At 49.8% G+C, this 125,162-nt stretch overlaps 1 protein-coding gene across 1 annotated transcript; it reads right to left on the bottom strand.

The window, feature by feature from the left end:
• Nucleotides 1–25,938: 25,938 nt before the first annotated feature.
• LOC119974505 (nectin-1-like) lies at nucleotides 25,939–72,288 on the bottom strand. The gene is made up of 6 exons (XM_038813443.1): nucleotides 71,814–72,288; nucleotides 50,404–50,754; nucleotides 46,422–46,715; nucleotides 44,472–44,589; nucleotides 41,841–41,989; nucleotides 25,939–27,757 (listed from the first exon to the last, which is right to left on the bottom strand). Exons 1-6 carry the CDS (start codon nucleotides 71,863–71,865, stop codon nucleotides 27,270–27,272), a joined length of 1,452 nt encoding a protein of 483 aa, XP_038669371.1. The 5' UTR covers nucleotides 71,866–72,288; the 3' UTR covers nucleotides 25,939–27,269.
• Nucleotides 72,289–125,162: the final 52,874 nt, after the last annotated feature.

Below are 125,162 nucleotides of genomic sequence, written 5' to 3'. Positions count from 1 at the left end.
TGGGAGAAAGGGGGGAGTGAGGGAGAGAGGGGGTGGGAGCGAGGGTGGAGTGTGGGAGCGAGGGGGGAGTGTGGGAGAGAGTGGGGTGGGAGAGAGGGGGGAGTGAGGGAGAGAGGGGGTGGGAGCGAGGGTGGAGTGTGGGAGCGAGGGGGGAGTGTGGGAGCGAGGGGGTGGGAGCGAGGGGGTGGGAGCGAGGGGGTGGGAGCGAGGGGGTGGGAGCGAGGGGGTGGGAGCGAGGGGGTGGGAGCGAGGGGGTGGGAGCGAGGGGGTGGGAGCGAGGGGGTGGGAGCGAGGGGGTGGGAGCGAGGGGGTGGGAGCGAGGGGGAGAGAGGGGGTGGGAGCGAGGGGGAGAGAGGGGGTGGGAGCGAGGTTGAGACGGGGTGGGAGCGAAGGAGAGAGAGGGGGGTGGGAGCGAGGGAGAGGGAGAGGGTGGGAGCGAGGGAGAGAGAGAGGGGTGGGAGCGAGGGAGAGAGGGGTGGGAGCGAGGGAGAGGGAGGGGGTGTGAGCGAGGGAGAGAGAGAGGGGGTGTGAGCGAGGGAGAGAGAGAGGGGGTGTGAGCGAGGGTGAGAGAGGGGGTGGGAGCGAGGGTGAGAGATGGGGTGGGAGCGAGGGGGAGTGGGGTAGAGAGAGGGGTAGTGAGGGACAGGGGAGTGAGGGAGAGAGGCGGAGTGAGGAAGAGAGGGGGCGGAGTGAGGAAGAGAGAGGGGGTGGAGTGAGGAAGAGAGGGGTGGAGTGAGGAAGAGAGGGGGCGGAGTGAGGGAGAGGGGGTGGGAGCGAGGGAGTGAGAGTGAGGGAGAGAGAGGGGGTGGGAGCGAGGGAGAGAGGGGGTGGGAGCGAGGGAGAGAGTGTGGGAGCGAGGGAGAGAGTGTGGGAGCGAGGGAGAGAGTGTGGGAGCGAGGGAGAGCGATAGGGGTGGGAGCGAGGGAGAGAGGGGGTGGGAGCAAGGGAGAGGGAGGGGGTGTGAGCGAGGGAGAGAGAGAGGGGGTGTGAGCGAGGGAGAGAGAGAGAGAGTGGGTGGGAGCGAGGGAGAGGGAGAGGGTGGGAGCGAGGGGTGGGAGCGAGGGAGAAAGGGGGTGTGAGCGAGGAAGAGGGAGGGGGTGTAAGCGAGGGAGAGAGAGAGGGATGGGAGCGAGGGAGAGGGAGAGGGTGTGAGCGAGGGAGAGAGAGAGGGGTGTGAGCGAGGGAGAGAGAGGGGGTGGGAGTGAGGGAGAGAGAGGGGGTGGGAGCGAGGGGGAGTGGGGGAGAGAGAGGGGTAGTGAGGGACGGGGTAGTTTGGGAGGGAGGAGTGAGGGAGAAAGGGGGGAGTGAGGGAGAGAGAGGGCAGAGTGAGAGAGAGAGAGAACGAGCGATGGGAATGATGAACGTAGGAATTCCAGAGCTTGAAGCACGGCCACCAATGGGGAAGTGATGGAGAGGGCTCATGGGGAACAGAGAAAACACAAGAGGCCACAATTTAGGAACGCCGAAGACTCAAAGGGCTGTTAGAGGTGGAGGAGTTTACAGAGAAAGGGAACCATGATGGGGAGATGCGTTACATTGGGGTGAGCACAGTAAGAAGTCTTACAACACAAGGTTAAAGTCAAACAGGTTTGTTTCAAACATGAGCTTTTGGAGCGCAGCTCCTTCCTCAGGTGAATCAGGTCACCTGAGGAAGGAGCTGCACTCCAAAAGCTCGTGTTTGAAACAAACCTGTTGGACTTTAACCTGGTGTTGTAAGACTTTTTACAGAGAAAGGGAAGGATGTAGGGGATGGAGGGCATAACAGAGATAGGGAGGTTATTAAGGGTTGAAATATTTTAATGTTCTGCACTTTTGACCGAAGTCCAGTGAAAAGTATTGTTCTGCGTGCAGTGCAAGCAGATCGTTGAATTCAGTAGAATATAGGACATACGATGCCCCAGAGCTTCTCGTTTCTCCCTATCTCTCCAAACACCTTCAGAAATGTAAACACTGGACCGAGTAGATCCTCCATTCCCTCCATCCACTTTCCCACCCACCCCCAATCTTGGGCAACAGGGGGAAAATTCACCTCATCCTCATAATTAAAATCTTTCTGCTCTGAACGAAGGTATCATGTGATTGGTTTTTTCAGTTTCTACTGTGACATTCAATGTGTCAAACTCCAATAGTTATTGGCAGTTTGCAGATGTATCCAAGATAACCAGAGAAATAGTGTAGCTAATGCTTTGTTTCAATTTGTTCTCCAAATGTGGCGTCACACAATTGCGTGACCCCGAGATGTTCTAATGAAGCAATGGTAGGTTTATTTGTAACCACTTAACACAATCGAATGATTTAAAACTGAAGTGGTATACCAGTGTTATACAGTGACAAGAACTGTACCCACCAGTACTGTATCCCAATGTTATATAGTGACTGACCCATCCCACCAGTACTGTATCCCAGTGTTTTAGTGACAGACATGTCGCCACCACTGTACCCAGTGACAGACCTCTCCCCACCAGCAGAGTAGTATTGTGGTTAGCACAATTGCTTCACAGCTCCACGGTCCCAGGTTCGATTCCCGGCTTGGGTCACTGCCTGTGCCGTGTCTGCATGTTCTCCCCGTGTGTGCGTGGGTTTGAAATGAAATGAAATGAAATGAAAAATGAAATGTCAATCGCTTATTGTCACAAGTCGGCTTCAAATAAAGTTACTGTGAAAAGCCCCTAGTCGCCACATTCCAGAGCCTGTTCGGGGAGGCTGCTATGGGAATTGAACCATGCTGCTGGGCTGCCCTGGTCTCCTTTCAAAGCCAGCGAATTAGCCCTGTGCTAAACAGCCCCTGTCTTACCGGGTGCTCCAGTTTCCTCCCACAGTCCAACGGTGTGCAGATTAGGTGGATTGGTCATGCTAAATTGTCCTTAGTGTCCAAAATTGCCCCCAGTGTCGGGTGTGGTTACTGGCTAATGGGGATAAGGTGGAGGTGTGGGCTTGGATAGGATGCTCTTTCCAAGAGCCAGTGCAGATTCGATGGGCCAAATGGCCTCCTTCTGCACTGTAAATTCTATGAAAAAAGTACTGTACCAGTGTTACACAATGACAGAGATGTCCCCAACAGTACTATACCACAGTGTTATACATTGATAGACCTGTCCCCACCAGTACTGCACCAGCGTTACACAGTAACACCTGCACCCACCAGCACTTTACCCCAGTGTTATACAGTGACAGACCTGTCCCCATCAGTACTGAAACAGTGTTACTGTGACACCTGTCCCCACCAGTACTGTACCCCAGTGTTACAGTGACACCTGTACCCACCAGCACTTTATCCCAGTGTTATACAATGACAGACCTGTCTCCACCAGCACTTTACCCCAGTTTTATACAGTGACAGACCTGTCCCCACCAGTACTGTACCACAATGTTACACAGTGACACCTGTACCCACCAGTACTTTACTCCAGTGTTATACAGGGGACACCAGTGCTGTACCCCAGTACTGTTGTGTTTGGTCCTCGATGTCTTGCAAAATAATTCAACAAACAGTTTGACTTGTCTTGCAAAATAATTCAACAAACAGTTTGACTTGTCCAAACCAGGACCTTTACTGAACTACACGTAGTAAAATAGCGATCTGTTAAGAGCAAGTTATCATGGAGTTTCTTTTAACTCCTCTGGAACTCTACCTAGCACAACTGTTCACCTGTATGTCTTACTATCATCACCTACAACCAATTGGTGATGGCCGAATGTGCCCCCTACCCCCCTTATATTGGAGCCCCTAGTTACATGACCTAGTTACATTACTAGTTACGGTCTTGAGATCGCATGGTGTGTCTGCAACCATCCATCCATGATATTGCTTACAGACATATCGCCACATCCAGCAGTACAGTACCTCAGTGTTATACAGTTCATAAGATATAGGAGGAGAATTCGGCCGATTGAGTCTGCTCCACCATTCTATCATGGCTAATATGTTCCTCATCTGCTACCTACAATGTTACAGGCCAAGAGCTGGATTGCAAAATCAGCCAGAGAATCTCCTCCCTAGAACATATGACCCTGGAGCAGGATTTGGCAATTTAGCCTCCCGAGCCCAACACCCTCAATGTGATCATGGTTGATCCCATCCTGGCCTCAATGCCACTATCCTGCCCATTCTCCGTAACCCTTCAACCCATTACCAATTAAAAATCTGTCTAACTCCTCCTTAAATTTCCTCACAGTCCCTATATCCACCGCACTCCGGGATAGCGAATTCCACAGATTCACAACCCTTTTGGAGAAGTAGTTTTTCCTCAAAACCATTTTAAATTTGCTACCTCTCATTCTAAGATTATGATCTCTTGTTTTAGAATGCATCAGTTCCACGTCTACTTGATCCATACTTTTTAGCATCTTGTACACCTCAATTAGATCTCCCCTCATTCTTCTAAACTCGAGAGTTTTGGCCTAAACTGTTCAATCTCTTCTCATACAACAAACCCCTCATCTCTGGAATCAATCTAGTGAACCTCCTCTGACCTGCCTCCAATGCCACTCCATCTTTCCTCAAATAAAAGGACCAAAACTGTGCACAATACTCCGGGTGCGGTCTCACCAATGCCTTATACAGTTGCAACAACACTTCCTTACCTTTATACTCAATTCCTTTTGCTATAAATGCCAACATTCCATTTGCTTTCCTTCTGCTGTACCTGCATGCTCATTTTCTGTGACTCATGCACAAGGACACCCAGATCCCTCTCCACTGGAGCACCCCGAAGTCTCTCCCCATTTAGATAATAAGCTGCTTTTCCATTTTTTGATCAAAATGCATAACCACACTTTTATCTGCGTTAAACTCCATCTACCACATTTTGGCCAGCTTTCCATTTGTAAGGTTCTTATTTCCTCATTACAACTTACTGTCCCACCTATTTTTGTGTCATCTGCAAATTTGGCTGTAGAACCTTCTATCCCTGGATCCAATCATTAACGTAGATTGTAAATAGCTGGGCCCAAGGACCGAACCCTGTGGCACCTCACTCGTTACATCTTACCGTCCAGAAAAAGACCCATTTATCCCGACTCTCTGTCTCCTGTCCGTCAGGCAGTCTTCTATCCAAACTAATAAATTACTCCTAATCCCATCCCACCTTGTGAATTAAACTTCTCTACGACACCTTATCAAACGCCTTCTGGAAGTCCAGATATACTACATCTACAGGATCTCCATTATCCACTTTGCTTGTTACATCTTTGACGAACTCAAGCAAATTAGTCAAACACGATTTGCCCTTCATAAAACCATGCTGACTCGGATGGATAATGCTTTGACTTTCCAAATGTCCTGATATTACGTCCTTGATAATTGATTAGGACCACTTTCCAACAACAGATGTTAAACTAACTGGTCTGTAATTTCCAACATTCTGCCTCCCTCCCTTTTTGAATAATCCACTGGGACCTTTCCCGTGTCCATGAAATTTTGGAATATCGTAATGAATGGATCCACTGTCTCTGCAGCCACTTCCTTTAACACACTAGGATGTAGGCCATCAGGCCCTGAGGGCTTGTCTGCCCTCAATCCCAACTGTTTGTTGAGTACCTTTTCCCTATTGATGCTGATATGTTCACCCTTTCAATTAACTCTGAATTGCCCGTTCCTATAGGAATGGTACTAGTGTATTCCACCGTAAAGATTGAGGCAAACAATTGATTTAGCATCTCTGTGTTCCCACTATTAACTCACCAGTTTCATCTTCCCAGGGGCCAACATTCACCTTTGTGACTCTCTTCCCTTTTATGTACCTGTAGAAGCTTTTACTATCCTTTTTCATATTGTGCTAGTTTGTGTTTGTAATTTACCTTAGCTTTTTAAATTACTTTTTTAAAATCCCTGTATGTTTGAAAGATTCTCAATCTTCCAGTCTGCCACTATCGGGCATCCTATCTGGCTGCATCACAGCCGGGTATGGCAACTGCTTGGCCCAGGACCGCAAGAAACTTCAGAGAGTCATGAACACCGCCCAGTCCATCACACAAACCTGCCTCCCATCCACTAACTCCATCTACACCTCCCGCTGCCTGGGGAAAGCGGGCAGCATAATCAACGATCCCTCCCACCCAGCTTACTCACTCTTGAACTTCTTCCATTAGCAGGAGATACAGAAGTCTGAAAACATGCACGAACAGACTCAAAAACAGCTTCTTCCCCACTGTCACCAGACTCCTAAATGACCCTCTTATGGACTGACCTCATTAACACTACACCCTGTATGCTTCATCCGATGCCGGTGCTTATGTAGTTACATTGTATACCTTGTGTTGCCCTATTATGTATTTTCTTTTATTCCCTTTTCTTCCCATGTACTTAATGATCTATTGAGCTGCTCGCATAAAAATATTTTACACTGTACCTCAGTACACGTGACAATAAACAAATCCAATCCACTGGCCTTTGCAATATGATATAACAGTGACAGACCTGTACCCCAGTGTTATACAGTGACAAACCTGTCCGCCCCAGTACTATATCCTGGTGTCATACAGTGACAGGCCTGTCCCCATCAGTACTGTACCCCAGTGTTATACAGTGACAAACCTGTCCGCCCCAGTACTATATCCTGGTGTCATACAGTGACAGGCCTGTCCCCATCAGTACTGTACCCCAGTGTTATACAGTGACAAACCTGTCCGCCCCAGTACTATATCCTGGTGTCATACAGTGACAGGCCTGTCCCCATCAGTACTGTACCCCAGTGTTATACAGTAACTGACCTGTACCCACCAGTACAAAGAACAAAAGAACAAAGAAAAGTACAGCACAAGAACAGGCCCTTTGGCCCTCCAAGCCCGTGCCGTCTATGCTGCCCAACTAAACGACAATCTTCTACACTTCCTAGGTCCGTATCCCTCTACAGTATTCCCATCCTATTCATGTATTTGTCAAGATGCCCCTTACATGTCACTATTGTTCCTGCTTCCACCACCTCCTCCGGCAGCGGGTTCCAGGCACCCACTACCCTCTGTGTAAAAAAAACTTGCCTCGTACATCTACTCTAAACGTTTCCCCTCACACATTAAACCTATACCCCCTAGTAATTGACCCCTCTACACTGAGGAAAAGCCTCTAACTATCCACTCTGTCTATGCCCCTCATAATTTTGTAGACCTAAAGCTATAGAACATAGAGTGCAGAAGGAGGCCATTCAACCCATCGAGTCTGCACCGACCCACTTAAGCCCTCACTTCCACCCTATCCCCGGAACCCAATAACCCCTCCTAACCTTTTTGGACACTAAGGGCAATTTATCATGGCCAATCCACCTAACCTGCACGTCTTTGGACTGTGGGAGAAAACCGGAGCACCGGAGGAAAACCACGCAGACACGGGGAGAATGTGCAGACTCCACACAGACAGAGACCCAGCAGGGAATCGAACCTGGGACCCTGGCGCTGAGAAGCTGTAGCCATCTGGTATGGCCACTTCCAGAATACAAAATGGATGTTTGCAAAGACTATAGGGAAACATGGACAATGCTAAGAAAGCAGGCAGGCACAGAGCCTGGATGCGTATTGAGAAGGCAACTCCCAGACGAGACTGAAACTGTAGGTCAATTAGCATACTGATGGCCCATCTCCGGGAACAAAGGAATAACATTCAAGTAACTGATACTAAGGCAGGCACCCCGGCGCCAGAAAGACACAAACAAAGCAAGGCCAATGGCCACCAAAGATACGACCAGCCATCAGGGCACCCACCCCTTTATTGGTCGAGATCGATATCGATGATCAAGATGCGATCCAATTAATTGGGGCCAAGTTCAAGGCCCGCCCAAAAGTGCGCGAAGGCCCCGAGACAGAATCGCTCTCTTGGACTCGGCTCTCGAAGTGAAGAGACCCGTTCACCAGCTGCATCAGAAGCAAGTAAGTCCAAGGTCAACGCTCACCATCAAGTGGACAACCTTAGCTGTTCTCCTGTTACACCTTCGCACCCAACAGCCTCAGATCCGAACGGCCATTGTTCCTGACTGAGTGGGCACCCAAAGTTAAGTATAGGTGTTAGAGATAGTTTAGTCTGTGGTATTTGTGCACGAGTAGAGATTATTGTGTGTGTAAATAAATAGTATTGACTTTAACTAACTGGCGCATTGGTTCTTTGATCAGTATTCGGGTTTGAACCTTGTGGCGGTATTGAGAGATACCTGGCAACTCTAGAGCAAACATAATCAGGATTAAGGAAGGCGACCATATTGACCGGCATATTTAGAACCAGATAAACAGAGCAACAAAGCCACAGTGCTAATCACTTGTGCTACCGTGCTAAAGTACCCCAGTGTTATACAGTGACATACCTGTCCCCATCGGTACTGTATCCCAGTGTTATACAGCAACAGACATGTCCCCACCAGTACTGTATCCCAGTGTTATACAGTGACAGACCTTTCCCACCAGTACTGTCGTTACAGAGTGACAGACCTGTCCCCATCAGTCCTGTACCTCAGTGACAGAACTGCCCCCACAAGTCCTGTATCCCAATGTTATACAGTGACAGACCTGTCCCCACCAGTACTGTACCCCAGTGTTATACAGTGACAGACCTGTCCCCACCAGTACTGTGCCCCAGTATTATACAGTGACAACCTGTACCCACCAGTCCTGTGTCCTGGTGTTATATGATTCAAGCATCTTTAACCCACTCTCACCAGCTCTAGTGTAAGGGGATGATTACATTGTGACTCATTTGCTATATAACTATTATAAATTGTCATGGCGACAAAGAATAAGGATTGAAACTCTGAATATACAATAGCGGCTGAAGCAAGACAGCATTTCTAATTTTATTCTGCTGAGCCTCTACCTATTTTTGTTGAAACCTTTGCTTAGCCAGCACATCAGGAAATGTTATAGTATTTTAAGTAACACAGGGCGGCACAATGTCACAGCGGTTAGCACTGCTGCCTCACAGCACCAGGGACCCAAGTTCAATTCTGGCCTTTTGGGTGATCATCTGTGTGGAGTTTGCACTTTCTCCCTATGTTTGTATAGATGTCCTCCGGGTGCCCTGTTTTCCTCCTACAATCCAAAGGTGTGCAGGTTAGGTGGATTGGCCATAAATTGCCCCTTAATGTCCAGGGATGTATAGGTTAGTTTATGGGCATGGCGTGGAGTGGATTGGTGCAGACTCGATGGGCCTAATGGCCTCCTTCTGCATTGTAGGGATTCTATGAGATCTATGAGTTCTATTAGCCTCATGACTATTGGTGAACAGTGGATTTATATTTGGTACTTATATCAAGTAATGGAAGAGGGAGTCGTTAAAAGAAAAATCATAGGCCTCAGGAGGTAAATTAGTAATGGACCCAATCCACCAGCTCCAAGACTAGGCCTGGAGTAAAATTTAGCCTGGGAACTAAAGCAAGGCCTAGGCTGCATTTTCCCTTTGGACCAAGACAGCAGTATGAGTTTGCTTAAAATATAGAGTCGAACATATATTGAACTATTCAATCTAACCAGATGGGTCACTTCACAAGAACCCCTGTGGACATCCCCACCCCAGGGTTTTGTATCTTCTAGATATTTAAAATACAAATTTCCCCTGTAAAGGCAAAGCTCCTTCAGGGACTTTTCTGCTTCCTGAAAACATCAATCCACCAGCCAAAAGTTCACCTGGAAATCCCCCCCTTAAGAACCTCAAGCAAGATGCCTTTCAGAAACTAAATATGCCAGTTTGCACCCATTGTAATCATTCAGTGATTAATTACTATTTAAAAGCCTTGCAGGAGGTCACAGCAGCATCACTAAGGCAGTCAGGCATCTGGCCAAGGGTTTCGACAATAGATTGGGTTTACGTGAATCTCATTCAGTGTGTGGGCACACTGTCTCAGAACAGAGATAGTTTCACGCCACGTTAACCAATTTTCACCCCAGATATGTTCTGAATCTGGCCTCCGTACAAAGAAAGCCAAGGTTCCGACTCCTTTGGGAAACCTAGGTGTTGTAAACCACACCTATAAAAGGAAATGCCCAGTAGGCTGGACTGGAACACACCAGCAGAAAACTAAATCTTAAAGAGGCCATCTGGCCCATGCTGACTCTTTGAAAGAGCAATCCAATACATGCCTCTCACCCCAAATCTCCCACCCCCCACCCCCATTGTCCTGCAAATTATTTATTTACCCAGCATTCATCCAATTTCCTTTTCAAAATTTTTATTGAATCTGCTTCCACCGCCCTTTCGGGGAGCGCCTTCCAGATCACAACAACTCGCTGTGTAAATAAAATTCTCATCTCCTCCCTCCCCACTCTGGTTACAACCCTCCTCCTTCTGGTTCTTTTACCCATTCTCTTCAATCTGTGTCCCTCCGGTTGCCCTCCTGCCAATGAGAAATACTTTCTCCTTATTTACTCAATCCAAACATCCTCCCACCCCACTCCATGGTATTGTAAGACCTCGATTCAATCTCTCCACTAACCTTCTCTGGAGAATAATCCCAGCTTCTCCATGGCCCTCCACATGCCGAAGAACCCTCATGCTATCATTCTGATACACACTGTATGATAAATTGTGAATACACCCAACTCATTTGTTTTGAACTAAGACCAACTTGCATGTATATAGTGCCTTTCATGACACGAGACATCCAAAATCACTTCACACCCAATGATGTACTTTTGAGGTTGCCATGTCAGAATGCAGCAGCCAATAGACAAGCTTCCACAAACAGCAATGTGATAATGTTCAGATAATCTGCTTTTCTGTGTCTCCCTCTCCGTCTCCCTGACTTCAGGGGATTAGTATTTGCTGAATAAATACAGTACAGCACTGAAGTGTCAGACTAGAATTCTACGCTCAAGAACTGGTGTATGACTGAAACCCAGAATCTTGCAAATCTGAGGTGGCAATGTTACCCCATATTCATGGCTGACACAAACAAAAAGGAATTTGCTTTAATCGTTCAAAGCTTTCAAACGGAAGAGGCTATCAAGCCATTTTTAGGGTGTGGTTGGTGGTTCAGAAATGTTATCTTTTTAAATTTCTGTGGTTTGGTTTTCAGTCTGGAGGAGTGAAGAGAAATTCTACAAAAATCTGTCGTGTTAAACCCCTTGGAGGAGACAGGTGGCATCTCCTGCCTTGTGGGAGGAAGGAACCATCAGGATCCTGCTCAGTAGGAATGCTGGGAGAGGGCTGCACATTAAGATACAAGATCTGGGGCCAGCATGGCGGCACAGTGGCCAGCACTCCTGCTTCATGGCGTTGAGGATACGGGTTCGATCCCAGCCGCGGGTCACTGTCTTGTGTGGAGTTGCACATTCTCTCCGTGCCTGCGTGGGTCTGACCCCAGAATCAAAAAAAGATGTGAAGGGTAGGTGAATCGTTCACACTAAATTGTGGTTGATCGATGCCGAATCTGATCTACCCTCCTTGGTTCCATGTTCTTAAATTCCCTTATCCAACAAAAACCTTAATTTTGGAAATTTCAACTGACCCTTTCCTCAAGCCTCGACAGATGTTTTGAAGGTGAGGGTGGGGGTTGGTGATTTCCACTCCCCTTTGCGCGGAAGTGCTTTCTGACATTACCCTTGAAAGGCCTGGCTCGAATTCTACCCCTTTGTTCTGGACTCCCCCTCACCAGGGGGGAATATTTTATCCCCATCAGGCTACCACTACAATGCCTCAATTATATCAGCACTTAATCATAAATACTCGCGCGAACACATGACTAGCCTGTGATGCCTCAAATGAACCCTTTCAGCCCCGGGAATTATTCTGCTGAATATAGACTGCATCCCTTCCCAAGCCAATAGGTGCAGTGTCTGAAGGAAAGAATTTATCTAAAAGGTTCCAGACAAGAATGGATGCTTTTATTTTGTCTTTTCTTTCCCCCCAATTTATTTAAAAACTATTCAGGCAACAATTACATTTAAATGCATGCCTCCACCTCTTTCAGTTACTGTGTCCCATGATGGCATTGTCGACCATGGACTTCGACTGGATTTGTTCCTGATCGTGCTCAGCAAAGTGTTCTGCAGGAGGGTTCCCTGGCTCTTCAGTGCCTGAAGGGTTTACAGACTGATAATCAACCTGTTTGTGAAGCCACCCTCCATAGCCACCTTAAACCCGGAGCTTCTGGCCCAGAGGTAGGTACACAACCTACTGCGCCACAGGACCTCCCATCACAAATTAGAAACATCGCAAGAGAGTCCCAGGGTCGCCAACGCTCCAAGAACAGCCCAGAAATGGAAGGAATTTCTTCTTTTTCCAATATTTACACGTACACAATTTATGTTTCCAATTAAGGGGAATTTTAGTGTGGCCAATCCACCTGCACGTCTTTGGGGTAGGGGGGGTGAGACCCACACAAACATGGGGAGAATGTGCAAACTGCACACAGACAGTGACCCGGGGCCAAACCCGGAACCTCGGTGCCGTGAGGCAGCAGTGCTAACCATTGCGTCACCGTGCCGCCCTTACCGGAGAAATTTCTGATTAAGCTGAAGGATTTACTCAAAAGCAAATTCAGAAAGGCAAAACAAAAACAAAAAATCAAAGGAGCCTTATACTTTCCACTAATGACAGACATTTTGGTCACAGGTATACTAGGGTCACTTGATGAATGTCAAGAATCACCCAAACCAGGTAGCAAGACTCCATCCGCTTTCTGATTGTCCATGGAAAGGTGGCAATAATGGCAATATGGGGGCAATCAGAGGTAGGTGGTCATGTGATGGCTCTCCAGGAACATATCCAACCCATGGAAATACAGGTCCTGGCCCCCATACCCACTCTGAAGAGAGGATATGAACATGAAAGTGTGTCACAGTTTGTGTAAAAATCACCTATTTGTGCAGAGCAAGTTTCCAAAAACTATGGCAACCAGATGATTTGTATTCAGTGATGATGGCTTCATCTTTGACTGAGTAACTGAGGGATTGTTTACGGGGGAAGACAAGGCCTCAACTTTAATGTCTCATCTAAAAGACAGTGCACGCTGAGCGTCAGACAGTGCAGCAGAGTGCAGCCCCCTCCGTCAGGGCAGTGGAGGCTCCCACAGTACTGACCCTCTGAGAATACAGCGCTCCGTCAGTATTGACCCTCCGACAGAATTATTTTACACAGCGAGTTGTGATCTGGAAGGTACTGTCTGAAAGGGTGGTGGAAGCAGATTCCTTGGGAACTTTCAAAAGAGGGAATTTGATAAATACTGAAAGGGGGAACATTAGCAGTAACTATGTGGTGGCGGGGGGGGGGGGGGTAAGAGTAGAACTAATTGGACATCTTTTAAAGAGCCAGAACAGGGAGTGATGGGCTGAATGGGCTTCTTCTGTTCTGTAAGATTTTGTGATTTAATACATGTATCAAGTATTTGACCCTCATCAGAGAGGAAATGAAGCAAAGCAGTCACACCAGATCATTTTAACACAGCTCACTGGTTTTAAATCACCAGTGAGTCTAATTTAATACATGTAACTGATGTCGGATTGAATTACACCATCAGGTTCCAAACACAGGTTCTGAAAGCAAGCAGTCAGCAAGGCAAATGGTAATAATAATCGTTATGATTGTCACAAGTAGGCTTACATTAACATTGCTATGAGGTTACTGTGAAAATCCCCTAGTTGCCACACTCCGGCGCTTGTTCGGGTACACTGAGAGAATTTAGAATGTCCAAGTCATTTAATCAACACGTCCTTCGGGACTTGTGGGAGGAAACCGGAGCACCCGGAGGAAATTCACGCAGACACGGGGAAAATGGTGTAGAACTCTGCACAAGCAGTGACCCAAGCAGGAACCGAACCTGGGACGCTGGCGCTGTGAAGCAACAGTGCTAACCATTGAGCTCCTTCATATAAGAGGACTTGAGCACAGGAGCCGGCATGTCTGACTGCCTCTGTCCAGGGCCTCGATGACACGACAACTAGAGTAGTGTGCACAGTTTTGGTCGCCTTATCTCAGAAAGCACATACTTGCCACAGAGGAGGTGCAGCAAAGGTTTCACCAGACTGCGACAGCAAGATTGTCGCCAGAGGAGAGATTGAGTCATTGAAAATTCAATGAGTCGATGTCTTGGCCTTTGCCTCCCTGGTAGCCTGGAGACAGATCTTATTAGAATGGCGGAACACGGGGCTGCCAAAGCCGGGGATTTGGATGAGTGACCCGAGAGTTTCTCCGGCTGGAGAATATAAAGTTCACCCTGAGAGGGTCTGTGGAGGGGTTTGCCCAGAGATGGCAGCTGTACATCGACTTCTTCAAAAATAGTTGAAATGTCATACTCAAGAAGGAATAGATAGATTTCTAGATGTCAAAGGGATGGGGAGAGCACTGGGGTATTGCATTCAGCTAGGGGATCAGCCATGATTATATTGAATGACAGAAGACGATTGAAGGGCAGATGGGCATGAAACCAAAAGTATTTTAGGATAATACGCACAAAAACCTAAGAAAAAAAACTTTCACCGTGCAGGATTTCACAGCTAAAGAAGTATTTCTGGACGTGTGGCCACAGTTGCAATGTATGATATGCAGCAGCCAACATGTGCACATGCAAGGATCCCACACACAGCGATATGAGATCATATTTCTTAGAATGTAGAGTGCAGAAGGAGGCCCTTTGGTCCATCGAGTCTGCACCGGCTCTTGGAAAGTGCGCCCTATTTAAGCCCACACCTCCATCCCATCCCCGTAACCCACCTAACCTTTTTGGGCACCAAGGGGAATTTATCATGGCCAATCCACCTAACTTGCACAACTTTGGACTGTGGGAGGAAACCGGAGCACCCGTAGGATACGCACGCACACACGGGGAGGATGTGCAGACTCCGCACAGACAGTGACCCAAGCCGGAATTCGAACCTGGGACCCTGGAGCTGTGAAGCAACTATGCTAACCACTATGCTACCGTGCTGCCCATATTTCAAGAATATTTCTCTCTCTGACAACATTAGTCCTGGCAATGAGTGAGCTTCCCCTTTGCTCTTCTACCTATAGTGGCCATAATAACTTGTACATCCACCCAAGAAGGCAGCTGTACATCCACCCGAGAAGGCAGCTGGAGCATCGGGTCAACGTCACATGAAAGATAACATTTCCAACAGTTTAGAGTCCCTCAGCACTAAACCCCTGACAATCAGTTTTCCCTCAGCACGAACATCTTGACAATGCAGCACTCCCTCAGTACGGACCCTCTGACAGTGCAGCATTCCCTCAGTACGGACCCTCTGACAGTGCAGCACTCCCTCAGTACTGACCGTCTGACAGTGCAACACTCCCTCAGTACTGACCCTCCGACAGTGCAACACTCCCTCAGTACTGACCCTGACAGTGCAGCACTCCCTCAGTACTGACCCTCCGACAGTGCAGTGCTCCCTCAGTACTGACCCTCCGACAATGCAGCACTCCCTCAGTACTGACCCTCCGACAATGCAGCACTCCCTCAGCACTGACCCTCTGACAGTACAGCATTCTCTCAGTACAGACCCTTGACAGTGCAGCACTCCCTCAGTACTGCTACTGAGTGTATTGGTCTGGATTATAGAAGCTCAAGTCCCTTCCAGGGAACTAAAACGTAAGTCAGAGGTGAGCAGTATTACTGGCACTGTGCGGTATACAAGTTAGCAGTTCCTTTGCTATTCATCGGTAGCAAAGGATAGGGCAAATGTACCTGCATTACAGCAATGACAACATTTCACAATTACGTGATAGACAAAATCAAGGAGAACCAAAAGATGTTTTATCAATATATTAACACTAAAACGATAACTAGGGAAATTTGTAATCCCCATAAAAGACCATTATATGTGTGGATGCAGATGTGGATATGGTTGTTAATGAATATTTTGCACCTGTCTTCACAAGACAGGTGCACAATGCAGATATTGTCGTAACAAAGGAGGGCTCTGTCATATTGGATGTGCAAAACATCAGGAGAGAGAATTACTAATAGGATTAGCATCCTTGAAAGTGGATAAAAAAGGCCCATATAATATGTAACTCAAGACTGTTAAAGAAGGCCAGGGAGGAAATAGCAGAGGGCCTGACCATAATTTTCCAATCCTCACGGATACAAGTGAGTTGCCAGAGGTTGGGAGGTCTGCTAACATTGCCTCTTGTTTATAAAAGGGAGTGAGGGATAGACCAAATAATTAATAGCCAGACCTCAATAGTGGGCAAATTATTGGAAACAATTCTGAGGCACAGGATAAACCATTAGTTAGAAAGTCACGATAAGGACTGTGTTGTCAAGCGGACGGCATGTCTGACTAATTTGATTGAATCTCTTGAGAAATTAACAAGGAGGATTGATGCAGGTAGTACGGTTGATGTGATCTACATGGATTTTAGTGAGACTTTTGCATAAGTCCCACAAGGTGGACTAGAGAAAAAAAATAAAAGCCCATGGGATCCAGCGGAATGTAGCAAGATGGATGCAAAATTGGAAACAAAGCTAATTGTTGGTGGGTGTTTTTGTGACTGGTAGGATGTTTCCAGTAGGTTCTGTAGGGCTAGGTACAGAGTTCCCTGCTTTTTCTTGGAAAGGTTAATGATTTTGGTGTAAATGTAGGGGGAAATGAAGAAAACATTTGCAGATGAAATCAAAATTGGTCACATGGTAGATAGCAAGGAGGATTGCTGTAAACTACAGGGAGATCTCAACAGACTGGTCAGGTGGGTAGAAGACAAATGGAATTCAACCCGGTGAAGTGTGAGGTGATGCATTTGGGGAGGTCACACACGCAAAGGATTACACAATTAATGGGCGGATACGGAGAGGTGTGGAGCAAGTGAGAGACCTCGGAGGGAATGTCCACAAATCCGGGAATGCAGCAGGGCAGGTTGATCAGGTGGTTAGGGAACACTGAATCCTTTCAGTTATTAGCAGAGGTACAGAATATATGAGCAGGGAGGTCATCCTCAAACTGCATACAACATTAGTCAGGCAAGTCCTACTGCCAAGTTCTGGTCACCTTGTTACAGAAAGGATGCAACTGTACGAGAGAGGGTGGAGAGGAAATTTACAAGGATGTTGCAATCCAGTTTTGGGAAATTACAGCAATCAGTGAAAGATTGGATAGGATGCGTTGTTCTCCTTGGAACAAAGGAGGTTGAGGAGAGATTTGATTGAGATTTACAAAGTTGAGGAGTCTGGATAGAGTGAATGGGGAGTCTATTGACTTCAGCAAAGAAGTCAGTGACTAGGTTGGCATTGATCCAAAATGGTAGCACAGTGGTTAGCAGTTTCTTCACAGCGCCAGGGTCCCAGGTTTGATTCCCGGCTTGGGTCACTGTCTGTGCGGACGCTGCATGTTCTCCCCGTGTCTGTGTGGGTTTCCTCCAGGTGCTCCGGTTTCCTCCCACAGTCTAATTGCTAAATTGCCCTTTGTGTCCAAAAAAAGTTAGTTGAGGTTACGGGAATAGGGTGGAGGTGTGGGGATAGGGTGGATGGGTGGGCTTGGTGGGTAGGGTGCTCTTTCCAAGGGCCGGTGCAGACTCGCTGGGCCGAATGGGCTCCTTCTGCACTGTAAATTCTATGATTGGTAAAAGATTAGCGATAAAATATTTTTAAGCGAGAGGATTGTGGGGGTCTGGAACTCCCTGCCTGACGAGAGGCAAAAACCCTCAACTTTTTTTTTTTTTTAAAAAGATGTCTGAATTTGGAACTGAAGTCCCGTAACCTGCAGGGCGACGGACCAAATGCTGGAACGTGGGATTGGGCGAGGATGGCACAGGCACAGACACAGTGGGCCTCTTTCTGTGCTGTAAACTTTCTATGATTCTATGAAAGTAAAACACTCTGGGATACACGGTGGTTGTGAGAGGCGGAATAACAGTTATTAATTTTTTTGTTACAGAAAAGGTTAGTAAATGGGATTGCTGTATCACGGTTTGGGGGATCAGGTTTGTTTCCCGGCTTGGGTCACTGACTGCGCGGAGTCTGCACATTCTCACCGTATCTTCGTGGGTTTCCTCCGGGTGCTCCGGTTTCCTCCCACAAGTCCCAAAAGACGTGCTGTTAGGCAATTTGGACATTCTGAATTCTCCCTTGTGTACCGGAACAGGTGCTGGGATGTGACGACTAGGGGATTTTCACAGTAACTTCATTGCAGTGATAATGTAAGCCTACTTATGACAATAAAGATTATTATCTGGCTGTGTGGAAATAGGCTGGCCAGTTCTTGCATTACAAAATGCCTCCACTTCAAAAGCTATGGTGTTGGCTGTAAAGAGACTTGGGACATTTGAAGACATTAAACAGCATATAAAGATGCAAGTTCGTTCAGCACGAAAATGATGCATTGATTCAAAGTAGAGCACAAGACAGTACTGAACCCACAACTGCCATTTGCCCCAACGTCTGCAATCTGGAGTCTACTTGGCGACGTTCCGAAGGAGGAAGATTGAAAGAAGTGCCCCCCTCATGTCAATACAAATTTATTCATTAAGACAATGAAATCAGATCAGCAACAGTTAAAAAATTTGAAAGAAAAGAATGGGCAGCATGGCAGCACAGTGGTTAGCACTGTTGCTTCACAGCGCCATGGACCTGGGTTTGATTCCCGGCTTGGGTCACTGTCTGTGCAGAGTCTGCATGTTCTCCCCGTGTGTGCGCGTGGGTTTCCTCCGGGTGCTCCAGTTTCCTCTCCAGTCCCGAAAGACATGCTTAAATTGGACATTCTGAATTCTCCCTCAGTGTACCCGAACAGGGCCGGAATGTGGCGACTAGGGGCTTTTCACAGTAACTTCATTGCAGTGTTAATGTAAGCCTGCTTGTGACACTAATAAAGATTATTATATTTTGTGCATCAACCAAATGTGTAGACTCAAGAGTTTCTGCTAATAATAAACAGCAAGACCAAGATCACCCAACGTCATAATACAGGAGAATGAAACAGCAATTTTCAGAGTTCACACATGCAGTTAACTACATAGATCCAGTGGTAGCTGCCAGAGATACGCCTGGTTCTTTCACAGGGTGTGGTATTGTCAACAGAGTCAGCACTGAAATGGCTTGCCCACTACTAATGATAATGATTTCATTCATGGGTTTGGGCCCAGAACATTCACAAATAAGTAAAGCTTTTAATGGCATGATACCACACAACCACTTTGACTTTAAATTTTATTTTACAAGTTTGGGGGTCACATTTCTTCACAAGTCAAATTTCATCCACTCTGCCCTTTCGCAATCTTTATTCCGCCTCTCTGTGCAATTTGAAATCTAATTTATTCAGGATTCTTCCATTTGATTGGTCAAAGAGTCACACTCCTTCCTGTTATGCTTACGGAAAGCTCTGCACTCAATCAGACCACCCCAACCATAGCGGGTCTCCACTCCAAATCTGTGGCAACCTTCGATTTTTCTTTCCCCCCACCCCCCACCATGCTCGGGCTATCAGATTTACAAGTGAACAAGTTACAGCCAGCAATTATTTTAAGGAAGTTTTCAGGTTTTGTCAATCTGCCCTCACGCAAGGGCAGAGCCAACACAAAGAGCCAGAACTGCCTCAATAAAAATAATTTCGCAAACTGCCCGGAAAGAAGACATCCAACATTTGCACAGCAAATAAATCATGCTTCAAATCATCTACTGCTGCCTTGAGAAATAAATGTCGCACAAATCAACATTAAATTTTAGACAAATCTGATTGATGCAGGATGAATTAGCACCAAGGGGCAGACTGTAAAGACAGTGGCCTCAAGAGGAAGGAACTCATCAAGGTCTTCGCGATGATATTTGTCTCTTGTGTTCAGTGAAGGGAGTGATACAGTTGCCAAGGAAAATTAGTTCAATCTCAATAATTAAAAGACCAAGTTGGTTTTAGTTCCTGCCTTCTCACCATACTGTACAGTGATCAAGGGCAATTCAATTGCAGGGGCTGCACGGTAATCCAATTGGACGTCGCTATGCCCATGAGAGAAGAGGGACAATTCCTTTGGAGCCTCACTTATAGTCAAATTATATTTCCACATAAACAAACCTTCTGCTATAATTGTCAGTTGGAATCTTTGGACATCCAAAAGTGCCAGGCACTGGCTAAAATTACCAGAGTATCAAGCCTGAACTACCGGACAGTTCCTTCCCTCCACTCCCCACCATCCCATCTCCCCGTCTCTTCCCCCTCCCGGCCTCGCTCCCCACCCAGTACTCATCCTCTGCCCATCTCTCTTCCACTGCCTGCCCCCTTATCTCTCCCCCCCCCCCTCCCACCTGTTCCTCCTCACCTCTGGTCCCTGTACCTCTTCCTGTCTCCAAACTCAGTGTCTCTCTCCCTCTGTCTAACCACCCATCCTCTGGTCTCCCTCGTTGTCCAGAATTTTCACACATCCGTACCATAGAATTCCTGCAGCGCAGAAAGAGGCCATTCAGCCCATCGAGTCTGCACTGACCCTCTGAAAGAGCACCCTACCTAGACCCACACCGCTGCCCTATCTCCGTAATCCCACCTAACCTACACATCCTTGTAGAAAATGTGTGAGAGCATTGCGGGGGGGGCCCGCAAACCACATTCATCTGTTTTGGTCCTGTCCAAAGCTGGAGGATTACTGGAAGAAAGTTTTTAGGGTAATCTCTAAAGTGGTGCACGTGAAACTGGACCCGGGCCCTCGGGTGGCCATATTCGGGGTGTCGGACCAGCCGGGGTTGGAAACGTATGCGGAGGTAGATGTTGTAGCCTACGCCTCGTTGATTGCCCGAATGTTAGGGAGGAGATCAACCTCTCCACCCTGTCCCCTGGCGTGGTGGCGGCGGGGGGGGGGGGGGGGGGGGGGGGGGAGAGACCTGCTGGAATTCCTGAATCTTGAGAATGTCAAATTTGAACTGAGGGAAGGATGGAGGGGTTCTACAATTCATAGGCGTTATTCATTGTGCACTTTCGAGAATTGGATAACATCGAACATGGGGGGCGGGTTGGGGGAAGAGTGGTGATTATATGCGTTAATGGTGACTATGAGCAATTCCTGATTCCTTTTTGTCATCTGTTTATGTTAATATTCCATCCACAATATCCATGACCCATGACCCCTGAAACGGAAACAAAATCTTACTTTCCCAAAATAAATCTGTCCAAGTACCATCAACAGGAGGGATACTTTTAAATAGACAGTTTACAGCTGTTTCAAATCGAACAAGGTTAGTCATGTTACAACAGGAGGTTGCGTCAATTACTGGGAAATGAAATAACAAAATCGATTAAATCACAGGCAGTGCAGAAGTGCCAAAGCATTTGCAAGTACAGTTATGAACACAATCATATTTCCCCTCAACTGAAAGTCACCAGAGGCCTCGAGGACCAGAGGCTGTCTCTCCTTTTGGGAGAGAGAGAGACACAGACAGACAGACAGAGAGAGGGACAGACAGAGAGAGGGACAGACAGAGAGAGGGACAGACAGAGAGAGGGACAGACAGAGAGAGGGACAGACAGAGAGAGGGACAGACAGAGAGAGGGACAGACAGAGAGAGGGACAGACAGAGAGAGGGACAGACAGACAGAGGGACAGACAGACAGAGGGACAGACAGACAGAGGGACAGACAGACAGAGGGACAGACAGACAGAGGGACAGACAGACAGAGGGACAGACAGACAGAGTGCGAGAGAGAGACAGAGAACAGAGAGAGAGACAGAGAACAGAGAGAGAGACAGAGAACAGAGAGAGAGACAGAGAACAGAGAGAGAGACAGAGAACAGAGAGAGAGACAGAGAACAGAGAGAGACAGAGAACAGAGAGAGACAAAGAGACAGAGAGAGACAAAGAGACAGAGAGAGACAAAGAGACAGAGAGAGACAAAGAGACAGAGAGGGAGAGACAGAGAGGGAGAGACAGAGAGGGAGAGACAGAGAGGGAGAGACAGAGAGGGAGAGACGGACAGAGAGAGAGAGAGACAGAGATAGATGGACAGAGAGTGAAAGCGACAGAGACACACATATACAGGGTAGACACAGAGAGACACAGACAGACAGAGAGAGACACAGAAGAGAGAGAGAGAGAGAGAGAGAGAGAGAGAGAGAGAGAGACGCAGACAGAGAGACGCAGACAGAGAGATGCAGACAAAGAGAGAGATAGAGAGAGAGACACAGAGAGAGAGAGAGAGAGACACAGAGAGAGAGAGAGAGAGAGAGACACAGAGAGAGAGAGAGAGAGAGAGACACAGAGAGAGAGAGAGAGAGAGAGACAGCGAGAGAGACACACAGAGAGAAAGAGAGAGAGACAGCGAGAGAGAGAGAGACAGCGAGAGAGATAGAGCGAGAGAGAGAGACAGAGCGAGAGAGAGAGACAGAGAGAGAGAGACAGAGACTTACTGTGAAAAGCCCCGAGTCGCCACATTCCGGCACCTGTTCGGGGAGGCCGGTACGGGAATTGAACCCGCGCTGACTTGTTCTGCATTACAAGCCAGATATTTAGCCCACTGTGCTAAACTAGCCCCTTGAGAGAGAGAGCAAGACAGACAGAGCGAGAGAGACAGAGTGTAATGTGAGAGTACCTTCAAGAAACGGATGTTTATCAAATAGGTGCAGTGATATCAGAGTGTGGGTGGAGCTGGGCTGGATGTCTTTCACATTTGTTTTTGAGCAGGCAGCTACAGTGTGATTTAGTTTTGTTTTCAGAGCTGGATAGCTGCAGGCAAAGCAAACAGCTGTATACAGATCTCTCTGCAATCTAAAGACTGTCTCCAAATCATTTGAGAATTTTAAAGTAATACCTGTTTCTGTAGAGAATTTAAACCTGCTGTCTTTCTGTAAAAAGGGTCTTTATGTCTTATGAATGTTAGGAAAGTTGTGAAGGGTTACTTATAGAATATTTTACCTGTGGGGATTATTGGTGTTGATAGTTGTTAAGATGTTTACTGTGGGTTTATAAAGTGTTAACTGGTTTCATAAATAAACATGGTTTTGGTTTGCTTCGAAAAGTACCTCAGCTCTCTGTTGTATCACACCTGTAAAGTAGGTCCTTGTGCTCCCCATAACTGCAATGTATTAAAAGTTGTGGGTCAGGTGAACTCCAGGATCTCTAAACCCTGTTTTCTTTGCTCATGACACTGCTAGAGAATTGTAAACTGCAGCCACCTGGGGTGGCCACGTCCCGATTACAAAATGGACACTTGCAGAGAATGAAGGGAAACATGGACAATGCTGAGAAAGCAAGCAGGTGCAAGGTTTGTCTGTGGATTGGAGTTTGCAGCTCCCAGACAAGACCGATACTGCAAAGCCATTAGCATACTAATGAGCTATCTCCGGGGACAAAAAAGAAACATTTAAGCAAACGATACTAAAGCAGACACCCTGGCGCCAGAGGAGACTAAAACAAAGCAGCCAGCGGCCACCTAGGGCCTGCCCAGCAATCAGGGCAGCCACCCCTTTTTTGGAGGAAATCAATACCAAATATGAGGATATGGTCCACTTAATTGGGACCAAGTTCAAGGCCCGCACAAAAGGCGCGAAGCCCCTTTGGGGTATAAGAAGAAGCCCCCAAGAGAGAATCGTACTTCTTGTCCTTGGCTCTCAGCAGCGAGAGACCTGCCTAGCTACTGCACCAGACAAATAAGTCCAAAGTCAACGCACGCTACGAGATAGACGCTCCTACCTACTATTCAATACAAGTTCGATGCCAGCAGCCTCAGAACCGGACAACGGCCATTGTTCCTCTGACTGAATGGGCACCCGAAGCCAAGTATAGGCTTTTAGCAGTAGTGATAGTTTAGTGAGTAGAGTTTGTGCATGAGTATAATTGACTGTGTGTGTAAATAAATGAGCATTGATTTCAAACTTACTAACTGGTGTATCGAGTCTTTGATCAGTATTCAGTTTTGAACCTTGCGGCGGTAACGGAAAGATACCTGGCGACTCTTGAGCAAGCATAATTAGAATTAAGGACGGCGACCATATTAACCGTCATAAACGAGCCAATTAAGGAGGGAGTATAACGAGCAACATTACCCCTGGACCCTTAGAACTAATTCCAGGAAATGCTCTAATGAAGGGGGAGGGAGCAGGGGCAACGAGAGCAGAGTCCGATGCTGGATGTAGAGTGCAGGTTCGCTACCATGTGCAAGAACGCTCAATTTACCGACATCCTGGGCAGCACGGTGAGGCAGTGGTTGGCATTGCTGCCTCAGGGCGCCGAGGACCCGTGTTTGATCACGGCCCTGGGTCACTGACTGTCTGGCGTTTGCACATTCTCTCCGAGTCTCACCTCCACAACCCAAAGATGTGCAGGGTTGGTGGATTGGACACGCTAAATTGCCCCTTAATTGGAAAAATGTGTTTAAAAATTAACCCACAACCTCTAGCAAGGCCCCCCCCCCCCCCCCCCCCCCGCCCGCCACTTCAGAACAGTTGGATTACAGCCCCATCAGACCAATGAAGCATCTCACCGACACATCACAGGCAAACCTAACACACGTGTCTCATTTATAATCATCCACTGGCAGAGTAATCCGGTGTCAATCCGGAGTTAAATCCACCACATTGAGCAGAATAACCCCTCAACAGCAGTCAGTCTCCCTCAGATGACCATATTGGAACCGCACATGTGGCAAATTGCTAAATTATTCCCAATTTCATCTGAAGGAGACTGACTGCTGTTGAGGGGGCATGATTTGACTGGCCGGACCAGCCTTGCAATAGGCTCAGCAACATGCACACACCACATAAATATACCCCAGAGCCCCTGACCCCGAGGCCTTGCTAACAGCTGCAGGATGTGCAAACGGGCCAGGGAGAGGGTGTCAGCTTCCTCGCATCCAGGAGGTTAGAATCCTCATTCAACACTCCCTCCACCTGACAACCATCCCCAACTCTGTAACCTTGCCCGACCCTATACAACCCTCTCTAATAATATTCTTTATTGTCACAAGTAGGCTTACATTAACACTGCTTGCGATGAAGTTACTGTGAAAAGCCCCTAGTCGCCACATTCCGGCACCTGTTGGGGTACGCCGAGGGAGAATTCAAAATGTCGAATTCACCTAACAGCACGTCTTTCGGGACTTGTGGGAGGAAACCAGAGCACCCGGAGGAAACCCACGCAGACATAGGGAGAACGTACAGATTCCGCACAGACAGTGACCCAAGTCAAGAATCAAACCTGGGACCCTGGAGCTGTGAAGCAACAGTGCTAACTGTCATGATCTACAAACATGCAACCAATGAACACTCAGAATAGGATACAACCAATGGGCAGTCAGGACACTCAGGTGGCATCACCACAAGGGGACATTACATAGACACTATAAAAAGGGATGAGGAACTCACACCCTGCCTCTTTCCACAGACAGACATCAAGAGAGTTAGACAGGGTTGATCAGCAGCATCACACCCCAGCAGGTGGCTTAGAGCAAGCTGGTACAGTTAGACTGAGTTACTACAGTTAGATTAGCAGAGAGTCAAACTCATTTAATATGTTACTAATTCAATAAACACGTTGAACTCATTTCAGAGTCTGGAGCATCCTTTAGTTAAGACTGCATCAAATAGCAGCCTGTGTTATCCGAAGCAGGATCACACAACACTAACCACTGTGCTATTGTGGAGGTTATCTATGTAGCCTCCTCCAGCCCCTACAATCCTCCCCATCTCTGCATCTTCCTCCAGCCCCATACAGCCCTCCCTATCTCTGTAAACTCCTCCAGCCCCTCTAACCCTCCAAGACCTCTGCTTCTTCCAATTCCGGCCTCTTGTACAGCCTCTATTTCCATCGCTTCATCATTAGTGGCCATGTCTTCAGCTCCCCGAGCCCCAAGCTCTGGAATTCCCTCCCTAGCCTCATCATCTGTTTACCTTAAAACCCACATCTTATGGCCATGTTTTTAGTTACCTGTCTATAATCTTGCATTATGAAGCTTGGGATCAAATTAGTAATCGCTCCCTTGAAGCACCTTGGGTAATTTCGCCACAGTAAGACACAAAGTTGGGCAGAGGAAGGAGGAATCCAATCTTAAACTGATGCCTTGGGACAATGAATAAAACGGGGTATGTGCAAAAGAATAAATCTCTGAACACGAAACAGAAACAAATGAAGTCCGGGCTTTTATATTGACAAAAACATTTAATATACACTTTTTTAAAAACCTTTAAAAGCAAGTTGGGCTTGGAACCAAAGTGTCTACCAAACCACAGACACCAGTTTATGTTCAGTTTGCATAATTTCCAATAAGCCCCTTTCAGTAGTTACCATCGCAAGACAATCTACAGTGCTTCTTGATATAGCTCCCAAAGCAAATCGAGCACATTCGTCAGCCACAGTGAATTCCAGAGTGTTTATCAGACTGCTTTCTCACACTCTGCTCAATGCCTCATGTGATGAGTGTGCCAACCAGAGACAGATCAATTGCTCTTCAGACTTTAGTTTCTGTCCTCTCCCACCCCCAACTCACTTTTATAAAGAAAGAAGAAAGAGGCCATCTCTTTGTGACAAGTCTGTTACCTCTTTTGTGGTTGGGAGACAGATGGATCCACACATCCTCCCCTCCCTAAAGTATTCCCCCCTCGCCAATGTGGGACGCAAAACATACAGGATTTACAAGATCTGGTCATATGAAACGGGGCCTTCAGCATGCAACTGGCTAGCAACTAAAGTTGCTGAGCCGCCTGGAATACCCATCCTGGAGTCTTCAGTCCACTTGCCATCGCTGGTGAGGATAAATCATAAAGAGAAATTAAGAAAAACAATGGGAGGTGTGGAGTCATGGAAGGAGGGGGAGGGAGTCCTGCAGCCCTTCCATTACCTCTAAACATAATTACAAAAATGTATCAGGGTTGGAATCGGGCAGTAACAATTTGTTCGAATGGCAAAACCATAATTGTTCAATTAGATATCAAAGAACCAGTTGGTTATCCAATTGGGGGTGCTCACAATGATTCACATGCTGGGCCACCAATGGCAGGAAGGTTGGTGAGATGGGGGGGGGGGGTGGGGGGGTGGCTACTTTGATCAGATGACTAAAGATTCTAGGAACATACTTAAAGAAAACTTGGCAACCCATAGCCAAGCTGGGCAAAGACCTAAATGGTCCAATGTGGAGCACACAAGTTGGTCAGGCAGATAGTGACCCCCCTCCCCCCTCCTTTACCTGCCAGCATTTTGGCAAAGAACAGACAGTTCAGACATTCCTCACCCAGTAGACACCCCCCATTTCCATTTTGTCGAACAGTCCAGATGTTGACCTCCTTTCCTCATCCATGGCTGCCATTTTGTTCATACACATACATGTCATAGTTTACTGACTTCCTGACGACATCCTCCTCTTCGACTTCAGTTTATTGGGAAGGATAAATTACACAAAAGGAAGATGGTGTCAGATTCATGAGGAAGTCGTTAGGTGGATGTGACCTTCAGGATTCAGACATAGACTGCTTTCTTGGAAATGAAGGAGCCATCGCGTTGGGATTCCATGTCATCCTCCATTTGCATTTCGTCCCTGTGGTGGCCTGGGAGGGGGATGGTGGAGCCTCTTGGGAAGCCAGGCTCCCGCCCCTCGTCTTCCTCATCCTCCTCCCTGTTCTTATAATTTTCATAATCAGGGGGTTCGCTCATCAGCAGGTTTTCGTCCTCCCTGACGTGGTTGCCCTCCACCGTGGTGCTGGCTGTCACGGTGGCACTGGGGCCCTTTTCCGAGTCAGAGTCTGGCCGGTAGGTGTAGTCGGGTTGGGGGGCACCGTTGCCCGTCCCGAAGACCCGTCTCTTGGTGTCATAGGAGCCGCCGTCTCCGCTCCGCCGCTTATGTAGAAAGTATCCGACCAGGCAGACGATAAGCAACAGCGCCAGGATCCCTCCAATCACGCCGCCCGCAATTGCTCCCGCATTAGTTGGCTGTACCACCTCTTGTTCTGGGATGAGATAAAAACACATTGGGTGGTCCCCGGTCATCCAACTTCTCCTTAGCAACAACCCCATAAAGTTTCCCATTTTACATTTTTGAAAATCCAGGACACCTTGGTTGGCAATTATTTCCCTCGAGACACTCAAAGACAGGACCAGGCAACAAGGTGAGGGATCTGTATTTGGAGGAAGCGTTTGCCAGTCTGGAGGAGTTAAGGGAGAGGGTAGAGCTGCCGAGGGGTAGTGAGTTCAGATATCTGCAGGTTAGGAACTTTGCGCAAAAGGTCTGGAGGGGGTTCCCTAGGTTGCTGGGATACACCCTGCTGGAGCGACTGCTGCTTCCGGATGTAGATGGGGAGGGAAAGATTGGGGATATATACTAGTGGCTGGGGGGGGGGGGGGGGGGGGGGGGGGGGGGGGGGGGGGGGGGGTGGGGGACGGGTGGTGAAGATCAAGGAGAAATGGGAAGCGGAGTTGGGAATGGAGATCAATTGGAGAGTATGGAGTGAGGCACCGCATAGGGTAAACGGGACCTCCTCTTGTGCAAGGATGAGCCTGATACAGTTTAAGATGGTGCACAGGGTGCATATGACTCAGGCGAGAATGAGTGTGGTAGCAGATGAGTGTGAGAGATGTGGATGGGGACAAGTGAATGGACCCTCTGGTGGCGATATTTGGGGTTTCAGAGAAGTCAGAGCTCATGGAGAGGTGGAAGGCCGATGTTGTGGCCTTCACCTCTCTGATTGCACGGCAGCAAATTTTGCAGGAGTGGCGGTCGGCATCGCCACTGGGGGAGCGGCTTGGTTGGGTGACCCAAATGAATTTCTGCGATTAGAGAAGATAAAGTATGGGTTAAGGGGCTCTTCAGGTGGGTTTGAAAAAAGGTGGGGGATGTTTGTGACTGTTTGAGGGGCTGATCGTCGCGGGGGAGAAGGGGGTGAAAAAGTGAGTAAATCTTTACAGACTGCATAGTTGATTGTTGGGAAGTATGTTTCCGGGGTGTTTATTCGCTGTAACCTGTTTTGATACACATTTGTAATAAAATGCATTTTAAATAGAGGACAGGACCAGGCAGAGCCTCGTCGGGAGTCCAGAAGGGATGCTAGGCCAGTCAGGGGTGATGTCAGGAAACACTGCTTCACACTCCCCCTACCCACCAAATCTGCTCCCCAAGACAAGCTATCGAGGCGAAACAGAAGATTTACATAAGGCAAGGGGATTACTAAGGAGGCCAGGTGGGTAGATGGAGCCAGAACAGGCCGAAGGCGCTTAAAGGCTTCTGCCCGTTTCTACTAACATATCTCCAAGTCAAAACAGAATAAAGGGATGTTGTCACGTTATAAACTAATGTACTTAAAAAGTTCAAGATGTGGGCATCACTGCCACTTATTGCCAGTGCCTGGCTGCTCTGAGAAAGTGGGGGCTGAGCCATTGTCTAGGCTGTCCATGGTAGTGGCTGGTTAGGCCACTACAGGAGGGATACATAATAGTCAACGACGTGAAGAGTGTGGGGACTGGAACCTTCCAGGAGTGGATGGTATGTTTCATTCCTTAGAGGACATTCATGAACCAGATCTGCCAACGTTAACAGTCCATTATACTCTAAAGTGTGTTATATATTCATTTGTAAAGGATGGGATATCAGCAACACTTCAACACTAGTGCCTTAATGCCAAAAAATAATTTGCAAAACATAAAAAATTGGAGAAACATAAAAATTGGAGAATTACAAATAATGGAAAGATTGATGGCCACCACAAAACCCAAAATTCTGCTCAATGCCAGGCTGGAGAAGCTTCAAGTGCCAAAGATCAGATCTAGAACCAGTCACTACCCACTCTGATCAAAGGCAGGGAACCAAGGAAACTACCAGACACACCAAACAAAATGCCACATACAAGCAAGCCACTGAAAACATCCTTCCCAGCACATGCCACGGAACAGCATCACCACCACAATCTGCAGACAGGTATCAAACTGCAGAAGACCTCATGCATCTTCTCATGTCCATTTTCTCCAGGAGGACTCCGCATCCGTGGGAAAGCTTGCTTGGCCCAATTGTCCAACAATTAAAGCAAAAGGATTTGGTGTGCTGCAGAATCGCCGGCAAAACTGCCAATAGATTCCTATACAGCAACGTACAGAACGGTTCGCACTCCGCTGGATGCAAAGTAATGGAAACAAGGATCAGTCTCCTCAAATTCTTGGGAGTCCAACAGAGGTAGTGGCTCCCCAGTCACACTCAGGTACAGCGTGCATTTTCATTGACTCAAGGCCACAGAGGAATTTCCAAAATGCTGAGGACTCAGTATTGGAGGATGCGCGAGAATGGAGAGAGGGAGGGAGTTGGTATTCACAAATACCAGGATCTAACGGTGGAGATGGCGAGAAGGCGGGTGGCCTTCAGTCGGGTGAAGGCGGTACTCTTCAGTAACGGCGTGAGGTTCGGCGTGCTCTACCCGACGAAGTTGAGGGTGACCTACAATTCGAGGGACTTCTACTTCAAGGTGCTGGAGGCGACGGAGGAGTTTGTTGAGGCCGAAGGACTGGGGCTGAAATGAGACGGACTGGGGTTTGGCTTTGGACTGGAGAGGGGGGTGAAATGTGGTGTACAGCCTTATCTCTCGTTTCAAGATGTGTATTCATTTTGTATTGTGGGGTGAATATTTGGAGGTTTGTTTTTTGGGTTGGTCGATGGGTACAGGTAGTTGATGGGTACAGGTTGAGGGTCTTTACGCATGTAAAAAGGCCTGAAGGCTAATGTGGTGATGGAGCAGGAGCTCCATCTGAGGGTGAAGGATCAGATGAGCCTTCGGAAGGGTTGGGTGAGCCAGATCTTCCACTCGGAGTTCGAAAGCAGGGCTCGGGAGGTAGCGGTACTGGTGGGCAAGAGTGAAGTTGCAGATGGAGACGGTGGTGGCTGATCAGGGGAGCAGGTACGTGGATTGTGATGGGGGCATTAGAGGGGTGGTTGGTGGCACTGGCGAGCGTATATAGCCCCAACTGGGATGATGCGGGGTTTGCGAGGACGGTCCTGGGCACCATCAAGGAGTTTGATACAAACGAGTTGTCGACAAATGTGTGGGATTTAATTGCACGGGAGAAGTTTTGTAGTCAGTCCTTAAGAAGGCTCTGAAGGCAGTCGTGCGGGGAGGGGGGTAATTTCCTTCAAGGTGGACAAGAAAGAGAGAGAGGAGCAATAAAAATTTATAAGAGGAGATTCTGGAGGTGGATGGGAGGTACACAGGGGGCCCAGGCCCTTTTAGCCAGGAGGTATGAGCTTCAGGCAAAGTTTGACCAGTTGTCCACAGGGAAAAGGTGCGCCAGTTGAGAAGGGTGAGGGGAGGGCGGTCTATGAGCACAGGAAGAAGGTGGGGCATATGTTGGCAGCCAGCTGCAGAGGGTGGTGGAGGCAGGGGAGATAGTTCAGGTGCGGGATAAGGTGGGGAACATAGAATGCAGAAGGAGGCCATAGAGTCTGCACCGATCCACCCAAGCCCTCATCTCCATCCCATCCCCGTAACCCAATAACCCCTCCCAACCTTTTTGGTCACTGACGGCAATTTATCATGGCCAATTCACCTAACCTGCACGTCATTGGACCGTGGGAGGAAACCGGAGGAAATCACGCAGACACGGGAAGAAGGTGCAGACTCCGCACAGACAGTGACCCAGCGTGGTGGTGGCCCCAGAGCAGATCAATAAAGTATTCCAAGAGTTCTATAACACGTTATAGAGATCAGAGCCACTGGGAGATGAGAAATAGTAATAATAATAATCATCATCACTTATTGTCACAAGTAGGCTTCAATGAAGTTACTGTGAAAAGCCCCTAGTCGCCACATTCCAGCACCTGTTTGGGGAGGCTGGAACGGAGGGAGTACCTGGGCGGTTTGGAGTACCCAAGGTTGGGTGAAGAGGATAGGGCAGGCTTGGAGGGGAGCAGGACGTGAAGGAGGCAGTTGGGAGGGTGCAGGCAGGGAAGCCAGCAGGGCCTGATGGGGTTCCCAATGAAATACTAGAATAAATTTAAGGATAAGTTGGTGCCGCTGATGGTGGGAGTGTTTTGAGGATGCGATAGGTAGGGGTGTCTTGCCAAATGCCTTGGGCCAGGCTTCGTTTTCCCTGCTGTTAAAGAAGGATAAGGACCCGGTGGAGTGTGAATCATATAGGCCCATATCCCATTGAATGTAGATGCCAAGATATTGACAACGGTGGTGGTGGCAAGGTTGAAGGGGTGTCTCCTGAAGGTGATAGGAGAGGATCAGATGGGGTTCGTGAAAGGAAGGCAGTTGTATTTGAACACGAGGAGGTTGCAAAATGTGATCCTGTCTCGGGCAGAGGGAAAGGAGACAGAGGTGGTGGTGGCACTGGATCAGAGAAGGCTTTTGATCGGGTAGAGTGGCGTTATTTGATGGCGTTATAGGAAATATTTGGAATCAGGCAGAGGTTTGCAGCGTGGATACGGCTGCTCTTAAATGTTATAATGATGCCGGCAGTGGAAGGGGAGGTGGAGATAGTGGCGGCGATGGATGCGGAGAAGGCCTTTGATAGGGTGAAATGGGGATACCTATGGGAGGTGTTGAAAAGGTTCGGGTTTGGAGAGGGGTTCTTTAGGTGGGTGAAGCTGCTATACGAGGCCCCGGTGGCAAGTGTGAGCTGTTCATAGTACACCCAGGGGACCAGGAGAGGGGGATTGGGGAGATCCCGCTGAAGAGGGCGGAGAGGCGTTTTAGGTACCTGGGGGTACAGATAGCTAGGAGCTGGGGGCCTTACACAGGCTTAATTTCACGAGGCTGGTGGAGCAGATGGAGGAGGAGTTTAAGAGGTGGGATGCGCTGCCGCTCTCCCTAGCGGGTAGGGTCCAGTCAGTCAAAATGACAATACTCCCGAGGTTTTTGTTCTTGTTCCAGTGCCTCCCTATCCTGATTCCTAAGGCTTTTTTCAGGCAGGTCAATAGGAGCGTTATGGGGTTTGTGTGGGCACAGAATACCCCGAGGGTGAGAAGGGTGTTCTTGGAGCGGGGCAGGGATGGGGGGGGGGGGGGGGGGGGGGGGGGGGGGTTGGCGCTGCCTAACCTCTGTGGGTACTACTGGACCACCAACGTGGCGATGATACGTAGGTGGGTAATAGAGGGGGAGGGGGCGGCATGGAAGAGATTGGAGGTGGCGTCCTGTGTGGGCACAGGTCTGGAGGCGCTGGCGATGGCACCGCTACCGCTTCCCCCAAAGAGGTATACTACGAACTCAGTGGTGGCGGCTACCCTCAAAATTTAGGGGCAATGGAGGCGGCATAGGGGGGAGGTGAGGGCTTCAGTGTGGTCTCCGATAAGGGGGAACTACCGGTTTGTCCAAGGGAGTATGGACGGAGGGTTTCTGAGATGGCACAATGCAGGTATTAGGCAGATGCGGGACCTATTTGTAGATGGAAAGTTTGTGACCCTGGGGGAGTTGGAGGGGGGTTTGGCCTCCCCCCCCCCCCCCCCCCTCCGGGGAACACCTTCAGATACACGCAGGTAAGGGCGTTTATTAGGCCGCAGGTGGCGTAGTTGCCACTATTGCCATCAAGAGGGGTTCAGGACAGGGTGCTCTCGGGGACGTGGGTTGGAGAGGGGAGGATCTCGACGACCTATCAAGTGATGCAGGAGGGGGAGGAGGCCTCGGTGGAAGAGCTGAAAGGTAAGTGGGAGGAGGAGCTAGGAGGGGAGATCGACGAGGGGACGTGGGCAGATGCTCTGGGGAGGGTGAATTCCTCCTCCTCTTGCGCAAGGCTCAGCTTAATTCAATTTAAGATGCTGCATAGGGTGCACATGACTGGGGCAAGGCTGAGCCGGTTCTTTGGGAGTGAGGACAGTTGTGTCAGGTGTTCAGGGAGCCCAACAAACCATACCCACATGTTCTGGGCATGCCCTGCATTAGAGGGTTTTTGGACGGGCGTCGCGGAGACGCTGTCACGGGTGGTTGGTTCCAGGGTTGAGCGCTCGCAATATTTGGGGTAGCAGTGGAGCCGGGAGTGCAGGAGGCAAAAGAGGCCGGGATTCTGGCATTTGCGTCCCTGGTAGCCCGGCGCAGGATTCTTCTACAGTGGAAGGATGTGAGGCCCCCGGGCGTAGAATCCTGGATCAATGATATGGCTGGGTTTATCAAACTGGAGTGGGTTAAATTTGCCTTAAGGGGGTCAGTGCAAGGGTTCTTCCGGCGGTTGCAACCGTTTCTAGACTTCCTGGCGGAGCGTTAGGTGATGGTCAGCAACAGCAGCAACCCGGGGGGGTGTTTGTTTTTCTTTATTGGCCGTGTATATTTGAGGCAGGGTATCCTATATCTCCCCCCCCCCCCTATTGTTTGCATTGGCTATAGAGCCCTTGGCCATTGCGCTAAGGAGCTCGGGGCTGTGGAAGGAGATAATGACATGGGGGGGGGGCAGTTTTTGGAGCATCGGTGTGTCGGACCAGCCCAAGTTGCAGGCGGGTGCAAGCCAGATGTTTTAGCCTTTACCTTGCTGATTGCTCGTATGCGGGTCCTGTCGGGTGGAGGCGAACTTCGCCAACGTGCCCCAGACTCCGCAAGACTTTGAACACTCCTCTCAAATCTCCTTCTCCTCACCAGAGAAGATAGCCCCCAACTTCTCCAATTTACCTACAGAACTAAAATTCCTTGTCCCTGGAACCAGTCACTTGACATCTCTAACGCCTTCACATCCTTCCTCAAGCACAGCACCCAGATTTGGAGAGAAAGCAAGACAATTCTGGAATGTCGACCATGTCAACCATCTACCTTCTCATAGCATGAACACTCTCCTTATGTGATGACAGAACCTGGAAACCTATCTCTTATCACCAATGCATTAAAATGCCATGGATTTGTGCTGAGGACCGGGGTTCAAATCCTGGCCGTGGTTCACTGTCCGTGTGGGAGTTTGCACATTCTCCCCGTGTCTGCGTGGGTTTCACCCCCACCCCAAAGATTAGAGGGCAGCAGGGTGGTGCAGTGGTAGCACTGCAGTCTCATGGTGCCGAGGTCCCAGGTTCGATCCCGGCTCTGGAACACTGTCCGTGTGGAGTTTGCACAGTCTCCCCCGTGAATGCGTGGGTTTCACCCCCACAACCCAAAGATGTGCAACGTAGGTGGATTGAACCTGCTAAATTGTCCCTCAATTTGGAAAAAATGAATTGAATACTCTAAATTTATTTTTTTAAAAGGTGTGTAAGTTAGGTGGATTGGCCATGCTAACTTGCCCCTTAAATCGGAGAAGAAAAATAATTGGATACTCTATTTTATAAAATGTCATGGATGACTGACAAAAGACACCAACAAACCATGGAGACGGCCGCCCCCATAACAACATGCGAGGCCAATGCAGTTTGATAAACTGCCCTGTTAAAATGTAAACGGAACTTTCCCCTTTGGTTAAACAAAACTCTGCAGATCGTACTATTGATAAAAAGGGAAAGATTGTTGGCAAGGGTGCAACCACATTTCTAAAACAGACCATCTCGGTCCGTGTGCACTCAACAGGAACAGCTTTCAGGAACTTCCTGATCAGATAGCCAGCCCCATAGAGTATCAACAGGCCCCTGCCACCAGGAAATATTCAAAGAAAAAATATTGTCTAATTCAGACGTACAAAGGTTCCACAGCCACAATCCTGAAGAGCAGGGAGCGTTCTTCCAATGTCCTGAGACAATAATCATCCCTCACCCCAAAAATCACCAAAACAGTGTCTTTATGGGATCTTCCTTTACGCAAAATTAGCTGCCGCATTATTTTTTTGCATCAAAATACTGACATCTCTTTGTAGAGTTTATCACTGGTTGTAAAGTGTCATTCACCCATCATCCTTTGCTGCTCACTGATCTGCATTGGCACCCAGTCCGGCAACACCTCCCTTTTTGAAATTTCTCATCCTGGTTTTCCAAATCTCTCCGTAGCCTCCTCCCAACTTCTGCAACCTTCTCCAGCTCCTAATCCTAAGAGGTATTTATGTTCCTCTAATTCCGGCCTCTTGATGCAGCCCCAAATTTCTATCGCTCCACTATTCATGGCTGCGCCTTCAGCCATTTGGGCTGGGAGCTCCGAAATTCTCATCCTGAATGTCTCCACCTCTCTTGCTCCTCCCTTTTAGATGCTCCTTAAAATCTGCATCTCTGCCCAAAAATGTAATCAACATCATTATAAACAGATTATCTCGTCATTCATCAGCGAGAGCTGGTACTCAAGATGGCTGTCAAATTTCACACAGGCAGCCTAGGTTAAAACCCTCAATTCAAAATGTACTGTTGGCAAACTACAAGAGAACAGGCTGGATAACCAAGTAAGTTACCAAGCTAACAACCCAAAATGTTTCCATCAATGACAGCTTCAAAAAAAAAAGTCAACATACAAGACATTGCTTCCAAATTCTCTCTCCACTCCTAACCAGCAGAGATGCAAACATTTCCTCTCTTCCTGTGCAGGAGAAATCTTGTTACGCTAATGATCTGCATTTCCTTTCAGAACTCAATGAACAAGGCCAGGAAATGCTAAAAAAAAGGGACAGGTTTGTTCAAGCCATGTTACAGCTCGGCCAGGCAATCAGAAGTCAGTTTAATAAAAGTTCAAGCTGTGCTCAACTGTTAGCATTAGACCTTAAGGTCGCATTCAGTTATCATTAGCGAATAGCCAAAGTGAATGCGCGCAAAGAGGAGCCACCTTGGAACACCATCGTGACCAAACATGCAACGTGTAAAGGACATGGTTGCATGCATCATCTCTGATTCACAGGGTTCCAGATACGATTCCCACCCCAGGGCTTGAGCACAAAGATCAAGGCTGGTCCTTCACAGCGCAGTACAAAGGGAATGCTGCACTATCAGAGGTACTGCCGTTCAGATGGCATGTTAAACCGAGGTCCCTACAGTCCACTTGGGTGGTGGTAAAAAGACTCCCCAGCCAGCATTTTGCGTACAGTTCTGGTCGCCTCATTATAGGAAGGACGTGGAAGCTTTGGAACGGGTGCAGAGGAGATTTACCAGGATGTTGCCTGGTATGGAGGGAAAATCATATGAGGAAAGGCTGATGGACTTGAGGTTGCTTTCGTTAGAGAGAAGAAGGTTAAGAGGTGACTTAATAGAGGCATACAAAATGATCAGAGGGTTAGATAGGGTGGACAGCGAGAGCTGGAGGTGGCTAGCACGAGGGGACATAGCCTTAAATTGAGGGGTAATATATATAGGACAGAGGTCAGAGGTGGGTTTTTTTACACAAAGAGTGGTGAGGCCGTGGAATGCCCTACCTGCAACAGTAGTGAACTCGCCAACATTGAGGGCATTTAAAGTTTATTGGATAAGCATATGGATGATAAGGGCATAGTGTAGGTTAGATGGCCTTTAGTTTTTTTCCATGTCGGTGCAACATCGAGGGCCGAAGGGCCTGTACTGCGCTGTATCGTTCTATGTTCTATGTTTTATTTCAAAAGCAGAATGGTGCAGGGGGGCAAAAGAGAGTTCTCTCTGGCATGCCCTCAGTCGGCATCACAAGGTACAGATCATCTGGGGACATTATCACATTGCTGTTTGATGGATCTTGCTGTGTGAAAAATCGGCTGACATGCTTCCGGCATAACCGTCATAATAACAATTCAGGGGCAGCACGGTGGCCTAGTGGTTAGCACAACCGCCTCACGGCGCTGAGGTCCCAGGTTCGATCCCGGCTCTGGGTCACTGTCCATGTGGGAGTTTGCACATTCTCCCAGTGTCTGCGTGGGTTTCGCCCCCACAACCCAAAAATGTGCAGAGTAGGTGGATTGGCCACGCTAAATTACCCCTTAATTGGAAAAATTAATTGGGTAATCTAAATTTATAAAAAAAAATAATAATCACAATTCAAAACGTACTTGGTTGGCTGTAAAATTCTTTTTGAGATGCTTGATGGGACGCGAAAAGCACTATATAAATATGTCTTTCTTTATCTGCAAGGACTTACGAAGGCTTCCCATCAAAATCCCAAAATGTTGGCACCAGTCAGTCAATAACAATGGACACGATGGGACACATTCTGAATGATTTCAAGTCAGCCAGGACAACACACTGCGGGTCGAGGGTGCAACACAACTCGCATCAGAGACTACGTTGACCATCTCCTGACCCTCACATTTTATCTATCAATCGCTGCCCCCGCAAAACAGGTAAACCTGGCAGTCTCTTCCACCGCTGCTCGTGGGAGTTTGCGGTGGGCAAATGCCCACCGCGTCAAAAATTCCCAGGCGAAACTCAGACAAGGGAATCGATGGATGCAGAGCAAAGGCAAAAAAATAGTTTATAGAGATAAGCCAGGATCTGATTCCATGGCTCCGGGGGATGGGTCGACCGATGGTTTAGCCTTGATCTTAGCAAATGTCAGAAGAGGCCCAACTGAATGAAATGAAATGAATATTGCTTATTGTCACAAGTAGGCTTCAAATGAAGTTACTGTGAAAAGCCCCTAGTCGCCACATTCCGGCGTCTGTTCGGGGAGGCTGGTACGGGAATTGAACCGTGCTGCTGGCCTGCCTTGGTCTGCTTTAAAGGCCAGCTATTTAGCCCAGTGTGCAAAACCAGCAAATGGGAGTGGAATGAGGAGCGCCTGTTGACTCGATGCACACAGGGTAGCTTGAAACAAAAGGCCATTGTGAATAAGCTTTCTAAAATGCCAGATTAAACAATGGAGGGAATAAAGATGTTGGCCAATTTGAATAACAGTTATACAAAGGAAATTTTAATGTTTTGTCACCCTTTTCATCCAATCCATAAATATGATAGGGGAGGTCAAAATTATTTTATTTTTTTAAATTACATAATATATTTTAACAACAGTAAAGCCTGTTGGGGATCGATAAAAAGCCATGACATTTCTTAGGCAGTTTGCTCAGAAGAGATTAAGTACAGATGACATTCCCTTGTGGGAAACTGCCAAGAGAAACTCAATAGGCTCCCATACAACCTTACAAGGAAAGCTTGGTACATGACTCAGAATTCTAGAAGTTCAAGCATTTTCACAGAAATCGTTCCCATAAACTGCCCAATCCCCAGAGTTTCACCAACTGATCAAGGGACTGGCAATTGAAATCTGTCCAAACAGATCTACATGAACTCCCAAAAAGTCAGCTCGCAATTCTAAACACCGCTCTTTCCAAACTTGAGCCGAGCACGCAAAAATTGCCAAAAAACAAAAACAGGTTATCTGGTAACAAGACCAGTGCCATTTCTGGGAGCTAGCTGTGCACAAATTGGCTGCTGTGTTTCCTATATTAAAGCAATAACAGCACTTATCTGTGAAGTACTTGAAAGATTCCGAAAGGTGCAATATAAATGCAAGGTGGGGGGGAATAATCCTGCTTCTCGGGAGGTGTTGCTGTAGACCCATTTACCAGTTGGTTTGCTGTAGTTAACTCAGGCTCTCAAGTAGATGCTGTTTGCTGCCAGACCAGCTGCAGTTAACTCAGGCTCTCCAGTAGATGCTGTTTGCTGCCAGACCAGCTGCAGTTAACTCAGGCTCTCCAGTAGATGCTGTTTGCTGCCAGACCAGCTGCAGTTAACTCAGGCTCTCCAGTAGATGCTGTTTGCTGCCAGACCAGCTGCAGTTCACTCAGGTTTTCTTGGTAGATTGTGTCTGCCGCCAGACCCGTCTTGCCAACTGGCCTCAACGCGGAATCAGATGATGAAGGCAGCAATCTGACTCATCAGCTCACAGTTCTCCAATCATAGCATCCAACCACTTAAGGGATTCCTACACATTACTTCATCCCCACCTCTTGGCCACTCAAGTGCCTGAGGAACGTGTTGATTTCAGTTCATAGCTTTCCCTTCACTCCAGTCTAGAGTTGATGAAACCATTATGTACAATGCAGAACTGGTTGGACCTCAATGGAGCAAGCATCATGTCCAAATCATTTAAAAGCTGCTAAGACCTCACCAGGTCAAAATCATGAGGAGTTTGAATAAACATGGATAAAGTGTTTCCAATGGTAGGAGGGTGGGTAACCACAGGAACACAAATTGAAGAGATTGGCAAAAGAATGAAAGGGAAGGAATGAGTGGAATTACTTTCCAACTAGGAATTCAATGCCTGAAAGTTACAGAAAAGGACACATTTGCAGGTCAATAGGTAAAGAAGGATTAATTGCATTGGTCTTTCAATGATCAATCAGGAACTGCTATCATTGCTGATATGCAAAACAACTTAAAAAGAAAATGTGCCTGTGGAATCCATGCACGGGAGAGACATAGCGACTGGGCAAGGGATGAAATGGCAGATGCAGTTTTTTTTATTCATTTACAGGATGTGGGCATCGCTGGTTAGGCCAGCATTTATTGCCCATCCTTAGTTGCCCTTCAGAAGGTGGTGGTGAGCTGTCTAGTTGAATCACTGTAGTCCTTGAGGTGTAGTTATGACCCACTGTGCGATTAGGAAGGGAGTTCCAAGGTTTTGCCCCAGTGGCTGTGAAGGAACAGCGATATCTTTCCAAGTCAGAGTGGTGAGTGACTTGGAGGGGAACCTCTAAGTGGTGGGATTTCCAGGTATCTGCTGCTCTTGTCCTTCTAGATGGTGGTGGGCGTGGATTTGGAAGGTGCTGTCTAAGGAACCTTGGTGAGTTAGATGGTACACACAGCTGTCACTGTTCATCAGTAGTGGAGGGATTGAATGTTTGTGGAAACAGGAGCAATTAAGCAGGGCTGCTTTGTCCTGGATGGTGTTGAGCTACTCGAGTGTTGTTGAAGCTGCACTCATCCAGGCAGGTGGAGAGTATTCCATTGCACTCCTGACTTGTGCCTTGTAGATCATGGACTGGCTTTGGATCAGGTGAGTTACTTGTCGTAATATTCTTAGCCTTTGAACAACCCACAGACCAATTAACATGTATGCACATGCCAGGAAGGAATGGCCACTCGAGGGTCGTGCAAAGATAGTGACCAAGGCCCTCAAGTTCCCACCCAATTTCTGAAATCACTCATTGCCTGTGCTTCGATTACTTGTATGTTACACGCCAGGTCATTCCCACTCAGAATCTTTACAGTACAGGAGGAGGCCATTTGGTCCATCAAGTGCATACTGGCTCTCTGAAAGAGCATTCTACCTAGTCTCGCTCCCCTGCCTTATCCCCACAAACTTAAAAAAAAGGTTCCTCCTCACTTTCCCTTCTGCCTCTCTTACCCAAAGCTCTAAATCTGTTTTCTTGGTCCTTGTACCATCAGCTAATGGAAACAGCTTTCCCTAAATAATGCATTTGTTATCCTGTACACCTCTATCAGATCTTCCCCCAATCCCCTTTACTCCACCCGATCCAGGTCACTAAAATCCCTCATCCCTGGAACCATTCTGGTTGAATGTCTTCCACATCCTCCCTGAATCGTGATGATCAGATCTGGACGCAGCACTCTAGTTGTGGCCTAACCAGAGCTTTACCAATGTTCAGCCTAACTTCACTGCTTTTGTGAGGCCCAAGATTTCATTCATGTTACTAACCATGTGCTCAATCTGTTCTGTCACTTTCAAAGATTAATGCACCCACACCACCTCAGGTCCCTCTGCCCTACACACTCTTTAGAGCTTTGTCATTTAGTTTATATTGTCTCGCCCTATTTCCCCCTTCTGTCAGAATACATAGTCCTGCACTTGTGTCAAATTCTACCTGCCACTTGTCTGCCCAACTGTTTATGGCTGGTTACAGTCGATTGGTACCGTTCTCATGGTCTGTTTGTAAACAGCAAGCATCTCACATATAAAAAAATTATGGACTTTCAGAAAGATTCAGTGAGTCAGGATGCCCCGTCACAGGCATCCTGGACAACCACTCCCTCGCCAAATCAGCAAATGGAGTCAGTAAAGCGGAGAAAGAGATGGGTTACACAATGTTTATGGTTACAGAAAAATTGTTCTGAATTAAAGCCAAACAAATCATGTCTTTCCATTATTTGCACCAAAAAAAGAGCAGTTAACAAACAAACGTGTTGATGAAAGAAGCATTTTGGTATCTCCATTCTCACACTTCAGCCAGTTCTCACCCTTCCCAGTTTCTCACTCATTTAGAAGTAACCCCATTCGCCCCTTATCAGAGAGTCAGAGAAGCTGGACTCACCACGAACGAGGACATCCACCTTGGAACGTCCCTCTCCGAGGTTATTGGTGACCTGGCAAGTGAAAGTCCCATTGACGTCGTAAGTCACTCCGGTCACCGTGAGCTGGTGCCCATTCACAGTGACAGAGCTCGGAACAGGTTCACCATTCCTGCAGAGAGATGCAAAACACCATTAATAAATGGAAAGCGTTCCCAACAAGCAACAGAACGAGAGAGAGAAGTGGGAAGAGGTTTCACAAGGGAATTCCAAAGCTTGGGCACTAGGCGGCTGTTGGCACAGCAGGTTAAGGTAGATCAGAATAAAGATCCTTCAGGTCTGAGAGTGATATCAGATGGAACCGAGCGAGTGCACGAAAAACTGTTGGCAACCCTCTAATAGATGAGAGGGATAAGTCCATCCACTTTGGACCTAATACAGACCAAAATCTGAGAGACTGGGGACTGAGAGGCAAAAAGAGATATGAGCTGTCCAATACAAAAATCTAAATGCTAATTAGACATGTACAAAATATCAAAAAGGCGAATGGGGTGTTAACCTTTATTTGAATAGGTTGGGAGAAGTGGCAAGTGTGGAAGTCATAATAGTACAAAACTCTAGTTGACCACATCTGGAGTAATTGTTCAGTTCCAGACGCGAGGGAGGATATATTTGGCCTTAAAAAGGGGGCGCAGTGTAGATTTATCCAAATTATCCCAAGGGCTCAAATGGTTAAGTTATGAGGACAGGTTGCACAGACAAGGGTTGTATTCCCTCAAGTTCAGATGATCAAAGGGTGATCTAATAGAGGTCTTTAAGATGACTAAAGGATTTGATAGGGTCGACAGAAAGAAACTACTACTTCTGGTCGTGGGAGAGTCAAAAACAAGGGGGGGGGGGGGGGGGCAGAACCTTCAAACATAATCGAGCCAGGCCGTTCAGGGGTAATGGCAGGAGCACTAAAGAGTAACGTTTTACAGCACAGGCCCTTCGGCCCATCTGATCTGCACTGGCCATCAAGCACCTATCTATTCTTATTCAATTTTCCAGCACATGGTCCATTGCCTTGTATGTTATGGTGTTTCAAGTGCTCATCTAAATGGTTCTGAAATGCTGTGACGGTTCCCACCTCTACCAACCTTTCAAGCAGTGAGTTCCAGATTCCCACCACCCTTTTGGGGGCAAAACATTCTCCTCAATTCCTCTCTAAATTTCATGCCTCTCAGCTTAAATCCATAGTTACTGACCACTTTACTATGTACGCCTCTCATAAATTTTACACATCAATCAGCTTCTCCCTCTCCCTTCTCTGCTCCAAGGTAAACAATCCTAGCCCAACCAGCCTCTCTTCATAGATGAAATACTCTGCCCAGGCAACATCCTGGTGAATCTCCTCTGCATCCTTCCTATTGTGTGGCACACCGTACTCTTGCTTAACATAAAGGGGACTGCAAATCCCCACAAAAGCATTCAAGGCTGGAAGGAGTCCATTCAATAGGTCAAAACAGAGGTGAATGGATTTATTTTTTGTTGGGTATGAAATGAAATGAAATGAAAATGAAAATCGCTTAGTCACGAGTAGGCTTCAATGAAGTTACTGTGAAAAGCCCCTAGTCGCCACATTCCGGCGCCTGTCCGGGGAGGCTGGTATGGGAATCGAATGGTGCTGCTGGCCTGCTTGGTCTGCTTTAAAAGCCAGTGATTTAGCAGAGTGAGCTAAACCAGCCCCTATGGGATGGGGATCAAGGGAGGCGGCTCCATTTATTTGATGCATGCAACAAATCAGCTATGACCCTAGAAGAAATGGTGGAGCGGGCCCAAAGGGCTGTGTGTGGCCTTAAGACACTGCTCATTCTCCCAGATGCAATAAGCTTCCATGGTGGGTGGCACTGTGGTTTCACGCCGCCAGGAACTCGGGTTCAATTCCGGCCTTGGCTGACTTCTCCCCCCAGGTTTCCTCCGGGTGCTCCGGTTTTCTCCCACAATCCAAAGATGTGCAGGTTAGGTGGACTGGCCATGCTAAATTGCCCCTTAGTGTTCATAGAATTTACAGTGAAGAAGGAGGCCATTCAGCTCATCGAGTCTGCACCGGCTCTTGGAAAGAGCTCCCTATCCAAGGTCAACACCTCCACCCTATCCCCATAACCCAGTAACCCCACCCAACACTAATGGCAACTTAACCTGCACATCTTTGGACTGTGGGAGGAAACCAGAGCACCCGAAGGAAACCCACGCACACACGGGGAGGATGTGCAGACTCCGCACAGACAGTGACCCAAGGCGGACTCGAACCTGGGACCCTGGAGCTGTGAAGCGATTGTGCTATCCACAATGCTACCACGCTGCCCAATAGAGATGTATGTTAGGTGGGGTTATGGAGATAGGGCGGGGGAAGTGGTCCTGTGGGGTGCTCTTTCAGAGGGTCGGTGCACTCGATGGGCCGAATGGCCCCTTCTGCGCTGTAGGGATTCGACCTCAGTGTAGGATAAAAAGAGAAGTCATTCGGCCCACTTTTACAGTTATCATAGAAGCCATTACCATTTTGGGACGTGCATTCTGGATGCATATACGTCACTATGCTAAAAAATATTCATCTTGCTCATCACCCCTTCAACAAAAATAGAAATAAAAATACTTCCGGGATCAACACTTACATGAGCCATGTGTATGTACTTGCTGGTGGATTAGCTTTGGCACTGCATGTCAAAGAAGCATGCTCTCTCCCTACGTACCAATTGTCATCATATCCTTCGATAATCACTATAGGTATGTCTGAAAATTAAGAGATACATTTAAAGAAATGTTTTGTGCATTGGCATGATCGCACAGCAGTAATTTTCAAATTCGCCCATAGCCTCCTCTATTTCCTTCTACATTTTAAACCTCCTTCAGCCACTACAACATCCCCTTATCCCTGTAACGTTCTCCAGCCCAGCAAAATCCTCTCCCTTCTTTGTAACTTCCTCCAGCCCTGACAACCATGGAATCCCTACACTGCAGAGGGAGGCTATTCAACCCATCTGAAAGGGCACACTACCTAGGCCCACTCCTCCATCCTATCCCATTACCCTGTAACCCCATCTACCTGGCACGTCTTTGGACATGAAGGGGGCAATTTTCCATGGCCAATTCACCCACCCTTCACATCCTCGGACTGTGCAAGGAAACCCACACAGACACGGGGAGTAGGTACAAACTCCACATAGACAGTCGTCAAAGTGATGAGTTGAAGCTGGGTCCCTTGTGCTATAAGGCAGCAGTGCTAACCACTGCTAACCTACCCATCTCTGTGACATCCTCCAGCCCCTCCAACCTGCCCTATCTCTGTCTAACTTCCTCCAACCCCTACTGCAACTCTCATATTCCATCCTCTTGACCAGGCATTGTCAAACTCGGGAGCGCGACCCGCGGGTGGGTAACAGGAGGGTCGCGGAGCTCTCTGTCGAGGCGCTCCCGATCGCGCAAATCTGCACGCAACAACCGCAGCAGCCGCTGTTAATAACGGCGGCTGCAATCGGCCTTCAAAATGACCTCGAACATGTAAAAAAAATGCGGCCGCACTGCGCATGCGTGCCAGATCATCGGCGCGCATGGGCAAAAGTATGCGCATGCGTGCCGCTGATCGGGCACGTATGCGCAGTGCGGCCACTTTTTTTTAAAAAAACAGTTGCAAATTTTTTTTTACAAGTTCGGGGGGGTTTATTCATTTTATTTTTTTTTCAGAAGTTCGGGGGGGTTTTATTTGATAAAATATTACAGGAAAAAATGCAGAACTTTGGACAGATGGAGACTCCGTATTTTCAGACACCGGAAGGCTTCATCTTCATCCAACAGGTTCCATTGGAGGAGCGTGTACGAGGGCCAAAGGGACCCAAAACCATTTCCTCCATTTTTGTCAGTAGCAAACAAGGTCAGAGAAAATGGTGGGTTGAGCAGGTCGGCCGGCGTGGGTCGCAAAGGTCGGCCGGTTGGTAAAAACGGGTCCCCAGAAAAAAAGTTTGAAGAACACTGCTCTTGCCCATCCCCCGATTTCCATCACTTGACCAATGGCGGTCGTGCCTTCAGTTGCCCGGGAAGGGGCCCCTAAGCACTGGAATTCCCTCCTTAAACCCTCTCCACCTCTCTCTCCTTTAAACCAACCTATTTGGCTGAGGTTTTGGCCATCTGTCCTCATATCAACTCGCATCAGTTTGATACTCCGATGGAGTGTCTTTGGGACCATTTCACAGTGTTAAAAACATGCTATATTAAAGCTCATTCTTCAGCTCATCAGGACAAGGTCGGCCATTGCACTGTAAGTATGTTAAGCAAGCACAAGGAATGTGAATTGATACATTTCGTGACCGAAATAGCTTTCTCAAGGCGTCAATGGGAAAAGTCCCTTTCATTAAGAGCCAGACGACTCCAGTTTCGACTATAGGGAACCCAACTTGAAAATTCACCTGCAGAATGACATTTCCCTCAGTGCATGATCAATGTCTGGAATGAACTCCCCAGACAGTCACATTCAAACAGGAATTGGATGAAGATTTCTTTCAGTAGTTAAGGATGGATAAGAGACCAAGGTTGCCAAGATTGCTACATGACCATTATCAAATACTTACACTTCACTGACAGAGTGATCGGGATGACTTCCGGTTGTTCCAGAGTTTGTTGGCGCACTTCACAAGTCATCTTCACCCCATCCATCTCTCCACTGGGGACAGCCCTGAATTCACTATTCACCGTGAAGGTTCCATCGCTGTTCTTCGTCACAGTGTCAGTGACGTTTCCTATAACATTCCTCGACCAAGAGATGGAAGCTGGTGGCTTGCCATTGGCCGAGGTACACATTGCCATGGGGACTTCAGTAAGTCCGGCCGTTACCAGGACCGGGTTGCCCTTGTTTTCGGGCTTGGCTGCAAAGAGAAAATGGTCACATGGAGTTAAAAACACTGGCCGGCAGTGATCAGGCCACACACCCGAGCAAGCCGGAGGGGCTCAATGGCCTCCCCTTTTCCTCACGACCATGTCTCAGGGGTTAAATAATTCACAGAAAGGGTTCAAATCCCACAGAAGCCAGTTGAGAATTTGGAATCCGGCTGGAAAAACAAAACTTGGTTTTGGTTTGGAAGCTAAACTGGTTGAGTGATGTTCCCTTTTATGGATACGGATCGCCCTACCCGAGCTGGGCCTGACAATGTGGTTTAATCTTAAATGCGCCCTGGCCACTCAGTGATTCAAAGGCAGCTGACCAATTCACCAAGTTAACTAGGGAGTGAGCAATAAACCTGTGACAGCCGCTCCCAAATGTGAACTCGATTATAAGACGAAGGGTGAAGCAGAGTGTAACTAACCAGATAGCTCTTTCAAAGGCCAAAATAGGCACAGTGGGGCAAATGGCCTCTTTTGTTCCTCTATATCATTTCACAGGACGTGAGCCCTGCTGTCCAAGCCAACGTTTGCTGCCCGCCCCTATTTGCCCTCAAGAAGGTGGTGAGCTGCTTTCTTGAACTGCTGCAGTCCCCGAGGAGCCAATACCCACAGTGCTGATACAGACGGAGTTCCAGAATTTTGACCCAGCGACAGTGAAGGAATGGGTGATATATTTCCAAGTCTGGATGACGAGTGGTTTGAAGCGGAACCTCCAGGTGGTGGGGTTCCCACGTGTCTGCTGCTCTTGTCCTTCTAGATAGGATCACAGGTCTGGTAACTGTTGTTGAAGGAGCTTTGGAGAGTCACAGCAGTGCATCTTGTAGATGTTACACACGGCTGCTACTATGCATTGGTGGTGGACGGAGTGAATATTTAAGTTGTGAGAGGGGCGCCGTCAAGCTGGCTGCTTTGTCCTGAATGATGTTGAGCTTCAAGTTGTTGGAGCTGCACCAATCTAGGCCAGTGGAGAGTATAAGTGAGGAGGTGATATTGTCACTGGATTAGTAAACCAGAGATCCAGAGTAATGCTCTGGGGACCCAGGTTCAAATCCTGCCACCGCAGATGGTGAAATTTGAATTAAATTTAAAAAGTGTAATGGTGACCATGAAGTCATTGCTGATTATCGTAAAAACCCATCTTGCTCACTAATGTCCTTTGGGGAAAGAAATCTGCCATCCTTACCTGGTCGGACCTATATTTGACTCTTAACTTGCCCCTTTGAGGGCAACTAGAGATGGGCAATAAACGCTGGCACAGCCTGCATTCCCGTGAACGAGTAAAAAAAAAAAAAAAAAATTCCATCACGCTCCTGACTTGTACCTTGTAGATGGTGGACAGGCTTTAGGGAGTCAGGAGGTGAGTTACTTGTTACCAATTCCAAGCCTCTGATCTGCTCTTGCAGCCATAGCTTTTGTACGGCTCGTCCAGTTCAATTTCTGGTCAATAGTAATCCACTAGGATGTTGATAGTGGGGATTCTGTGCTGGGAAATACAGCTGCCACCCTGTTACTGGGAAGCTCAGGTTCTGACAACGAAGAGGAAGACAGAGATTGGTTTTGGGGGTCATGGTAGCAGAGTGGTTAGCACAGTTGTTTCACAGGTCTAGGGTCCCAGGTTCGTTCCCGGTTTGGGTCACTGCCTGTGCGGAGTCTTCACGTTCTCCCAGTGTATGCGTGGGTTTCCTACGGGTGCTCCGGTTTCCTCCCATAGTCCGAAGAAATGCAGGTTAGGTGGATTAGCCATGCTAAATTGCCCTTAGTCCAAAAATGTCAGGTGGGGTTACTGGATTACAGGGATAGGGTGGAGGTGTGGGCTTAGGTACAGTGCTCTTTCCAAGGGCCGGTACACTCGATGGGCCGAATGGCCTCCTTCTCCACTGTAAATTCTATGATTCTATCAGCCTCGCATCGGCCCAACAGGCCAAAGGGACTGTGTAATTGAGGTAATGGAGCATACAGAGATGGGAAGGATGAAGTAGGAGGGTATCGGTCATAGAGACGGTTAATGTGGGACTTGGTACAGTATCACCCCGCCTACAGTGTGATGTAAAGAGACATGACCAGAATCTAGAGGGCAGTCGAGGACTGAACAGAGACATATCCAGAAGTCAGCATAGAGTTATCTCCTATCTTGGACCTGCATTCTTATGCGATACCAATAAACACTTAATCTTGAACTGCACAAGACACAGAACATCTTTGTTGCTCTGACTGAACAACAGCTCACAACATGGTGGCAAGAACCTCTGGCAAAGCTGGCGCACAAATTTAACAGCTGGAAAATTAAAGAAGCAGCACTTTGGCCTCTCTGAACACATAGGAAGCAAAAAACATAAGAGGGAGATCATCGGAGAGAAACTCCGAAGCAGCAATGAAAGACGGGGGGGGGGGGGCAGGTTCAATTCCCACAAGAGTGCAGAGTCAAAGGACCGAGCAAGCCGGGGCGAGATAAAAATTCCGTTTTTGGATGGAGCCAGTTTTTAAAAAACGTTCTCACTCTTCCAGAGCAGCCGTTTTCTAAATCACCGTGACCAGCTCGGGTTCAGAGTCAGTTCCAGCCAAACAAGTGACAGGTAAAAAAAGCTGGGAAATTACCTTTGAAGGGCTCAAAAGCCCGCCGATAGTGCAGGCAAGGCCCAAAATGAGAGTCGCTGTATAACAAGTTAAACAAGGACGTTGAGATCGCCATAACAGCGGGAACCCAATAATCACAGGAAGTACGTTTACCATAGCACCATCTTAGAACCCTTCACAGCATTTCATGCTGTGCCCAAATACACAAAATAAATTAAATGACTGCAGATTAAATGTTAACTTTACCGGACCAAGGGGCAGCTATCCAATTCATCTACCCTGCAGTGGCGCAGTGGTTAGCACTGCTGCCTCATGGCACAATGGACCCGTCTTCGAGCCCGGCCCCGGGTCACTGTCCATGTGGAGTTTCCACGTTCTCCCCGTGTTGCATGGGTTTCACCCCACAACCCAAAAGATGTGCAGGACAGATGAATTGGCCCCACTAAATTGCCCCTTAATTGGAAAAAAATAAAATAAATTTATATTAAAAAAGGCACATCCACATATCACAGGGACACAATGAGCAGAGGAGACCTCCCCTTCAAAAAATGAGCGAGTCAAGCTAGTGGACCTCGAGCAGACCAGATGGGGAGCTGACAAGGAGCGGAAAAAGAGAATTTTTAAAATGAGGACCAAGTGCCAGAAAGACAACCTACAAAGCAGCCTGAGTCAACAAGATTTGTTCAGTTCAACAGTGCCGACCACTCCTCCAAGAGCAAGATCTGGGGAAGGAGAAGAGGACTAACATAATAGTAACGCAAGTATAGTACAAGTATATAAGGTCAAGATTTGGGGAGGGGGGAATGGAGTACAAGGGTATCTGGCATAGAAAAGGTTAACATGAGACTTGATACATTACTGTCACCAACTGTGTGATGCAAAGAGACACATGACCAGAGTAGAGTGAATAGTCAGGACTAGACAGAGACCTGTGTGGAAGCCAGCATAGAATTAGCTTCGAGCTTGCGTTATACTTTGTATATTGTACATAGTTGTGTTACTGATAAGCACTTAATGTTTAACTGCATATAACTCAGAACCTCTGGACCTACTGAACAACATCTTACAACAAAGGAGATGGTTTTCAATTCACCTTACCTAGGATGGTTAGGTTGGTGGCTGCCTCCTGGTTGCCATCAGGATACGTGGCAAACTCACAGCTGTAAACCCCATCATCCCCCATTTCCAGGCGTTCAATCTCCAATGTGGCATCTTTGATGGAGGGCAAGCGAAAGTGAATGCGGCCTGCAGTGTCGGTGGGATAATGGGTTCCTAAATCAGGGTTGTACACTGCCAGGTTGGTCTTGCTGCCGGCGGGGTCCTTCATCCAGGTGACCTGCGTGACCTGGAGGCTATTATCCGGGTCGACAAATTGGCATCGGAGGACTGCCTGCATCCCCACATATCCAAAAACGTTAGGTTCCACTTTCACATTTTGGGCATTACAAACTGGAAGGAAAGAGAGAGAGAGAGAGAGGGGGTTGGGGGGGGGAGACGGACAATTAGCATAAACAATTTGATCAACTGCAATATTGTACACAACTATCAATCAGGAACAAAAGGTCAAACAGCAGGTCAGGCCTATTCTGTCATTAAATAAATGATAGGTGATTGGGAACTCAACCTCCTTCCCTAGTCTTTGCTCCTTAATTCCAGAATATTCCTTCCCAACCATTCATTAGCGATCACAGTTCTGGAACATTCACTTCACCCTTCCTGGCCTCAACAGCTTTGCCATATGCTGATGGAGTGGAGGGTTCCAGATATCCACCCCTACTTTGTGTGAAAATGTTTCCTGCCATGACCTCTGAACAGCCTGGTTCCAATTCAAGGTTTTGTCCCTTTCTCTGGACACTCCTCCCCTGTCCCTCACCCCCAAAAAACAGATTTGCTCTATGGTCCCCGTCAAATCCTTAACCTCAATAACTCCTTAATCTTCAAAACACATGGGATGCTACGCATTTCACAGTCAAAGAACCATTACTTGAAGTGTAGCTGTTGTTTCAATGTGGGAATCGCAGCCAATTTGTGCACAGCAAGTCCCACAAAACAGTGATAAGATAACAACTTGGATAATCTGCTTAGTGGTGATGAGCAAGGGCCATACAACACCCCAGAAATCCTTTCTGTTCTTTTTCCAAATACTGGCCAGGGGATCTTTTGCACCCACTCAATAGGATAGACAAGGCCTCGATTTAATATCTCATCCAAAAGGTAGCACCCTCTGACAGCATGGCAGCCCCTCCCTTCTACTGAACATCTGACAGTGCAGCACACCCTTGCCAGCACTGAAGAATTGACCTGTCGACAGCGCGGCGCCCAATCTCCAGTACTGAAGTATTGACCCTCCGGCAGCAACCTCCCCCCCCCCCCCCAACATCACCGCAACAGTACTGACCCTCCAGCAGCACAGCGTGCCACCCCATACCCAAGCACCAACCCTCTGACAGCACAGTTAAGACCCACTTCCTCCCCCACTGGTGGCACCAACACTCCTACAATGCAGTTGGGGACAGGTCAAGTTGGAGTTCAACAGGAAATTGGAGGGAATATAAAATGTTCATTCAGTGTTTGCAGTGAATGACTAATCTCGATACGTAAGTCGGTTTTCTCTCTCTGTCGCTTGAGCCCAGGAGCACGCAGAGAAGATTTTAAAATAAACTTGTGGCAGGGCTGAGTAGGCCGCAGCTCAAATGCTGCAGGTCACAAGTGGCCCAGTTCCCATGACAACAGAGGTATTTGGTATAAAAACGCATCCCTGACAGAAAGGCCAGCCAATTACAGCTCTTATTCTGCCAGCAGCTCAGCAACAGAACACAAGTTACTCTTTGACAGGGGTTTGTCAGGTTGTCAAGAGGAGGGGAGAGTGAGAGCGAAGATGCTTAGCTCAGCTGGTTTGTGATGCAGAGTGTGGCCAACAGTTTGGGTTCAATTGCCGTACTTGCTGAAATTATCCATGAAGCCTTCTCAACCTTGTCCCTTGCCTGAGTGGTGCAGACACTCACCACCAGTCAATCCTCCCACTCAAAAGGGAGATCAATCTATGGTCATTTGGGACTATGGCGACTTTACATCTGATGGCAAGGTCATTGCTCTCTGACTGTTCTGTGTCATTCCTTGATTCCAATGGGATTTGAGGACTGGTACTGAATTTTGGGGGGGGGGGGGGGGGGGGGTGAGAGGAGACGAGGTAACAATTGAGAATCTTAACTGTTTCTCAGTCTGCCTCACCCAACCATGACAGCAAATCATTTTCCACTCAAATTCAGGCATGTTTTAATTCATTCTTCGGGATATGGGCCATCATTAACAAGGCCAGCATTTATTAGCCACCCCCTCATGTCCCAAAGGCAGCTGCCCACCTTTTTGATGACCCGAGAAGCGGAATTGGTTCAACATAGTGGGCGTAATTCTCCGCTCCCGCGCAAAATCGGGAAGGCCGTCGTGAACTCGGCCGAGTTTCACGATGGCCTCGGAGGCCGCTCCTCTCACCTTATTCACCCCCACCCGGGGGGCTAGGAGCGGCGCTCCGTTACTCTCGGCCGCCGGGCCTTGATGCTTGCGTCAAGGTGGCGCGCCGAGAATGACACGACGGCGGCGCCGAAGTGACGTCAGCCATGCATGCGCAGGTTGGCCGGCTCCAACCCACGTCACGACGGCTGAAACCCGCGCATGCGCGGTTGCCGTCTTCCCCTCCGCTGCCCCGCAAGACGTGGCGGCTTGATCTTGCAGGGCGGCGGAGGGGAAAGAGTGTGTCCCTTTGAGATGCTGGCCCGACGATCGGTGGGCACCAATCCAGGGCCAGTCCCCTCCCAAGCACGGCCGTGGTGCTCACTCCCCTCTCCGCCCCCACAAGCTTCAAACCAGCTTTTGGCGCCATGTTCACGATGGCAGTGACCAGGTGTGGTTGCCGCCGTCGTGAACCGGTCGGGAACGGCAGGCCTCTCGGCCCATCCGGGTCGGAGAATCGCCGGCCGCCGTCAAAAACGGCGAGCGCCGATTCTTCCGAGCGGGGGGTGGGAGAGTCGCAGGGGGCACCAGGGGGGCATGTCGTGAGTCGCACGGCACTCCCATGATTCACCCACCCGGCGTGGGGAGCGGAGAATCGCGTCCCGTGTGTCTCTGGGTGGAGAGTCAATCTCACTGGTGTGGGGACAGGTAATACAGATCCCTAACTGAGAAAGGTGGCAAGCTTCCTACTCCCCAATAACCCCCTTCCAAGAAAATAGAGGCTATTAGTGACAGTTTGTTTTATTTATTAGAAAAAGACAAATCAGACAAATTTGTGGATGCATTTAGCCGTTACCAGAACATAAAGTTCCTGGATCTATTTGCAAACTCGATTCACGTTTTCAAACTGGTGGGATTTTAATGCATGTTCCACTGAGGTGTTGACTCTCAAGCATCCGGAGCAATCCAGGGTCAAACCCAGCGCCTCAGTGCCACCCTGGATACAGGTTCTAATCGCTCGAGCAGCACCCAACTTCCCAGCATTATGAGTATGGCAAATCTAACCTGGGATAACTGGCGGAGTTATTCAGTGAGCAGCATTAGGAGGAAAAACAGAGGGCGGGATTCTCCCACCCTGGGGCCAGGCCAGAGAATCCCCGCAACCGTGCCACGCCGGCACGTGCCAGAGGCACTGGCACGTTTGGCGCAGCACGGTCACGGGCCGCTGTACGCGGCCGGGCCGCCGATTCTCGGCCCGGGATGGGTTGAGCGGCTGCTCTAAAAAGGATGAGTCACGCCGGCGCCATCCACACCTGGTCGCAGCCGGCGGGAACTCTGCGCGCAGGGTTGGGGGACAGCCTGTTGGGTGGGGGGGCTCCGACCCAAGGGTGGGCCTCCAATGGGGCCTGGCCCGCGATCGGGGCCCACTGATCGGCGGGCCGGCCTCTCGCTCCCCGGGCCTATTTTCTTCCGCGCCGGCCCCTGCACTCCTGCACCATGTTGCTTCTGGGCCAGCTCATTGAGGGAGGCCACCGCGTACGAGAAAGTTGGCATCGGCGCCACCGCGCATGTGCGGATCCCGCGACACACAGTTCGCGCCAGGATGGGAGGCTACAGCGGCGTGAACCGCTCCAGCACCGTGCTGGTCCCCTGTAGGGGCCGTAATCGGTACTCCCAGCAGCCTGTTCACACCGTCGTGAAATGCAACGGCGTTTCTGATGGCGTGGACACTCTGCCGCCGAATGGGAGAATCCCGCCCAGGAAGTTAAACATCTCAGTGACAAGCCACAAAAAAGGTTTCCATCCAGCATTTCACTCGAGAAGAAATTTCTTCCTCTTCCACCAGAAGCAATTTCTTATCACTAATATCTATTTCTAATTCTCTACCACAGAAAGCTACCACAGGGGCCAGTTTGTTGGATATATTCAAGAGGGAGCAGGATATGGCTCTTGCAACTGAGGGATCAAGGGGTTTGGGGAGAAAGCGGAAGTGTGATACTGAATGTGCACGATCAGCCACGATCATATTAAATGGTGATGCAGGCTCGAAGGGCCAAAAGGCTTACTCCTGCACCTATCTTCTCTTTTACTATTCAGAGTCGAGAATGTCTGGAGCAGTCATGAACCAGAGGTTGGCTTGGGGAAGGGAGGGGTGAGGCACTCTGAGAAAAGCTGCCACATCACCCTGCGCAGTGTGTTGAATGCCCCGAGAATTACCCAGTGAGAACGAGGTAAGAGTCAGATATTAGTCCTGAATTCCAGAGTTCCCTCTCACGCCTCCACCATGATCTCCACCGTCCACCCCGCCACTATAATTCTTCTATGATATGCCCCAAAGCACCCAGCCTGCCTAAATAATTGTTAATATCTTCAGCTCACTGGGGTCAACAGTCAAAAACGATCGCCCCTATATCCGGAAGCTGTAACCCCCCACCCCGCCCCCAACCCGTGCCGGGTTCTAGGCTCTCTCATCAACATTGGCGGGGTGGGGGGCAGACTCAGAGGAGAGACAATATTCTTGCAACCTGTCAGGTCCACCAGCACGAGATGGAGAGACTTCGAAATTATACTTTGGGTATAACCTATGTTGGCTGGATATGGTTGTTCGTTTGGGGGTGGGGGGGGGGGGGGGGGGGGTGGGGGGGGGGGGGGGGGTAATGTACTGCATTATGTTTCTAATTGGATATATATTTTTTTGTGGTTATAAAATCATAAATGCTTCTGAGATCGCCAACCACAAACAAATAAATTCACGAATCTGCCCATTCAGCTCACTATAAACTCCAAACAACAAAAGGCAAAAGAGCTATTGAAATCAGTGTAAAGGCACTCCTCCCAGTTCTCATTCTTTCCTCATCTTTGCCTACCAGAAACTAGAGTGGGGGTTGGGAAGGAACACGAGAAGATTCACTCTCTGAAATTCAAAAGCAGTGACGACATGAATGAAGACCAGCATTTTCCCAGGAATGCAGAACATCACAAGATTCCAGCCAACTCGCCCCTCGACTTGCCAGCGGCAAGTTGTTAGGCACCTGGACCTTCTCACAGGCTGGCTTTTACACGGTGTCTTTAGTAATGCACGACACAGGCGTGATCATCATACAGAAATCTGACACCCAGGCACAGAAGGAGATATGGGGCACAGCCAAAAGCTTGGACAAAGAGGTAGATTTTTAAGGAGCATCTTAAAAAGGAGAGAGTGAGACGCAGACACACAGAGAGGGAGACACACAGAGAGGGAGAGGGACACACACACACAGAGAGGGAGACACACACACACACACACACACACACACAGAGGGAGACGCACACATACACACACAGAGGGAGACGCACACACACACACACACACACACACACACACACACAGAGAGGGAGACGCACACACACACACAGAGAGGGAGACGCACACACACACACACACAGAGAGAGGGAGACGCGCACACACACACACACACACAGAGAGAGGGAGACGCGCACACACACACACACACACACACACACACAGAGAGAGGGAGACGCACACACACACACACACACACACACACACACACACACACACACACACACACACACACACACACACACACACACACACACAGAGGGAGACACACACACACACACACAGAGGGAGACACACACAGAGAGGGAGAGAGACACACACAGAGAGGGAGAGAGACACACACAGAGAGGGAGAGAGACACACACAGAGAGGGAGAGAGACACACACAGAGAGGGAGAGAGACACACACAGAGAGGGAGAGAGACACACACAGAGAGGGAGAGAGACACACACAGAGAGGGAGAGAGACACACACAGAGAGGGAGAGAGACACACACAGAGAGGGAGAGAGACACACACAGAGAGGGAGAGAGACACACACAGAGAGGGAGAGAGACACACACAGAGAGGGAGAGAGACACACACAGAGAGGGAGAGAGACACACACAGAGAGGGAGAGAGACACACACAGAGAGGGAGAGAGACACACACAGAGAGGGAGAGAGACACACACAGAGAGGGAGAGAGACACACACAGAGAGGGAGAGAGACACACACAGAGAGGGAGAGAGACACTCACAGAGAGGGAGAGAGACACTCACAGAGAGGGAGAGAGACACTCACAGAGAGGGAGAGAGACACTCACAGAGAGGGAGAGAGACACACACAGAGAGGGAGAGAGACACACACAGAGAGGGAGAGAGACACACACAGAGAGGGAGAGAGACACACACAGAGAGGGAGAGAGACACACAGACAGAGAGAGAGAGACACACAGACAGGGAGAGAGAGACACACAGACAGGGAGAGAGAGACACACAGACAGGGAGAGAGAGACACACAGACAGGGAGAGAGACACACAGACAGGGGGAGAGAGACACACAGACAGGGGGAGAGAGACACACAGACAGGGGGAGAGACACACACAGACAGGGAGACACACACAGACAGGGAGACACACACAGACAGGGAGACACACACAGACAGGGAGACACACAGCGAGAGGGCCACAAAGAGACAGACAGAGAAAGACACGGAGACAGAGAGAGACAGAGACACAGAGAGAGAGACAGAGACACAGAGAGAGAGACAGAGACACAGAGAGAGAGACAGAGACACAGAGAGAGAGACAGAGACACAGAGAGAGAGACACACAGGAGAGACACAGAGAGACAGAGAGAGAAGGGAAGGGGGGGGGGGGGGTTAGGGAGGAAATTCCAGGCCTCTTGGCCCACGTAGCCGATGACCGCCAATGGACACTTTTTAAAAATAAGGGGTCGCTCATTTCGGAATGAGGATCATTCTTTTCTTTGGGATCGTGAGTCTGGAAGTTTCTTCCTCGAAAGGAGGTTGAAGCAGAGCCTTTGAATATTTTTGAAAGAGAGAGAGATAGATTTTGATTAACAAAGGGGTAAAGGGTTTTCAGGGATAGGCAGGAATGTGGGGTTGAAGTTAAATTAGATCATGGAAATCAGAGCTGCGCAAGAAGGAGCAGCGCAGCGATCTCAGAGGATTGTAAAGAGCTGGAGGAGGTTCCAGAGATGAGGAGGGTACAAAAATGTGTATGCCGAGTGCGTTTAATTATCTTAAATTCATCTGCTGTTAGTCACCCACCAATGGAAATAGTTCTTCCCTCCTTAAATCATGATGTGGAGATGCCGGCGTTGGACTGGGGTGAGCACAGTAAGAAGTCTTACAACACCAGGTTAAAGTCCAACAGGTTTGTTTCAAAGACGAGCTTTCGGAGCGCTGCTCACCTGAGGAAGGAGCAGTGCTCCGAAAGCTCGTGTTTGAAACAAACCTGTTGGACTTTAACCTGGTGTTGTAAGACTTCTTACTGTCCTTAAATCATCACTTCAATTCTGTGGCCACACCCTTCAGATCATTTCTTTCTGCTCTGTTTCAACAAATCTTCAGTTTCTCACCCAACTCCTTATAACTGACAACCCTTCAAACCAGACTAATCCTTGCAAATCTCTCCCACCCACACCCTCTTCTTCACATGTGTCAAAAGTAAAAACAGCCAAAAGCCAGAAGGAACATTGTTACCAGGCTGTAACCATCCCAACAATTGTATTGTTGTTAGTAACCTATAGTATACAACTAACCTACCCAATCCTCAGCTGATTTTTAAATTTTTTTTTTAAATTTAGAGTACCCAATTATTATTTTCCAAATAAGGGGCAATTTAGTGTTGCGAATCCACCTACCCTGCACATCTGTGTTGGGCAAAACCCATGCAAAACGGGGAGAATGTGCTAACTCCACACGGACAGTGACCCAGAGCCAGGATCGAACCTGGGACCTCGGTGCAGTGAGACAGCAATGCTAACCACTGCGCTACCATTTCTTGGCTGATTTGAAGCTCTACTTTAAAATGAACTGGCTCCCATTTTTCCTTGAAGAAGTAACCCAACAATTTTCCAATCTCCAGTGAAAACAAATCACACACCAAACTTAACTGGGAGGCTGGCCAAAGAGGCGTGAACACCTGCTTATTTCGCAAGCTGGCTTGCTGAAAAACCACACCCTAGCACAGAATGAGAGAGGCACGCACAGAGCGAGGGATCCGCACATGCATATGCACCCGAAAGGCGCATCTCTTGGGGCATCGCGGTGGCGCAGTGGATACCATTGCTACCTCACGGCGCCGATGTCCCAGGTTCAATCCCGGCTCTGGGTCACTGTCCGTGTGGAGTTTGCACATTCTCCCCGTGTTTACATGGGTTTCGCCCCCCCACAACCCAAAGATGTGCAGCGTAGGTGGATTGGCTACACTAAATTGCCCCTTAATTGGAAAAAATTAATGGGTACTCTTAAGATCTTTTTTTTAAAAAGAGACCCGCGCCTCTGGCGCGCTGTGCACGCACGCATCACTGGCACACTGTGCGTGTGCCAGAGACGCGCGCGTGCACAGCGCGCCAGAGACACCACACACACACAGAACACGGACATGGACAAACACACACAGGCCCAGCAGGCAAGAGACACGTCTGCTCAAGATACTCACTGAACACCTACCATCACCTATCTACAGGCAATTAGGCCAAACTAAAGACAAGCAATGTCAGCCTTGCCAACAATACTATAATAACAATAATCTTTATTGTCACAAGTAGGCTTACATTCACACTGCAATGAAGTTACAGTGAAAAGCCCCGAATCACCATGTTCCAACGCCTGTTCTGGTACACGGAGGGAGAATTCAGAATGTCCAAGTTACCTAACAGCAATCTTTCAGGACTTGTGGGAGGAAACTGGAGCACCCAGAGCAAACCCACGCAAACACAGGGAGAATGTGCAGACTTCGCGCAGATAGTGACCCAAGCCGGAATCGAACCTGGGACCCTGGAGCTGTGAAGCAACAGTGCTAACCACTGTGCTACCATGCCCCAACTGTGCAAGAACAGCCGCCGCCATCCAACATTTGAACCTTGTGGCTTTGAAACACTCAAACCAAGGAAGATCCACACGTAATTAGCCAAAGTCAACGAGGAACCATAGACATCGGCCTCTGTTGAGGGAGACAAGTGGTTGTAGCTTGACGGACATCACTCCCCCCATGAAGTGTGTTGCAGGATTAGGTGGTGGGCCTCTCTGAACTCCTACAGCCAGTACAGGGAGAGAACTTGCATTCTTGGGCTCATTCTGCACTACAACCAACTACCACCCCACCCCACTGAAAAATCTACAATAGCTGCACTCAAGTCAATTACTTGCCCAGTTTTGCAGCCAACATGATGATGCGAATGAACACCGGCAGATTAGTAAATAATTTCAGGGGTGGCATGTGGGGCAGTGGTTAGCACTAGGACTGCGGCGCTGAGGACCTGGGTTCGAATCCCAGCTCTGGGTCACTGTCCGTGTGGAGTTTGCACATTCTCCCCATGTGTGCGTGGGTTTCACCCCACAACCCAATGATGTGCAGGTTAGGTTTATTAGCCATGCTAAATTGCCCCTTAATTGGAAAAAATAATAATTGGGTACGCTTTTTTTTTAAAAAGTAAATTATTTAAACAAATATTAATGTGAAGAATCCGTGCCCATAGCGAATTTTGGGGAATACGCAACTACACAGACATTGATTGTGTGTGTGTGTGTGTGTGGAGGGGGGGGGGGGGGGGGGGGGGGGACAGATTTTAATCAACCTCCAGACACTGCCCAGTGGGCAGTACAGGTGAAAGTTTAAATCCAAACGTCTGCGACTCTTTCTCGTTCAATTAATCACACTTTGAAACGTACCGTGCACCACGCCAAGCAGGATTTAGCAACGGTCTAATTCGACTACACTGCAACCCAAGGCTCCCCCCCAAAACAAATGGTCCAACGCTCACTGTACAAGAAACACCAGGCCAAATTTCATCTCTTGTGGTTAGAGATCAGTCCAATTTCTTGCTGCAAAGGCGACTGATGTTGGTTTGTGCAGAGCAACCTCTGCCCCGTCAGGCAGCATTAAAAGGAACCACTGACTCAACCACAGGCCTGCTCTTTCATCAGAGCACAACCAAGAGCAGCCCAGCATTATAAATGGAGCAGCAAGATCCCAGATTCGAATCTTAGTCCACGTGAAGTTAAACACTGATCCCTAGCTAGGTGACAGAAGTTCCTGCACTGTTTGATGAGTGTGGGAGGGCAGAGAAAGAGAGAGCAACAGAAGCAGTAGAGGATGAAGAAAGGAAGAAAGAGCAGAAGACAGGCCAGGCATTGAACCATACCATCCCTATGGTGCAGACACCATTCAGCCCATCGAGTTTGTACTGATCCTCTGAAAGAGCATTCTACTTCGGCCAACTCCCCCGCCCTATCTCCTAAAACCCCACCTAACCTGCACATCCTTGGACAATAAGGGGCAATTTAGCAAGGCCAATCCACCTAATCGGCACATCTTTGGACTGTGGGGTTGTCAAAACGGTGGCACAGTGATAGCACTGCTGACTTACGGCGCTGAGGATCCGGGTTCGATCCCGGGTCACTGACTGTGTGGAGTATGTACATTCTCCCTGTGTCTGCATGGGTCTCACCCCCACAACCCAAAAGGATGTGCAGGGTAGGTGAATTGACCACACTGAATTGCCCTTTAATTGGAAAAAAAATAATTGGGTACTCTTAAATTTAAAAAATAAATAAAAATCTTTTCGACTGCGGGAGGAAACGGAGCCCCCGAAGGAAACTCACGCAGACACGGGAGAAAGTGCAAATTCCACACAGTCACCCAAGGCCGGAATTGAACCCGTGTCCCTGGTGCTGTGAGACAGCAGTGCTAACCACTGTGTCACATCTGTTCAAATTTTGAAATGGGACACAACTGTACCACCCACCCCCCTCATACATTCGAAGTAAATCATGACCTATAAACAAAATTGAATTCGGCACTGCAGATGATGCAATGTAATCTTGTTAACATACAATGACATATCTATCACTCATCCCTCCCTCTCGTGGACACCCTGTTGCCTGGGATACATGGACTTTGATCCCGATAAGGAGCACACTGAAACCGGGGTCATGTTAAATAGAGCTGGACAGCCTAAAATTGGTAGATAAGACATTGGCTGAGGGAACCTACTTTACTGCTCTGTTAGCTGTTCATATTAAACCAAGGCCCCAGGCCTATTACCCCCTCAGTTGGATGCAAAAGATCTCAACACTATTGGGAAGGAGGACATGGCAAGCTCTCCTTCAGATCCCAATATTTATCCCTTAACCAACATCACAAACATAAAGCAGACAATCTGAGCATTTTAACTAGTTTTGATTCGTGAGAGTTGGCTGTGCACAAATGGGCTTCCATATTTCCTCCAATACAACAGTGACATCATTGGCTACAAAGCCCTTTGGGATATTCCGGAGTGATGAAAGGTGTTCCAGAAATGTAAGTTTGCCCACCTTTTCAAGGCATAGCCCAAGTCACCACATCATTTTAAACGCTAACCCATCGCTACACCATTCAACCCTTTCTCAACTCAAATCCAACACCCTGAACTCCTGAGAGAGATAGGCCTTTGTTCAGCAAAGCAACTGAGGGATGTGGACTTATGGAGTCGAGTCACTTGATCAGCCAGAAACTGATTGAACAGGCTCTGGAGGCAGAACGGCCTGCTCCCTGTCCCAGCCTTGCAACCAGTTGCTGCTGAAAAGCTATTTTTCAGTGGGAGGCATCACCTCCCAGCTCGACCCATGCTCCTGTGGCCTGTTGCACACTCCCCTCCACCCAACCCCCCAACTCTGAAATTTCGTCAAGAAATCTCTTTCTCTGCTCCTTTAAGACACTCCTTAAAACCAACCTCTTTGACTTTAGCTTTCAGCAACCTATTCTAATATCTCCTTGTATGGCTCAGGATCAAAATTTTGGGGGGCGGCATGGTGGCGCAGGTTAGCACTGCTGCCTACAAGGTCCCGAGTTCGTTCCCAGCCCCAGGTCACTGTCTGTGTGGAGTTTGCACATTCTCCCAGTATCTGGGTGGTTCTCACCCCAGCAGCCCAAAGATGTGCAGGGTAGGTGGATTGGCCACGCTAAATTGCCCCTTAATTGGGGAAAAAGAATTGAATACTCTAAATTTATTTAAATTTTGTTGGGATCGTTCCTGTGAAGCCAGGATTTTTTTTATGTGAAAGATGCTATACAATGTCGGCAGCTGATTTTAGAGTGCGGTTTCTGAAACCACAATGTCAGTCGACTATCAAATAAGCAACGATAAACATCTGACTTCTCGCTGTCAAAGTGTTATAGGTCTTTCAGGCCCCTCCAGTCTATCAGCGCTGGAAGGTGTGGATTTCACCAGGAGCTGGTGTGTGTATGACTTAAATCTCAGAGATTTCCTGGGTTAGATTCAGTGGGTTCAAAAACAGACCACCCATCACAATCCTTTTACTGATACTGTAGGAGCTGATACTACCAATTCCCCAGCACATACACACACCCATCATTCATCACTTCGTTGGTTCTTGCCATCAGCTGACAACCGCCCCCTTAAGGCTGACGCACAGGAACAGGAGGAGGCCATTCAGCCCCTTGGAGTCTGCTCCATCATTCAATTTGATTTGCATCTTAATCCCATCTACCCGCCTTGGCTCCAGCGCCCTCAGCTCCTTACCCAACTCAAATCTCAAGTTTTCAACTTTATTTCAAATTGGATCTTCCACATCTGAAGAACAGCATCTCCCGTAATACAGCCCACTTCTCAGGACTAGCAGTGGGAGTTGGCGGGGATGTGGGGAGAAGAGATGTCAGTCAAATTGTGCATAGCAGGCTCCCTTGCTGTGCACAAATTGTAACAATTACACCAGTTGGCTGTTACTTTAGCAGTATAGGTCGAATGATAAATGTCTCCCTGGTCTATGAAACAAACCACAAACAAAATGGGAGAAATAAGCGAGAGTCTGATTTTTTTTTAAAAATCAATCACAACCCCAGTATGAAGTGTCAGCAGATGAAAGAAGAAGAGTTTATTTTTTGGATCCTCTATTAATGCGATGTCAAGTAACCAGGGGTTTCCCTCCTCTGACAACTCTTGATATGGAGTGGCAGTGGGGGACAAAAAGAGGGGGGAGATTCCACCATTAACGGGGGAATAACAGAAACATTCCCTGGGAGAACAAAACGTACATTCCTCTCATCAGATTTGAGGCTGACGTATGCTGCTTACGGAATGTCCAACGGGACTCCCGGGTTTTATATCACAGACTTGCATTTCTGTCGCATCTTTCCCATCTCATAAACATTTCACAGTCAACGAAGTACTTCCAGTATGCTTGGTCACAGCTGTAATGCAGGAAACTCAGCAGCCAATGTACCCACAGCAAGATCCCACAAAACAACAACGCGACAATGACCCGGGTCACCAATTTTTTTTAAAAAGTGACATCAATTGACCAATAAATGGGCACACGACATTAGAGAGAACGCGCTCTCTTGCTCGAGATATACAAAAGATCCTGATGGGTCTTGGTACGGTGGTTTCCCTTGTAGAGGAGTACAGAACTAGGGGACGCATAATTACATTAGATTTTCCCCTTTTATTCTTTTCGCAGAATGCTGCAACGGTCAACATTTCCCACCGAACCCAACATCCCTTGAGGAGGCAGCTGGGTGATCAGGTCAGGGAATTGAACCCATGCCCCAGAGCATTAGCCTGGACCTCTAGATTACTAATCCAGTGACATTACCACTATACCACCGCATATTTAAATAAATTTAAAGTACCCAATTCCTTTTTTCCCAATTAAGAGGCAATTTTAGTTTGGCCAATCCACCTACCCTGCACATCTTTGGGTTGTGTGTGTGTGTGTGTGTGTGTGTGGGGGGGGGGGGGGGGGGGGGGGGGGGGGGGGGCGAAACCCACACAAACACGCGGAGAATGTGAGGATGTCAGGATCGAACCTCTGACTTTGGTGCCATGAGGCAGCAGTGCTAACCACTGCCCATATTTAAATATTGCGGGTCTCCTATTTAATACAAAGATGAGATTTTTATCTATCTCAAAGGATTGAGAGTCTGTGGAGACTGGGGGCGGGATTCTCCCAGCCCCGCGCCGGGCCGGAGAATCGCCGCAACCGCGTCACGCCGCACCGACGATGGCGCTCGATTCTCCGAGGTGCGGAGAATCGGCACCACTTCCGCCAGCGCATTTGGCGCGCCAACGGTCACGTGCCGCGGCACGAGGTCGGCCGCCGATTCTACGGCCCGGATGGGCCGAGCTGCTGCGCGGAAAAAGCAGAGTCCCACCGGCGCTGTCCACACCTGGTCGCTGCCGACGGGAACTCTGCCCGAGATTTCGGGCGGCTCTGTCCCGGGTTGGGGGGGGGGGGTTCTCCGATGGGGTCTGGCCCACAATCGGGGCTCACCAATCGGCGGGTCGGCCTCTTTTCCCCCCCCCACCCCCCCCGGGCCTACATTGTTGCGCTTCCGGCCCCAGAAACCCGCACCACGTTGCGTCGGAGCATTCTGTGAGTCCACCACGTATGCGTCGGTTGGCGCTTTGCCAGTGCGCATGCGCAGGTCGGCGCGCCCCCAGTCCACGCCAGGATGCAAGGCTGGAGTGGCGTGAACCACTCAAGCAGAATTGCTACTGCCCGCACCCGTTTTGCACCGTCGTGAAATGCGACGGTGTTCACGAAGGCGCGGACAATTAGTCCTGCGATCAGTGAATTACATCCTGGATCTTTGGAGATACTCGAGGCGAAGTTAGATAAGTTTTGGATCAACAAGGGAGCCTAGGGTTATGGTGGAGGGGCAGTAAAGTGGAATTGAGACCACAATCAGATCAGCCACAATCTTATTGAATGGCAGAGCAGGTACGAGGGGCCGAACAGCCAACTGCCGCTCAAACTTCAAGTTCTTGCGTTGTGTTCTTTCAACTGGGGCTGTACAGTAGTACAGTGGGTAGCACAGTTGCTTCACAGCTCCAGGGTCCCAGGTTCGATTCCCGGCTTGGGTCACTGTCTGTGCGGAGTCTGCAATTTCTCCCTGTGCCTGCGTGGGTTTCCTCCGGTTTCCTCCCGCAGTCCAAAGATGGATTGGCCATGATAAATTGCCCTTAGGTTGGGTGGGGTTACTAGTTTACAGGGAGGCGGGGGTTTAAGTGGGATGCTCTTTCCAGGAGCCAGTGCAGAGTCAATGGACCGAAAGGCCTCCTTCTGCACTGTAAATTCTATGATTTATAACAGTGGCTGTGGGATCCATCTATCCACCAGAGGGGAAAAATGGAGCCTCAATTTAACGTCTCGTTCACGAGACAGCACCTGTGACAGTGCTGCACCCCTTCAGCGCTGCCACTGTCAGCCGGCATTTTACGCTAGTCTGGCCCCTGGAGTGGGGCTTGAAACACACGACCTCCTGAGATGCTGCTATTCCAATGAAATTTGAAAACACATTAAAAAGCAGATGATTTAACCTTTGAAAATAATGCACATGGTATGACTTCTGCATACTCGTCACACACACAACCCACCGTCATGGTTTCTCTTTCAGACTGGTTTACAGAGAGATGCAAAACCATTCATCACAAGAGTATGCTGACAGGAATTTCTCAACTCCCCAAGAATCTTCCTTCCCAGTTAATATAACTTCCCTCCTTGCTGATTAAATCTATGATGTATCTGGGAGGGAGGGGCAAATTAAGTATGATTATTTCCGAAACTAATATTTTGGGATCCAGTCTCGGAGTCATTTCAGACATGACGTATTCAACAGGAACAGGTGACTTTTGGAGCCACATATCTCAAAGTTCCCTGTCACTGGGGAATTTCCATACCTTGCTTTTGAAAGTCCTGCTGTGGACGATGGGGAGAGATTGATTGCAGTGATTATATTCAATAATTCCACTGTCGTTGCATCATGTGATAGTAAGAGAACTACATTTGCTAGGGCTACACCATCGTCCAATTCCGGGAAGACACTTGACTATATTAATGCAAGTCACGGGATCCCACTTAAACCAGCCCTTCCCCCATTTTCCCATTACTCTCGTGCCGTCTCTTGAAGCAGCTCTCCATTACTCTGATCCTTTTGACAAGAAATAATATGTATCTAATAATATATTTTCTTTTTCAAAGCCATTGTGTGCTCTTCTACAATCATTTAAACAATCTACATTCACCTAGTGGCTTTAGAACAGCAAAATGCAAACACATCCACAAGATATAACACCAAGGCTTTGAGGGGAGATATTAAGGCAGGTGACCAAAACCTTGGTCAAAGAGGGAAGCCTTTCGACCCATCTGGATGGAGAAAGAAAGAAAGAGGTGGAGAGGTTTAGGGAAGAAATTCCAGAGCTTAGGCACCCCCCCCCCCAAATCAAGCCAGCTGAAGGCACAGGCGCCAATTATGGAGCACCCCCCCCCCCCCCCCCCCATCAAGCCATCTGAAGGCACAGGCGCCAATGATGGAGCACAGGAAATCGGGGACGATGCTCAAGAGGTTGGAATTGGAGTGGAACAGTGATCGGGTGGGGGCCACAGGAAAAGGGAGGGCCAGCGGGGGTACAGAGGTAGGGTGGGCGAGAGGAGGCTACAGAGATAAGAAAGGTTGTCAGAGATTACAGAGATGGGGAGGGTTGTCACAGCTGGAGGGGATTACAGAGATAGGGAAGGTTGTTGGAGGTTGCAGAGATGGAGGTTTGTCAGGGCTGGAGGGGGTCACAGGGGAGGTTGTTGGAGGTTAGTGGTAGGGAAGGTTGCTCAGGGCTGGAGGGGGTTACAAAGATGGAGGGGGTTACAAAGATGGAGGGGGTTACAAAGATGGGGAGGGTTGTCAGAGCTTGATGGGGGTTACAGAGACAGGGGAGGTTACAGAGATGTGGAGGGTGGTCAGGGCAGGAGGGGATTACAGAGATGGGAAGGTTGTCAGGTGGCTTCACCTGGAGGAAGGAGCAGTGCTCCGAAAGCTCGTGTTTGGAACAAACCTGTTGGACTTTAACCTGGTGTTGTAAGACTTCTTACTGTGCTCACCCCAGTCCAACACCGGCATCTCCACACCAGGGCAGCAGGGTATTACAGAGATGGGGAGGGTTGTTGGAGGTTACAGAGATTGGGGACGATGGTCAGGGCTGAAGGGGATTACAGAGATGGGGAGGGTTGTCAGGGCTTGACGGTGTTACAGAGACAGGGGCGGTTGTTGGAGGTTACAGAGATGGAGGTTTGTCAGGGCTGGAGTGGGTTACAGAGATGGGGGAATAGGGAAGGTTATTGTAGGTTATAGAGATAGGGGAACGTTGTCGAGGCTGGAGGGGGTTACAGAGATAGGGAGGGTTGTCGGGGCTGGAGGGGGTTACAGAGATAGGGAGGGGGTTACAGAGATAGGGAGGGGGTTACAGAGATAGGGAGGGTTGTCGGGGCTGGAGGGGGTTACAGAGATAGGGAGGGTTGTCGAGGCTGGAGGGGGTTACAGAGATAGGGAGGGTTGTCGGGGCTGGAGGGGGTTACAGAGATAGGGAGGGTTGTCGGGGCTGGAGGGGGTTACAGAGATAGGGAGGGGGTTACAGAGATAGGGAGGGGGTTACAGAGATAGGGAGGGGGTTACAGAGATAGGGAGGGGGTTACAGAGATAGGGAGGGGGTTACAGAGATAGGGAGGGGGTTACAGAGATAGGGAGGGGGTTACAGAGATAGGGAGGGGGTTACAGAGATAGGGAGGGGGTTACAGAGATAGGGAGGGGGTTACAGAGATAGGGAGGGGGTTACAGAGATAGGGAGGGGGTTACAGAGATAGGGAGGGGGTTACAGAGATAGGGAGGGGGTTACAGAGATAGGGAGGGGGTTACAGAGATAGGGAGGGGGTTACAGAGATAGGGAGGGGGTTACAGAGATAGGGAGGGGGTTACAGAGATAGGGAGGGGGTTACAGAGATAGGGAGGGGGTTACAGAGATAGGGAGGGGGTTACAGAGATAGGGAGGGGGTTACAGAGATAGGGAGGGGGTTACAGAGATAGGGAGGGGGTTACAGAGATAGGGAGGGGGTTACAGAGATAGGGAGGGTTGTCGGGGCTGGAGAGGGTTACAGAGATAGGGAGGGTTGTCGGGGCTGGAGGGGGTTACAGAGATAGGGAGGGTTGTCGGGGCGGGAGGGTTGTCGGGGCGGGAGGGTTGGCGGGGCGGGAGGGCTGTCGGGGCGGGAGGGCTGTCGGGGCGGGAGGGGGTTACAGAGATAGGGAGGGTTGTCGGGGCTGGAGGGGTTACAAAGATAGGAAGGGTTGTCGGGGCGGGAGGGGGTTACAGAGATAGGGAGGGGGTTACAGAGATAGGCAGGGGGTTACAGAGATAGGGAGGGGGTTACAGAGATAGGGAGGGGGTTACAGAGATAGGGAGGGGGTTACAGAGATAGGGAGGGTTGTCGGGGCTGGAGGGGGTTACAGAGATAGGGAGGGTTGTCGGGGCAGGAGGGGGTTACAGAGATAGGGAGGGTTGTCGGGGCGGGAGGGGGTTACAGAGATAGGGAGGGGGTTACAGAGATAAGGAGGGGGTTACAGAGATAGGGAGGGTTGTCGGGGCTGGAGGGGGTTACAGAGATAGGGAGGGTTGTCGGGGCTGGAGGGGGTTACAGAGATAGGGAGGGGGTTACAGAGATAGAGAGGGGGTTACAGAGATAGGGAGGGGGTTACAGAGATAGGGAGGGAGTTACAGAGATAGGGAGGGGGTTACAGAGATAGGGACGGTTGTCGGGGCTGGAGAGGGTTACAGAGATAGGGAGGGTTGTCGGGGCTGGAGAGGGTTACAGAGATAGGGAGGGTTGTCGGGGCTGGAGGGGGTTACAGAGATAGGGAGGGTTGTCGGGGCGGGAGGGCTGTCGGGGCGGGAGGGCTGTCGGGGCGGGAGGGCTGTCGGGGCGGGAGGGGGTTACAGAGATAGGGAGGGGATTACAGAGATAGGGAGGGGGTTACAGAGATAAGGAGGGGGTTACAGAGATAGGGAGGGTTGTCGGGGCTGGAGGGGGTTACAGAGATAGGGAGGGTTGTCGGGGCTGGAGGGGGTTACAGAGATAGGGAGGGGGTTACAGAGATAGGGAGGGGGTTACAGAGATAGGGAGGGGGTTACAGAGATAGGGAGGGGGTTACAGAGATAGGGAGGGGGTTACAGAGATAGGGAGGGGGTTACAGAGATAGGGAGGAGGTTACAGAGATAGGGAGGAGGTTACAGAGATAGGGAGGGGGTTACAGAGATAGGGAGGGGGTTACAGAGATAGGGAGGGAGTTACAGAGATAGGGAGGGGGTTACAGAGATAGGGAGGGTTGTCGGGGCTGGAGAGGGTTACAGAGATAGGGAGGGTTGTCGGGGCTGGAGGGGGTTACAGAGATAGGGAGGGTTGTCGGGGCGGGAGGGCTGTCGGGGCGGGAGGGCGTTACAGAGATAGGGAGGGCGTTACAGAGATAGGGAGGGGGTTACAGAGATAGGGAGGGGGTTACAGAGATAGGGAGGGGGTTACAGAGATAGGGAGGGGGTTACAGAGATAGGGAGGGTTGTCGGGGCTGGAGAGGGTTACAGAGATGTGGGAGGGTTGTCGGGGCTGGAGGGGGTTACAGAGATAGGGAGGGTTGTCGGGGCGGGAGGGCTGTCGGGGCGGGAGGGGGTTACAGAGATAGGGAGGGTTGTCGGGGCTGGAGGGGTTACAAAGATAGGAAGGGTTGTCGGGGCGGGAGGGGGTTACAGAGATAGGGAGGGGGTTACAGAGATAGGGAGGGGGTTACAGAGATAGGGAGGGGGTTACAGAGATAGGGAGGGTTGTCGGGGCAGGAGGGGGTTACAGAGATAGGGAGGGTTGTCGGGGCGGGAGGGGGTTACAGAGATAGGAAGATGAGGTCATGAATGGATTTGTAAACAAGGGTGAGAATTTTTTAATGGAACAGGATCCTGTGTCCAGATGAGATTGGGTAATGAGTGAATGGAAGGAAAATTTCAGCAGCAGAATTTGAAAAATAAAACAAGTTTACAGAAAGTGCCGGAAGCTGAATATGATAACACTGGAATAGTGAGGTCTCGGGATATGGTGCGAGTGTCTTTAACAATGATTGGATTCATACCCTGTTAGTTACCAATCAGTACAGATAGTTCTTCCTAATTACATCACAATGTCCCCATTCCAATCGCCTGTTGGCCTGCTTTGTTAGAATGTAAGCAATGGTAAATTATTCGATTTATCCAGTATTCCCCCAGAACTAAAACATTGCGGTGTTAATGTAAGCCTACTTGTGACGATAAAGATTATTAACACCTCTCAACTATTGTAATAACCCTTGTTAAATCTATCCTGTCCCCTCTATCAAAAGCTGAAACGCCCCAATTCTAAAGACATAATGAACAAAGCTTGACCAATGTTCAGTTGATTGAAAGTTTAAACCCAGATCTCCCGAAAAATTTCCAATACCTGGGGGAAATCCTGAGGGTCAACTGATGATTGAGAGATAGAGAACCAGATCTTTCAACACAATAAGAGAGTGAACATCCTTTGTCCCACACAAAAAACGATCTTTTGAATTATTTTTTGCCAAAAAGGAGGGAGGGGGGGGGGGGCATAAAAGGGCACACATTTTATTTACAAACATTTCTCCCCGACCATTTAGGTTTGTTAAAAATAGGGGGAGGGGGGTTAACTTTTCAAATGGCTTCAGTGGTGTGTTTTTCTTAAATAACACCCAGAGTCTCTTCCCTGGGGGTAATTTGAGCCCCACCAACTCTGTAACTTTATACTCCAAACAGCCTCAACTCAGCAAGTGACCTTTAACCAGGGAGCAGAGGATTTGTTTCTATTGCCTTTCCAGACTGGGTTGCATTGCAGTGGAGAGTGAACACACACATAAAGTGGCCAAGGAACAACCATTTCCAAATCCAACTCCCTCCCGACCTCCGAAATTGAAAAGACAATGTCACCAACGGAAAAATACACACACAGCACCTGTACACGCCACACCTAAACAATGGCTTCCACACGCAGGAGCCATTTTCCTTTTACAAAGTCTTTACTTGTCAAAGTTACTTCATTGTCACTCCAAACACCAAGAGATGGTGACGGAGGTCGCAACGTAGCTCAAATGTTGTCGATTTAAGGGTGATGTTGAAATCCTACCTGACCAGATATGGAGGAATATGCTGGCGAGTTTAAACTGCAATGTAACCATGCTGAAATCCCCGGAGTAATTGACAAGGCGAGTTGGTTGTTTCTACAGTCGCGATGGGGTCTGCGGTGGAGAAAAGCTCTATCCTCTGATTGTGTGCCTCTCTCTGCCGCTCTCTCTCTCTGGTAGCTCTTCACAGCCTCACTGTAAATAAACTGCTGTCCTGTTCTCTTTCTCTCCGTCGAAAACAGCTCCTCGATACTGGAGGCCGACAGAAACCAGTTCCAGTATCGAGTTCCTTGTACCGCCCCCTCGTTATCAGGGGAATGTCTTTCTTACTCAAGAACTGATATTCTACCCGAACAAATACGTAGAAACTGGGAGCAGACCAGGGTGAACAATAACATAATTAAAATAAGGCGAATTGCCAAAAGATGCAAAAATCATCCCGATTGGAGGTTTCGTTGTGATAATCGTTCGTCACATTAAGTGGTACTGAAAGTGTACTGTCAGAGAGTCAGTATTGAGGGAGTGCTGCACTGTCAGAGAGTCAGTATTGAGGGAGTGCTGCACTGTCAGAGAGTCGGTATTGAGGGAGTGCTGCACTGTCAGAGAGTCAGTATTGAGGGAGTGCTGCACTGTCAGAGGGTCAGTACTGAGGGAGTGCTGCACTGTCAGAGGGTCAGTACTGAGGGAGTGCTGCACTGTCAGAGGGTCAGTACTGAGGGAGTGTTGCACTGTCAGATGGTCAGTACTGAGGGAGCACTGCATCGTTAGATGGTCAGTACTGAGGGAGTGCTGCACTGTCAGAGGGTCAGTACTGAGGGAGTGCTGCACTGTCAGAGGGTCAGTACTGAGGGAGTGCTGCACTGTCAGAGGGTCAGTACTGAGGGAGTGCTGCACTGTCAGAGGGTCAGTATGATGTGGAGATGCCGGCGTTGGACTGGGCTGAGCACAGTAAGAAGTCTTACAACACCAGGTTAAAGTCCAACAGGTTTGTTTCAAACACGAGCTTTCGGAGCACGGCTCCTTCTTCAGGTGAATGGAAAGGCTTGTTCCAGAAATGTTTATATAGACACAGTCAGAGATGCCCCGGAATGCGAGCACCTGCAGGCAATCAAATCATCAAAGATGCAGAGAGAGAGGTAACTCCAGGTTAAAGAGGTGTGAATTGTCCCAAGCCAGTTCAGTCGGTAGGCCTCTGCAAGTCCAGGCTTGTTGGTGGGGGCCGAATGTAATGCGACATGAATCCCAGATCCCGGTTGAGTCCGCATTCATGCGTGCGGAACTTAGCTATAAGTTTTTGCTCAGCAATTTTGCGTTGTCGCGTCTCCTGAAGGCCTCCTTGTAGAATGCTGACCCGGAGATCAGAGGCTGAATGTCCTTGACTGCTGAAGTGTTCCCCAACTGGAAGGGAACAGTCCTGCCTGTTGATAGTCGCACGATGCCCGTTTATTCGTTGTCGCAGTGTCTGCATGGTCTCGCCAATGTACCACGCTTCGGGACATCCTTTCCTGCAGCGTATGAGGTAGACTACATTGGTCGAGTCGCACGAGTATGCTCCGCGTACCTGGTGGGTGGTGTTTCCACGTGTAATGGTGGTGTCCATGTCGATGATCTGGCATGTCTTGCAGAGATTACCCTGGCATCAAACTCACCATGGACTATTCTCCAAATTCAGTTCCATTCTTGGACACACTCGTCTCCATCAAGGACGGTCACCTCAGCACCTCGCTTTACCGCAAGCCCACAGATAATCTCACGATGCTCCACTTCTCCAGCTTTCACCCGAAACACATTAAAGAAGCCATCCCCTATGGACAAGCCCTCCGTATACACAGGATCTGCTCAGACAAGGAGGAGCGCAACAGACACCTACAGATGCTGAAAGATGCCCTCGTACGAACGGGATATGGCGCTCGACACATTGATCGACAGTTCCACCGCGCCACAGCAAAAAACCGCACCGACCTCCTCAGAAGACAAACACGGGACACCACTGACAGAGTACCCTTCGTCGTCCAGTACTTTCCTGGGGCGGAGAAACTACGACATCTTCTTCGCAGCCTCCAACACATCATCAGCGAGGATGGACATCTTGCCAAGGTCATCCCCACACCCCCACTACTGGCCTTCAAACAACCGCGCAACCTCAAACAAACCATTGTTTGCAGCAAATTACCCAGCCTTCAGAACAGCAACCACAACACCACAAAACCCTGCCAGGGTAATCTCTGCAAGACATGCCAGATCATCGACATGGACACCACCATTACACGTGGAAACACCACCCACCAGGTACGCGGAGCATACTCGTGCGACTCGACCAATGTAGTCTACCTCATACGCTGCAGGAAAGGATGTCCCGAAGCGTGGTACATTGGCGAGACCATGCAGACACTGCGACAACGAATAAACGGGCATCGTGCGACTATCAACAGGCAGGACTGTTCCCTTCCAGTTGGGGAACACTTCAGCAGTCAAGGACATTCAGCCTCTGATCTCCGGGTCAGCATTCTACAAGGAGGCCTTCAGGAGACGCGACAACGCAAAATTGCTGAGCAAAAACTTATAGCTAAGTTCCGCACGCATGAATGCGGACTCAACCGGGATCTGGGATTCATGTCGCATTACATTCGGCCCCCACCAACAAGCCTGGACTTGCAGAGGCCTACCGACTGAACTGGCTTGGGACAATTCACACCTCTTTAACCTGGAGTTACCTCTCTCTCTGCATCTTTGATGATTTGATTGCCTGCAGGTGCTCGCATTCCGGGGCATCTCTGACTGTGTCTATATAAACATTTCTGGAACAAGCCTTTCCATTCACCTGAAGAAGGAGCCGTGCTCCGAAAGCTCGTGTTTGAAACAAACCTGTTGGACTTTAACCTGGTGTTGTAAGACTTCTTACCGAGGGTCAGTACTGAGGGAGTGCGGCACTGTCAGAGGGTTAGTACTGAGGGAGCACTGCATTGTCAGAGAGTCAGTATTGAGGGAGTGCTGAACTGTCAGAGGGTCAGTACTGAGGGAATGCTGCACTGTCAGAGTCAGTACTGAGGGAGTGCTGCACTGTCAGAGGGTCAGTATTGAGGGAGTGCTGCACTATCAGAGAGTCAGTATTGAGGGAGTGCTGCACTGTTAGAGAGTCAGTACTGAGGGAGTGCTGCACTGTCAGAGGGTCAGTACTGAGGGAGTGCTGCACTGTCAGAGGGTCAGTACTGAGGGAGTGCTGCACTGTCAGAGGGTCAGTACTGAGGGAGTGCTGCACTGACAGAGGGTCAGTACTGAGGGAGTGCTGCACTGTCAGAGAGTCAGTACTTAGGGAGTGCTGCACTGTCAGAGGGTCAGTACTGAGGGAGTGCTGCACTGTCAGAGGGTCAGCACTGAGAAAGCTGCACTGTCAGAGGGTCAGTACTGAGAAAGCTGCACTGTCAGAGGGTCAGTACTGAGAAAGCTGCACTGTCAGAGGGTCAGTACTGAGGGAGTGCTGCTCTGTCAGAGGGTCAGTACTGAGGGAATGCTGCACTGCCAGAGGGTCAGTACTGAGGGAGTGCTGCTCTGTCAGAGGGTCAGTACTGAGGGAATGCTGCACTGCCAGAGGGTCAGTACTGAGGGAGAGCTGCACCATCAGAGGGTCAGTACTGAGGGAGTGCTGCTCTGTCAGAGGGTCAGTACTGAGGGAGTGCTGCACTGTCAGAGGGTCAGTACTGAGGGAATGCTGCACTGCCAGAGGGTCAGTACTGAGGGAATGCTGCACTGTCAGAGGGTCAGTACTGAGGGAGCGCTGCACTGTCAGAGGGTCAGTACTGAGGGAATGCTGCACTGTCAGAGGGTCAGTACTGAGAAACCTGCACTGTCAGAGGGTCAGCACTGAGAAAGCTGCACTGTCAGAGGGTCAGCACTGAGAAAGCTGCACTGTCAGAGGGTCAGTACAGAGGGAGTGCTGGACTGTCAGAGGGTCAGCACTGAGAAAGCTGCACTGTCAGAGGGTCAGCACTGAGAAAGCTGCACTGTCAGAGGGTCAGCACTGAGAAAGCTGCACTGTCAGAGGGTCAGTACTGAGAAAGCTGCACTGTCAGAGGGTCAGTACTGAGGGAATGCTGCACTGTCAGAGGGTCAGTACTGAGAAAGCTGCACTGTCAGAGGGTCAGCACTGAGAAAGCTGCACTGTCAGAGGGTCAGCACTGAGAAAGCTGCACTGTCAGAGGGTCAGCACTGAGAAAGCTGCACTGTCAGAGGGTCAGTACAGAGGGAGTGCTGGACTGTCAGAGGGTCAGCACTGAGAAAGCTGCACTGTCAGAGGGTCAGTACTGAGGAAGTGCTGCAGATCTGCTTGTGCTCACCTATTCTCTCACCCTCCAGCTTCACAGGTGTCTCCCACCTCAAGCACCAATCCATCCACAGTGCCCCACCCTCCTGTCCCGCTATCCTCCTCCTCCCACTGTGTGTCTTGCACTCTCTTCCCATCCTTCCCTTGTTCCTTCGCATACTTTCCTTCGCTTTTCCCACCCTGTCTGTTTTCCAATCTACACCAACCCGACAGAGCCCACATTGGGGTGGGCATGGCACTTGCCCTGATGGCCACTTCAGCTATGCCGGTGGCGGGGCCGACCACAGTCTCTTATGCGGGGGCGGTGGCCTCTTCTGCCGCCACTAGTCCCGCGGGCCGCTTGCTGAAAGCTGGGTGTAAAGTGCTACGCTCATCCCACCGTCACCAAAGAGGCAGTGCATTCGCACAATGACCTGGGTAGTCGGTCCCTCGGCCATTGTAGTCCCCTCTCGTATGTATGGGAAGGTCATGTCTTTCCTGAGGGCCGAGAGGGCAGTCCACTTTGCCCTTGAAAAGGGGCTGGTGGTGGGTGGGACCGACGTGGCGGTGGACCCTCTTGTGGCCACAACTGAGAGGATCATACTCTCCAATGTCCCACCCTACCTCCCTATGGAGCTCCTCCTCCCCCCTTCTCCAACTACTGGTGGAAGTGCATTCTGAAGTAGCGCCATTGCCTCTTGGCCGAAAGGATGATCCCTCAGGCACATCTACTCCTTCCGGCAGCAGGCTTTTGTCTGCCTCGCTCTGGAGGAGGTATTAGAGGGAGCAATTCAAAGTCTCCCATCAAGGGCAGACTTTCCGTATATTTTAGTCTGCATGTGGCCTACATGAAGGTGGGGCATGTGCGAAAGAATTGTCCCAACTCCAAGACACCCACTGACGTTACCACCCCACCCACAGGAGGGGACACCACGCCGGCATCTGCCAACCAATCGGCTGCCGGCGTGGAGATGGGAGGGCATCCGCAAGGCCCATAAAAAGGCGAGGTGGGGATCAGCCCCAGACACCCCCAATCTCGTTGGCCTCACGAGCCCCTCGCCCTGGAACTCCAGCTTGGGGGCAACTGATGTACCTTACCCAGCAGACACTCCACCTCATCCAGGGCCCATTTGACGCCTCAGCGTCAGGTACTGGGCCCACTGTCGCTTCAGCGCATGTCAACAAAGGAAGAAGCGGTGATGCGCGCGGCCCCGAGCCGGCGCATAGATCAAGGAAGTCATGACCTCGGGGGCAGACTGCCAAGGGCAGGGGGTCAAAGCGAGTATGGAGGTTTCCTCGGCGACTCCCCCCCCCCCCCCCCCCCCCCCCACCCACCGTATGTGATGCCACTCCTTGGAGAGGGGGGAGAAAAACATCATGACATGCCCCCTCCCTTCCTGATGTAGACAGGGTGGCGCCCGACTCCTGCTCCTCACATCACACACTGCCCCCGCAAGAAAATGGAAAAGGCTAAGCACATCTCAACCCCAGAGCTGTTGCAGACCCGTGCAGGACGCCTCGGGGCCGGGTGCGAATGGGACCTTTGAGAGCTCCTTCTACCCGATGCAAATTTGCACCCCAGAGGCGTCCGTTTTTATGATGCCAGAGGGCCAAGTCGCCTCTCATCCCTCGAGGGGAACTCCAGGGTGTTCTGCATGCTAACCGCCAAAACCGAGTGCAGCTAGCCCTCGACCGATGGTTGGAAATGGCACTGCTCATTAAGTCTTCACGATCATATGTTAAAGAGGCGGGAGATGCAGACATGACTGTGCAGCGCTGGTTGAGATCTTTCCTTGCCGGACTCCAGAGGGAGCAGAGCGGCACGTGCTCCTCTGCTCCCTCCGATCTTTAAAACAGTGATGGTGAAAGTGGCACTTTACAGCTGACATGGAGCTGACCATAGCCAGTCTCATCATCAACGGCAGCAGGGACACACTGGTCCAGGACTGGAAGTATGCGGCGTGCTTCCTACAAGAAACCCACACACTCCGGGAGACAAAGCCACATGGCTGCTGGAGTGGCGAGGTGGTGATCTACATGAGTCACCTAACCTCGCGGTTAGGCGGGATGGCTATCTTGTTGGTCCTACATTTTCAGCCGGAGATCATGGGGGTCAAGGAACCAGTGCCAGGCTGGCTGTTGCACCTGACAGTCCACGGGTGGGTCGAGGTACTTCACTTTGTGAATGTCTACGCTCCCCAGACTGGCCATCAGCTGATGACTTTCTTTGAGCAAGTGTCCACTCATCTTGGCACCATTGTCACGGGCGAGTGTATTGTCCTGGGGGGACAAAGGACCGTCTTGGTACCCAGTGCAGCTCTCGTGCGGTGGTGAAGTTAAGGAACCTGGTCGGGTTCTTTGACTTGGTGGACGTCTGGCAGAATCTCCATCCTGACTGAAGTGTCTTCACTTTTGTGAGGCCTGGAGTCGGAGCGTCCAGAATCAACCTCCTCTACATTTCATGGGCGTTCCTGCCCTGTGTCCCGATGGCCTCTGTGCAGCAGATGCTGTGCTCAGACCACCGTCTGGTGTCAGTGGGCTCTCCCTGTCTCGCGCTCAGTCGCGGTCCACGTACTGGCACTGTAACGACCTGCTGCTGGAGGACGAACACTTCCTGGGCACATTTCGCCACTTCTGGGCTGGCTGGGGAAATAAGTGGAAAGGCTTCCCTCCTTGAGGCTATGGTGGCACGTGGACAAGACACACATGCATACCTTCTGTCAGGGATATGTGAGGGGGTCAACAAAGAGCTGGTAATCCAGGGTTAAAGAGTTGGAGAAGGAGGTGCTCAACCTGGAGTCACGTCTTGGTCAGCCCGATGAGGAGCCAGCCTTGTGGCTGGTGTACAGAGAGAAGAAGGACGCGCTGTGGGACCTGCAACTTCCCCTTCTTCTACTCGCTGGAAAGCTCCTTACGCTGCTGCCCGCCAATTGGTCCCTCCTCTCAGATCTGGAGGAGGTCAGGGCCCAAATTCGAAGCTTCTACAATGCCCTTTTCTCCCCAGATCCGTCTAGCGAGGATGCTTGCAGAGCTTTGGTGGAGGAGCCACTGCAGGTCGGCCCGGAGGGCGCTGGGAGGCTTGATGCCCCTATAAGACTGCAGGAGCTGACCGGCGCCCTCGACAGCCTGTCCAAGGGCAAAACCCCTGGACTGGATGGGTTGAGCGTGGAGTTCTTCAGGATGTTCAGGACGTAATGGGGAGCGACTACGCGGGAAAGTATCGCGACTGGGGAGATGCCCCTCTCGTGGCGCAGGGACACCATTGCCCTGCTGCCAAAGAGGGGGAATGTCTGCGACCTTAATTGCTGGCGACCCGTCTCCCTCAGCATGGACTTCAAGATTCACCCTGACCAGTCCTACACAGTCCCAGGCCGCATAATCCATGACAGCATCCATCTGGTCCGGGACCTTGTCCATCATTCCCTGAAGGCTGGTCTGCTGAGCGCCTTCCTGTCCCTTGAGAAAACGTTCAACAGAGTAGATCACGAATATTTATTCGGGAATTTGCAAGCATTCGGATTCAAGATGCAATTTGTCACCCGGAATCCGACTTCTGTATACGGTCACAGAGTAGATCGTTCAGGTTACCGGGTCCCTGTCGGCGTCCCTTCGCTTTGGGAGAGGAATGAGTCGGGGCTGCCCTTTGTCTGGCCAACTGGTCAGGACTGCTCCTGTGCGAGTCGGACATTGGGGTGCTCCTCATGTTCACCGACCCTGCTGACCTGCGGTGGATGGGAGAGTGCCAGGCTGTGTACTCCGCCACGTCCTCTGCCAGTATCAACTGGGCCAAATGTTCCGGACTCCTGGTCGGTCTGTGGCAGATGGACCTCTTCCCAGAGGAGCTCAGGCCCTTTAGCTGGAGCCGGACCAACATCCTCTACTTGGCTAACCAATCAAAGACCAAACAACCAGTTCATCAGTTCGAGTTCAAAGGTAGTTTATTTACCCACAAGGATTACTTTGACATGCAACATAAAACACTACAAGTTAAACTACACCTAACAACTACAATAACCCATGCTTAACTTCAGGGCAACCGGCTCTATGCAGATGGACAAGGGCTTTGTCTGGATCTTGCGTGGCTGGGTGGAAGAAGTGGTTTCTGCTGGGCTCATCCGTCTGGTAGCGATCGTTGGTCTTGAACTTGTCTGTCTGGTCGTTATGCTGCACTTGGGTTGGCATAGGCCAGATCCAAGAGAGACCGAACGCATGGCTGTGTCTCTTTTTATCCCTCTGGGATTTCGCGCTCTTTGGGGCAGTCCTTAGCTTTGGACCCAATAATTTGACAGGCTTCGATCACTGCCTTCGATTTTGGCCAATAAAGGAGCGGGTGCCTTGATGGCTGGGCGTGTCCTCAGCGGTCATTAACCTTGGCTGTTTGGGCTTTCTTAGCAAAGGGAGTGGCGCCGGTTAGTCTGCATCTGTATCAGTTACCTGAGTACAGTCCTTTAGTTCTGGGGAAATGGACCATTAGAATGCAAACGAGCGGGGGTTTTGATCGCGTCTAGCTATCTGGGTTGCAAATACACACACAAGCTCTGTGTGTCTGAGTCCTGGGTTGACCTTAATTCCCATGGTCCTTTGCAGGTGGCCATCTGAGATGGCTGCACCTGTGTGCCCCGTGTACTTCTTTTTAGAATTTAGACATTTAGAACAGTACAGCACAGAACAGGCCCTTCGGCCCTCGATGTTGTGCCGAGCAATGATCACCCTACTTAAACCCACGTAACCCGTATACCCGTAACCCAACAATCCCCCCCATTAACCTTACACTACGGGCAATTTAGCATGGCCAATCCACCTAACCCGCACATCTTTGGACTGTGGGAGGAAACCGGAGCACCCGGAGGAAACCCACGCACACACGGGGAGGACGTGCAGACTCCACACAGACAGTGACCCAGCCGGGAATCGAACCTGGGACCCTGGAGCTGTGAAGCATTGATGCTAACCACCATGCTACCGTTTTTTCTGTAAATTTAGAGTACCAAATTATTTTTTTTCCAATTAAGAGGCAATTTAGCGTGGCCAATCCACCTACCCGGCACATCTTTGGGTTGTGGGGGTGAAACCCCACAAACACAGGGAGAATGTGCAAACTCCACACGGACAGTGACCCAGAGCCGGGATTGAACCTGGGACCTCAGCGCCGTGAGGCAGCAGGGCTAACCACTGCGCCACCGTGCTGCCCTGCCTGGTCTACTTCTAAGAGTCATTCAAAGGTACCCTCTCCCAACAACTTCTCGAAGCCGCACCACATACGAGCCAGCGTCCGCTTCCCTGCTACCCTCCGGCAGCCCCACGATCCTCAAATTCTGCCTGTGGGACCAGTTCTCCGAGTCCCCCACCATCTCCTGCAGCCGCCTCTGATTATCCCGCATCGGCCACCATCAAGGCAAACTGCTCCTCGTGCTCCTCCACCGTCTCCTCCACCTTCTGGAACGCCTGGCTATGAGCCTCCGGGCTCGTTTCCATGCGGTCGATCCCCGCCTTTATCGGATCCACCACCCTCGTCAAGTCCTCCAGATTCTTCTTCAACTCACTCCAACTGCTCCTTTCTTTTTAGACTACTCCTGGACCATGAACCCACCCTCCGATGGCACACTCTCTCCTTCCACCACTCCTGCACCTTTTTTGGTCAATACATCCACCCGTTAGCCGGGGAAAATGTCCAAAAGAACCATCACCAGCGGGAGCCACCAAATGTGCGACCACTCACACCATCGCCACCACTGGAAGTCGAACAGAAATTTTAAAAATCTGATACTTCCAAAGGACAATGCTCCCTTGATGATATAAGGAAAGTTTGGGGAAAAGCTATCCTTATGAGAGATAAAGACCGGACCAAGTGGTCCCTGATAATTATGAGCCAGCTCCGAAGGAGAAACGAGGTGATAGCGAAATAAAAAAACAGAAGGAGCAATTACAGGAAGTCTGTGAACAGCTAAAGAGAGAAAAGCCCAAACTTGAACAGCTGGAAAATTTAGAGGAAGAAGTTGCAAGACCCAGATGTGTAGTATCTGAGCTGAGTTCACAAAACAATGATCTACGATTAGTAAAAAGCGAGTTAGCATCGGAAAATATGCAGCTTAAAAGGGAAGTGCCAGGACTGCTGACCCAGAATGAGGAACTGAAAGACAGATGACTGGAGAAATCCCTGACCTGGGGGCAACATCTCTTCAACGGGCCCTCAACACCCATACAACTGAGGCCCAGCGCTGAAACAGTAGATCTAACTCCAGACGCCCCACATCTGCCTCCTCCAGTCTATGAGGTTATAGGGGCAGCACGGTAGTACAGTGGTTAGCACTTTTGCTTCACAGCGCCAGGGTCCCAGGTTCGATTCCCGGCTTGGGTCACTGTCTGTGCGGAGTCTGCACATTCTCCCCGTGTCTGCGTGGATTTCCTCCGGGTGCTCTGGTTTCCTCCCACAATCCAAAGATGTGCAGGTTAGGTGGATTGGGCATGCTAAATTGTCCTTGTTTGTCCAAAAGCTTAGGTGGGGTTACTGTGTTACAGGGTTGGGTGGAGGCATGGGTTTAAGTAGAGAGCTCTTTCCAAGGCACGGTGCAGACTTGGTGGGCCGAATGGCCTCCTTCTGCACTTTAATTCTATCATTCTAGGCCATTCCCCAACGTAAGACGCACCTTCCCAGTGAAAAAGAAGCAAGCCATGACCGCAAGCCCTTCCGTGGCAGTTTCATTTCATTCCGAAGTAAAAGTAGTTAAACAAGAGCATTCGTAAAATAAATCACCAAAGGTAGAACCCGATTTTGTCACTGATTCGCAATCCTCAGAATCCTGTAGCGACTCTGGTGAAGAGATTATTCAGGAGGAAGTATCAGAATATGAAGAAAGGTTTAGGAAAGTATGGACGGAGCATTCAGGAATAGAAATGCCGGAGGGGTAGGAGACTTGGGACATGGGTACTCTTGAACCATTGAAGGTTGCTCTCAATGTGGTTTGAGAATGGATTTGTCTAGGGCATTAAAATTGGTGTTTCCTGAGTGGGACCGAGCATCGACAACATACACGATATTAATAGATCGATGTATTCAAATTGATCAAGATTTGGATGCTATGATTCATGCTCTCCAGACCGGGTTACAGCCTAAAGATATATCATTTCAGTCAACAACTAATGCTCCATCTAATTCAAATGCTCCACAGGAGCCGAAACCAGCAAGGGGAAAATACCACAATTGTGGAAAGGACAGGCATTGGGCCAGGTCGTGCCGGGTGAAACCACAGAGGCGTCAGTGATGTGACTCTACGTATAGAGCCGTATAGCGAAGCGTACGGGCCCCACCCAATGTCCCCGCCCAGAGAAATGTATTACCAATGTTAAGGAATGGGTTCAGAGATATTCCAATTAGATGTCTCATTGGCGTTAGGTAACCAATAAATGACACTGATAGGTAAAGAGGCTGCAAGTGGCCCTTGTGGGATGTGATGTGGTGATAGAGTTCTGTACAGAGTGTGTTGAAAGAAAATAAAGGTGTTTGTGAAAAGGAGCAGAACTCTTGAATTTTTACTCAACAGCAGCTGGAAGCTAACAACCGAGAGCCGTATAGTGAGATGTATGTGCCTTTACCCCATCCACCGTCACCATACAGAAAGCCTGCATACAGGCCTGATGAGGTGTCTGGTAAAGTGGATGCATTCAGGAAATTGTCACCGCAGCATGATGGAGTTGTCAAAAAACTAGAAAAGCCAGCAATCAGTCTCCCTGTCCTTACCTCTCTTGATTGACAACAGGAGGGATGGATTGTATGTATTATTGAGGGTGGGCGGTAAAGAAGTAGACACATGAATTGATTTCTCCAGTCTGGAAAGGCCCAGTGGACCAGGCCATTCTGGGTCTGGATGTTCTAGCCCTATTAAATTCTTCTCTAAACTTTGAGAATGAAAAATGAACATGGTCAATTAGAGCCTTCAGGAAGGATCAGCTCAACGAACATCCAATTTGGGCCAAAGATTAGAATGATTACGGCCGAGTACATATGGAACTGGCATCAATTACTGGAATTTCCCCACTATGCACCAAACAATATCCCATCAACCCATCGTCCATTGAAGGAATACTACTATAGTAAAGCAACTGGAGGAAAGGGGTGTATTGATTAAAACACACAGTGCATTGAATAGCCCAGTTTGGCCTGTGAGAAAAGCAAATGGCACATGGCGCCTGATCGTTGACAACAGGAACGCGAACCTGTGTATTGATAAGAAAGCTCCTTTGGTGGCTGACCCTTTTTTAATGCCCTAACACCAGAACTTAAGTAGTTTTCAGTTATAGACATGGCCAATGGCTTTTGGTCAGTACCCCAAGAACAGGAGGTGCAACCATGGTTTGCCTTTACCATTCAACAGCAACAGTACAGCTGGACAAGACTACCACAGATTTTTCACAACAGCCCTACTGTATTTCATATGGCCTGACAGAGCCATCTGACAGAACTGCCTGAGTTGCCCTCCACCATTATCCAGTATGTAGATGATATTCTCTGTGAGCCACCAATAAAGAAGAGGATCAATTGAGAGATTTATGTGGTCTTCTGGGCCATCTCAGCCAGAGAGGACATAAAGCCAGCATGGTCAAAGAACAAATTGCCCAACACGTGGTTGTTTACTTTGGCCAGAAGATTTCAACGGGTTAAAGAGAACTTCCCAAAATAGAACAGAGGCAATTCGGGCTGCCAAAGAGCCCATCACTGTCCAAAAACTGAGATCCTTTTTGCGTTTGTGCAACTTCAACAGGAATTGGATTGATTCATACACACAGTTGGCACAACCATTAAATGACCTTTTGGAAGGGAAGTCGGGAATCAAAAGAGGAAGTTGTCCTCACAACAGAACAGCACGAGGCCTTTGTAAATCTGCACCAGGCCTTGTGCTCAGCACCAGCTCTAGGACGTCCCCATAATGGGACACCATTCACCTTATTTGTCCATGAGAAAGAAGGACACATGAGTGTTCAGGGTTAAGGGTCCTAATTGAAGCATGGCATGTGGCAAAAGACCAAACAGCTAACACCTATACAGACTCGAGGTATGGCTTTGGAATAGCTCATGATTTTACTTAATTGTGGAAGGAACGAGGATGCGGCCGCTCCTGGAGTACTGCGTGCAGTTCTGGTCACCACATTATAGGAAGGATGTGGAAGCTTTGGAAAGGGTTCAGAGGAGATTTACTAGGATGTTGCCTGGTATGGAGGGAAGGTCTTTCGAGGAAAGGCTCAGGGAATTGAGGTTGTTTTCGTTAGAAAGGAGAAGGCTGAGAGATGACTTAATAGAGACATATAAGATAGTCAGAGGGTTAGATAGGGTGGACAGTGAGAGTCTTTTTCCTCGGATGGTGATGACCAACACGAGGGGACATATTTAAATTGAGGGGTGGTAGATATAGGACAGATGTCAGAGGCAGTTTCTTTACTCAGAGAGTAGTAGGGGTGTGGAACGCCCTGCCTGCAACAGTAGTAGACTCGCCAACTTTAAGGGCATTTAAGTGGTCACTGGATAGACATATGGATGAAAATGGAATAGTGTAGGTCAGATAGGCTTCAGATGGTTCAACAGGTCGGCGCAACATCGAGGGCTGTAATGTTCTATGTTCTATGATTCCTCACCATCACAGGAACACCCATTCGAAATGGGAACGAGGTACTGGACCAACTAGAAGCCTTGAAATTGCCAAAAGAAGTGGCCATTCTGAAAAGTAAGGCCCTCACTAAAGAAGACACCGCAGAAGCACAAGGAAACGCCCTTGCAGACCAGGCAGTGAAAGAAGGCACCTCAGAATGCAATTCTCCAGAGGCACCAAAACAAATATACAGACTGGGAGTGTGCAGCCTGCTACAAGACCTACGTAAAATGCAGAGTAAGTGTTCACAAGAAGAAAAATAATAATAATAATCGCTTATTGTCACAAGTAGGCTTCAATGAAGTTACTGTGAAAAGCCCCAGTTGCCACATTCCAGCGCCTGTTTGGGGAGGCCGGTAGGGGAATTGAACCCACGCTGCTGGCATTGTTCTGCATTTGAAGCCATCTGTTTAGCCCACGGTGCTAAACCAGCCCCAAAATGTAAATGGATGGAAGCGGGTCTTCAGTTCTGTAAAGTTGGCATTTGGAGACAAGCAGAGAAGGACAGACCAGTTGCACTAAAGTCACTGATGCCCTTTTTGGCCCAACAGATTAATTCATGGAGTTATCTGGCCCCTCAACAGATGTTGGCTCAATTCCAGAAAAGCTGGTGGGGTCGAGGATTTAAGAAACATGCCCAGGTGGTGGCAGACCGCTGTGTAACCTGCCAGAAGAACATGTCATGATCTATAACATCAATGCCTCAGTTAAAAGCTCCTGCCCCTGCAGGACCATTCCAGCATATACAGATCGATTGCATTATCCTTCCGCCATGTCAAAGGTACACTGATGTCCTGGTAATAGTGGACAAGTTTTCCAGATGGGTAGAGGCCTTCCCAGCCAGAAGAGCTACCGCTAGCCACACGGCTAAGGTTCTAGGCAAAGACTACATTCCCATATGGGGAGTACCAGCTAGTATGGACTCAGAGAATGGAACCCACTTTACAGGCGCTGTTTGCAAAGAAGTTTGTAAACTATTGAATATCCAAAGAGAGCTACAATTGCCCTTACCACCCACAATCCACAGGACAAGTGGAACGCATGAACCAGACCCTGAAAGTGCGATTATCAAAGTATCGCCAAGAAGTAATGCCAAGGCCTCAAGCCTTATCACTAGCCCTGCCTTGTGCAGTATCAGAGCAACACTAAACAGAACCGTGGGTTTGAGTCCATTCAAAGTATTTACTGGCAGGCCCATGTCTTTACCAGGGACTATTGACTTACGAAAAGTTGATTGTCATTGATGAGTGATGCATTACTGAAATATCATCAGGATCTAACAAATATCGGCAGAGTGGGGTGACCCCCCCCCCCCCCCCCCCCGAAGGTGGACAAGACCTCGTGCCAGAAGTTAAAGTCTACGTGCAGAAATTGCAGAAGGAACGTTGGGGTCCAGGTGGGAGGGACCCTATCAGATGCTGCTCACAACCCAAGCGGGTGTGAAGGTCCAAGGAAAAAAGTCCTGGATCCATGCTTCATGTTAGAGGAGCTCATTATGATTGAAGCTAATTTCTGTAAAATGCCATTTTGATTTTTGGTTGTCTTTTCAGCTGAACAGACCACAGCCACTTTTCTTTATATATCCAAGGTGTATGCCAAAGATTTCAATGTTTCCAAGTGTTGGGTATGCATCGTGATTTCTAGTCACTCAGGGGAAGGTATTCCCTTTTTTGTCTATTCCTTTTGGTATTTCTGAAACAGCAGAATAGTACATTTTTCAAAGCATTGCCCAGTTTTCACAAGCTGGTGACGGGGCCAACACATGTAGGGTAACCAGATCCTGGTCTTTCTGAGAAAGAGGGCTTAATTGTGGGGTCTGCAGGTTACCAGCTCACCGTTTCAGGATGGTTTCAACCCAATTACGACAAGGACCAGAATCCTCCCCATATAAACCTCCCAACCACCTTCATTCAGGAGGGATCAGTATTTTTGACAAGTCATCACCTTAAGGTACAGAAAATGGGATATAGTAATTTTACCCACTATTTTAATGTAAGTATGGCTTACAAATGTAGTCCAACATTAATAGAGACAGTTCTCGGTTCCTCCCCACTGACAGCTCTAAACAATTCTACAGTCGGTGGGGATTTCTCAGACCACTGGTACCCAGAAGATGTTGCTCACTTTACTTCCGACAATGGGACTTATCTTGTTTGCGAACATAGAGCCGACCCTTGGCATCCAAGTTTTGGTCAGGATCATGTTATCTGTGGTATGTAATACCCGCTATTTGTCATTCTCCTTCTCTATTAGATGCAGCAGGGGTACGGCGAAACATGCTATTACTGCATGTATTTCTTGCTCATTTTATTCCTTTTTATTGAGATGCCAAGGTATCCAGAGAGTTTAGTAAGATGACAGTCATCATAGAAAAGGTAGCTAATGATACCTCCACAGCCCTGTTCATGATTTCTGCTGAAATGCTAGCTATCCATACTGTGGCCTTGCAAAATCGAATGGCTCTTGATTATATTGTCACTGAGAAAGGTGGGACATGTGCCCTGATTGGATCAGAATATTGTCCTAATATTCCAGATAACTCCAAAGAGATTACTGATTTGGCAAAATACATCCAGAACAAGGTTGAAAAGCTCAAGCAACCCAAGTTCAGCTCCCTTTGGGGTTAGGAGACTGGGTGACTAGGGTCCTTGGGGGCCTCAGCGGTTCAAGGTTTGGTTTTGTTCTTTGTAGTTATTTTTGCTATGTATGCTATGTTTCTGACAACTAAATGTATCTGCAAGAGAATGTCAAGAAGTCCGAAAATGGTACTTCTGTATTCATTTAGACAAATACCTCTACAGGGTATGAGTGGTTCTTATTATTAGCCCAAAGTGCTTGTAACTCTTTCAAGGTTTGCCCATTCCAGTGTTGAAGGCTGTTCCTAAACAATGGACCATCAAAGACAACCGTGAATGTGTTCCTTTTAGCTTTTATTTATTTTTCTTTTCACTTTATTTTGCTTGTGATTCATTTTATTAGGTTTCAAAGAATCAAAAGGGGGGACTGATAGATTATTGATTTATTCATAGTTTTAGGTTCTGATTGAATGCATAGCTAAAGAGTGAAATTATTAAAAGTGCCTTGACTGTGAGAATCATCATTGTTTCACATAATGAATTAACTATTGGACTCTAGCTTCTTGACTGTGGAAATTGACATTGTTTCAGTGAATGTTTCATATAATGAATTGACAACTGTATTTCAGTGTATTCAGCAATGGGAAGTATCAACTAATTAGTCTATGGCCACCGGTGGCGTGAGAAACCTATTTTCATGAGACTGCACATAGACACTGAGCTAACTTTGGACACCAGTCAATCTTAAGTAATGGAGGGGGGGCAGCACGATGGCACAGTGGTTAGCATTGTTGTCTACGGCGCTGAGGACCCGGGTTTGAACCCCGGCTCTGGGTCACTGTCCGTGTGGAGTTCGCACATTCTCCCTGTGTCTGCGTGGGTTTCACCCCCACAACCCAAAAGATGTGCAGGAAAGGTGGATTGCCCACGCTAAATTACCCCTTAATTGGAAAAAATATTTGGGTACTCTAAATTTTTTTTTTAAAGTAACGGAGGGGCAGCACGGTGGTGCAGTGGGTTAGCCCTGCAGCCTCACGGCGCTGAGGTCCCAGGTTCGATCCCGGCTCTGGGTCACTGTCCGTGTGGAGTTTGCACATTCTCCTTGTGTTTGCGTGGGTTTCGCCCCCACAACCCAAAAAAGATGTGCAGATTAGGTGGATTGGCCACACTAAATTGCCCCTTAATTGGAAAAAATGAATTGGGTACTCTAAATTTATTAAAAATATAAAACAATTTAATCTTAAGTAATGGCCAATGCTTAATTAATAAAAGTAGGTTTAGTGTATCATTCCTGTATTTCAGCCTTCCTGAATTCTTCAATCATGTATTCATTTGTTTTAAAGTGATTGTTTTATGGTTTTATGTTTAGTGCTTTTTTTTGCCATGTATTTGACCTGTTTATGTATTGTTTGATATTTTGTTTCTAAGTTTTGATTCAGTTCTTATGCAAGTGCATTAAACTGAATAATTAGCAATAAAGTTGTATTTTCGACACCTCCAATCAACCGGACAATCGATTCTCATTGGAACAAGTTAAAACAAGAGTCCTGACAACCTCCTTACTCTCACCCGTCACCCGGACAGACCATGGTATATAAAATAGAACATACTGTGTAGAAGGAGGCCATTCAGCCCATCGAGTCTGCACCAACCCACTTAAGCCCTCACTTCCACCCTATCCCTGTAACCCAATTACCCCATCTAACCTTTTTGGTCACCAAGGTCAATTTATCATGGTCAATCTACATAACCTGCACATCTTTGGACTGTGGGAGAAAACCGGAGCACCCGGAGGAAACCCACATGGAGAATGTGCAGACTCTGCACAGACAGTGACCCAGTGGGGAATCGAACCTGGGACCCTGGTGTTCAAGCCACAGTACTAGCCATTTGTGATACCGTGCATGCCTTGTAGTGGTCTGGCTGTGGAGGTTCCGACTGGAGTCTTCCCCCTTAACCTTGGCAACCTGGAGTGGAGGGTGTTGCATGCAGCAGTGTCGTACAATCACTAACTACACTGGTTCATGGACTCCCAAGAAGCCTGCTATTTTTGAGGATTTGTGGAGTCCGTGGACATTGTCTACATGACGTGTTATAGGCAGCACTCCCTTTTCAGTTACTGACCAATCTTTTGTTGAGGTTTTGTTTTCACTTCAGCCCCATGCTCCTGATCCACGGGCATCGGGGCAGAGAGGAGCAGGGGAGGTGACGTACCTCCTTGTGAACCTGCTCCTGGGCCTGGTGATGCATGCCATTTTTAGTCCCAGGTTGCGGGTGACCGAAGGGGTCGCCTGACCAGACTGCCCCTCTTCTGCGGTTACATTTGTGACCGTGTGTCCCTAGAAAGGGAGCACGCGGCATCCACGGGCACCATTGAGGCCTTCCTTTCCCGGTGAGCACTGGAGGGGTTGGAGAGCTTTATTGACAACTTTAACTGCACTTTCATTTGATGTTTTTAAGTGTCCATTGATCTTTGTTACTTCCGGGCAGTGCCCCTAACAGGAGCAGCCCGTCTTGCTTTGTCCCTCAGTTTGTTTCCTTTTATTTGGTTGACCTCAAAAGATTGGCCAATCCACCTCCCTGCACTTCTTTGGGTTGTGGGGGTGAGACTCACGCAGATAGGGAGACAATGTGTAAACTCGACATAGACAGTGATCCGGGACTGGGATCAGACCCAGTTGCTCAGCGCTGTGAGGCAGCAGTGCTAGCCTTTTCACCACCTTCTGCCCTGTAGGGTCAGTACTGAGGGATCGCTGCACTGGCAGAGGGTGAGTACTGAAGGGGTGCTGCACTGTCTGATGGTCAGTACTGAGGGAGTGCTACACTATCAGAGAGTCAGTACTGAAAGAGTGCTGCATTGTCGGATGGTCAGTGCTGAGCGGGTGTCACACTGTCAGAGGGTCAGTACTGAGAGAGCACTGCACAGTCGGAGGGTCAGTTCTGAGGGAGTGCTGAACTGTCAAGCGTCAGTGCTGGGGAACTCCTGCACTGTCGGAGGGTCAGTACTGAGCGAGTACTGCATTGTCGGAGGGTCAGTACTGAGGGAGGGAGTGCCTCACTGTCAGAGGGTCTGCACTGAGGGACTGCTGTATTGTCAGAGGGTCAGTACTGGGGGAGTACTGCACTGGCAGAGGGTCATTACTGAGGGAGTAATGCACTGTCGGAAAGTCAGTACTGAGCGAGTGCCACACAGTCAGAGGGTCAGTACTGAGGGAGTGCTGCACTGTCAGAAGGTCAGTACTGAGGGAGTGCTGCACTGTCAGAGGGTCAGTACTGAGGGAGTGCTGCACTGTCGGAGGGTCAGTACTGAGGGAGTGCTGCATTGTCAGCGGGCCAGTACTGAGGGAGTGCTACTGTCGGAGGGTCAGTACTGAGGGAACGCTGCAGTGTCAGAGGGTCAGTACTGGGTGAGTGCTGCACTGTCGGAGAGTCAGTACTGAGGGAGTGCTGAACTGTCAGAGGGTCAGTAGTGAGGGAGTGCCGCACTGTCGGAGGGTCAGTACTGAGGGAGCGCTGCATTGTCAACGTCACTGACACTGCCATCTCATCTTTCGCATCAGATGTTAAGATCAAGGACCCTTTTCTTCAATGAGGAGTGATGGATGTCTGGAGCAATATTGATGTGTCAGTTTAACATCACTCAATACAGATGCTCTGATCAGTATCGTTGTGGGATCCTACTGTGTGCAAATTGGCTGCCTGGCTTCAACATCACAAACAATGACTGGACTTCAAATCTACCTCATTGGTTGTGAAATGCTTTGGGATAGCCTGAGATTAGAAGGCTGAAGGGCTTGTTCCTGTGCTCAGATTAGGAAAGGCGCTCTCAAATATTCAAATCTTTATTTTTCTATTTTGGCCGATGATCTGCTTCAACTCCATTTTCCTGCCCCACCAACATATTCCTTGATTCCCTCAGTGTCAAAAATACCATCAATCTCTTGAGTACTGCTTCAGTTCAATTGAACACACTCATTGACTGAGCATGTGCAGTTTTCTGGCAGAGTGAATTCCAAAGGTTCACGACCGTCAGAGTGTCCTGTGCTGTGAACTCTGGAAATTCCTCCCTAAATCTCTCCACATCTCTCGTTCTCTCTCTATTTCTCTACGTCTCTCTCTCCCCATTTAAGATGCTCCTTACAACCTTCCTTTTTGACTGAGTACTAGATCACCTGTCTCTAATATTTCCTTACGTGTCTCAATGTCTAAACCCTGTTTAATAACAGTCCTGCGAAGAGCCGGCCTTTCCGCTGCTGCTGCTATGGGGGATACAGGATAGAGTGGTTTCCAGTACCTGGGTGGGATAGGGGAAGTATCAGATATTTACCAGGAGCTTTCAGAGGTGGAGGAAACTGCGGTGGAGGAGCTTAAGGGCAAGTGGGAGAGGTAGGAGGAGAGATAGAGGCGGGTTTGTGGGCGGATGCCCTAAGCAGGGTTAATGCATCCTCATCATGTGCCAGGCTTAGCCTGATACAATTCAGGTAGTCCACCGGGCACACATGACAGCGGCTAGAATGAGTAGGTTTTTCAGGTTTGAGGATAGGTGTACGAGGTGCGCGGGAAGCCCAGCAAATCATGTCCATATGTTTTGGGCATGCCCGAAGCTTCGAGGGTTTTGGCAGGGTTTTGCTAAGGCAATGTCCAGAGTGCTAAAAACACGGGTGGTGCCGAGTCCCGAGGTAGAAACCTTCAGAGTGTCGGAAGATCCGGGAGTTCAGGGGGCGAAAGAGGCCGACGTCCTGGCCTTTGGCTCCCTGGTAGCCCAGAGACGGATCTTATTAATGTGGAGGGACTCGAAGCCCCCAAGTGTAGAGACTTGGGCTGGGATTCTCCCCTACCCGACATGATGGAGCGGCGTGAACCACTCCGGCGTCGGGCCACCCCAAAGGTGCAGAAGTCCTTTAGAGGCCAAGCCCTAACATTGAGGGGCTAGGCCCGCGCCGGAGTGGTTGGCACCCCGCCAGCTGGCGGGAACGACCTTTGGCACCACGCCAGCCAGGGCCAAAGGGACTTCGCCGGACGGTGGATGTCCACGCATGCGCCGGAGCTTCAGCGGCTGCTGACGTCACCCTGCGCATGCGCAGGGGAGGGGGTCACTTCTGCCTCCGCCATGGTGAAGACTATGGCGAAGGAGGAAGGAAAAGAGTGCCCCCACGGCACAGGCCCGCCCGCCGATCGGTGGGCCCCGATCGCGGGCCAGGCCACCTGTCAGGTACCGCGCTGCCTGGTACCACCGGTAAGGTAGGTGGTTTGATCCACGCCAGCGGGAGAGGCATGACAGCGGCGGGATTTTGGCCCGTCGCGGGCCGGAGAATCGCCGGGGTGGGGGGCCCGCCGACCAACGTGGCGCGATTCCCACCCCCGCCGAGTCTCTGGTGCCGGAGACTTCGGGACACGGCGGGATTGACGCCGGCCCCCGGCGATTCCCCGATCCAGCGGGGGGGGGGGGTCGGAGAATTCTGCCCCTGGTTAGTGACATGGCTGGGTTTCTCAGTCTCAAGAAAATAAAGTTTGCCTTAAGATGGTCAATGTTAGGGTTCTCCCGGAGGTGGCAGCCATTCGTCGACTTGCTCGAGGAAAATTAAAAATGTCAGCAGTTGCAGTATTCCAAGGGGAGGGGGGGGGGGGCGATTGTTGTTGTATGGTTGAGGCGTGAAGTTTGGGCTGGGGGGCGAAATGTTTATGATACCATGTTGATGTCATTGTTTTTGTTACTGTTATAAAAATTTTGAAATACCTTAATAAAATATTATTAAGAAAAACATTCCTGTGAAGCACCTTGGGATGTTTTACTATGTTAAAGGTGCTATAAAAATGTCAGGGTTTTAGTTGATGGTGCTGTGGGTCCCACTGCCATTGTCACTTTCAGAATATATGATCCTTGCACAAAGGAGAACTGGTCCTTAAAACTGCAGTGTGTTTGTAATGTGATAGTATTTACTTAAGGGTGCCTGTTTTGGTGGTTGTTGGATCTTATCTGGTTGACTGATCAGAGGTGGGGGGAGGTGGAGTGGGATTGGGGTGTAGAAATGTAACAGCACAAGAGACAACCCGTCCAGGGATCCTGTGGAAACGAGGGCTGGCAGGCTGTGATTGAGCCCGACTGTGACCCTCACACAGTTGAATAATCAATACTCGCTGAAGAACGTTGTATCTGTGGAACGAAGGTTTTATCCTTCAAGTCAGTCTGGGGCTCATTATTCAAAATATTTAAGGCTGTTCTTGTTCAGAAACCACGGGTTTGTTGCTTGTGATTGGAGACACAAGACCTGCCAGTACTGTGTGGAAGAGGGGTGGGGACGGGGTGCAGTTCTCCCCAGTGCTCCCTGGCCAAAGCCATAATGGATACCACTAAAACAAGATATCTGCATTCATTCGAGTGGGCATGAGATGATTGGTTGAATAGAAAGAATATGCAGGGGTTATGGAGGAAAGCCAGGGGAATGACACTGAGTTACAATTCTCATTTGGAGAACTGGAGCAGACATGATGGGCCAAATGGCCTCCTTCTGAGCCACAACATTTCTGTGATGATCACGTTACTATGTGTGGGATCTTGCAGTGCACAAAATGGTTGCAATGCTTCCTGCATTACAACAGTGGCTGCACCTGAAATAATACATCAGTCATTGTGAACTGCTCTGAGACAGCTGCTGGAGATAAAAGGTGATTGGTAAATGCAAGTTTTTAGCCCCGTTTTTAATCATTTTAATCATCTTGGGTCATGACGTAAGCTTTTACCTTAGAGGAATAAAAACTTTGGGCTGGATTTTCTGCAGCCCGACACCGAAATCGTGATTGGTGATTGGGCGGAGAATAGATTCCGACGCCGGTATGGGGCCGGTGCCGGTTTGACGCCGGTCCGCCATGCTCTATCCTCTCCAAACCGGTGTCATCGTAGGTTACAGAAATTAGAGAGTGTTGCCAGTGCTGGATGAGGTTACAGAGGTAGGCAGTGTTGTGGTGCTGGTGGAGGTTACAGGGTTAGGGAGGGTTAGAACATAGAACATAGAACAGTACAGCACAGAACAGGCCCTTCGGCCCTCAATGTTGTGCCGAGCCATGATCACCCTACTCAAACCCACGTATCCACCCTATACCCGTAACCCAACAACCCCCCCCCCTTAACCTTACTTTTATTAGGACACTACGGGCAATTTATCATGGCCAATCCACCTAACCCGCACATCTTTGGACTGTGGGAGGAAACCAGAGCACCCGGAGGAAACCCACGCACACAGGGGGAGGACGTGCAGACTCCACACAGACAGTGACCCAGCCGGGAATCGAACCTGGGACCCTGGAGCTGTGAAGCATTTATGCTAACCACCATGCTACCCTGCTGCCCTGTTGTTGCAGCTGGAGGAGGTGCAGAGATAGGGAGGGCTCGAGGGGTTGGAGGAGGTTACAGAGATAGGGAGTGCTGTCGGGGCTGGAGGAGGTTGCAGAGATAGGGAGGGCTGTAGGGGTTGGAGGAGGTTACAGAGATAGCGAGCGTTGTCGGGGCTGGAGGAGGTTGCAGAGATAGGGAGGGTTGTCGGGACTGGAGGAGGTTACAGAGATAGGGAGAGTGGTAGCAGCTGGAGGAGGTTTCAGCGATAAGGAGTGTTGATCGAGGCTGGAGGAGATTACTGAGATAGGGAAGATTATCGGGGCTGGAGGAGGTTACTGAGATAAGGGGGGTTGTCGGGACTGGAGGAGGTTACAGAGATAGGGAGGGTTGTAGGGTCTGGAGGAGGTTACAGAGCTGGGAGGGTTGGAGGGTCTGGAGGAGGTTACAGAGATAGGGAGAGGGCAAATCAGTGAAGGGATTTGAAGACAAATCAGGAAATCTTAAATTCCAAGAGCCCTTTGAGCGAGAGTTGCCATGGGTCAGCAAGCACAGGGCGAATAAGACCTGATGGAAGTTACAAGAGCGGACAGCAGTTAGACAATGGCCAAAATGCCATTAGAAACATCGCGAGTGATAGAGACAAGAGAACCAGGGAGGAGGGGCGGGAGGCACTGGAGATGAGAGACAATCGAATTGTCGAGCAGACAAGAAGCTTTCTGTTCATTCCCACCCAGACACTAAATGCTGTTAAAACAAGCAGTCTGAATTAATCAGCTCCCAACAGGCACTAAACCCAACGTGAATAAATTATACTGGGCACTACTAATTGTTCCCCAAACAATACACCTCCACCTGAAGTGTTAAGCCAAGGTCGTGAGGATAATGCAGTACGGAATGATAGATGTACACTCTGGGGAGAGACTCTGAAGTGTTATCTGTAGGGGAGGGAAGTGGGGAGGGGAGGGGGTGAAGAAGACAAAGGGTTTGGGGATTGGGGATGAGTATGTGTTGGCACAAGGTGTCCAATAGGAGATTACAGGATGGGTTAAATGGCCTGAACCATCTTGCCAGATCTTCCTCCTGCTCAGGAACAAACTGGACACCAGATGAGCCTCTGTGCAGGTGATTGATGCAGCTTTCATTTATGAGGAGTGGTCAGATTTCTCAATGTTGGGCTCAGGTCTTACGCTGCCCGCTAGTGGCTAGCACTGTGGCTTCACGGCGCGAGGATCCCAGGTTCAATTCCCCGCTGGGTCACTGTCTGTGTAGAGTCAACACGTTCTACCCGTGTCTCCATGGATTTTCTCCGGTTGCTCCGGTTTCCTCCCACAGTCCAAAGACATGCAGGTTAGGTGGATTGGCCATGATAAATTGCCCTTACTGACCAAAAAAGGTGAGGAGGGGATATTGGGTTATGGAGATAGGGTGGAAGTGTGGGCTGAAGTGGGTCGGTGCAGACACGATGGGCCGAATAGCCTCCTTCTGCACTGTATGTTCTATATGGCATTCTCTAACCACGCCTTTGGACAGGAAGTCATTTTCCCCATTCCCTCCACATTTTTTGGTCTCAAACAGCTTGCCAGCTGAATTGAAGCTAAACTGACAGAGTTGAGCAGGGAGCCTGTGAATTAGCCCCTACGTATCACCTGCTCGCAGCTGCCTCAAGCACTTATATCGTGGAAAATCCAGACGACACCCACATGATAACAACTCGATTATAGGCTGTCTGTTTAGCTTATAGTTATTGGACAAGTGCCAGTTCCTGAGGATCCTTCAACTTGACATTTTGGTTTCTAAACTTAATTATTGGATGTGGGCAGATGGATAACATTTCCCCAACTCAGTTCGATGGTTTTGGCAATACGTCCTGCTCCAGCAACATGAGCTTGACCAGGCAAAAAACTCCTGGTGTTGGAAGAGCAAGACCGCTGGACTGTCAGAAGGTCAGTACTGAGGGAGCACTGCACAGTAGGAGGGTCACTACTGAAGGAGTGCTGCACTGTCAGAGGCTCAGAACTGAGGAAGCGCTGCCCTGTCAGAGGGTCAGTTCTGAGGGAGTGCTACACTGCCAGAGGGTCAGTAGTGAGGGAGCGCTGCACTATCAGAGGGTCAGTTCTGAGGAAGCGCTGCACTGTAAGAGGGTCAGTACTGAGGGGCACTGCACTGTCAGACGGTCAGTACTGAGGCAGCGCTGCACTGTCAGAGGGTCAGTACTGAGGGAGCACTGCACTGTCAATGTGTCAGTACTGAAAGAGTGCTGCAATGTCAGAGGGTCAGTAATGAGGGAGCGCTGAACTGTCAGAGGGTCAGTGCTGAGGAAGCGCTGCACTGTCAGAGGGTCAGTACTGAGGGGCACTGCACTGTCAGAGGGTCAGTACTGAGGGAGCGCTGTACTGTCAGAGGGTCAGTACTGAGGGAGCGCTGCACTGTCAGAGGGTCCATACTGAGGGAGTGCTACACCGCCAGAGCATTAGTTCTGAGGGAGTGCTGCACTGTCAGAGGGTCAGTACTGAGGGAGTGCTGCACTGTCAGAGGGTCAGTACTGGGAGAGCGCTGCACTGTCAGAGGGTCAGTACTGAGGGAGCACTGCACTATGAGAGGGTCAGTGCTGAGGAAGCGCTGCACTGTAAGAGGGTCAGTACTGAGGGGCACTGCACTGTCAGACGGTCAGTACTGAGGCAGCGCTGCACTGTCAAAGTGTCAGTACTGGGAGAGCGCTGCACTGTCAGAGGGTCAGTACTGATGGAGTGCTGCACCATCAGAGGGTCAGTGCTGAGGGAGTGCTGCACTGTCAGAGGGTCAGCACTGAGTGTGTGCTGCACTGTCAGAGGGTCTGTACTGAGGGTGCACTGCACTGTCAGAGGGTCAGTACTGAGGGAGTGCTGCACTTTCAGAGGGTCAGCACTGAGGGATTGCTGCACTGTCAGAGGGTCAGTACTGAGTGAGTGCTGCACTGTCAGAGGGTCTGTACTGAGAGAGCTCTGCACGGTCAGAGGGTCAGTACTGAAAGAGTGCTGCACTGTCAGAGGGTCAGAACTGAGGGTGTGCTGCACTGTCAGAGGGTCAGTACTGAGGGTGTGCTGCACTGTCAGAGGGTCAGTACTGAGGGTGTGCTGCACTGTCAGAGGGTCAGTACTGAGGGAGTGCTGCACTGTCAGAGAGTCAGCACTGAGGGACTGCTCCACTGTGAGAGGGTCAGAACTGAGGGAGTGCCGCATTGTCATTGTGGTTAACCATTGTATTGTATTCTACTGTTGTATTGTTACATGCCTGGGCTTGTCCCTGCTGGCTCCGAACCACTGTAGTATATATGTGTATTGTGGTAAACTGCCACTGTATTATATGCAATGTGGAAAATCACTGCCTGCTGGCTCCGCCTCCCCTCAGGCTCGGTATAAAGGTGGCTAGTCTCCGCCGCTGCCTCAGTTCGGGATCCGAGGCCAGGAGGCTTTCTGTTACGCCTCAGTTGTATTCACTACTCGTTTTGTGTTCATTGATGGCACATCAGTCATCAATGAATGTTATGGTGGCATGGTGTTTCACAATTTCTTCCCGTTTTTGCTTGGGTTTCCTCCGGGTGCTCCGACTACCTCTGTTGCCAATTAATAATGATGCTCTTTCGAGTTGCCAGGTCTGAAATGATATCACCACAAGGCTTTACTGGATATCGATCAAAGAACCACACAACCAGTTAGTCAGTTCAAGTTCAAAGATGGTTTATTTACATTTAAGGATTACTTTGACATGCAACATAAAACACTACAAGTTAAACTACACCTAACAACTACAATAACCTCTACTTATCTTCAGGGCAACCGGCTCTGTGCAGATGGACAAGGGCGTTGTCTGGATCTTGCGTGGCTGGGTGGAAGAAGTGGCTCTGTTTCTGCTGGGCTCATCTGTCTGGTAGCGATCGTTGGTCTTGAACTTGTCTGTCTGGTCGTTATGCTGCACTTGGGTTGGCATAGGCCGGATCCAAGAGAGATTGAGCACATCGCTGTGTCTCTTCTTAACCCTGTGGGATTTCACGCTCTTTGGGGTGGTCTTTAACTTGGACCCAATAATTCGACAGGCTTCGAGTACTGCCTTCGGTTTTGGCCAATAAAGGGGCAAGTGCCTTGATGGCTGCGCATGTCCTTAGCGGTCATTGAACTTGGCTGTTTGGGCTCACTGAGTAAGGGGAGTGGCGCCGATTAGTCTGTATCCGTATCGGTTAGAACATAGAACATAGAACAGTACAGCACAGAACAGGCCCTTCGGCCCTCAATGTTGTGCCGAGCAATGATCACCCTACTTAAACCCACGTAACCCGTATACCCGTAACCCAACAATCCCCCCATTAACCTTACACTACGGGCAATTTATCATGGCCAATCCACCTAACCCGCACATCTTTAGACTGTGGGAGGAAACCGGAGCACCCGGAGGAAACCCACGCACACACGGGGAGGACGTGCAGACTCCACACAGACAGTGACCCAGCCGGGAATCGAACTTGGGACCCTGGAGCTGTGAAGCATTGATGCTAACCACCATGCCACCGTGTTACCCGAATGTTACCCTTATGTTACCCGAATACAGTTCTTTGTTCTGGGGAAATGGACCATTAGAATGCAAACGAGTGGGGGTTACCCTTATGTTACCCGAATACAGTTCTTTGTTCTGGGGAAATGGACCATTAGAATGCAAACGAGTGGGGGTTTCAATCGCGTCTAGCTATCTGGGTTACAAATACACACACAAGCTCAGAATGTGTCTGAGTCCTGGGTTGGCCATAATTCCATTGGTCCTTTGCAGGTGGCCATCTGAGATGGCTACACCTCCCACAGTCCATAGGTGTAAAGGTTAGGTGGATTGGCAATGCTAAATTGGCACTTAGTGTCCAAAGATGTGCAGATTAGATGCTGTTACTAACTGGGTAGGAGTGGGGCGAGGTAGCGTGCTATTTCAGAGGGTCAGTGCAGACAAGATGGGCTGAATGACCACAATCTGCACTATAGCAATGATATGGTTCTGTGGTTTGAATTGATGCTCGGCGAGCATCTATTGCCCATTCCTTGAGAAGGTGGTGCGGAGCTACCTTCTTGAACCACTGCAGTCTTTGAGGTGCAGGTACACCCAATGTGCTACTAAGGAGGGAGTTCCAGGATTTTGACCCAGGAACAGTGAAGGAGCGGTGATATATTTCCAAGTCAGGATGGTGTGCCGCTTTAAGGGGAACTACCAGGTTGTGGGGTTCCCAGGTATCTGCTGCTCTTGTCCCAGATGGTAGTGACCGTGGGTTTGAAAGGTGCGGTCGAAGAATCCTTTATGATTTGCTGCAGTGCATCTTGTAGATGATACACATGGCTGCCACTGTATGTCGGTGGTGCAGGGAGTGATTGCTGAAGGTGGTGGAGGGAGGGAATGTTGAAGGTGGTGGAGAGAGTGAATGTTGAAGGTGGTGGATGGAGTGAATGTTGAAGGTGGTGGAGAGAGAGATTATTGAAGGTGGTGGAGGGAGAAATTGTTGAAGATGGTGGAGAGAGTGAATGTTGAAGGTGGTGGATGGAGGGAATGTTGAAAGTGGTGGAGGGAGAGATTGTTGAAGGTGGTGGAGGGAAAGAATGTTGAAGGTGGTGGAGGGAGAGATTGCTGAAGGTGGTGGAGGGAGAGATTGTTGAAGGTGGTGGATGGAGTGAATGTTGAAGGTGGTGGAGAGAGAGATTATTGAAGGTGGTGGAGGGAGATATTGTTGAAGATGGTGGAGAGAGTGAATGTTGAAGGTGGTGGATGGAGGGAATGTTGAAAGTGGTGGAGGGAGAGATTGTTGAAGGTGGTGGAGGGAAAGAATGCTGAAGGTGGTGGAACCAACAATTCTACGGTCACGTGCTTGTAGGATTAGAATAGCGGTTTTAATATACTCACAACAGAGCCAGCCTATTAGCCATTGAACTTTCGGTGAATTGGCCGGCTGACCATGTGGCACTGATCTTTTATCCAGCAGCTTCCGGGTGAGGAGTCCTGGGCAGAGCCAAGGGAGAAGCCCCATACAACTCGAACATTCCCAGGGCTACTCCCCCTGGAGGACAGGTAGTGCAACTGCACTTACAATACAGACACATGTATATACAGATTACAATCCGGTGTGAATCACATTCACCACAGAGAGATTGCTGAAGGTGGTGGGTGGAGGGAATGTTGAAGGTGGTGGAGGGAGAGATTGCTGAAGGTGGTGGAGGGAGAGATTGCTGAAGGTGGTGGATGGAGGGAATGTTGAAGGTGGTGGAGGGAGAGATTGCTGAAGGTGGTGGATGGAGGGAATGTTGAAGGTGGTGGATGGAGAGATTGTTGAAGGTGGTGGAGGGAGGGAATGTTGAAGGTGGCGGAGGGAGAGATTGCTGAAGGTGGTGGATGGAGGGAATGTTGAAGGTGGTGGAGGGAGAGATTGCTGAAGGTGGTGGATGGAGGGAATGTTGAAGGTGGTGGAGGGAGAGATTGTTGAAGGTGGTGGAGGGAGAGATTGCTGAAGGTGGTGGATGGAGGGAATGTTGAAGGTGGTGGAGGGAGAGATTGCTGAAGGTGGTGGAGGGAGAGATTGCTGAAGGTGGTGGAGGGAGAGAATGTTGAAGGTGGCGAAGGGAGAGCTTGTTGAAGGCAGTGGAGAGAGGGAATGTTGAAGGTGGTGAAGAAAGAGATTGTTGAAGGTGGTGGAGAGAGGGAATGTTGAAGGTGGTGGAGAGAGTGATTGTTGAAGGCAGTGGAGAGAGGGAATGTTGAAGGTGGTGAAGAGAGAGATTGTTGAAGGTGGTGGAGAGAGGGAATGTTGAAGGTGGTGAAGAGAGAGATTGTTGAAGGTGGTGGATGGGCTGATAATCAAGTCGGCTCCGACGTCCCGGGTCTCGAAATACCCTTGGGCATTTTGAGACATTTTCAGGCTGCATCAATTTAAGGTTTGATTTTTCATTCATCTCTGTTTGGCTGCAAGAGGAACAGAAAATCTCTGCAAATAGATATAATTCCAGCAAATGATATGGTGGTTGGGAGTTGTCTTTGACACGTTAATGGGCCAGCCTAGCAGTAATCCTGTTTTGCAATGGTTGTAATAACTGGTTTGGCAGTTCTAGGTTGATTACAATGTTCAAAACACAATGCATTAAAGCTGATGACTGCTGAAGTATAATATTACAAAAATGTTTTGCTTTGCCCCAGTTCTGCCTCAATCACCTCAAATCGAGAGAGGGAATCATCGCTTCTGCTTGTACTCTCCACCCCACCTAAAGGGGTCTTCCTCCCGTAACGCAGCCTAGCCTCTTGGACAGGGAGCAGAGGAGATTTACCTGGGTGGTGTCAGGGATGAAGAGAATTCAGTTAATGCGGATGGACTATTTAAACTGCTGAGAGCAGTGAAGGAAATGTAATCGAGGCATTCAAAACCATGAGGGAGGTTGGATCGAGTAAATAAGGAGAAAGTGTTTCCAGCTGACAGGAGTAACCAGAGGAGACACAGATTGAAAAGAATCAGTAAAAGAACCGGGGTTGGGGTGAAAGAGAGATGGGAATTTTTACACAGTGCGTTGTTGTGATCTGGAAGGTGCTGCCTGAACGGAAGCGTACCGGAATGCACCCCCCCCCCCCCCCCCCCCCAACCCCAGTGATGCTCCACCCCCGGTGGGCCGCAATCCTGACCGCGCGGTTGACGCGTGGTCTGAGCGATCGGGAACCATGCGTGGCGGCTGCGGCTGTTTCCAGCGCAACCACAGACTGCCAGGAAACCGTGCCGCTCGCTGTGGGGGGGGGGTTCAGAGAGGACTGGGTGGACTGGGGGGGGGGGGGGGTGACCAGGGGTTTGCCTGTGGGATGGCCTGTGGATCCACATTTGGCGGGTCGTGTCCGCGCACAGCCAGCGCCATGTTGTACAACATGAGGGCAGCACAGTGGCGCAGTGGTTAGTATTGCTGTCTCACGGCGCCGAGATCCCGGGTTCGATCCCGGCTCTGGGTCACTGTCCGTGTGGAGTTTGCACATTCTCCCCGTGTTCGCGTGGGTTTCGGCCCCACAATCCAAAGATGTGCAGGATAGGTGGATTGGCCATGCCAAAATGCCCCTTAATTGGAAAAAATGAATTGAGTACTCTAAATTAATTTTTTTTGGTGTTGTACAGCGTGACCGCAGCAGATCGTCGCGGTGTGCATGCGCAGCCACAGACCCAGCCATTCTTGGCATGGGCGCCGAGAGTTTCATCCTGCCCGCTGTTAGTCCCTCACCAGTCCCGGAATCGGTGAGGGTTCGGCGCTGGTTTTGGCATCATAAAACACCTGCAAATTCTCTGTTTCAGCCAGCACAGCTGCTGAAACGGAGTATCCAGCCTAAAATCATTGTAACCTCCTCCAGTCCCTACCACACTCACTATCTCTGTAACCTCCTCCAGCCCCTATACCTTTGCTGTCTCTGTAACTTCCTCCAGCCCCTACAACCTTGCCCATCTCTGTAACTCCCTCTAATCCCAGCACCGCTCCCTATCTCTGTAACCTCCTCCAGCCCCTACCACACTCACTATCTCTGTAACCTCCTCCAGTCCCTAACACACTCACTATCTTTGTAACCTCCTCCAGCCCCTATAACTTTGCTGTCTCTGTAACTTCCTCCAGCCCCTACAACCTTGCCCATCTCTGTAACTCCCTCTAATCCCGGCACCGCTCCCTATCTCTGTACCCTCCTCCAGTCCCTAGAACCCGCCCTATCTCTGTCATCTCCCCCAGCCCTGACACCATTCGCTTTCTCTGTAATCTCCCCAGTCCCAACACCACTTGCTATCTCTGTAACCGTTCTAGCCCCTATCTCTGTCACCTCGTCCAGTCCCTAAAACAGTGTTCTTTGAAGTCAGGGGCTCGACTCGCGGGTGGGTCGCGGGCGGGTATCGGGAGGGTCACGGAGACATTGTCCACGGCGCTCCCGATCACACAAATCCCCGCGCAGCAGCCGGCTTTTCATAACGGCGGCTGCAAGCGGCTGCGAACATGTTAAAAAAAACTATTCGGACGTATTGCGCATGCACGCTTGATGATTGGCACGCATGCAGATAATCGGCACGCATGCGCAGTGCGGCCGCTATTTTTTTAAACGGTTGTAGCTTTTTGTTTTACAAGTTCTGTTGTGCTTTTTATTCATTTATTCATTTATTTTACTCATTTAATTTTAATTTTTTTTTCATTTATTTTATTAATTTTATTTTTTTTACAAGTTATGGGGGGTTTTATTCATTTTATCATTTATTTTACTCATTTTATTTATTATTTTTTTACAAGTTCCGGGGGGCGGGGGTTTATTTAATAAAATTTTGCAGGAAACAAATTCAGAACTTTGGACAGATGGAGACTCTGTACTTTCAGACACCAGAACGCTTCACCTTCATCCAACAGGTTCCATTGGAGGAGCGTGTACGAGGGCCAAAGGGACCCAAATTCATTTCCTCCATTTTTGTCAGCAGCAAACAAGGTCAGAGAAAATGGTGGGTCGCGCAGGTCAGCAGGCGTGGGTCGCGAAGGTCGGCTGGGTTGGGTCCCGAAGGTTGGCCGGTTGGTAAAAATGGGTCCCCGGAAAAAAAATTTGAAGAACACCGCCCTAAAACATTCCCTATCTCTGTAATCTCCTCCTGCCCCTATAACCTTTGCTGTCTCTGTAATTTCTCAAATCCCTGCACTACTCCCTATCTCTGTAACCTCCTCCTATCCCTACAACATTCTGTGGGCGAGATGCTCTGATCCTGAGGCTAAGTGTTCACACCGTCGTAAACGCCGTCGTGTTTTACGACGGCATCAACAGGCCCCCAGGATCAACAATCCTGCACCCTATAGGGGGCCAGCATGGCACTGGAGCAACTCCCACAGCTTGTGCCAAGGCCGGCACAAATTCACGCATGCGCGTTACGACCGACGCAAACTCGCGCATGCGCAGTTGTTGCCTTTTTTTCTCCGTGCCAGCCCCGATGTAACATGGCGGAGAGCTACAGGGGCCCGGCACGGAGGAAAATAGGCCCCCACCAGGAGAAGCCGGCTCGCCAATCAGTCGGCCCCGATCGTGGCCCAGGCCATGGCGGAGGCCCCCCTCCGGGGTCAGATCACCCCTCCACCCCAACAGGCCGCCCCCTGCACGATGAACACCGAGGACCACACGTGAATGGCGCCAGCAGGACTCGGTCTATCTCGGCAGCCATTCGTCCCATCACGTGCGGCAAATCGCCGGGGGGGCCCTGAATCGCCCACCCTAACCCCCTGACGATTCTCCGACCCGGCCAGGAGTCGGAGAATCCCGCCCCCTATCACTGCAACCTCCTCCAGCCCCTACAACCTTCCCGATCTCTATAACCTCCTCCAGCCCCTACAACCTTCCCGATCTCTATAACCTCCTCCAGCCCCTACAACATTCCCTATCTTTCACCTCCTCCAGGCTCCACAACACTCCTTATCTCTGTAACCACCTCCAGCCCCTACAACACTCCCTATATCTGTCACCTCCAGCCCATATACCCTCCCTACCTCTGTAACCTAAACCCTCTCCACCTCTGCTTCACCCTCACTCTCTCTCCTCTTCTAAGACACTTTACAAATGAGCACTTTGACAGAATTTCTGGTGAGAAGTCTCTAATGTCAAATTTCCAGCCACCGGTTCTCTGTCAGGTGAAACTCCGATGAAGCACACTGCGACCTATTATGACTCAAATAGCACTATGCAAATGCAGTTAGGTGTCATTGTCAATTCTTGACAGTTTGGTATTGCGAAATCGGCTGTTATTTGTGCCAATCACGGTGGAAGCTAGAGAAGGGAGGGTACTTAGCTGCACAGTCAGCAACTGGACTTTCACCTCGGCTCCTTCCAGGAGAGCTGGGGGCTGGTCTTGCCAGGAATGAAAACAGAAACAGAAATTTGATATCAGAAAGCAAAAGAATGTTTGGCAGCATGTGTCGGGGCTCGGAAATCGATGAGAGACTGCAAAACAATAATCGGAATTGCATCAACTAGAGACTAGGCGTTGCGCAACACACATCAGTGGAAATGTTGTCTCATTGAGAAAGCTGACATCAATTACACAAGCCTTATTGTACCAGCTGTGAGGCAATGAGTCCAATTCTGGCCTCAAGGTCACAATTCACTTCAGAGATCTGAGCCCACAATCCACACCAATACTCCCAGGGACAGGACTGAGGGAATGCTGCACTGAGGGAGGGCAGCACTGTCAGAGGGTCAGTACTGAGGGAGTGCTGCACTGTCAGAGGGTCAGCACTGAGGGCGTGCTGCACTGTCAGAGGGTCAGTACTGAGGGAGTGCGGCACTGTCAGAGGGTCAGTACTGAGGGAGTGCTGCACTGTCAGAGGGTCAGTACTGAGGGAGTGCTGCACTGTCAGAGGGTCAGTACTGAGGGAGCGCTGCACTGTCAGAGGGTCAGTACTGAGGGAGTGCTGCACTGTCAGAGGGTCAGTACTGAGGGAGTGCTGCACTGTCAGAGGGTCAGTACTGAGGGAGTGCTGCACTGTCAGAGGATCAGTACTGAGGGAGTGCTGAACTGTCAGAGGGTCAGTACTGAGGGAGTGCTGCAATGTCAGAGTGTCAGTACTGAGGGAGTGCTGCACTGTCAGAAGGTCAGTACTGAGGGAGTGCTGCAATGTCAGAGGATCAGTACTGAGGGAGCGCTGCATTGTTAGAGATTCAGTACTGTGGGAGTGCTACATTGCCAGAGGGTCAGTACTGATGGAATACTGCACTGTCAGAGGGTCAGTACTGAGAGAGTGCTGCACTGTCAGAGGGTCAGTACTGAGGGAATGCTGCACTGTCACGGGATCAGGACTGAGGGAGTGTTGCAACTTCAGAGGGTCGGTACTGTGGGACTGCTGCACTTTCGTAGGGACAGAACTGAGGCACTGCCACACTGCCAGCGAGTCGGCACTGAGGGTGTGCTGCAGTGTCAAAGGGTCAGTACTGAGTGAGTGCTGCAGTTTCAGAGGGTCAGTACTGAGTGAGTGCTGCAGTGCCAGAGGGTCAGTACTGATGGAGTGCTGCACTGTCAGAGGGTCAGTACTGAGGGATTGCTGCACTGTCAGAGGGTCAGTGCTGAGGGAGCGCTGCACTGTCAGAGGGTCAGTACTGAGGGAGTGCTGCACTGTCAGAGGGTCAGTACTGAGGGTGTGCTGCAGTGTCAAAGGGTCAGTACTGAGGAAACGCTGCACTGTCGGAGGGACTGTAATGAGGGACTGCCACACTGTCAGAGGATGAATAGTGAGGGACTGCTGCACTTTCAGAGGTTCAATTCTGAGGGACTGCTGCATTGTCAGATGGTCAGTACTGATGGAATGCTGCACTATCTGAGGGTCAGTACTGAGGGAGTACTGCACTGTCTGAGGGTCAGTGCTGAGGGAGTGCTGCACTGTCTGAGGGTCAGTACTGAGGGAATACTGCACTGTCAGAGGGTCAGTACTGAGGGAGTGCTGCACTGTCAGAGAGCAGTAATGAGGGAAAGAGTGCCACATTGTCATAGGATCAATACTGGGGGAGTCAGCAGGTTCTCCCTGTGTCTGCGTGGGTTTCCTCTGGGTGCTCCGGTTTATCCCCAAAGACGTGCATTTAGTAGTATTGGACCATCTGACTTTTCTCTCTGTGTACCCCGAACAGGGGCCGCAATATGGCAACTAGTGGTCTGTCACAATAACATCATTGCAGTGTTAATATAAGCCTACTTGTGACACAAAGATTATTATTCTTACTGAGGGAGTGCTGCACTGTCAGAGGGTCAGTACTGAGGGAGCACTGCACTGTCAGAGGGTCTGTACTGAGGGTGTGCTTCATTATCAGAGGGTCAGTGCTGAGGGAGTGCTGCACTGTCAGAGGGTCAGTACTGAGGGAGTGCTTCTCTGTCAGAGGGTCAGTACTGAGGGAGTGCTGCTCTGTCAGAGGGTCAGTACTGAGGGAGTGTTGCACTGTCGGAGGGTCAGTACTGAGGGAGTGCTGCACTGTCAGAGGGTCAGTACTGAGGGAGTGCAACACTGTCAGAGGGTCAGTACTGAGGGAGTGCTGCACTGTCAGATGTTCAATACTGAAGGACTGCTGCATTGTCAGAGGGTCAGTACTGAGCGGGTGCTGCACTGCCAGAGCGTCAGTACTGATGGAATGCTGCACTATCAGAGGGTCTGTACTGAGTGAGCACTGCATTGCAGAGAGTCAGTACTGAGGAGGTGCTGCACAGTCAGAGGGATTGTAATGAGGGACTGCTGCACTGTCAGCGGGTGAATAGTGAGGGACTGCTGCATTGTCAGCGGGTCAGCACTGATGGAATGCTGCGCTATCTGAGGGTCAGTACTGAGAGGGTGCTGCACTGTCAGAGGGTCAGTACTGAGTGAACGCTGCACTGTCAGAGAGTCAGTCCTGAGGGAGCACTGCATTGTTAGAGGGTCAGTACCGAGGCAGTGCTGCACAGTCAGAGGGTCAGTACTGAGGGAGTGCTGCACTGTCAGAGGGTCAGTACTGAGGGAGTGCTGTACTGTCAGAGGGTCAGTACTGAGGGAACGCTGCACTGTCAGATGGTCAGTACTGAGGGAGTGCTGCACTTTCAGAGGGTCAGTACTGAGGGAACACTGCATCGTTAGATGGTCAGTACTGAGGGAGTGCTGCACTGTCAGAGGGTCAGTACTGATGGAGTGCTGCACTGTCAGAGGGTCAGTACTGATGGAGTGCTGCACTGTCAGAGGGTCAGTACAGAGGGAGTGCTGCACTGTCAGAGGGTCAGTACTGAGGGAGCACTGCATCGTTAGATAGTCAGTACTGAGGGAGTGCTGCACTGTCAGAGGGTCAGTACTGAGGGAGCACTGCATCATTAGATAGTCAGTACTGAGGGAGTGTTGCACTGTCAGATGGTCAGTACTGAGGGAGTGCTGCACTTTCAGAGGGTCAGTACTGAGGGAGCACTGCATCGTTAGATAGTCAGTACTGAGGGAGTGTTGCACAGTCAGATGGTCAGTACTGAGGGAGCACTGCATCGTTAGATGGTCAGTACTGAGGGAGTGCTGCACTGTCAGAGGGTCAGTACTGAGGGAGCACTGCATCGTTAGATGGTCAGTACTGAGGGAGTGCTGCACTTTCAGAGGGTCAGTACTGAGGGAACACTGCATCGTTAGATGGTCAGTACTGAGGGAGTGCTGCACTGTCAGAGGGTCAGTAATGATGGAGTGCTGCACTGTCAGAGGGTCAGTACTGATGGAGTGCTGCACTGTCAGAGGGTCAGTACTGAGGGAGCACTGCATCGTTAGATAGTCAGTACTGAGGGAGTGCTGCACTGTCAGAGGGTCAGTACTGAGGGAGCACTGCATCGTTAGATAGTCAGTACTGAGGGAGTGTTGCACTGTCAGATGGTCAGTACTGAGGGAGCACTGCATCGTTAGATGGTCGGTACTGAGGGAGTGCTGCTTTGTCTGATCGTCAGTACTGTTATGGGAGCGGCGTTTTCAGAACCCCAAAATGTATCATGGAGTTCAACCAACCTCTCCCTTTAATGCATTGTTGCTTTTGAAGCACACGGCTTGGTCTCGAGGTGTGGTATTACAATTATGGACACGTGGGTTTTCAAACACAAAACAATGTTTATTCCAAGAATTCAACTTAACCTTTTTAAATAAACATTGGATCCCTTAACACCCCTTACTTCAAAGATAACCCTGAAAACAATTCAACACTAAATAATCCCTCAAAATGTTCCTTCAAACCTCCAAAAGACTTAACACATTTAAACAGAAACATACCAGGTTAAAGACATTACTACTATGAGTTTTAATCACCCAAATGATTCAGAGATGGTCTTTCCCTGGCAGAGATCACAGCAGATTCCAGCTTACTGCAAACACAGACACACCCAAGCTCTTTTCCTCAAAACTGAAACTAAAACTCCCAAAAAGCAGAAATGAGCTCAGCTCAGCTCCCCCCCACCCTCTGACATCACTTCAGTAATATGAGCTGCTACATTTCTTAAAGGTACATTGCTTAAACATTCATTTCTTAAAGGTACTCTCACATGACACTTCCCCCCAAGATGGTTCAAGTTCAAGAGGGTTTCATTTTTCACTTTTGTACCATCAACTAAGAAATGTACACAGTAAATATGCTTTATCGTTTCACAAAAAAACCCAACAACTTAATTTCCTTTCAATCTGATCCGGTCCACAAAACCTAGCTTTTAAAGGCTCACCTACCACTGGTAACAATACTAAAACTTTATTCCCACTGACAAAATTATGAACTTTGGATTTCTTGTCTGCTCCCCATTTCATCACTTTTTCTGCAACTTTCAAATGTTGTCTTGCCAATTCACCTACTCTATTTAATCATTCTCTAAAATTTGACGCACAATCTAATAGTGTAATTTACGATTTCTCACCCACCAATTTTTCCTTAATCAATTTAAGTGGTCCTCTTGCCTCATAACCAAAAATTAGTTCAAAAGGACTAAATTTGGTTGACTCATTAGGTGCATCCCTAATTGCAAACAATACAAATGGAATTCCTTTATCCCAATCCTCTGGATAATCTTGACAATACGCCCTCAACATTGTCTTTAATGTCTGATGCCACCTTTCTAACGCTCCCTGCGATTCTGGATGGTATGCAGTTGATATAAATTGTTTTATTCCTAAGCTATCCATAACTTCTTTGAATAACTTTGAAGTAAAATTTGATCCTTGATCCAATTGAATTTCTGTGGGTAGTCCATATCTAGTAAAGAATTTAAGTAACTCCTCCACAATCCATTTAGCTGTAATATTACGTACTGGAATGGCCTCTGGAAACCTAGTAGACGCATCCATTATAGTCAAAAGATATTGATTCCCACTTTTTGTTTTAGGAAGCGGTCCAAAACCTCCAAAAAACAGATGTGAGCTCAACTCAGCTACCCCACCCTCTGACATCACTTCAGGAATATGTGCTGCTACATTTCTTAAAGGTACATTGCTTAAACATCCATTTCTTAAAGATAGTCTCACATGACACCTCTCCCCAAGCAAACAAATAAACCATCAACTTCAAGATGGTTTCATTTTTCACTTTTGCGCCATCCACTAAGAATTGTACCCAGTAAATATACTTTTTCGTTTCACAAAAAAAACAACACACGCAAACAGGCATAATAATAAAGTCCACCTTTCCCATTCTTCTGCCTCCAACCAAAATCCTTCTCGATTGACAGTCTCTTTGAACAAGAAAGTCAATGCACGATCCATCCATTCCTCAATGCCTCGACAATTCTCTTTAAAGTTAGATACTTCAGTTTTGAGCTGCCCTATTTCTTAAAGGTACATTGCTTAAACATCCTTTCTTAAAGGTACTCCCACATGACAGTACTGAAGAAGTGCTGCACTGTCAGGGGCTCAGTACTGATGGAGTGCTGCACAGAAAATGAGCCAGTACTGAGGGAATGCTGCACTGTCAGAGGGTCAGTGCTGACGGAGTACGGCACTGTGGTCAGGTCAGTACTGATGAAGAGCTGAAAGAACAGAGGGTCTGTCCTGAGGGAGTGCTGTTCTGTCAGGGAGTCAGAACTGAGGGAGTGCTGCACTGTCAGATGGTCAGTACTGAGGGAGTGCTGCACTGTCAGAGGGAGTGTAATGAGGGACAGCTGCACAGTCAGAGGGTGAATAGTGAGGGACTGCTGCACTGTCAGAGGTTCAATGCTGAGGGACTGCTGCATTGTCAGAGGGTCATATCTGAGGGAGAGCTGCACAGTCAGGGGGTCAGTACTGAGGGAGTGCTGCACTGTCAGAGGGTCTGTACTGAGGGAATAGTGCACTGTTAGACGGTCAGTACTGAGGGAGTGCTGCACTGTCCGAGGGTCTGTACTGAGGGAGTGCTGCACTGTCAGATGGCCAGTACTGTGGGAATGCTGCACTGTCACGGGATCAGGACTGAGGGAGTGCTGCACTGTCAGAGGGTCAGTACTGAGGGAGTGCTGCACTGTCAGAGGGTCAGTACTGAGGGAGCACTGCATCATTAGATGGTCAGTACTGAGGGAGTGTCGCACTGTCAGAGGGTCAGTGCTGAGGGAGTGCTGCACTTTCAGAGGGTCAGTACTGAGGGAGCACTGCATCGTTAGATGGTCGGTACTGAGGGAGTGCTGCACTGTCAGATCGTCAGTACTGTTATGGGAGCGGCGTTTTCAGAACCCCAAAATGTATCTTGGAGTTCAACCAACCTCTCCCTTTAATGTATTGTTGCTTTTGAAGCACAAGGCTTGGTCTCGAGGTGTGGTATTACAATTATGGACACGTGGGTTTTCAAATACAAAACAATGTTTATTCCATGAATTCAACCGTCTGAGGGTCAGTACTGAGGGAGTGCAGCACTGTCAGAGAGTCAGTACTGAGGGAGTGCAGCACTGACAGAGGGTCAGTACTGAGGGAGCGCTGCACTGTCAGAGGGTCAGTACTGAGGGAGTGCTCCACTGCCAGAGGGTCAGTACTGTGGGAGTGCTGCACTGTCAGAGGGTCAGTACTGAGGGAGTGCTGCACTGTCAGAGGGTCAGTACTGTGGGAGTGCTGTACTGTCAGAGGGTCAGTACTGAGGGAGTGCTGCACTGTCAGAGGGTCAGTACTGTGGGAGTGCTGTACTGTCAGAGGGTCAGTACTGAGGGAGTGCTGCACTGTCAGAGGGTCAGTACTGTGGGAGTGCTGTACTGTCACGGGATCAGGACTGAGGGAGTGTTGCAACTTCAGAGGGTCGGTACTGTGGGACTGCTGCACTTTCGTAGGGACAGAACTGAGGCACTGCCACACTGCAAGCGAGTCGGTACTGAGGGAGTGCAGCACTGACAGAGGGTCTGTACTGAGGGAGTGCTGCACAGTCAAAGGGTCAGTACTGAGGGAGCACTGCATTGTTCGAGGGCCAGTACTGTGGGAATGTTGCACTATCGGACGATCAGTACTGAGCGAGTGCTGCACTGTCAGAGGGTCAGTACTGTGGGAATGCTGCACTGTCAGAGGGTCAGTACTGGGGGAGTGCTGCACTGTCAGAGGGTCAGTACAGAGGGAATGCTGCACTGTCAGAGGGTCAGTACAGAGGGAGTGCTGCACTGTCAGAGGGTCAGTACTGAGGGAGTGCTGCATTGTCAGAGGGTGAGTACTGAGGAAGTGTTTCATTGTCAGACCTGGCGTTCTTTAGTGAAATATTGTTTTGATTGATGAGACCATCAATTCACGCGACACGTGGTTAGAAGTGAACAGTGGTTTTAATCGTCTTACAACAGTGCCTGCCTGTGACGAGATGAACTCTCGATGAACTGGCAGGCAGGCTCCGACTACCAAGCTTTATACAACCGGTGGGAGGGAGGAGTCATGGGCGGAGCCAAGAGTGGAGCCCAGTACAAACTTCCGTACATTCCCAGTACACCTCCCCCTCGGGGCAGAGCCGCGCAACTGCTCGTGTGCCGAGCTTACAGAGGCATGGTACAACATGTGTGATAACAGTGTGAATTACACTATTATGATTCACCACATTGATATACATTTTAATTTAATTTTACATCTGTACACTGTACAGGAGATGATTGAAACGGTTATTATCTGCACTTTACATGTTGTTCCTATTTTTCCTTTGCCATCACCTCTCCCCTCCCATTTCCTCTTTCTTCGGGCCCTGTGTTGGACCCCTTCCTCCATTGTAGATGGATTATTTGTCGCCCATTTTGTGTTCATGTCTTTTACGGGGAACGATTCGGCCCCTCGTATGACTAATGACTATCCCTGGGTACACTCCTGGTATTTCCTTGGATTTCTCCCCCATTGCACCCCCCCCCCCCCCCCCCCCCGTTCCTGTCAGCCTTCTGTGGCCCTGGTGGTTTCTACACACCCTCCGTCCCCCTCTCTTTCTACCCGCTATTGGCCTCGAACTGGTCTTGGAACAGGCTGATGAATGACCCACAGGCTTTGTGGAAGCCCTCGTCCGACCCTCGGATGGTGCACCTAATTTTCTCCTGGTTGAAGAAAAACGGGCGCGGCCCTCGTGCCCATATGAAGATCTGGCTCACTTCCGGTTGCGGCTATGCAGAGCAGCTCCCGCCAGGAACGGACTTTTGGGCTCTTTTAAGGGCCCACAGTGGTACTCGCTCGACGGTAGGTGTCTGCAGTGGATCCCCAGTGGTCTATGGTCTTGACCAGGAGTGGGGCCAGCAAAATAGCGGTGTCAGCGCCTAAGAAAAAGCCGGGGAAGAAAACCAAGATGGCAGCCGGCAGAGGCCTCGAAGAATGGAAGCAGTGGGCGCAGGAGCAGCAGGAGACTCTCCAGCGCTGTTTGCGGGAGCTCAAAACGGAGCTGCTAGACTCGCTAAAGGCGAGTACGGACAAGCTGCTGGCGACGCAGACAGCCCAGGGTGTGGAGATCCGGGAGCTCCGACAACAAGCCTCTGAAAGAGAGGATGAGACCACGGCCCTCGCGGTGAAAGTGGAGATGCATGAGGCGCTCCATAAGTAATGGCAGGAGCGGTTTGAGGAGATGGAGAACCGGTCGAGGCGGAAACATTTGCGGATCCTGGGCCTCACGGAGGGGCTGGAGGGGTCAGACCTGGGGGCCTATGTGGTCGTTTTGCTGAACTCGCTGATGGGAGCTGGATCCTTCCAGGGGCCCCTGGAGCTGGAGGGGGCCCACAGAATACTGGCCAGGAGGTCCAAGCCGAATGAGCCGCCACGGGCGGTTCTGGTGCGGTTCCACCGGTTCGTTGACCGAGAGTGCGTGCTTAGGTGGGCCAAGAAGGAGCGGAGCAGCAAGTGGGAGAACATGGTATTGCGGATCTACCAGGACTGGAGTGCGGAGGTGGCTAAGCCGAGGGCCGGGTACAACCGGACGAAGGCGGTGCTCCACAGAAAGAGTGTGAATTTGGCATGTTACAGCCGGCTCGTCTGTGGGTCACGTACAAGGACCGGCACTTTTATTTTGAGTCCCCAGTGGAGGCGTAGGCCTTTGTGCAGGCCGAGAAGTTGGACTCTAACTGAGGGTCGGGGGTTTGTAAATAACTGTGTTAACTTTTGGTGGGAAGGGTTTCTGCTCTATGCTGTTTCATGCTGTTTTAAGCTGGTTGTGTGTTGTTTCTAGGGCGGGTGGGGTGCGGTCTTTTTGTGTGGGTGGGGTTGGGCAGGGGGAAAGCGCGGGCTTTTCTACTGCTTCCCGCGCTGAGGGTGGATGTGGGCGGGGTCGGAGCTGAGAAGCGCAGGCCTTTTTTCCCCGCGCGAGAGTGGGAGGGGAGGAGGAGGGTTTGCTGATGGGTCTGGGGGAGGAGAAGTAGCCCCACGTTGGGAGGGGTCAGAGGTGTGGCGGGAGCTGCCGGGGTCAGCAGAAGTTAGCTGGCTCACGGGAGTGCTACGGAGGGAGTAACGCGGCTGGGAGGGGTCCTAGCCTGGGGGATGGGGGGGTACTGGGTTGTTGCTGAAATGGCCAGGAAGGAGCTGGAGTATGCAGGGGGGGCCGGGATGGGGGTTTGCCACCGTGGGGAGCAGGCTGAGCGGGGGGCACTGACCTGGGGCGGGCAGGGGATGGGTTATGGCTAGTCAGCAGGGGAGGGGGGTAGGGAGCCCTCTGACCTGGCTGATAACTTGGAATGTGAGGGGGCTGAATGGGCCGTCAAACAGGCCCGGGTGTTTACGCACCTGAAGGGGCTGAAGGCAGACGTGGCTATGCTCCAGGAGACGCACCTGAAGGTGGGGGACCAGGTTAGACTGAGGAAGGGATGGGTGGGCCAAGTGTTTCATTCAGGGCTGGATGCAAAGAATCAGGTGGTGGCAATCCTGGTGGGAAAAAGGGTGTCGTTTGAGGTGTCAAAGGTGGTGGCTGACAGTGGCGGGAGGTATGTAATGGTGAGCGGCAAGCTGCAGGGGGAGCGGGTGGTGCTGGTGAATGTCTATGCCCCGAACTGGGACAATGCGGGTTTCATACAGCGCATGTTGGGCCGCATTCCGGATCTGGAGTCAGGGGGCCTGATACTGGAGGGGATCTTTAATACAGTGATAGATCCCCCATTGGATCGATCCATGTCCAGGACGGGCAGGAGGCCCGTGGCGGCTAAGTTGTTGAGGGGGTTTATGGATCAGATGGGAGGGGTGGATCCTTGGAGGTCCGCGAGGCCGAGGGCCAAGGAGTATTCATTTTTCTCCCACGTGCATAAAGCCTATTCCCGGATCGAATTTTATTCTGAGTAGGAGGCTGATTTCGAGGGTGGAAGATGCCGAGTATTCGGCCATAGTCATTTCGGATCATGACCCGCACTGGGTGGACCTTGGGCTGGAGGAGGGGAGGGACCAGCGCCCACTCTGGCTCTTGGAGATGGGACTGTTGGCAGATGAGAAGGTGGGCGGGCGGGTTCGGGGGTGTATCCAGAGGTACTTAGAGGCCAATGATAATGGGGTGGGGATGGGTTGTGAGGCATTGAAGGCGGTGATTAGAGTGGAGTTGATTTCCATCCGAGCCCACAGGGAGAGGGGCGAGCAAAGAGAGAGGGAGAGGTTGGTGGGGGAGATGGTGAGGGTAGGCAGGAGATACGCGGAGGCTCAGGAGGAGGGATTGTTGAGGGAGCGGCGTAGCCTTCAGGCCAAGTTTTTGGACAGGCTGAGATTTCCGAAGGTGGAGGAGGGACAGGTGGAGGGGCTGGGGCGCCGATTGAGCTGGAGGAGCTGGTTAAAGGAATAGGGAGCATGCAGTCGGGGAAGGCGCCAGGGCCGGATGGGTTCCCGGTCGAATTTTATAAAATGTACGCAGACCTGCTGGGCCCCCTGTTGTTTTCGACCTTTAACGAGGCAAGGGAGGGGGGGCTTTGCCCCCGACTATGCCACGGGCGCTGATTTCCTTGATCCTTAAACGGGACAAGGACCCCCTGCAGTGTGGATCGTATAGGCCGATCTCGTTGTTAAATGTGGATGCCAAGCTGTTGGCGAAGATCTTGGCCACAAGGATAGAGGACTGTGTGCCGGGTGTCATTCATGAGGACCAGACTGTGTTTGTGAAGGGAAGGCAGCTGAACACCAATATACGTAGGCTTCGGAATGTTATCATGATGCCGGCGGTAGAAGGGGAGGCGGAGATAGTGGTAGCATTAGACACGGAGAAGGCCTTTGATAGGGTTGAGTGGGGGTACTTGTGGGAGGTGGTGGAAAGGTTTGGGTTCGGGGAGGGTTTGTCAGCTGGGTAAGGCTGTTATATGAGACCCCGATGGCGAGCGTAGCCACGAATAGGAGGAGGTTGGAGTACTTTCGGTTGTACCGGGGGACGAGGCAGGGGTGTCCCCTGTCCCCCTTGCTCTTTGCGTTGGCAATTGAGCCCCTGGCCACGGCGTTGAGGGAGTCGAGGAATTGGAGGGGTCTGGTGCGGGGTGGGGATGAGCACCGAGAGTCATTATATGCAGATGACTTGTTGCTATATGCGGCGGACTCATTGGGGGGAATGTCGGAGGTGATGAAGATTCTTAGGGAATTTGGGGGCTTTTCTGGGTACAAACCCAACCTGGGTAAGAGTGAGCTGTTTGTTGTGCACCCGGGGGATCAAGAGGAGGGGATTGGTAGGTTCCCACTGAAAAGGGCAGGGAGGAGCTTTCGGTACCTGGGAGTACAGGTGGCTAGGAGCTGGGGGGCCCTTCACAAACTTAACCTCACTAGGCTGGTGGAGCAAATGGAGGAGGAGTTTAAAAGATGGGACATGTTGCCGCTGTCGCTGGCGGGCAGGGTGCAGTCAGTCAAGATGACGGTGCTCCCGAGGTTTTTGTTCCTGTTCCAGTGCCTCCCCATCCTTATCCCGAAGGCCTTTTTTAGGCGGGTCAACAGGAGTATTACGGGATTTGTATGGGCGCATGGGACTCCGAGGGTGAGAAGGGTGTTTTTGGAGCGGGGCTGGGATAGGGGGGACTGGCGTTGCCCAACCTCTGTGGATACTATTGGGCTGCCAACGCAGCGATGGTGCGTAAGTGGGTAATGGACGGGGCGGTGGCAGCATGGAAGAGGATGGAGATGGCGTCCTGCGTGGACACGAGCCTGGTGGTGCTGGTAATGGCGCCATTGCCGCTCCCTCCAACGAGGTATACCACGAGCCCGGTGGTGGCGGCTACCCTCAAAATTTGGGGGCAATGGAGACGGAATAGGGGGGAGGTGGGGGTCTCGATGGAGTCCCCGATACGGGGAAATAACCAGTTTGTACCAGGGAGCATCGATGGCGGGTTTCTTGGCTGGCACAGGGTAGATATTCAGAGATTGAGGGACCTGTTTGTGGATGGGAGGTTCGCGAGCTTGGGGGAGTTAGAGGGGAAGTTTGGGCTCCCCCCGGGGAACATGTTTAGGTACATGCAGGTTAGGGCGTTTGCCAGGCGGCAGGTGGAGGGGTTCCCTCTGCTGCCCCCACGGTACGGGACAGGGTGCTCTCGGGGGTGTGGGTTGGAGGGGGGAGGATTCCGGACGTGTACCACGTCATGCAGGAGGCGGATGAGGCCTCGGTGGAGGAGCTGAAGGGTAAATGGGAAGAGGAGCTGGGGGAGGAGATTGAGGAGGGGACGTTGGCGGATGCCCTGGAAAGAGTGAATTCCTCCTCTTCCTGTTCGAGGCTTAGCCTCATACAGTTCAAGGTGCTGCATAGGGCCCACATGACTGGGACGAGGATGGGTAGGCTTTTCGCGGGCAAAGACAGGTGTGCTAGGTGCTCGGGGAGCCCAGCGAACCACGCCCATATGTTCTGGGCATGCCCAGCGCCGGGGGAATTTTGGAAGGGGGTAGCAAGGACGGTGTCAAGGGTGGTAGGATCTAGGGTCGAGCCAGGCTGAGGACTCGCAATTTTTGGGGTTGCAGTGGAGCCGGGAGTGCAGGAGGCGAAAGAGGCCGGTGTTCTGGCCTTTGCGTCCCTAGTAGCCCGGCGGAGGATTTTGCTTCAATGGAAGGATGCGAGGCCCCCAAGCTTTGAGGCCTGGATCAATGATATAGATAGAATTTACAGTGCAGAAGGAGGCCATTCGGCCCATCGAGTCTGCACCGGCTCTTGGAAAGAGCACCCTACCCCCTACCCAAGGTCAACACCTCCACCCTATCCCCATAACTCAGTAACCCCACCCGACACTAAGGGCAATTTTGGACACTAAGGGCAATTTATCATGGCCAATCCACCTAACCCGCACAACTTTGGACTGGCGGGGTTCATCAAATTGGAGAGGGTCAAATTTGCCCTGAGGGGATCAGTACAGGGGTTCTTTAGGCGGTGGCAGCCTTTCCTTGACTTCCTCGCAGAACGGTAGGAAATAGGCTGGCAGCAGCAGCAACCCGGGGGGGGGGGGGGGGGGGGGGGGGGGGGTTTCGGGGGAGGGGAGGAATGTGTATATGTGTTTATTGAATATGCTGGGTGCTTATATATTTCTTCTTTTTGGGGGGAGGGGGGGGGGGTTGGTTTTGGGGGTTATTGTGTTTTTCTTTTTGTTGTGGTTAATATTGCTTTCTTGTTGTTATTTTCTGTTTTTGATATTTTTTGAAAATTTCAATAAAAATTATTTTAAAAAAAAATAAAGATCTGGCTGGTCCGATACCCCGAAGATTGGCACTCTCAGGCATAGCTCCACACTCACCCCCACAACCTTAGGCATCGCCTTGGAGAAGGCTGTCCAGAACCCGACAAGTCTAGGGCAAGGCCTGGAACATGTTGGTGTGGTTGGCTGGGCCTCCCTGGCACTGTTCACATTTATCCTCCAGCTCCAGGCAGAACCTGTTCATTCAGGTTCTAGTTAGATGCGCTCTGAGCACCACCTTGAACTGCATGAGGCTGAGCCTTGCGCAGGAGGAGTTGGAGTTGGCCCTGCTCAGTGTTTCACTCCAGAGTCCCGACCCCACTGCGGCCCTAGTTTATCCTCCCATTTCAGTCTTGCTCCATCCAATGGTGCTCTAGCCCTTTCTAAACAATCATCCGTATTCGTCCCCACAGTTCCCTTTTTTCATACTGTCCGCGTCCAGTAACTGCTCCAGCAATGTGTCTCTCGGGGCTCTACCTTGGCGTCTCCTTGCCGAGAAAGTTTTGATTTGTAAATGTCGGAGTTCCTCTCCGTTCAATAGCTCCTGTCTCTCTGTTAGCTCGTCCAGGGTCCTTTGGTGAAATCTTAAAATGTGGCCCCGTGTGACCTCTCAGGCAAGGTTCACTATATTTAGAAGTATCTCCCTAGTGTCAACCAACATCTATAAAATATAATTGTTTGTCACAACTTGCTGTGCAGTTTGTCTGACTCACTGCCTACGTCACAAAAGTGACAACATACTTCAAAACGGCATTCATGGGCTATGAGTCATTTTGCAGCATATTGTGACAGTGAAAGTTACCATCGAAATGCAAATTCTTCCATTTCTAAAAGTCGTAAACAGCCCCAAATCTGTAGGAGTGACAACGTGTATTCACTCTGGCCAGATTCATGATCATGCAATGAAGGAGTCTGCTTTCTAAAGAGGAGAGTAAACTTCAAAGGGTGTTTTAATTACAGCCTAAAGGAACATGCTAAGGTTCTGAGGATTTAGTATAAGGAGAAATATTGAAAGATCGCATTTTTTGAACCAGACTTTGAAGTTTGATTGGTTAATGTATGGCATGGGAGATGTTTTGAAACTACTGAATACTAAAGGAGTTTCTGCACATGATAGCAGATATAATAAGGATCTTATTGTGGTGAACGTAACTCTGTAATTCACACTGTGATATATATATGAGACCGTACGATTGTAAGTGCAGTTGCGTTGCCCGACAACTAGGGGGAGTAGCTCTGGGAATGGTTAGGAGTTTGTACAGGGCTCCACCCTTGGCTCCGCCTACGGATCCTCCCCCTGGACTGTTGTATAAATATCGATGCCTAGAGCCAGCCAACCAGTTCATCGAGAGTTCAACGTGTAACGATTCATGGGAGCGGCCATCTTGGGACCCATCCCCTTCAAACTCTGAAACTCACCTCGACGACTCCGAACTCAGAGGGCAGTCATCATGGGGCCACTCCAGCACAGCTGATCGAGCCACCGACTCTAGCCACGCTGCGAATCTCCCCCCCTCCTCTCTTTGCCAATCTCACCCAGGACTGTAAACCCGTAGCCACTCGTAGCAGGTGGTACAGCCAGCAGAATAGGGTGTTCATCAGATCAGAGGTCCGAAGGCTTCTCAGTGAGGGGATCATAGAGGCCAGCAACAGCCTCTGGCGAGCTCAGGTGGTGGTCGTCAAGACCGGGGAAAAATTCCGCATGGTCGTAGACTATAGTCAGACCATTAATAGGTTTACGCTCCTCGACGCGTACCCCCTCCCCAGGATTGCAGATATGGTAAATCAGATCGCCCAGTATCGGCTCTTTTCCACGGTGGATCTGAAGTCTGCATACCACCAGCTCCCAATCCGCCCGGAGGACCGCCACTACACGGCATTCGAGGCCGATGGCCGCCTCTTCCATTTCCTCCGGCTTCCCTTCGGCGTCACTAATGGGGTTTTGGTGTTCCAACGAGCAATGGACAGAATGGTGGACCAGTACGGGCTGCGGGCCACGTTTCCGTACTTGGACAATGTCACTATCTGCAGCTATGACCAGCAGGACCACGACGCCAACCTCTACCGTTTTCTCCAGACGGCTCAGAAACTAAACCTCACCTATAACAAGGAGAAATGCGTTTTCCGCACGACCAGACTGGCCATCCTCGGCTATGTCGTGGAAAACGGAGTCATGGGTCCCGACCCGGATCGTATGCGCCCCCTCATAGAACTCCCTCTCCCTCATTGTCCCAGGGCCCTCAAACGGTGCTTGGGATTCTTTTCATATTACGCCCAGTGGGTCCCTCAATATGCGGACAAAGCCCGCCCACTCTTCAAGGCCACACTATTTCCCCTGTCAGCTGAGGCCCGTCAGGCCTTCAACTGCATCAAGGAGGACATCACCAAAGCGGCCATGCGGGCGGTGGATGAATCCACCCCTTTTCAGGTTGAGAGCGACGCCTCAGAGGTAGCGCTAGCAGCCACTTTAAATCAGGCAGGAAGGCCAGTTGCATTTTTCTCCCGAACCCTCTCCGCTTCGGAACTCCGACACTCGGCAGTCGAAAAAGAAGCACAAGCCATTGTGGAGGCTATTCGTCACTGGAGGCACTACCTCGCAGGTAGGAGGTTCACCCTCATCACCGACCAAAGATCGGTTGCCTTCATGTTTGACAACTCGCAAAGGGGCAAAATTAAAAACGATAAAATTCTGCAGTGGAGGATCAAACTCTCCACCTATAGCTACGATATTAAGTATCGACCTGGGAAGCTCAACGAGCCTCCGGATGACCTATCCCGCGGGATGTGCGTCAGCTCACCCACTACATCAAAGCCCGAAATCTGCCTTTCTCCACTGAGGAGGTAAAAGCCATCACCAGAGACTGCCCGATCTGTGCGGAGTGCAAACCGCACTTCTATAGACCAGACAGGGCCCACCTGGTCAAGGCATCTAGGCCCTTTGAAAGCCTCGCGATCGATTTCAAAGGGCCGCTCCCTTCAACTAACAGGAACGTTTATTTCCTAAAGGTCATAGATGAGTTCTCCCGCTTCCCCTTTGCTATCCCGTGCCCCGGTATGACCTCCCACACAGTCATTATAGCCCTGCATAGTATCTTCACCCTGTTTGGTTCCCCAGCTACGTACACAGCGACCGGGGTTCGTCCTTCATGAACGACGAGCTGTCAGTACCTGCTCGACAAGGGCTTCACCTCGAGCAGGACTACCAGCTACAACCCCAGGGGGAACGGGCAGGTGGAGAGGGACAATGCGACGGTCTGGAAGACCTTCCTACTGACCCTCCGGTCCAGGAATCTCCCAGTCTCCCATTGGCAGGATGTCCTCCCAGACACGCTCCACGCTATTAGGTCACTCTAGTGCACCGCGACCAACCAGACCCCTCACGAGAGGCTCTTTATCTTTTCCAGGGGCACTACCACGGGGGTCTCTCTCCCGGCATGGCTGAAGGCACCAGGCCCCGTTCTCCTCAGGAAGCACGTCAGGGCGCACAAAACTGACCCCCTTGTTGAGAAGGTGCGCCTGCTTCACTCAAACCCCCTGTACACCTTCGTAGAGTTCCCTGACGTCCGTCAGGACACCGTATCCCTCCGGGATCTAGCACCCGCTGGATCCAGCATCCCCACTATCACTGCAGAGGTACCCCTCACTCTACACCCCACCCAGCCACCCCCTCGCGCTCCTGAGCCCACTCGCACGCTACATTTGTTTTGCGCACCCGCATCGGCTAATCCCCAGCGCCCCCAGTCCCCAGTCGAACCAGACGGGTATGGAGCTCGGACGGAATCACCCCCGGAGTCCACCATCGTACCCCAACCCACAACATCCATCCAGCCACCAAAAGAGGCTGCAACCCCGGTGATCCGCAGATCGCAGCAGACGACTCGACCACCGGACAGACTCAATTTATGAACCACCACCCCCCGCCGGACTTGATTTTTTTGTACGGGGTGAATGTGGTGAATGTAACTCTGTAATGCACACTGTGATATATATATGAGACCGTACGATTGTAAGCGCAGTTGCGATGTCCGACCACTAGGGGGAGTAGCTCTGGGAATGCTTAGGAGTTTGTTCAGGGCTCCACCCTTGGCTCCGCCCACAGCTCCTCCCCCTGGACTGCTATATAAATATCGATGCCCAGAGCCAGCCGACCAGTTCATCGAGAGTTCAACGTGTAACAGGCTGGCACTGTAGTAAGTAGATTAAAACCACTGTTCATATCTCAAAGCACGTGTCTAGTGAATTGATGGTCTCATCACTTATTGATGTCTTTAATCATAACATTAATTTCCCTAGCTAAAAGAATGATTGTTTGGGGACTGAGCAATGATTACCACGTTGAAAATGTGCTTAATGTTGAATAAATTAAATAGCAACAGATTCAGGGATCGGCAGAATCGTGCTTTGTGATGGAGCACCACCACCACCTGGTGGTCAAAAGCATCAATTGCAGGAGAAACAATGGCATCTTTTACAGGACGTCCTTGAAGATACAGTAGTCCCCCGTTATACCGCGCTCCGCAATACCGCGGTTCGCGATATACCGCGGGGGGGCTTATGGACCCCAACTGTCAGTTGTGTCAATTTCAGCGGCCGGCTCACTTTGATCCGGAGAAGGAAGCTGCTCTCACTGAAATAATCAGCCGGCCGCTGAAATTGACACTGCCGGCTGCTCTCTCCCTCCAATCCAACTTTTAAGTTTTAATGTTTCTGATTGGAGGGAGAGAGCAGCCGGCAGTGTCAATTTCAGCGGCCAGCTGATTGTTTCAGTGAGAGAGCAGCTTCCCTCTCCGGATCAAAGTGAGCCGGCCGCTGAAATTGACACTGCCGGCTGCTCTCTCCCTCCAATCAGAAACATTAAAACTTAAAAGTTGGATTGGAGGGAGAGAGCAGCCGGCAGTGTCAATTTCAGCGGCCGGCTCACTTTGATCCGGAGAGGGAAGCTGCTCTCTCACTGAAACAATCAGCTGGCCGCTGA

Source organism: Scyliorhinus canicula, chromosome 12 (assembly GCF_902713615.1).
Source record: "Scyliorhinus canicula chromosome 12, sScyCan1.1, whole genome shotgun sequence".
In the NCBI taxonomy this organism is placed as follows: Eukaryota; Metazoa; Chordata; class Chondrichthyes; order Carcharhiniformes; family Scyliorhinidae; genus Scyliorhinus; species Scyliorhinus canicula.
The sequence above is the reverse complement of the archived record's forward strand: the minus strand, read 5'-3'. Positions and strand labels throughout refer to the sequence as shown.

What these genes read in the sequence shown, in the direction of transcription:
- LOC119974505 (XM_038813443.1), bottom strand. Translation starts at nt 71,865, where the DNA reads ATGGTTACATTGCAGTTTAAACTCGCCAGCATATTCCTCCATATCTGG. An exon ending in AGTACATACACATGGCTCAT is followed by an intron (nt 41,990 to 44,471) that starts GTAAGTGTTGAT and finishes ATCTCTCTGCAG; the next exon opens with GAATGGTGAACCTGTTCCGA. An exon ending in GGTGGATGTCCTCGTTCGTG is followed by an intron (nt 27,758 to 41,840) that starts GTGAGTCCAGCT and finishes ATCTCATCCCAG; the next exon opens with AACAAGAGGTGGTACAGCCA.